This window comes from Xenopus laevis, chromosome 1S (genome assembly GCF_017654675.1).
Source record: "Xenopus laevis strain J_2021 chromosome 1S, Xenopus_laevis_v10.1, whole genome shotgun sequence".
Lineage (NCBI taxonomy): Eukaryota > Metazoa > Chordata > Amphibia > Anura > Pipidae > Xenopus > Xenopus laevis.
The window spans coordinates 40,893,458-41,037,636 of NC_054372.1; the positions used below are offsets into that span (position 1 = coordinate 40,893,458).

Below are 144,179 nucleotides of genomic sequence, written 5' to 3' on the forward strand. Positions count from 1 at the left end.
TATGTAGTAATTATGTGTATTAATTACTAACCAGCCTTATATTGTGACATTTATATTCAGTGTACTGTATATTTGAGTTGGTCCCTAAGCTCAGTAAGTGACAGCAGCACAGAGAATGTGCAGTGAATCAGCAGAGGAGAAGATGAGGATCTATTGGAGAATCTTTGGAGGCACAGATCTTCCCTGCTAAAGGCCCGTGGTAGCACAGAACCCCAAAACATAAGGTACAACATTTCCAGCCTACTTCTTTAGTTTAAAGCATTCAAGTTAGCCAGGATAGCTAAAACATTTCTCAGGTATAAGGAGGCCAATATGTCATGCAAACTAAGATTAAGATGGAAAATGGTATTGCAGCGAGGAGAAAATGAATCCAAAAAAACGTTTTTAATATGTAAATAGTAAAACAAAATGTAACGAAAATGAAGCAGGATGAGTGAAACCCTTAAGGGAGGGTCAGTTGTTTGATGAGAACAGAGAAAAAGCAGAGATTCTGAACTGTTATTATTCATCAGTCTACACAAATGACAAACCAATTAATGAAGGTTTCCCAATTCTAGTAATACAGCAAAAGATGCATGGTTCACGCAACAGGAAATTCAAAAGAGACTAGAACATTTAAAGATAAACAAAAGTCTGGGACCGTATGTTATTTATCCTAGGGTACAAAATAAACTTAACTCTGTGATCACAAAAAAAGTGCTGTCTTGCATAACAAAGAGCATAAAAACACAATTTTGCCTTTTTATAGGTCCCTGGTAAGGCCTCATCTGGAGTATGCAGTTCAGTTTTTGGCTCAGTCTTTAAGAAGGATATAAATGAGCTGGAGAGAGTGCAGAGACGTGCAACTAAACTAGTTAAAGGGATAAAACATTTCAATTATGAGGGTAGATTGTCATGGTTCAGGTTGTTCCTCTGGAGAAAATTTTTTGCGAGGGGACATGATTACCCTTTATAACTACATTAGAGGGCATTTTAGACAGCTTGCGGGAGATCTATTTTTCCATGAAATGGATCACCGTACCAGAGGCCACCCTTTAGACTAGAGGAAAATAACTTTCATTTGAAGCACCGTAGGTGGTTCTTCACAGTGAGGACAGTGAGGTTGTGGAATGCACTGCTAGATGATGTTGTGATGGCTGATTCTGTTAATGCCTTTAAGAGGGGCTTGGGTGATTTATTGGACAAGCATTTTATCCAATGCTATTGTGATACTAAAAGCTACAATTAATATAGACATTAGTACAGTACATTAGTTTTGGTGTGTGTGTGTGTAAGTATATGTACTGAGTTTCATTTGGAAAGGTTAAAATTGATGGACTTTTTTCAAACCAACTTAACTTTGTAAGTTGGATTGAAAACAAAACAGATTTCTGAATATATTTAACTTGAGACAATTTGAACACATTTTGCATTACTGTGAACTAACTTGTATACCTTCCTCGCTCAACATGATCTAAACAATCCACATCTATGAAAATAATTCAGATATCCTTTTATCCACCTACTGTGCTTTGCATTGCTGTTTTCAGAGAGAACTGAATACTAATGTATAAAAAGCAAATCATCTATCTGTCTGTTTACTGTTTCAATCTGTCTATTTACTGTTTAATATAATACCATGGGTACATTACAGGTATGTTATGATGGTTTTCAGCATAACATATAGGGGCACATTTACTAAGCTCGAGTGAAGGATTAGAATGAAAAATACTTAGAATTTCGAAGTATTTTTTTGGCTACCATCGAATTGGCTACTTCGATCTTCGACTTTGAATCGAATGATTCAAACTAAAAATCGTTTGACTATTCGACCATTCGATAGTCGAAGTACTGTCTCTTTAAAAAAAACTTTGAGTAGCTGCTTCGCCAGCGAAAACCTACCGAGCACCAATGTTAGCCTAAGGGGACCTTCCCCATAGGCTTTCTAAGTAATTTCTGATCAAAGGAAAAGCGTTCAATCGATGGATTAAAATCCTTCGATATTCGAAGTCGAAGGATTTTACTTCGATGGTCGAATATCGAGGGTTAATTAACCCTCAATATTCGACCCAAAGTAAATATGCCCCATGGTATGGGGCAGATTAATCAAGGTCGAGGTGAATTTTCGAATGAAATAAATTGAAATGTCAAGCTATTTTTTGTGTACTTTGACTAGGGAATAGTCCAAATTCGATTCAAACTTGAAAAAATTGAAAAATTTGAATATCAAAAATTTTCATGTACTGTCTCTTTAAAAATTCAACTTCGACTATTTGCCATCTAAAACCTGCCAAATTGCTGTTTTAGCCCATGGGGGACCTCCTAGAACCCATTTGGAGTCAATTGATGGACTTTAAAAAATCGAAGTTTTTTTTGGAAAAAACCGAATCATATTCGATCGATTGCACTATTAATTTGATTCTAACTCGAATTTATTAATCTATCGAATCTATTAATTTGATTCTAATTCTAACTTCTAAATTCGAATTTGGCAAAATACGGACCTATTTGATCGAAAACGGACCTATTCGACCCCAAAAAAACTTCGAAATTCAGCCCTTGATAAATATGCCCCTATGTGTAATATATGCACCAAATATTTTTTTCCAATAATGATTTTTAATTAAACTTACTATGTGTTTAGAGGGCGCATTTATGTCTGCAAGCTCAGTGAGCAACTTGTGCTTTTACTCATAGTGAGTTGCGTCTAAAACTGTAGCTTCAGGATTTCCTCAGCGCCCTGTGTAATTGCCACTGTGTAGTTGCGTATAAAGAATAGGGAGCAGGCGTCATATTTTAAAGTGGGATTATGTTTACGTTGTAACTGTTAAATATATATATAATATATATATTTTTTAAACCATTTGATGGTCATGCCACATTAGTTTTAGGGTGGGCTCATGTCAAGTTTCGCTAGAAAGAAATGAATGGTAGCGAAAGTTTGCTATAAAATGCAAAACTTTGGCAGCCTTCGCATTTTGATGAATTTGTGTATGCGATAACAGATCTTTCTGTAATTTGGATTAATTTGGATCTTCATACCTTAAGTGTTCTAGAAAATCCTTTGAAAATTAAATAAAACCAATAGACTGGTTTTGCTTCCAATAAGGATTCATTATATCTTAGTTTTCAAACTACTGTTTTATTATTACAGAGAAAAAGGAAATAATTTTTAAAAATTTGGATTAATTGGATAAAATGGAGTCTATGGGAGATGGCCTTTCCGTAATTCAGAGCATTCTGGATAACCGGTTTCCGGATCCCATACCTGTAATTATATTTACAAATAACTTTAAAAAAATTGATTGTTTTTGTCATTTTGAACATTATGAAACAATTTTTGCTGATGACATTGGAGCCAAATACAGAAGAAAATTTGCTCTGTGCGTTAAAGCCTCTTAACAAAAACAAATAAAATATATATGTGCCAAGAAACAAATTTAACAAGGGTAAGTCCAGTTAATTTCCCAGAGTCAGATCCCTACTTGTTGCTGAAGCAAAGCCTGGGAATACAGATACAGGCAAGTAATGAGAACCTTGGTGCATTACTCTCATCCATTACTATGAGCGAGAATAATTTTTTCATTGTATTATTCAGTGGATTTGATGTTCAATAAAAGCACATAGTGTTGTTTATTACAAAGGACTGCCAATATAATTTCAAAAAGCTTAATATTATCCTAGAAATTCTGGCAGGAAAATGACAATACCAGGTTTTCCTGGTTGCTAGGCAACATTCCCGAATCTAGAATTTTGCTATGCATTTTATTCGTTGTGTAATATCACAATCCTTATTTTAGCAACCATGAAATGCACAGTACGATCTTATGTCAGAGCTTATGGAGGATCTTTAATGAAAGTTACACATAAAACAATTGTCTCTAGCAAGTGACTTTGTAATGTTGCTGCTTAACTGCAGGTAACCAAAGTCTAGCTGCATTCATTATAAGCAACTGCTGCATGATATAAAGCAATGTTCCTTATGTTCTGTCTGTAACTGGTAGAATACAGTAAGATTTCAGCAGGAAACGAGAAAGAATTGGCTCATCACTAAGGGGCTGATTCACTATGGGTCGAATATCGAGTGTTAATTAACCCTCGATATTTGACTAGGAATTGAAATCCTTCGACTTCGAATATCGAAGTCGAAGGATTTAGCCCAGAAAATTCGATCGAACGATCGAAGGATAATTCCTTCGATCGAACGATTAAATCCTTCGAATCTAACGATTCGAAGGATTTTAATCCAACGATCGAAGGAATATCTTTCGATCAAAAAAAGTTAGGCAAGCCTATGGGGACCTTCCCCATAGGCTAACATTGACTTCGGTAGCTTTTATCTGCCAAACTAGGGGGTTGAAGTTTTTTTTAAAGAGACAGTACTTCGACTATCGGATGGTCGAATAGTCGAACGATTTTTACTTTGAATCCTTCCATTCAAAGTCGTAGTCGAAGGTCGAAGTAGCCCATTCGATGGTCGAAGTAGCCCAAAAAAACCTTCGAAATTTGAAGTTTTTTTACTTCGAATCCTTCACTCGAAGTTAGTGAATCGGCCCCTAAGTGTCAGACTCACACAATATTGCACCAATATAGAACTTAAAACATAGTTAGAGCTGCACCTCTTTTCTGGTTTTCATGTTACACGCTCCATCCACTTTCTCCCAAGTTCTTTGCTCTGCCTTTAAACAATCTCTTAAAACTAAAAATATTTCCTTCACCCTTACCCTTTCTCTTTGCTGACTCCTGATCTTGTCCATCCCCCTTAGGCTCTAATGTAAGTTCTTATGAATAGGCCTCTCTTTATCCTATGTATATATCAATATTTGTACATTTGGTGCATACACCCTTCTATTTTACTGCAGAATATGTTGGCATTTTTGCCATTTTTGATTGCTCTGAGTACAAATGATTGCTACCTTTTCGCCATGATCATGTGTCCTACGCAGCTACATGGTGCACTAAATTGTCCATAATGTTTTTTCTGTGTGCAGATGATTATTATTTATTATTATTAACATGTATTTATATAGCACCAACATATTGCGTAGCACTGTAAAGTAAATGTGATTATACAACTAAATCACATGAATTATATACATAGAACATATGGAGTTACATACATCACAATCAATACAGGTACAAAAGGTGTGGAAGGCAGAAAGAGCTTACACTCTAAAGGGAAGGGAGTAATACACAAGGTGTGGGATTGGGCAAGATCGAATTAAGTGGGTGAGAAATCTGGTACTGTATGTGGTGTTGCGTTTGGTAGTTAAGCAGAGTGAGGGTAGACTTCTCGAATCTCTCCTAACCATTTGCTGTCTGTCAGCTACACAACTTTCTCTGTTTTTTCTCTATACAAATGTGAAACAAAAGCTGGCTCTCGCACACCCAGTGTAAGATGCAATGTCTGGTGCTCAATGGTAGAGGTTCGGCCACCTCACAATTGAATCAATAAAGAAAAAATCCACGGCACACAGGCTGCTGCAAGCAAGAAACCCCTTGCACGATTAATGCGGAAGTGAGCAACGTTTCGGGGTCACGCCCCTTTGTCAAGCCTGTCCCCTTTGTGAACTCCTGTCCACGGAGTTCACAGTCGCCATCTTCTCCCACGCGGTCTTCTTCCTGCTTTGACCGGCGTCTTCTGGCACATGCACAGTAGGAACATTTACTGGTACGGATCTACTGCTCATGCGCCGAATGTCATGAAGTTTTCCGATTTCACTTCGTGACTAGAGATGTCGCGAACTGTTCGCCGGCGAACTTGTTCGCGCGAACATCGGGTGTTCGCGCTCGCCGGAAGTTCGCGAACGTCGCGCGACGTTCGCCATTTTGGGTTCGCCATTGTTGGCGCTTTTTTTTGCCCTCTCACCCCAGACCAGCAGGTACATGGCAGCCAATCAGGAAGCTCTCCCCTGGACCACTCCCCTTCCCTATAAAAACCGAAGCCCTGCAGCGTTTTTTCACTCTGCCTGTGTGTGCTGAAGAGATAGTGTAGGGAGAGAGCTGCTGCCTGTTAGTGATTTCAGGGACAGTTGAAAGTTTGCTGGCTAGTAATCGTTTTGATACTGCTCTGTTATTGGAGGGACAGAAGTCTGCAGGGGTTTGAGGGACATTTAAGCTTAGGTAGCTTTGCTGGCTAGTAATCTACCTTCTACTGCAGTGCTCTGTATGTAGCTGCAGTGGGCAGCTGTCCTGCTTCTGATCTCATCTGCTGACTGCTGCAATAACAGTAGTCCTTGTAAGGACTGCTTTTATTTATTTTTTTGTTGTTTTACTACTACTACTACTACTACTACTATAAGAGCCCAGTGCTATTAGTCTAGCAGTGTTGGGGAGTGGGACTGGTGTGCTAATCTGCTGCTCCTAGTAGTTCAGCAGCACCAACTTTAATTTTTTTTTTTTAATATTCATTTTTTTTTTTATTTTACTTTTTTTTATTTTACTACCGCTGTAGTAGTGTATAAGTTGACCTTTTAGGCATTATTTGCCCTGTAGGCATTATTTGCACACTGTTTTCTTCAACCCGCCATCGAGCTGTGTGACCTTGTTCCCATTCTGTCTAAATATCCATAATATTACCGTCTCCAGAAAAAACACCGGAGTCACTTTTTTTGGCAAAAAATGACTATTTTCAGCATTTATGTGGCATATTTTTTCTGGCAACTGTGCTTCAGTGGCTGCAACCAAAAAAACTGGGCAAACAATGTCTACAAGGTCAACGTATGGCGAAAAATTACTATTTTCAGCATTTATATGGCATATTTTTTCTGGCAACTGTGCTTCAGTGGCTGCGTCCAAAAAAACTGGGCAAACAATGTCTACAAGGTCAACGTATGGCGAAAAATGACTATTTTCAGCATTTATATGGCATATTTTTTCTGGCAACTGTGCTTCAGTGGCTGCGTCCAAAAAAACTGGGCAAACAATGCCTACAAGGTCAACGTATGGCAGTTGTTTAAAGAGAACAGTAGATTACTAGCCAGCAAAGCTACCTAAGCTAAAATGTCCCTCAAATCCCTGCAGACTTCTGTCCCTCCAATACAGAGCAGTATCAAGCAGATTACTAGCCAGCAAACTTACTATCATCTGTCCCTGAAATCACTAACAGCTCTCCCCCTACACTATCTCTTCCAAGCACACACAGGCAGATTTTTCAGATACATTTTTGCCCTTGATCCCCCTCTGGCATGCCACTGTCCAGGTCGTTGCACCCTTTAAACAACTTTAAAATCATTTTTCTGGCCAGAAATGTCTTTTCTAGATGTTAAAGTTCGCCTTCCCATTGAAGTCTATGGGGTTCGCGAACCGTTCGCGAACCGCTCGCATTTTTGCGCAAGTTCGCGAATATGTTCGCGAACTTTTTTTCCGACGTTCGCTACATCCCTATTCGTGACATTCGGTGCATGCACAGTAGATCCGTACCGGTAAATGTTCCTACTGCGCATGCGCCAGAAGACGCCGGTCAAAGCAGGAAGAAGACCGCGTGGGAGAAGATGGCGACTGTGAACTCCGTGGACAGGACCTGCGCAGAGGGGTGAGTAACAAGTTAGGGGCGTTTGCCCAGGGGGACAGGTAGGCCAGGGTGGAGGAGGGAGGGGGGGAAACACAGGTAAGGGGGGAGGGGTTTTGCGCCCAGGTGGTTTCCTTCTCCTTTAAGTCATGTTTTTGTACAGAGAAAAAACAGAGAAAGTTGTGTAGCTGACAGACAGCAAATGGTTAGAAGAGATTTGCTAGTAGGTTGTAATACTCTGTTACAGCTATGTAATGGTGGTAGGATTGCCAGGTGAAGTAAGCCATAGCAATTTATTAGAAGGTAGCAGTTAACGGCCACTTGTTTAAAAGTAACCATCTTATTGGTTGCTATGGGTTACTGCACCTGGGCGAATATTGTACCTATTATTACACAGGGGTATATGTCCATATGGTATGACTTAAAATACAATTTTTAAATCAATGGCAGGCAGTTTTGTATGTTTACTGAAGAATACCTATTTTGGCAAAGTTTCATGGGTTCTCCTTGTATAGCCTATCAGAAATCTCTTGTCCTTGCTATTGAGAGTTAGATTTATTATTCAATTCGGCTCTTTATGCCCCCCCTCCTGAACACACACATGGGGGCAGATTTACTAAGATTCGAATTTGAGATTTTTTGGTGAAAACTCACAATCAAGTTCTAAATTCACCATCTTGAATTCTGGTCTGATTTTATTACAGTCGGACACTTCAAAAACTCAAATTTGAATATTCGCCACATACAGCATACTGTGCAATAGCATGTGCCCCAAATATTGATGCAGTACAACAAATAAAAACAGATCCAACATATTAAGCTCAGGATAGCTAAAGTTAGATTTATCTTACGATACCAAAGGAACAAGTGATCACATAATATTAGGGATACTTGACTTATGGCTTAGGACCTAAAACTGGAATCTCTTGATGTCCCTGGTGGGTCTCCATTAGATGTTTTAACACAATAAAAAATAAACCTGTGTAACAAATGTCATCTGCATCCCATGGGGAAAAAAACGATTAAGAAACCTTGCATTACATTATGGCATGTACTGTAATAATGAGGTACATTTTGCAGACTCTTATTCTAGTCAGTTCTGATACCTATGGGTCTATCTACATATTACATGGTTCAAGCATGTTATTATAATGAGAAGATGTTACATTGCAAGAGTGAAAAATCTTAGAAAATGAAAGGAAGACTTGAAAAGTTATATAACAAAGTAATGTTAACGAATAAGAACTAACTCTAAACTTCACAAACATCCATCAAAAAGCCTGGAAAGAAATCAGAAATAGAAAAAAAAAAGTCTTCAAAGTATTTTTCAGTGAAATGAATGTGTAATGAAGCTAAAGCTATAATTTCTGTCAAAGTATGCAAATTACTTTATGTAATTCTTGTCATCTATTTTTTATGGGATGAAGCACATCTTGTCTTTCTCAAGTACCGCATGAAAACTGATATTTTCATGTTTTCTGCAGTATGCAGTTATTAGTCCCTCAAAAGAAAAAGTTAGAATAAAGGATTTCCTTCCCAGCAGGGAAAAGTATGGGATATAGAAACGATAACCAGAAAAATCTGATATTGAATTCCACATTGTTGCACCAGTATTAGATATCCATGTGTTAGCTACAGTACACACTAAGGGGCATATTTATTAACATTGGAGATAAACATCACCGGTGATGTTGTCCATAGCAACTAATCAGCAATTATATTTGAACAGTCACCAACAAGTTAAATAGTGAAAACGAAGATCAGATTGGGTGCTGTGGGCAACAAAACCGATGTTAATAAATACAGTACACCCCTTAGAGATCAGTTTGTTATTGCTTTAGGATCATACGGATTCAGTTGTAAATTTTGATCAAAGGAAAAGGAAAGATAAAGTAGGATTCTTGCGTTAATGACCCAGTTTTACATGTGCTTTTTCTTGACATAAACCTAGCGATCCAGGAGAGGAAGGGTTGGCAAAACTTTTAATAAGTTATTGGAAGAAATTGTTTACATGTCTATGAATTCTGCAGATTTATAAGAAGCACTTTGTTATATTTCTTTTTGATGGTCTAACAAAAGGCCCTCCTGATGATTTACTGCAAAATGACCTTTGCTAAATTTGTTTTTGTTCATTTATTACATGAAACACACCTCACAGAATGTAAATTGCTTTATAAACACCACCAAACATCCCTGCTTACTTGGGTCGGAGGTAGAGTCCTGCAGTGGGTCAGGTACCCACAGATACACATAGTTTACGAGCAAAGTATAGGTGTGGGTTGGTGGGTCTACAGTTTTAGGAGTCAGGTTGCAAATCTTATCTATAGCAAGTTTTACTACTTTACCCAATTTTTAAAATATTCAAAGCAACAGCACTCCCTGGTTAAAGATGGTCAGCAGGTTGTGGATGGGGTTGCGGATAAGGCAGTTACGAGTCGGATAGCAGGTCCAAGCTGGTAAAAATGCAGATTGCAGGTCCAGGTGTGAAATGCAGGTCTGGGTTTCAAAAATTGGTTCCACACAGGATTCTAGTTGGAGATTCTGTTTATGAGAATTTGACAGTTCTCCCAATCCACATATGCAAGGTGAGGACCAAATATGACAGGAATCATTTTATTTTGTGCAAGCAGTGGGAGGTCTGTTGCTTGTTCCAGTAAAGTCTGCAGTGTACTGCTTTAACGTATAGATAGGAGATTTTTTTAAAGGAGACACATAGCATAAATGTAGGCAATTATAAGTAATATATGATGTTGCTTTTACATGGTGCTAAAATGAATATTATTTTTAAAAATAGCCCCTTTATTGGAGCTCCCTATAGATGTTCACTGGTCCCTGTTTCAAATGAGAGGTGGGCGTGTCCTAACAGTCCCTGCCAGAAGCATAGTAGGAGGGGGACAGCCAATCACAGCCCTGCAGTCACACAAACACAGACAGGCCTAGTTCCCTATCAGGTCCTGCTAGCCGCTGATTGGTTCCTGTCATACAGTGTAGCGAGCTGAAAGCCGCCGGCTCCCCTGCACAGCCTGGGAATTCAGGGAGCAGGAAGTGGAAGGGAGGGAGGGATTATTAGGGATTTTGCAGAAATATATAAATAAATATTTATATAAAAATAAATCAGCCTGAAACACTTCCTTTTAAAGCACAATTCTTCTTCTATATCTAAATGAGTATAGTGCACTGGTACATTCTTATTTTTTACACAAAAACATTTGAAACCATTTTTAGGACCCCCCCCCCACAACAGAGCAGTAAGTGTGGGGAGATATTTGTTTTCAACTCTGTGGAAGAATTGCTTATTTAAACAGAACAGTTTTCTGATCCCATTGGACAAGTTTTTTGCATAACAGATCTTACGCCTGTATAATATTTACCTACGTAATCTTTGGTGAATGCCTCCTGTGCAATTCTTCACAACAAAGGGCTTGTTGCATTGTAATTAAGAAGGTGCTTTAGTGTCAATATGATCTTTCCATAGTCTGCGAGATTCAACTTGTGAATTGAGAATGTAACATGTGAAGGGAGAACTGCAACGTCATTTTTGCTTGGTCAAGGTAGGTGTAAAGTGCAGGGTTTCCTTGTGCCATAGCATACTGCATCTCCTTGTACTTTAAGCATTAACGTTAACGCAAAAGGCAAGTTAGTGTACATATAGGTGCAAGCATCTTATAGAAAGTTGTAATTGCTCAACCATTTTAGAATCAGCTAGCTATCAATAGCTATCAGTCTTTGGGCTTCACTTATTTTAACTTATGTGTAATTTTCAGAATTGGCAATACATTATTTAAACTCATGCATTTTGGTGAAAGGATGTATTCTATTCCATAGTACACAGTCTGATTGTTGCAAATATCTGTTGCAGAGTTTCTCAACATACTGCAGTTTAGAAATGTGCTTGTAAACTACAATATTTCCTAATTCACAAATGTTTTCGATGACTCTGTTTATTCCTTGCCACAAATAAAGTATGAGCTTTAGCTCTGGGAGGAGCTAGAGCTTGTCCCATGGACTTGGTTTGGGTTGGTATATATTTCCATGTTAAAAGTATATCTATGTGGAACTACGGCATCTTATAACTCTGGTGCAATGTATAAACATGAGGAGGATGCACAGTTAATTAGAGATATGGCATTTACTAGGAAAGTAGGGGTAACAACAGGGAAAGACTAGCTCACTCCAGGGGCAGATTATAATTAATTAGTACTTACAGATTTGGCAGCAAATGGATCTTATTTAGATGGTTAAATCCAGGTTTAGCCCATCTGAGTACCAATATGAATTTAGATTATTTTCCCTAAAGGCCTCTTGTCTTAAAGATTCACTCTTCTGAAAGTGGTATGAGCACAGAATTGGAAAAAACACTGGTAATACATTTTTAGTATGCAAAATAATAATTAAAACAAAATCTAACATCTTAGACACCAGGCTGCCTGCCTGAAAAGAACATGACACTGACAAATAAATTACCCACCTGCAACTTAATCGTCACCTTATTTGAAAGTATTTTAAATTGATTTCTCTCTAATTAATCCAGTAAATTGCCAGTTTGATTGATTCCCTGATTTGTATTTTAAGGGCTTTCTGTGTAAATTAATTGTTAGAACATGATGATTTTTAAGATAAAGGAGAATTCAACCTGTGGGGAAAAAAACCTGTACCCCCCACCCCAGGTAGACCTTCCTCCCTCCTCCCCCCTGGCTAACTACCCCCCCCCCACTGGGGAAGTGCCCCATACATTATACTTACCCTTCGGCGCAGATTCTTCCAGCGGAGTTGCACGCATCCATCTTCCGGCTCCTCGGTAAGATGACTGAGAGATCAGCAATTTTCGTGTAATTCCGCACATGCGCAGTTGTTGCAAACCGGCAAACTGCTCCAACTGCGCATGCACAGAAATACCAATCTCCCAGTCAGCTTACAGAGGAGCCGGAAGATGGATGCGTGCAACTCCGCTGGAAGAATCTGCGCCGAAGGGTAAGTATAATGTATGGGGCACTTCCCCAGTACAGTATATAAAGGAGGGAGGGAGGTCTACCTGGGGTGGGGGGTACAGGTTTTTTCCCCATAGGTTGAATTATCCTTTAATTTATATACTGTACTTTGGAGTCTTGCTGACCGTTTCTTATGCATGTATTTTAAATAGCTAACAATCAACAATCATAAAGTGACAAGTGGTACAAACAATTGTATAACGAATTGGTAGCAAAAGATAGGAACTTTAACTTTTCACTTTGTGCTGCATTACATAAATGCCATCAGAAATTGGAATTTTATTTTGATTGTAACTTAAAATTTTTGTTCTGTTTTCGTTACAGCAGACCAACAATTATCACTCCCTTAAACAGTTATTTTGAAGGGTTTTTTGTGAAATCAGAGCCGTTCCACAGGTTTCCAACTTACCCCAGACCTTTATTGCCACATTAGAAGCAGAAGTTTTAATACAAATGATAGAAATATAAACTGGGATTTTCTGGATAACATATCTTTCTTTAATTTGGATCTGCATAGTTTAATGAGCATATTTATTATGCTGTGTAAATCGAAATTCGATGAAAAAACAATGGAAAATGTGTGTGTAATTTTACGCCGTGCAAACACCAGATTTGACGCCTTTATTTTACATTGCTTTTGGTGGAAGTCAGATACAATATGAAAAAATGCATACAAATTATAGTTAGGTCCATAAATATTTGGATAGAAACAACTTTTTTCTAATTTTGGTTCTGTACATTACCAAAATGAATTTTACATAAAACAACTCAGATGCAGTTGAACTGCAGGCTTTTAGCTTTAATTCAGTCGGTTGAACAAAAAGATTGCATAAAAATGTGAGGAACTAAAGCCTTTTTTTAACACAATCACTTCATTTCAGGGGCTCAAAAGTAATTGAACCATTGACTCAAAGGCTATTTCATGGGCAGGTGTGGGCAATTACTTTGCCTGGAGTTGATTTGAGGGGGGGGGGTGCTTGTATGTGGAAGATTTTGCTGTGAACAGACAAAATGTGGTCAAAGGAGCTCTCCATGCAGGTGAAACAAGCCATCCTTAAGCTGCAAAAACAGAAAAACCCATCCAAGAGATTGCTACAATATTAGGAGTGACAAAATCTACAGCTTGTTCAAGATGTATTCAATTACTAAACTTTTGATTGAACAAAATTGTCAGCTGAAACTTCTATGTAAAACAATAAAAAATGTTTTTCTTGATTTTCCTCCTGTTGTCTGTATTGTCTTTCTGTATTTATGCAGCCTTTTTTTAATAAATGGCATTTCTGACATATGTGTAACCTTAAACTATGACTTTCTGATGAAAGTAGAACTATTTATTACTTGGCTATATAAGCTGTCTGATTTACAGTTTTACTCATGAGGTCATTAATACTGTGGCTTTGTAACAAGTACTTTTTATGTAGTTGTCAGTTCAAAAGAGGGTAATGCTGCTGGAAATGATAGACATTTGAGTACCTGTTTATGTAGTAGGAAAAAAGGCTGCATGTTACCTTCAGCTATCACGTTCAATAAAGTGAAAACCCTTTTCTTGAGCTGCAGTTCCCATTATTGGGTGGAGTAGGAAAAGTGTCTTAAATGGCATGTAAAGGCAAAAAAAATAAAATCCAATTTTTACTTTCTTTAATAAAAAAGAAACCTATCTCCAATATACTTTTATTAAAAAATGTGTACAGTTTTTATAAGAAACCTGACTGTATGCAGTGAAATTCTCCCTTCATTTACTGCTGTGGATAGGAATTGTCAGATGGTCCCTAACTGCTGAGCAGGGAAACAATCATACTTATGAACAGCAGGGGGAGCCCCCGACTTACTTCCCAGCCATGCAGAACTCAAGCAGCTTTGTTTATGACGATCCCTAAGCAGCCCAGACCACACTGAGCATGTGCACAGTCTTGGTCTTGCAAAGATGTTTAACAAAGTTACAAGATGGTGACCCCCTGTAGCCAACTTTGAAAGCATAAATTATTCGTTTGATTAGGCTTGTTGTGCAGTAAATTCATGTTTATATTTAGTATACAAAATACAGCATTTCTAGCTTTATTCTATTTTAGACATTACATGCCCTTTAAGTTCACAACAGAATGTGTAGGTCAAATCCTACTGTATACAATAAAAAAACCCTATTGTGGTACTCAATATTAACTCCAAAACATGTAAATCAAAATAAAATCTTGTTTGCAGAATATCTTATAAAAAGGAATAAAAGTGATACAGAGGCTTAATTAAAGCTTTTGGCACACAGATTTATACACTGTATCTTCTGTTAACAATAGTGATGTTTCACAATACCTCACATGACAGCTGCAAGCAATGTCAGTGCAATAGTACACCTTGATGATTAGCTCATATATACCAAAACAAGTCACGTCGTCATTTATTGCCATTAGTGATGAGCGAAATGTTTCTCCAAGTTTCACTGCAAAGATGACACCCGGGTGAAAAAAAATTGTTATGCGTCAAAAATTAGACAATGCATTACGGTGCAGTTTCACAAATTTTTGGTGAAGCCAAATGGGTCAAATTCGCTCATCACTAATTGCCATTTGTACTAAAAGTACATAGGGATTACTTGTGCAACATACTGTAGGGCAGTAAGACACACTTGTAGGCTTATTTATTAATGGTCAGATTTTAGTGGTTATTGAGGTTTTGGAAACCATGACTCACAAACTCTAAAACCACAACTGTAACAGAGTTTATTAAAAGTTTCCATTAAAAAAATCAGAAGGAAAAAAACTATGAACAATGCGAATACCTTGGAAAAAAACCAGGAACCTAGGAACCAGGGAAGCATACAGAAAATGTCATTGTAAACTACTTCCCTTAAATGCTATATAGTGAAGAACTGTATGCTTGCGTGGGTAGCTATTGATAGATAGAGTTTATATGCCAGCCTATTTCTTTATCAAAGCAGCCAGCTTCATCAAAGTGCCAGCTTTTAAATTGGCAGAAAACAGATGGACAGCAAATTATAGAAGAGATCCAGTATAAATCATTTACAGTAGGTAGCCAGAATTGAGGATTTAGAAATGAATTTGCCCTCAAGCAAGATCTGTTCCAAACCTTAATCTTTCTTTGACATAATAATTTAAAAGACACATGTTTGTGTGATGGGAACATTCAAGCTTCAATGACTTACATGATATAATCACTTAATAATGTTATTAGTGGGCATGGGGAATGGCTTGCAAATTACCACACTCTGAAAAAAGTATTGTGTGGATGAATGAACAAAGTAATACTAACAGGTGTGTACATGTATGTGACAATGATACATAAAAGGGATCCAAGTCTAGGCTAAGGGAGCATTGGGAGGTCAGCATGTAAGCAAGGGAATATATTTGTGTGAGTGGGGAGGTCCATAAATTGCTTTTTATATAGGAAACATTTCTGCAACCCGCATTTAGTTTTATTTTGAAAATTTACTCTTTAGCAAAATTTTTACTGCAAAGAACATTTTGCGATTGTTTTACATTTTCAGTTTCTGAAGAGACTGTTAATGTTGTTTTACAAACTACTTTGAAATTACTAAAAAAGAAAAAATACTTACTTGATAACTGAACATAAGAATACAGTGTTAAGTGAACTTAAAAATGATACATTCCTGTATTGCATAAAATAACATTATAATAAGCAACAGCACACGCTGAAAGTGATTTTTAATTACAAACATATTGTGATGAAATTACCGTCCAGGCGGGGACTCCCGCCTCGCCGCATGGTCCCTGTTTGTATGCCGCAGGCGCCTGCATTATAAGGCGCGAGCGGCGCGCCGCTGTTTCAATTAAAGGTGCAGGCGCACTGACGTACTGACATCAGCGCGCAAGGGCGTTAAATTCAAAAGTATAAATAGCCTGAAAGGGCTTCCAGATCTTGCCCGTGATAGTAGTTTATTCTTGGTGCTTCCTGAGCTTTGCTAATTCTGTTTTGAACCTGTTTTGATTCCTGTTGTGACCCCTGCCTGGCTTTTGACTATTCTGACCTCTGGATCCTGACCCTTGCCTGATTACCGACTACCTCTTCTGATTAACCCTCTGATTGACTTCCTGGTTTGACCCTTGCCTGCCTGACTACGTTTAATTTCTGCCTGCCTCAACCTGGCCTGATCTGACTACTCTATTGCCTAACGCCTTGTACAACGACCTTCTGTGCAAAGACTTTACTTTACAGTCGTGCCCCTCTGCCTATCCAGAACCCTCATCTTGCACCTCTCGTTTAAGTCCAGGTGGCATCCAAATAAGCCGCGGGCTCCTCCTGAGGCCCAAAGGCGGTCACACTACTGGTGAAGCACGAGCCGAGACCAGGGTGCCTGGTGTTTGTTCTGGTGTTGTGTGCCGACCGTGACATTATCACGGACCCAAGATGGATGAAGAAGGTCACGCTGCTGCTGCACCTTCCACCACTGAAGCACTACTCAGCACACTGTTACATCGTCTGGAAGAACATGAGCAGAGGCAAGACTACCTGATGCATGGTTTCCACATTTTGACCCGTCGGCTGGATGATTCTGTTCTGTCTCCAGCTCTAGTAGTCATCCCTCCTGTGGCCGCTCCTGTGGGCTCTCCCGCTTTGTTGGGTAATGTATCCAAAACCCATGAACCCAAGATTGTGTTCCCTGACAAATTCAATGGGGACAGGTCCAAATTTTTCATGTTTCAAGAGGCATGTAAATTATACCTCAGCTTTTTCCTCCACTCTTTCGCTACTGGCGAAGAAAAAGTGAGGTTCGTAATGACCCTATTACAGGGCGATCCCCAAATTTGGGCTCTCAGATTGCCCCTCTCAGATCCTGCCCGTTTTTCCCTTGAGACATTCTTTAAAAACGTGGCTGTACTTTATAATGACCCAGATCATGCATCTTCTGCCGACTCCGCGATTTGTAAATTGCGACAAGGGAGACGGGATGCGCAGGTGTATTGCACCGAATTCCGCCGGCGGGTAGTGGAGACTGGGTGGAATGACATGGCTCTTCACAACCAGTTCCGTATTGGGCTTTTAGACTCAGTTAAAGATAGCCTAGTGAACTATCCTTTATCTTCTAACCTGGATGATCTCATGTCTATTGCCATCCAGGTAGATAGAAGACAGAGGGAGAGAAGGGGTAAGAAGGGTTCTTCTTTTTCTGGGTTTACCAATGTTAAGTCAAACTTTCCAAATGTGGTGAACAATGTTAAATTCCCTAATCCCCCTGTGCCTCTACCTCCAGAGGAACCCATGCAATTGGGTGTATCCCATCTAACTCCTGAGGAAAAGGCCCGCAGGTGGTCCCAAGGTTTATGCATATACTGTGGGGAGAAGGGTCATTTCCTGAATCAATGTTCGAAGAGGCCGGGAAACTCCCAAGCCTAAATGCAGAAGGGGAGCTCCATTTTGGTGCAGGAATTTCCTCTCCCCTATCTGCCTCCAAAGTGTTTATTACCGGTCAAACTTACCTGGCCTACGGGCTCAATTCTGGTGTCTGCTTTTGTAGACTCGGGCTGAGGGGAATTTTTTGGATGCTGCTTTCGCAGTCAAAAACAATATTTCCTTGGTTCCCTTATGTCCTCGCTTGAAAATTTTAGCGGTGGATAAAAGACCCCTAGGGTTGGGTGTAGTATCTAAGAAGAACATATCCTTGTCTATGTGTATTAACAACTCACATTGTGAGGAAATACCTTTTTACATCATTGAAGGTGCTTCCTCTCCTCTTATATTGGGGTTGCCGTGGTTGCAAAAACACAACCCACATATTGATTGGGTAACCAGGGAGGTTCTTAGTTGGGGCCTAAAGTGCCAAGGGTCCTGTATCTCCTCCGTAGTGCCAAGAAAGCTGCAGAGACTTTACCCCCACACAGGCAGTATGACTGCCCAATTGATCTAATTCCTGGGTCTACTCCCCCTCAAGGTAGAACTTACCCTCTTTCCTTGCCGGAAGCCGAGGCAATGAAAGAGTATATAAAGGATAACCTTGAAAGAGGGTTCATCAGGCCTTCTAGTTCCCCTGTGGGGGCGGGCTTCTTGTTTGTTGAGAAAAAGGATGGTTGTCTGCGCCCTGTATAGATTATAGGTGTCTCAATAAGATCACCATAAAAAAACGCTATCCCCTCCATTTAATTTCTGAATTGTTTGACCAGGTTAAGGGTGCTAAGATCTATTCCAAGCTTGATCTAAGGGGCGCTTATAACCTCATACGTATTAGGAAGGGGGATGAGTGGAAGACTGCATTTAACACCAGGGACGGCCACTACGAGTATCTTGTAATGCCCTTTGGTCTCTGTAACGCACCCGCAGTGTTCCAATAATTTGTCAACAACATCTTTCGGGACCTGCTGGGGATATTCGTAGTGGTCTATCTTGCCGATATTTTAATTTTCTCCTCTAACTTGGGTGAACATAGAAATCATGTTCGTGAGGTCTTGTGCAAACTCAGGGAAAATAATCTTTATGCAAAACTGGTGAAATGTATCTTTGAGGTTATGTCTGTTCAGTTTTTGGGGTTTAATATTTCCAGAAAGGGTCTTGAGATGGATCCAGGCAAGGTGAGAGCTGTACTGGATTGGACCCAACCCCAATCGTTGCATGCAACTCAAAGGTTCCTAGGGTTTTCAAACTATTATCGTCAGTTTATTAAATAATTTTCCCTGATTGTGGCCCCCATTACTGATTTGACTAAAAAGGGTGCTGACCCCAGCATTTGGCCTTCCGAAGCTGTACAAGCTTTCAACTTCCTCAAAAAGGAATTCAGTTCTGCTCCCATTCTTCAACACCCCGACACTGCACTTTCTTTTATAGTGGAGGTAGATGCTTCTGAAGTTGGGGTATGGGCAGTCCTTTCTCAAAGGCATCCGATAACCAACAAAGTGCATCCCTGTGCATTTTTCTCTAAAAAATTTTCTCCTGCTGAGATCAACTATGACCTTGGAAATAGAGAATTGTTGGCTATCAAATGGGCCTTTGAGGAATGGTGGCATCTGCTGGAGGGAGCAAAACATGTGATCATAGTCTATACTGATCATAAAAATCTTCTGTACATTGAGTCGTCCAAGCGACTAAATCCAAGGCAGGCTAGATGGGCGCTGTTTTTCACCAGGTTCAATCTCTCTCTAACGTTTAGGCCTGGTTCAAAAATACCAAAGCAGATGCATTTTCTAGAAGTTTCGAGTCTGATTCCTCAGAGTCTAGCGAGTGCATTCCCATCATTCCCAGGGAAGTAATTATAGCAGCTCTAGAATCTGACCTTTCCTCCTTATTGTCCCCTGTTCAATCATCTGCTCCGGTAAATACTCCCTCTGGGAGGTTGTTTGTTCCACAGGAGTTAAGGGAACAAGTACTGAAGGAGGTTCACGATTCTAAAAGGGCAGGGTATCCGGGCATTACTAAGACAGTGTCTCTGTTATCCCGCTATGTCTGGTGGCCTTCGTTCAAACAGGATGCAAAGGTCTTTGTTAACTCCTGTCCGATCTGCCAAAGGTCAAAATCATCCCATAACTCTTCACAGGGTCTGTTAATTCCTTTACCTATCCCAGACCTTGGTCCCATCTTTCGATGGACTTCATTGTGGATTTGCCCCCTTCCCAAGGGAAGACTGTGATTTGGGTGGTGGTGGATAGGTTCAGTAAGATGGGCCCTATTAATACCCTTCCACACCTCCCTTCTGCTAAAACCTTGGCCGATCTATTCATTACTCACATTTTTAAGTTACACGGTTTTCCTGAAAATACTGTTTCTGACAGGGGGGTTCAATTTGTCTCAAAGTTTTGGCGTGCTTTCTGTTCTTTGGTACGGATTGAGTTGTCTTTTTCCACTGCTTATCACCCCCAAACCAACGGTCAAACTGAAAGGGTGAACCAGTCTCTTGAGCAATATCTCAGATGTTATGTGTATGATAACCAGTCCTCATGGTCTGAACTGTTACCCTGGGCAGAATTTGCATATAACAATGCTACCCATTCTTTCTCTGGGGAGTCCCCTTTCATAATTGTTAATGGGTTACATCCTAAAGCCTTTTTTTTCCAATTCTGGTTCTCCTGTACCTACTGCTAACTCTTCTGTTGAACGATTTGCTAAAGTTTGGTCTCAGGTGCATGACTCTCTTGCTGCAGCTACATCTGCTCAAAAGAAAGCTGCTGATAAATCCCGTAGGGAGGCACCCCAGTAAAAGGTAGGAGACTCAGTGTGGTTATCCACCAAACATATTAGATTGAAGATTCCCTCTCCCAAACTGGGACCCAGGTTCATAGGTCCATACCCCATCACTGCAATAATTAACCCATCCTCTGTTCGCCTTCAGTTACCTACTAATTTTAAAATTTCTAATTCTTTTCATGTCTCCCTCCTGAAACCTGCCACTCATGTTCATCATTTGTCTGTTCCTTCCCCAGTTTTGGTTGAAGGTCAGCCTGAATTTGAGATCCAAGAGTTCCTCGATTCCAGCCTTGTACTAGGTAAGCTTCAATATCTTACAAAGTGGAAGGGCTTTGGTCCTGAGGAGAACTCTTGGGTCTCAGTAGAAGACATCAAAGCTGACCACCTCAGGAAGCAATTCCACACCAAATTTCCTGGTAAGCCTGGGGGTCCAGTAGCCCCCCCTAGAGAGGGCGGTAATGTGATGAAATTACCGTCCAGGCAGGGACGCCCGCCTCGCCACGTGGTCCCTGCTTGTAGGCCGCAGGCGCCTGCACTATAGGGCGCGTGTGGCGCGCTGCTGTTTCAATTAAAGGCGCAGGTGCACTGACGTAAAGGGACCGTCAAGAATTATACATCTTGGTATCCACAAAACCCCCCAGATCCTTCTCAATTAAAGCGGTGTTTCACCTTAAAGTTATCTTTTGTTATGTTATAGAATGGCAACTTTTCTAAGCAACTTTTCAAAATGGCCTTCATTTTTTCACAGTTTTTGAAATATTTGCCTTCTTCTGACTCCATCAAGCTTTTGAATGGGAGTTACTGACCCCATCTAAAAAGCAAATGCTTTGTAAAGATACAAATGTAATGTTATTACTCATCTTTCTATTCAGACCATCTCCTGTTCATATTCTAGTCTCATATTCAAATCAATGCATAGTTGCTAGGGTAACTTGGACCCTAGCTACCAGATTGCTTAAATTACTAGATTACTAGAAATAACTAGAGAGCTGCTTGGGGTTACTCATTAATCATGGTGACTGAGACCACACAAAAAACTAACTTGTAAGGAGGCAAAATGTGAATTGTTAAGTTAATGGAACAGTAACATCAATAAATGAAAGTAAATAATAAATAATGTAGTATTGGTCTGCACTGGTAAAACTGGGGTGTTTGCTTCAGAAAGATTTCAAGAAACACACGCTGCAGCACTCCGAGTGCTGCAGTGTGTTTTTCTTGGAGTTATAAGTGGGTCCCTGGCAGGAGGACCAGCAACTTGCACCCGACGCTACAACAAGCGGTGAGTTATAGTTGAGCATTGCCCGCATTTGATTGCTTCAGAAAGACTATTACAGTTTATATTAACAAGCTGCTGTTTAACCACAGGGGCAGCTATTCAAGCACAAGACAAATAGTAGATAACAGATATGCTATGTAGAATCACATTGTATACTACAGGTTGTATCTGTTATCTGCTGTGTAACCTGTGCCTTTTCTCCTTTTTCTAGCTTGAATGGCTGCCCCCACAGCTACCCAGCACCTTGTTTATATATACTATAGTAGAGTTGCTAAAGCAAACAAACCTGTTTTATCAGTGCATTATATTTTAATTAATTTAATACACTTCCATTTGTTGGTGTTACTGTACTTTTAAATAATTAGATTGGCCACTAGGTGGTTTAAAGTTAAACTGTGATGTTTAAAGTTGTTGGTAGTGAAAGGTGAATAAAGCAAACAGGAACAGCAAATATGGTTGCCATTTTGGCAGTGATAGAGCAAGGAACATCAGTCTATGTAGCAGGCTATAGGAAAGGTGAGGAGGACGAATTGTGCAGCAATTTACCTGTTAAGAAGAAGTCACCGCAATAAACTTGAACTGTTTATGAGAAAGTCTTCCATACCTCGTGTTCCAAAGTTACAAGTTTACTGCACAGATATTGCAGTGCAATTATTTTAATATTAATTTTTAAAAAAATTAATATTGTCATAAATATAAAGATGCAATCAAAAAGATAATAAATGATTTTAGTATGGTAACCTTTTTAATACATTCTCAGTGGTCATCATATTTTTAGATACAATATGGTTGGGAACAAGTACGGTATCCTGTCCTTAAACTTAAGCTTTGTCTGTTTGATATTCACTCATCCATTTAATTTGGGCCTAGGGAAAAACCTTCCTGAACACAGAAGTTTTTAATAGCATTGTATGTAGAAATCTATTTTTTCACATCTGCTCTGCCATGACAAAAAAAATTCTTGTGCCTTTGTTTTCTGGTTGTTTACCTTTATATTACAATGAGTGAGTTGCAAACTGTATCACTATTTTAGCACTTTCATTTCAGAAGTCTAGGGGGCACATTTATCAAGGGTCGAATATCGAGGGTTAATAAACCCTCAAATTCGACCCTCAAATTTAAATCCTTCGAATTTGAATATTGAATTCGAAGGATTTATCGAAAATCCTACAATCGATCGATCAAAGTAAAAATCGCTCGATCGAACGATAAAATCCTTTGAATCGAACGATTCGAATGATTTTAATCGACAGATCGAACGATTTTTCTTCGATCAAAACAAGCTTAGAAAAGTGATGGGGAAGGTCCCCATAGGCTAATATTGTACCTCGGTAGGTTTAAACTGCCGAAGTATGTAGTCAAAGTTTTTTTTAAAGAGACAGTTCTTCGACTATCGAATGGTCGAATGGTCGAATGGTCGAATAGTCAAACGTTTTTTAGTTTGAATCGTTCTAGTCGAAGTCGAAGGTTGTAGTAGCCTATACGATGGTCGAAGTACCCAAAAAAATACTTCAAAATTAGAAGTTTTTTTCATTCGAATCCTTCACTCGAGCTTAGTAAATGTGCCCCTTAAGCATGCAATTCTACATGGTTTTCTGCTTTATTGGATTATTTATTTTTTTGCAAATGCATATTGGAAATTGGAATTTTTGAAATATGAAGTAATTGTTTGGATACTTTGACCATCGAATAGGATACTACGACTTCGACTTCATATTCGATAGTTTGAATATTCGACCTTTCGATAATCGAAGTACTGCCTCTTTAAAAAAACTTTGAATTCAATACTTCGCCAAATTAAACCTGCCGAAGTGCTATGTTAGCCTATGGGGACCTTCTAGAGCAGTTTCCTAAGTTTTTTGAAGTTGAAGAAAAATCGTTCGATTGATTCCTGAAATCCTTCGAATCGAATCGATTGTACTTCGACCGCAAATGGCCAAATTCGATGAAAAAAAACGTTGATTTGGAAATTCAAAGTCAAAGTAATTTAATTCGATGGTCGAATTTCGAAGTATTTTCAACTTCGAAATTTGACCCTTGATAAATCTGCCCCTTAATATGTTACAAATCACTATTAGGAAGACTTTTGTAAATCTGAAACATTATTGAAGTAATAGACCTGCGTTTTTTTTCCCTTTTGCTTCAGTACTTGCTCTTCAATATTCCAAGGTTAAAAAAATCATATTTTGACTGTTTATATTTAAATATAATTACAATAGCACTTGTCTTTGTTGCAGCAACATGAATTGAAATTGAATAGAAACATTTCTTCTGAACTGTGTTTCTTTATAGATAAAGCGACAGATAAATCATGTTACAGCATTAATAAGTGACCTGCTAATGTTGAAGAACTAATGCGTCCATCAACTGCAGTTATCTAATCTAGAAAAGATGTAATGTGTATATGTTGTGACTATCAAAGCATTCAGTTCCAATAAACACAGAAAGTGTCAGGAAAGTTAATATACTCTACAAAGCATGACAATCACAAATAATCTTTATGTTTCTAGGATAAAAACACAGTGCCTTGCAAAAGTTTAAACCCTTACCCATATCTCTCATTTTTCTAAATATAGGGATGTAGGAGATGTTAGGATTTAAATCTCACCACCTCCACTGTAGGAAATGTGTTGGATAGTAACTTATAGGTGTCCATTAGGGTGCGATTTATCAAGATTTGAATAGAATTTTTGCTATGAGCCTATGAACTCAGGGTAAATTTGAGATATTCCAGTTTTTTTCACAATTGTATTCAATTGAGTTTTTTTACAATCAGATTGTTTCATAAATAAGCATACATTTACGTTTATTTTAAATTGTGAGTTTATTCAAAGTAGAAACCTCACAAACCTCACAATATGACCGAAGTGTTCATTCACCCAGGTCATGATCCAAATTATCTAGCCTAAAGCAACTGAACTTCAGAGTTTTCTTTAAAACTTTTCACCACTCATCTGAGCTGCTTCTTCAAAAACAATCTGGTTGCGTTAGACTTTTTTTAAAGTGACATTGTTTTATGCTTCAAAAATATCTTAACAAGGAAGCTTTGAATTTACAGGAGTGAAAAACAACTACCCTACCTAACAAGGATACAATTGCCTTAAGATTGGTATCGAAAATCAAATAAAATATTTGCCACTATTTCTAAATAATAAAATTTAGTAATACAATTTAATAACAGCTAAATAGTTAAATTATTATTGTTCAGATTTATAAATGTTAGCAATTTTAAGCAATCAGCTAAAAATGGTTATTATTGTAGACAAAATAAAAATGAATCTCTAGACTGTTTAATTGTACATTGAATTTCATGTTGAATGTGATTTAATTTCAATGTTTTTTATTGAGTTGGACATGTTATACCTTTTTTTCTGTGCCAGATAATGGCAGTTGTAAGCTTATGACTTATGGTGGTATATTTAAAGCACACGACCTGCTGCTTAGCTGAATAATTTTATGGCAGAAACAGAAGACATGTAGAGATGATTGCTTCATGTTTACCAAGAAGTATTGTTGGAGTAGGTTACAAATGGGAGAGAGGTACTACAGAGGTGCATACTGGTTGACTTGCTAGGATCAATTCAACACAAAATATTGCTTACTACACTGGATAAGCAAAATAAATGCAGGTATGGAATCTGTTGTATGGACCTGATGTTTTCTGAATAAGCGGTCTTTCCATAATGTGGTTTTACATACCTTTAGGGGCCGATTTATCAATTTTAGAATTTTCGTATTTTCAAATTTCTCAAACTTGAAGCTCAGAAACGTAATCACTTAACAACGTGAAAAAAACCCAACTAGAACACAGTAAAATCACATTCTACCCTTCAAGAAGTCTGCCAAATTTTGAATGAATCTTTAAAACTTTATTATAAAATAGCTTAAAATTTTAAAATACAACTCTTATTGACTTCTATATGAACTTAATGCCTTTAAGATGGCAATTTTTGTTTTAGTCAAGTGGAAGTTTTTGCACTTAATACATTGAAAAATAATTTTGGACACCTGAGTTCAAATTTGCTATTTTTTCATCACAACAATTTCATATGTTAATAAATACACCTCTAAGTCTACTTAGACATTAAATAAACCCAATAGGATTGTTTTATCATCAATATGACTGTATGCAGCTTAGTTACCAGCAAGGTAGTGTTTCATTATGAAAGAAAAAAAGGATATAATTTAAAATTTTTGAATAATTTGCTTCATATAGATTCCATTGGAGATGGCCCTAGAATAATTTAGACCTTTCTGGATTAGGGATGTTATACCTGTAGAATGTGCTGATGATTTGAAAGATTTTATAGGTGGTGGGCTAATACAACATGTAATTGGTGCAACCCCTTAGAGTCTAGAACAGGGATCCCCAACCAGTGGCTCATGAGCAACATATTGCTCACCAACCCCTCAAAGCATGTGCAAATTTTAGCTGCATAAAAACTGGCTGTATTGCCAAACAGAGCTTCCTCACCCCACCTACCCCTCACCCCTTCAGCTCTGTCACCGGATTTCCTTTGGAAATCCATGGTGGATGGTGGGGGGTTTAAAAAAAAAATAAAAAATTTAAAAAATAGGCACCAAGAGGGCCCCCCCAAAACCATGCTGCCCTAGGCACAGGCCCTCAGGGGCCTTAATATAAATATGGCCCCGCTCCTCCCGAAGTGAATTGTGAGCCGAGATCAGGACTTTGGGGTTTGTTTTGGTTTTTGGGATACCATATGTTACACTTATCTTATTCCTACAACATATATTGTTCTTGTATCACTAAAACTCAGTTAAAGATTACAATTGCAGAAGAATACGTCAATGACATCAAAGAGTGCTAAGGGAGGGCTGAAATAATATTTAGCGTTGGAATACATTCCTCTTCTTGACATTCTCCTACCTGCCCTGAAAAGTTGGTGCTACTTTTACAGAAACAATAGGCAATGAGCTCAGTCCTATGAGTATGTTTTGGAAATAATTTACAATATATAAAGGACAAATTTGCACATGCACATGAAGCAATTAACTCCTCATAATAGTCTTATTCGTTTTCTAAAATGATCTTTTGACTATAACTGGGTGCTAATTGTATCTTTCAGGTCCTACATATGCTATGAATATGTGCTAATATTTTACATACAATATGTATCCTTCGAAATAAATACCACATAATATTTCAAAACACTTTTGACTATTTTTGACAACATATTTACGGTAACATTCACAGCTACAATATGACAGGTTGTTGATAGAGTGTAAATTTCACTTACAGCATGCCCCCTTCCAAATTCTACCTTGTGGAATACCTGTTACTTTGACAGCAAGTGCAATTCTTTGGTATCTATTGGAATGACCCTGGCTTGAACGGGTATAGCCATGGTAAATTTTCAGAGTGGACTTAGTATGTTCCCTATATTGATAAGATTTCATATATTGCTTGGAGTAATTAACAAAGATTACAGCACAATGCCTTATTGACAATAAGTATGCTCATTAGCGATTAATAAATATTTTTTACCTTGTACATGAATCACTCAAATAACACAAATATTGATATATCGGATGTTCATACTGGACAATGTCTATATAATGATTCTAATTTACCTGAACTTTAGTGCTTACACAATGCTCGTTAGTGGATGTTAAAATGGCATTAAACACCTTTATTTAATACAAGTGTAATAAACAGGGTTTTAGTTTGAAATAAATGATGACTATTATTTTACTTCAAAATGTATAGTTTTTGTTATGTGTTGTTTGTTTGTAACAAGAGCATAGAACTGTGAAACTGAAAGCACTTGCAATTTACACTGGATTCCAACTCCTTGACTCTTCAGAGCAACAGAGGAAAGAGGAAAGGTTATGCATTCAACTCTTTCACCTTCTTAAACCCCTTGTGTACTAAACTCCCTTTCACCTGCTATCTCAAGACATGGGTAGCAATTTGTGTTTACACAGAACCCAAATGTTAGGCACCTCCAAGTGATTGTATATACTTACCTGAAACCCTGGGTCAGTGCTCCTATCAGCAGAAAACTGCACCGGCCCGGTGTTCTTCCAGCAAGCACCACAGAGCATCCTCTTGCGGCTTCTTCTTTCTTTTTGCGGGTGTGCAAGCGCAGTAGAGTGAAAAGCCGAAGTTTAACTAAAAAGTCGGCCATTTCGTTCTACTGCGTATACATCTGCCCAGGAAATTTGAAGAAGGAAGAAGCCGGAAGAGGATCGCTTTGTGGTGCTCACTGCTATAAGCCTGGGCTGGTGCAGTTCTCTGCTGATAGGAGCACCGGCCCGGGGTTTCAGGTAAGTAAATACAATCACTTGGGGGTGCCAAACATTTGTTTTGTGGAGTTTTCTTTTCTTTTTCATTTTTGTTCTACCCGGGCTGGTACCTGATGACCAGGTAGTATTTTTCATACTGTATGCAAAAGTTTTCAAAGACCACCTGCAATTCGTCTTCATCTGTTTTGTGGAGTTTTCTTTTCTTTTTCATTTTTGTTCTACCCGGGCTGGTACCTGATGACCAGGTAGTATTTTTCATTTGCAGGCTTGAAGCAGAAAATGAACAATTATATCATGAAGACCTGTAAAAGCTAGTTTAGTATAGGTCTGGTTATAATATAGTAAACACATCAGGAACACCATTAAGCGGGTGAAGCCCCAGACCTTTAGAATGAGGAAATATACACTTCAGAAAAAGATGTAGGCACTCTGGAAATCATCTAGGTAAAAGAAAAGTAGTTCTACCTACAGCAAAACTGTTCTGACTCATAAATGGGTTGTTCATCTTTGAATGAACTTTTAGTAGGATGTAGAGAGTGATATTCCGTGCAATTGTTTCTCATTTTTCATTATTTGTGGTTTTTGAATTATATCATATTTATTCAGCAGCTCTCTAGTTTGTAATTTCAGCAGTCTGGTTGCGAGGGCCCCAATTATACTAGCAACCATGCACTGATTTTAAAGAGAGACTGGTATATGAATGGGACAGGGTCTGAATAGAAAGATGAGTTATAATAAGTAGCAATAGCAATAAATGTATAGCGTTACAGAGTAGTGATGTGCCGGCCAGCCCGATACCCGTGGGTCGGTTCGCGTTCGGGCCGACCCTGCACCCCTCTTTGCAGATAACAGGTGGGTCCGGGTCGAGCTCTTCCTCCTGCTCTCCTTGCTCTCAGCTTGAAAGCTGGAAAGAGTCAGAAGAAGGGGGCAAATAATTTAAAAACTAAAAATAAAGAAAATAAATGAAGGTCAACTGAGAAGTTGCTTAGTATTATTCATTACATAACATATTCATTATATAACATACTAAGTAAAAGCTATCTTAAAGGTGACTCTGCTAAGTATTTAGCAGAAGCCAGCTCTCTTCAAAAGAAGACATGTAATTAACCCATTTGATTTGTTTTCTTTTTCACATCACAGTATCACATCACTGTACCTCCTGGACTTCATAATGATGCTTAACGATTTAGCAGTTAGTGTAGCAGGTATCCCTTCACATTGGTTTGGATTCATTGCACCATGAGATTCAATAATGGGCAATTACAGTATACTAGATTTAGAGGCCCGTTTATCAAAGGTCGAATTTCGAATTCATGTACATTTTTTTTTTGCTCTAATAATCCGAATATACTTGAAATTCGATTAGGAGGTTATTTAAAAAAATTAGAACGTCTTAAACACAAACTAATTTTATCGACTCGAAAATTCAAATCGAACTTGATGCGAATTCCACAAAACTCGTATATAGTTTTTTCCCCGGAAAAAACTCAAATGTCAGAAAGACTATTAACATCTGTGTCACTGAACCTCTCCCATTGACTTATACATGAACTCGGCAGGTTTTCGGTGGCGAAAGTCGAATTCTAATTCCTAGGGTAAAGGTTTGATGAATTTAAAATTCGAATTTGGATTATTCCCAATTCTAATTTGTGAGTTTTGACCAAAAAAAATAATTAATTTCGAATTTCCAATTCGACCCTTGATAAATCTTCCCCCTAAAGATTTATTACCATTCACGATGAGTATGGGTTTGCTGTATTGTATTTATAATGAAAAAAATTGATCGTGAAATATCTCATACTGAATAATATTAGCACTCTTTTTTGTGAGGAGCCTATTTTAATTTTAGTGTATGAGAACAGTGTTTGAGAACACTGCTAAAGGCAGTCTTGAAACACAAGTAAGAAATAAGGAGGATATTATAATAGACAAATGCATACACAGTAGCAAGGCTAGTAGGTTCAACATTTCATGCTGGGACTATTTTAATTGATTTTCTAGTAAATCGATCATCTATAAGATACCAGTTTTATTTACAGTAAAGCCACTTATATAAAACAACAACAGACCTAATAATAACAAGTTGCTTGCTTTATTTAGTGAGCAGCTTTTTACAATGGGTCTGCTATCTTGTCAATGTCAAATGGTTTCCCTTTGTATTAGACATCACAGTGATCATCAGATGGCTGAAATTAAAAGCTACAGGGATCATTTGCAATGCAGATCAGAGTGGGAAAACTGCAACAAATGCTGCAATTGGTCATTTTTTATGAGTTCTGCTTTTGCCAAATGTCCATGTGTCTATGTGCTCTGTTTTGGAAACAGACTCTGGGGGCAGATTTACTAAGCTCGAGTGAATTTTTAAAGTTAAATAAGTTTGAATTTTGAAGTAATTTTTTGGATACTTCGACCATCGAATAAGATATGAATTTCAGGACACATTTACTTAGCTCGAGTGAAGGATTAGAATAAAAAATACTTCAAATTTCAAAGTATTCTTTTGACTACTTCGCCCATCGAATTGGCTACTTCTACTACTTCGAACGATTCGAACTAAAAATCGTTCAACTAATCGACCATTCGAGAGTCGAAGTACTGTCTCTTTAAAAAAAACTTCGGCCACCTAAAACCTACCGAGCATCAATGTTAGCGATTTCTATTCGATGGTTCGATCTATCGAATATGCTAAAAATCCTTCGACTTTGATATTCGAAGTTGAAGGATTTTAATTCGAGGGTCGAATTTCGAAGTTTTTTAACTTCGAAATTCGACCCTTAGTAAATTTGCCTCTTGAACAGAATGCTGCCTGCCTTAGGTAGTGCTCTATTCAACAGAGATGGTTGAACGAAGGCAGTTGAGTTCAATAATTCTGGCATGAGGAACAATGTGCATCAGAGAGCTGCGCAATATGTTGGCGATATATAAATACATATTAATAATAATAATAAAATCTTTCCCCATGGAACAAATGTTTGCTAAGCAAGAACTAAGGGGTTCCACAGTGCTCTAGCAGTTGCTCCCCAGGGATCTGTAAATGACCCAAAATGACAGTGCTTGTAGGACTGGCGAGACCAAGGATATGTGGACAAACAATATGGATACACCAAATCCATACATTAGATAGCTTTTAGAAGGGATTGGATGGCTTTTTAGCAAGTGAGGGAATACAGAGTTAAGGAAGATAGCTCATAGTACAAGTTACATAGTTAAATTGGGTTGAAAAAAAACAAAGTCCATCAAGTTCAACCCCTCCAAATGAAAACCCAGCATCCATACACACAACCCTCCCTTCTTTTAATTAAATTCTATATACCCATACCTATACTAACTATAGAGCTTAGTATCACAATAGCCTTTGATATTATGTCTGTCCAAAAAATCATCCAAGCCATTCTTAACTGAATCAGCCATCACAACATCACCCGGCAGTGCATTCCACAACCTCACTGTCCTGACTGTGAAGAACCCCCTACGTTGCTTCATATGAAAGTTCTTTGCTTCTAGTCTAAAGGGGTGGCCTCTGGTACGTTGATCCACTTTATGGGTAAAAAGGTCCCCTGCTATTTGTCTATAATGTCCTCTAATGTACTTGTAAAGTGTAATCATGTCCCCTCGCAAGTGCCTTTTTTCCAGAGAAAACAACCCCAACCTTCTCAGTCTACCCTCGTAATTTAAGTCTTCTGTCCCTCTAACCAATTTAGTTGCACGTCTCTGCACTCTCTCCAGCTCATTTATATCCCTCTTAAGGACTGGAGTCCAAAACTGCACTGCATACTCCAGATGTGGCCTTACCAGGGACCTATAAAGAGGCATAATTATGTTTTCATCCCTTGAGTTAATGCCCTTTTTTATGCAAGACAGAACTTTATTTGCTTTAGTAGCCACAGAATGACACTGCCCAGAATTAGACAACGTGTTATCTACAAAGACCCCTAGATCCTTCTCATTTAAGGAAACTCCCATCACACTGCCATTTAGTGTATAACTTGCATTTATATTATTTTTGCCAAAGTGCATAACCTTGCATTTATCAACATTGAACCACATTTTCCAGTTTGCTGCCCAGTTTTCCAGTTTAAACAAATCGCTCTGCAAAGTGGCAGCATCCTGCATGGAACCTATAGTTCTGCACAATTTAGTGTTATCTGCAAAAATAGAAACAGTACTTTCAATGCCCACCTCCAGGTCATTAATAAACAAGTTGAAAAGCAAGGGACCTAGTACAGAGCCCTGCGGTACTCCACTAACAACACTGGTCCAATTAGAAAATGTTCCATTTACCACCACTCTTTGTAGTCTATCTTTTAGCCAGTTCTCTATCCATGTACAAATACTATGTTCCAGGCCAACATTCCTTAATTTAACCAGTAACCTTTTGTGTGGCACTGAATCAAATGCTTTAGCAAAGTCTAAGTAAATCACATCCACTGCCATCCCAGAATCGAGGTTTCTACTTACATTCTCATAAAAAGAAATTAAGTTAGTCTGACAAGATCTATTACGCATAAAACCATGCTGGCACAAACTCATAGTATTATCATTTGCTGTGAAGTCCAGTATCTTTTCCTTTATTAACCCTTCGAAAAGCTTTCCTACCACTGACGTCAGACTAACTGGCCTATAGTTTTGAGGCTGAGAACGGGATTCTTTTTTGAATAGAGGCACCACATTAGCAATTCGCCAGTCTCTCGGCACTATGCCAGAGCTCAATGAATCCTGAAAAATTAAGTAAAGAGGTTTGGCAATCACAGAGCTAAGCTCGATAATTACCCTGGGATGAATACCATCTGGCCCCGGACCTTTGTTAATCTTAACATGTTCTAGTCTCTTTTGAATTTCTTCATGTGTGAACCATGCATCATTAGTTGTATTACTAGAATTGGGACTGTTAAGAAGGAAACCTTCACTTACTGGTTCCTCATTTGTGTAGACAGATGAAAAATATGAGTTCAGAATCAGCTGACCCCCCTCTGATAGTAAGGGTCCCACCCCTTCCTGCTTCATTTTTTTACTATTAACATATTTAAAAAATAATTTTGGATTTTTTTTACTTCTTGCTGCAATATCCTTTTCTATATCAATTTTAGCTTGCCTTATATCTTCTTTGCATGATTTATTGGCCTCCTTGTACCTTATAAATGTTTCGGCTGTACCAGCTAACTTGAAAGCCTTAAAAGCACGACTTTTCTTACCCACCTCAACCCCAACGCTTCTATTGAACCAAAAAGGTTTTGCTTTACAACGACGTTCCTTGCTTACAAGTGGAATATACTGAAAGTATATTTATTAAGCAGCATTCTAAAGATTTCCCATTTTTGTTCTGTGTTTAACCCTGTGAAAAGCATTTCCCACTTAATATGTTGCAGAGGTGCGCTTATACTGTCAAAGTTTGCACGTCTAAAATTTAGTGTTTTAGTTACTCCCTTATAGAATTGCTTCTGCAACAGAATCTCAAAGGAGACCATGTTATGGTTGATCCAAGGACTAGTCAGATTGCCATCTTGGAGTCAGGAAGAAATGTTTTCCCCCTCTGAGACAAATTGGAGAGGCTTCAAATGAGATTTTTTTTGCCTTCCTCTGGATCAACTGGCAGTTAGGCAAGTTATATATAACCTAACTTACTATGTTACTATGAATCCAGGATCCAGTTTATGATTCAATCGATTTCAAACCTTTTTCATCAGGATTTGGGTAAATCAAGTGCCTAGCTTAACCAAATCCGAGCCTCATAAAAATCACAAAAATCACTTTACGCATGTGATAATTTTCCATGTTTTCTTTAAAAAGGTGGTAATTTCTGTTAGCTTTATAGTCAAAATATACTAAAACGCGTAATTCATATTTGAATGTAATTGGTTTTTATTTTTTAATTTGTAATGGTTTTTGCATTATTTAACTTTTTGTTCAGAAGCTATCCAGTGTGAAATTTCAGCAGCTATCTGGTTGCTAGGATCAGGTTTAGGCTAGCAACCATAAAGTGGTTTAGACAATAGACTAGAAGGTGAGAAGGGAAGGGCTGTAATAGAAAGTAACAATAACAATAAATTAACTTATTAGAGCAATAGTGGTTGGTTTGGACAATAGACTAAACGATGAGTAGGGGAGGGCTGTAATAGAAATATCATTAATAATAAACAATAAATTAGTAACAATAACAATAAATTAGCCTATTAGAGCATTCATTTTTTTTGGTTGCTGGGATCGGTAACCCTCTTCAGAAAGAGGCAGAAGAAAAGTACTAATTCAAAAACTACACTGTAAACAGAAGAAAAGAAGAAGATGAATTGAAAAGTTGTTAAAAATATGACATTTTATACTAAAAGTTAACTTTTTGTGAACAAACCCTTCAATATACTGATATGGGTCAGTACAGAGGATATTGCTAGTAATGCAATATAGATGAAAGAGGGAGGATACAACTGCCTTTCCCTTAATTCAGAATACAGAAACCCAGCAAATCCATGGGAATTTTATAAATTAGTTGCCAAAGTCATGGCATTGCACATGAATATTGGTTTCATATATTATGCATAAAACATTTATAATAATATATATATATACTAACAATATGAAATACTCCTGGCATTTTCACTTAATATATTTAGTATATTATTCTCTTGCTGTGTAGCTTCCATTATGTTCTCACATTTATTCAGATGCATGCACAGAAGGATCTGTTCTTGTTCCTGTTCCTTAGCTAGCTGATTTAAAACAGCTAATATGCATAAATGAATGTCACCCAGTGAGTATATGCATTTCCTAGAGGCACAACTCTTTAGAATAATGATGAGAACACAGAATATAGGGTCATAGGCCATTAGTGAAAGGTGAGATGGGAGATGTAGTGGATGCCCCTCTTCAGTTGTATGCATAAAATGTATTAAAATTAGAATGAAAATAAGCTTCTGATGGCCTGTGTTACTCATGCTCTAGTTATCATTCAGAACATTTTATTAGGATATCTTATTTGGTTTCAAATCCAAAAGTCCAAGATTTTTGATTTGACCCTGCCCCTGATTTAATTAAGGCCCCCTGTTCCAGATGCACCTGTTCTAGATAATTATGGGGCACAATGAAGAATTAGTGTATAGTCGTTTGACTGTTTCAGAAAGCTAATTAATATCTGTTCAATTTTACCTTTCACTTAAAGAACCATCTTTTATATGCCATGAGAGGGAGCTGGTGTGGTTCCTGCAGGCCCATTATCTATTAGTCTGATGGGAGCTGAAAATTTGACCTGTGGATCTTAGATCTATAACGTTAAATATCACTTTCTCCTACAAAAGTTAAAATTTGACCTCTATGTACTTGTGACTAGGTAACCAAAACCACTTGCTTTCTTCGTACCTAATCTCTACTCTCGATCCCGTCTCTCTCCCCCAGTTATATGGATTTTTTTTTTTGATTTAAACTCTGACTTGAAGTTTGAATATTTGAAAATGCTTGTACTCCACATTGTCACGGAACAATTAATTCACATGATTGTTGCATAACATTCTAAAGGCAACATTTAAATAATTTAAAAGAAAAAAATAGAATAAATCCCAAATATGCCAGTCACACGAAGGAAAAGAAATATAACATTATTTGTCCCTACAAGATGGCAGTACACTATAGTATATTGCTATCAGTTTTATTCAGTAACCATATCTACATTCTAATTGGCAAATTAATTATAATTGGTATTAAAAATAATTACAGAGAAAGAGATGAACCAATAACTAATACTGTTCTGGTCTCTAAACCTTCCCAAGAATTTTATGAATAACAAAAAAGATTGCTATAATATCCAATATAATGTGGTCTGGTTTCTTCCAACACTTTGGGGCAAATTTACTAAAGGGCGAAGTGGCTAACGCTAGCGAACATTCGCCAGCGTGGCGTCATTTCGTTACTTCCCTGATTTACTAACGGGTGCTGGAGTAAACTAGCGAAGTGGACCTACTCTAGCGCTACTTCGCACCCTTACACCAGGCGAATTTGCGATATGGCGAAGGGACATAACTACGCTAATTCACTAACTTGCGCATTTTACTGAACGTTACTTCTTGCGTCAGGCTTGCCTTCACCACCTCAGACTTCGTTATCTTTCACCTCCCTGAGTGCAGCTTCGGATATTAGTGAATTAGCGGCGCTCTGGCGAAGTGTGGCGAAGCCAACGCTGGCACAACTTCGAAGGTAAGTAAATTTGCCCCTTTCTGTGCTTTGCTGTTTTACTTGAGAGCAATTTTTTGTAGGAAAGTATATTTCTTTGATCTTGTTTTATTTCTGACCCTCCTGGACCCCTCTCAACTACAAAATAACCTGTAAAAAAGAGCTGTTGAAGAGACAAGCACATGCTGTAAATGCAATGGTGTTATAGCAAGAACCCCATTGTGAGTCTATATAATAATAAAAGGGGAGCTCTGGTAGAAGAAATTTCCATCTAAACCTAATTACTTTATTGTAATCATTTACTATGTATGAGAATTCCTAATCCAGCGCAAATTGCAGAGCATAGCCTGCATAGACCATTGCCCCACAAGAAAATTCTAATTAAATGGGCCCTTGTATCTGGGGCGATGGTAAATGACCCCTTACTGTATGTCTAATATTTCCATTAAATGCAAACTTGGAGGAAACAAAAATAAAGGTATAATGACAGTGGTGACTGGCCCTGATGGTTTAAAGGAGAATATCTTCCTGAAATGAAAAGTATGCATTATAAGACCAAACTGTAGACTAGTGGAATTCACTCATATGCCCTTTAAGTGGTAATACCCACACCTGCGCTAATAGCTGCAGTCCTTCAGAGCAGAGCAGAGAGGAGAGAGGGCGCCAGACTATGGGAATGAGGCAGAGAAGATACGTGCCTGGCACCTCCTTCAGCTTTACGCACCAGGCACATGCCTACTGGTAAGTGCTGGGAGGAGGCAATGGGGGGTGGCCTTATAGGTAGTGATGGGCGAATCTCTCCCATTTCACTTTCACTAAAAACTTGCGAATTTCCCGAAAATTTGCGAAACGGCGAAAAATTTGAGAAAAATCGTGAAAACGGAAAAATTTTTGAAATTCAGACGTTTTCATGGAAAAATTTGTGAAATTCGGACATTTTCACAAAAAATTTGTGAAATTCGGACGTTTTCACGCAAAATCAAGCAATTCAAACATTCTCACGAAAAAAATCGAGCATTTCGAACATTATCACGAAAAACGAATTAGTGCCAGCTGAATTTATTCGCCCATCACTACTTATAGGAGCTGCCGCAGGACATAGATGGTTTTGTGGCAGACTACATACTTCCACATACTGTTTTTTACTAGGCCTCAGTCACTAGCTTTTTCCCTCCCACTTCCTGGACAAAGAGTTCACCCACAGACACTCTCTTTTTCCCAGATGGTGACAGCACCTGCACTGGCCTGACTGAAGACAGCCACTATTATTCTCCTCCACATATGCATTGTTTTAAAGAGTATTCTGGAAAAGACATACCTTCCCTCTGTGGTTTTTATAGTAGACTCAAACAAAAAGTTTACTTGCAGGTTTGTTTGTTTATATAGGTTTTCACAAATCATGTACTGCTTTAGGCAGTTTTTTATATTTCTATGTGAAATATCTGCACTGGCTTCTCCAGATTTTGTCCTTTCAGACCGTGTCAGCAGCTTAATGCATATGGTGGCCTCCAAAAGGCCTGTCCAGCAGATATCTGTCTGAAATGTCTGGTCAGCTATACATTTACTTCCATGCAGCCTTTTAATGGACAAAATTTCTAGCAATTTTTGCACTTGATGAAGTACTTGAAAAAAGACTTCAGAACAACTGCTTATATACAAATATAAATACTTTCTGCAACCCAGTATGAGGTAGTCTATGTCTTAGCCTTTCTTTGTGTTTAATGTAACAAGAAAATGATCATAATAACAGGCTTTTATTGTGGTAAATGACAGTTTAATACATTTTTTTATTCTAAAGCTCTCAACAGAATAATTCATTCCCTGGTCACAGTATAATGCATATAACTGTATAATTAATAAAGGAAATAAAAACTAAGTTTTTTTTAATGTGACAGTAAAGGCAATGTATCTGATTTCATTGCACTGAAAATTCATTTAAACCTCTGGCAATCAACACAAAAGAACAAGAATACAATAGGGACCATTTAGCATTGGCCAGGGAAAAAAGTCCACCAATTGACTCCAAATAGGTTCGATGAGGTCCCTCATAGGATAAAACAGCAAATAGGCAGGTTTTAGATGGCGAATGGTCGAAGTCGAATTTTTAAAAAGACAGTACATGATAAATTTCGATATTCGAATTTTCAAATTGTTTTCAAATTCGAATTGAATTTGGACTATTCCCTAGTCGAAATACACAAAAATAGCCTTGGGGAGGAAAAACCAGTAGCAGCTGGATAACTATTGATATCAGAATGCTTGCAGAATAATCTTATATTCATACTTTTTTAAAAAATTTGTATTGGTTTTATTATGTCTTAAAAATAAAAATACAATATGCTTTAACATTAAGTGGCCTATTTATGAAGCCTCCAATTTTTCTTTTTGAAGGGGGAATTGTGCTATGAAGCTGCTAAAAGTTTGAATCTGAAAATACTCCAGCTAAAACCTGTCGAAATCAGTAGAAGTCAATGACAGATGGTCTTTTTCACAATTGGAACACGTTTTGTGCCTTCATGATTCTCGATAGTTTAAGAATGTTTGACGCTAGTTTTGACTCAATAATCCAATACATTCAAGTTTTCGAGGTGACAATTATATAAAGTCGAGTTATCCGGACGACATTTCTAAAAAGTTGCATGATTCCAATTGATGCACAATTTTGTCGCAGCTTTTTCCTGCACTGACTTTTTCAAACATATTTATTGGTAAATTAAGGGGATATGGGTTTGGGAGTTTGGTCAATTTTCTTTTTTACATATAGTGAGAAAAGGTTGAGTTTTAATAAATACCCCCCTAACTGATAAAGTGATCTTGATGAAAATCATTGCAATATATGGCTTTCTTTGGGTCAATTAGTATTTATTTATTAATGATGAAAATCTTTCTAAAAGCCTTCACTCTTCCTTAGGTCAAGCAGCACTAATTAAGTCTTATTCTCTGCTTTGGGTCAAACTTACAGATTCATGCTAGATTTAATCTAGCACAATCTTTGCTAGTTACAGAAAATACGAGATACATTTGGGACCAGGAACACACAATAACATGATCCAAAACCTCATTCTAAAATCTGCATTGCTAAAGCTTACATCTCTAGGTAAAGGGAAAATATACTCCTTAGCTCATTTCAGCATCCTGCTTAGAATGAAGAGGATCATTATTTCTTTATTTTATTCTTTATAATATTTTCTTTATTCTGTTAGCAGTAAAAAGGTCAGAGTTCTGGAAATATCTTAATACAAGTTGTGCTGACTGTGTTTAAATGAATAACAATGAGGGGCAAAGTTTTAAAAAATGACATATTCTAGATGAGGATCTTCTTCTTGGTTCCCTACTTTTTTGCAGAGGACCCTTGAAAAGGCTACATACAACTAAGGTGATGCAACTAAACAAGAATTAAATAATACAGGAAAGAGTTGGGAAAAAAACATTTTATAGCCAAAAGCTAAAAAATAATTCATTTAGAACATAGTGATCCAAAACTAGTGCTATTTATGGGAAAGCACTGTTTAGAAACAACAAAAGAGCAAAAGTAATTGAAATATTTCAGACAGCTTTAAAGTGAATATGCTATGCAGCCACACAATAGGAAAAGTCAGCAGGTCACTGAGTTGTACAACAAGTGGCATTACAGTACAAAGAATTTGCCAGACCACACTGAGAATATTTTGCTCACTTCTCGAAAGAAACCATATCTACAGAAGTATAGCAATTTGACACTTTTCAAAGAAGAGCTTTTAAAATGGTCTAAAGAATAAAGAAGACAGACATGTAACATCAAGAATACTTATGGGTATTTATTAAAAGGCTTAGAACAGTTCGAAAAGTTGATATTGCAGAAGTAAAATATTACAAATAGAAATGTGGTGGTATATATTAGTAGTTATGTTCTTATTTTATTCAAGGGGTAATGGATGTTTTCATAAAACATTAAAACAATCGTAAAAATGTTTATATGCACAATGTTATTATTATAAGATTATTCTCTGCTGTCATGTTCTTATTTCTCTAAAATATATATCACCCTCTAAATATATTTTTACCCAATGTCAAAGGTGCAACAAAGATCACAATTGAAAATATTAGTGGGGTGCCATACAGAATGCTAAAACGCAATTCCTGTAGTGTCAGGTGAAGGTTGTAAACCTCTTTCCAAAGGTAGGTCAGTACTGTAGAATTATATATAGTGATGGGCGAATTTATTCGCCAGGCGCGAATTTGCTGCAAATTTTGGCGTTTCAACGCCGGCGAATATATTTGTGTATTTTCAATGTAATTCAACGGTGTCAAAGTTTTTTTGATGCCGGTGACGTTTTCGATGACGGCGACAATTTGGACAACGGGGACGATTAATGGACGCCCATTGACTTTACAGGGTGCCGGCATCAACTTCGACACCGGTGACAATTTTGATGGCGGCATCACAATTTGCATTTCGATAATTTTTCACCCATCACATAATTTTTGAGAAAGTTCAGAATTACAGAAAAGCCATGTCCAATAGACTTAATTTTTCTCTGTACAATAGCACAATACCTTGTACTTGATCCCAACTAATATGCCGTTAATGTTTATTGGACGCAAAATGTTCATGTTGGATTTTATTAATGTTTAAATGATTTTTAGCAGACTTACGGTATGGAGATCCAAATTATGAATAGGGATGTAGCGAACGTCGGAAAAAAAGTTCGCGAACATATTCGCGAACTTGCGCAAAAATGCGAGCGGTTCGCGAACCCCATAGACTTCAATGGGAAGGCGAACTTTAACATCTAGAAAAGACATTTCTGGCCAGAAAAATGATTTTAAAGTTGTTTAAAGGGTGCAACGACCTGGACAGTGGCATGCCAGAGGGGGATCAAGGGCAAAAATGTATCTGAAAAATCTGCCTGTGTGTGCTTGGAAGAGATAGTGTAGGGGGAGAGCTGTTAGTGATTTCAGGGACAGATGATAGTAAGTTTGCTGGCTAGTAATCTGCTTGATACTGCTCTGTATTGGAGGGACAGAAGTCTGCAGGGATTTGAGGGACATTTTAGCTTAGGTAGCTTTGCTGGCTAGTAATCTACTGTTCTCTTTAAACAACTGCCATACGTTGACCTTGTAGGCATTGTTTGCCCAGTTTTTTTGGACGCAGCCACTGAAGCACAGTTGCCAGAAAAAATATGCCATATAAATGCTGAAAATAGTCATTTTTCGCCATACGTTGACCTTGTAGACATTGTTTGCCCAGTTTTTTTGGACGCAGCCACTGAAGCACAGTTGCCAGAAAAAATATGCCATATAAATGCTGAAAATAGTAATTTTTCGCCATACGTTGACCTTGTAGACATTGTTTGCCCAGTTTTTTTGGTTGCAGCCACTGAAGCACAGTTGCCAGAAAAAATATGCCACATAAATGCTGAAAATAGTCATTTTTTGCCATATACGTTGAGTCAACGTATGGCAAAAAAATGACTATTTTCAGCATTTATATGGCATATTTTTTCTGGCCTCTGTGCTTCAGTGGCTGTGGCCAAAAAAACTGGGCAAACAATGCCTACAAGGTCAACGTCGTTGACCTTGTAGGCATTGTTTGCCCAGTTTTTTTGGCCACAGCCACTGAAGCACAGAGGCCAGAAAAAATATGCCATATAAATGCTGAAAATAGTCATTTTTTTGGTCGCAGCCACTGAAGCACAGTTGCCAGAAAAATTATGCCATATAAATGCTGAAAATATAATTTTTTTTGGTTGCAGCCACTGAAGCACAGAGGCCAGAAAAATTATGCCATATAAATGCAGAAAATATGCATTTTTTTGGTCGCAGCCACTGAAGCACAGTTGACAGAAAAATTATGCCATATAAATGCTGAAAATATAAATTTTTTTGGTTGCAGCCACTGAAGCACAGAGGCCAGAAAAATTATGCCATATAAATGCAGAAAATATGCATTTTTTTGGTCGCAGCCACTGAAGCACAGTTGCCAGAAAAATTATGCCATATAAATGCTGAAAATAGTAATTTTTTTGGTTGCAGCCACTGAAGCACAGAGGCCAGAAAAATTATGCCATATAAATGCAGAAAATATGCATTTTTTTGGTCGCAGCCACTGAAGCACAGTTGACAGAAAAATTATGCCATATAAATGCTGAAAATATAAATTTTTTTGGTTGCAGCCACTGAAGCACAGAGGCCAGAAAAATTATGTCATATAAATGCAGAAAATAGGCATTTTTTTTGGTCGCAGCCACTGAAGCACAGAGGCCAGAAAAAATTAAACCAGTAGGGTTTGCACCCTAGTTTGTAACAGTGGCGGAGGGAGGAGGAGGACGCTAAAGGACAGCTGTGTGTGGAGTCATGAGGCTTGAAGAGAAGGACAGCTGCATAGAAGTCAGAACAAGTCTTCCGGCGTGCAGTAACCCTCCGAGATCCACCCCTCATTCATTTTAATAAAGGTCAGGTAATCGACACTTTTGTGACCTAGGCGAGTTCTCTTCTCAGTTACAATCCCTCCTGCTGCACTGAAGGTCCTTTCTGAGAGCACACTTGAGGCTGGGCAAGACAAGAGGTTCATGGCAAATTGTGACAGCTCTGGCCACAGATCAAGCCTGCGCACCCAGTAGTCCAGGGGTTCATCGCTCCTCAGAGTGTCGATATCTGCAGTTAATGCCAGGTAGTCCGCTACCTGCCGGTCGAGGCGTTCTTTGAGGGTGGATCCAGAAGGGTTGTGGCGCTGCCTTGGACAGAAAAACATTTGCATGTCTGACGTTACAGACTGGCCAAAGGGCTTTGTCCTTGCAGGTGTGCTCGTGGCAGGATTACTGGCACCTCTGCCCCTGGAATGTTGATGAGTTCCTGAAGTGACATCACCCTTAAAAGCATTGTACAACATGTTTTGCAGGCTGGTTTGTAAATGCCGCATCTTTTCGGACTTGTGGTATGTTGGTAACATTTCTGACACTTTATGCTTGTACCGAGGGTCTAGTAGCGTTGCGACCCAGTACAGGTCCTTCTCCTTAAGCCTCTTGATACGGGGGTCCTTCAACAGGCATGACAGCATGAAAGACCCCATTCTCACAAGGTTGGATGCAGAGCTATCCATCTCCGCTTCCTCATTATCAAGGACTGCATCATCCACGGTCTCCTCCCCCCAGCCACGTACAAGACCAGGGGTCCCCAAAAGGTCACCACTAGCCCCCTGGGAAGCCTGCTCCTGTTGGTCCTCCTCCTCCTCCTCCACAAAGCCACCTTCCTCCTCTGACTCCACTTCTGGCACCTCTCCCTGCGTTGCAGCAGGTGCCTGGGTTCGTTCTGGTGATTCCGACCAGAAATCGTGCGCTTCCAGCTCCTCGTCACGCTGGTCTACAGCCTCATCTGTCACTCGTCGCACGGCACGCTCCAGGAAGAAAGCGAAGGGTATTAGGTCGCTGATGGTGCCTTCGGTGCGACTGACCATATTTGTCACCTCTTCAAAAGGTCGCATGAGCCTGCAGGCATCGCGCATAAGCACCCAGTAACGGGGGAAAAAAATCCCCAGCTGTGCAGATCCAGTCCTACCACCCAGTTCAAAAAGGTACTCGTTGACGGCCCTTTGTTGTTGCAGCAGACGTTCCAACATAAGGAGCGTTGAATTCCAGCGAGTCTGGCTGTCAGAAATCAAACGCCTGACTGGCATGTTGTAGCGCTGCTGAATGTCAGCAAGGCGTGCCATGGCTGTGTAGGAACGTCTGAAATGGGCCGACACCTTTCTGGACTGGGTGAGAACGTCCTGGAATCCTGGGTACTTGGAGACAAAACGTTGGACTATTAAATTTAACACATGTGCCATGCAGGGCACATGTGTTAAATTGCCTAGTCTCAACGCTGCCAACAGATTGCTTCCATTGTCACACACCACTTTTCCGATCTGCAGTTGGTGTGGGGTCAGCCACCGATCGGCCTGTGACTGCAGAGATGACAGGAGTACAGATCCGGTATGGTTTTTGCTTTCCAGGCACGTCATCCCCAAGACAGCGTGACAACGGCGTACCTGGCACGTCGAATAGCCTAGGGGGAGCTGGGGGTGCACAGGTGTGGAGGAGGAGAAGGAGGACCCAGCAGCAGAGTAAGAAGAAGAAGAAGACGAGGTAGAGAGCGATGGAGGAGTAGAGGTGGTGGCAGAACCGCGTGCAATCCGTGGCGGTGACACCAACTCCACTGTTGTTGTTGAGCTACCCATTCCCTGCTTCCCAGCCATTACCAAGTTCACCCAGTGGGCAGTGTAGGTGACATACCTGCCCTGACCATGCTTGGAGGACCATGCGTCAGTAGTCATATGGACCTTTGGCCCAACACTAAGTGACAGAGATGCGGTAACTTGGCTCTGCACATGTTGGTACAGGTGTGGTATTCCCTTTTTAGAAAAAAAAATTGCGGCTGGGTACCTTCCACTGCGGTGTCCCAATTGCTACAAATTTGCGGAAGGCCTCAGAGTCCACCAGCTGGTATGGTAAAAGCTGGCGGGCTAAGAGTGCAGACAAGCCAGCTGTCAGACGCCGGGCAAGGGGGTGACAGTCAGACATTGGCTTCTTACGCTCAAACATGGCCTTCACAGAAACTTGGCTGGTGGCAGATGACTGGGAATGGGAACAGGTGGTCAAGGTGGAAGGCGGAGTGGAGGGTGGTTCAGACGGGTCAAGGAGAGCAGAGGTAGAGCAGTAAGATGCTGGACCAGAAGGAGTGTGGCTTTTAGTTTGCCTGTTGCCTTTGAGGTGTTGCTCCCAAAGTGCTTTGTGCTTGCCGCTCATGTGCCTTCGCATAGAAGTTGTACCTATGTGGCTGTTGGGCTTACCAAGGCTCAGTTTCTGACTGCACTCATTGCAAATTACAATGCTTTTGTCAGAGGCACACACATTAAAAAAATCCCACACTGCTGACTTTTTGGAAGTGTGCGATCTGGCGGTAACAGTAGAAGTTGGCGGTATTGGCGGCAATGGCGGGTGCGTTGGCCGGCTGAACACAGGTGCCGATACATGTTGTTGCCCTACTGATCCCTGCGGGCTGTCCTCCCTGCTTCTTCTAAGTCTTATTCTCCTACTGCCTCTCTGACTCTCCGTCTCTCCATCTGAACTACCCTCCTCTTGCTCTCTTCTACTAGGCACCCACAAAACATCAATCTCCTCATCATCATTCTCCTCAGATGCATCAATTTCTTCTGACACATCACAGAAGGAAGCAGCAGCGGGGACCTCCTCCTCATCACTCATTATGTCCATCTCTATCGTGTTCTCTGCCAGAATTAAATCTGGTGTAAGGTCCTCATCTCCTTCATCTTCTTCTGGCAATAATGGTTGCGCATTACTCAGTTCAAGAAACTCATTGGAAAATAACTCCTCTGACCCCAGTGAAGAAGGGGCACCGGTGGTGGAGGAAGTGTTACGTGGGGTGGCCATAGCAGTGGAGGATGAGGAGGATGTTGTGGTAAAGTTAGAAACGGTAGAGGATGGGGTGTGCTGTGTAAGCCAGTCAACTACCTCTTCAGCATTTTGGGAGTTCAGGGTCATTGGCTTTTTAAAACTGGGCAATTTGCTAGGGCCACAGGATTGCATAGCAGCACGGCCCCTAGCACGGCCTCTGCGTGGCGGCCTGCCTTTGCCTGGCATTATTTTTAAAAAAACAACAACAACAACAAAAACTCAGTTGGTTTTTCTGGAAACGATAATACACACAGCTAGATGGCGGGTTGAAGAAAACACTGTGCAAATAATGCCTACAAAGTCAACGTATACACTACTACAGCGGTGGATACGGATTACGTAAAATATATGAATGCTGCTTGAAAAAAAGTAACTCAAGTGGTTTTTCTAGAGACGATAATATTATCAATATTTAGACAAAATGTGAACAAGCTCACACAGCTCGATGGCGGGTTGAAGAAAACAGTGTGCAAATAATGCCTACAAGGTCAACGTATACACTACTACAGCGGTGGATACGGATTACGTAAAATATATGAATGCTGCTTGAAAAAAAGTAACTCAAGTGGTTTTTCTAGAGACGATAATATTATCAATATTTAGACAAAATGTGAACAAGCTCACACAGCTCGATGGCGGGTTGAAGAAAACACTGTGCAAATAATGCCTACAAGGCCAACGTATACACTACTACAGCGGTGGATACGGATTACGTAAAATATATGAATGCTGCTTGAAAAAAAGTAACTCAAGTGGTTTTTCTAGAGACGATAATATTATCAATATTTAGACAAAATGTGAACAAGGTCACACAGCTCGATGGCGGGTTGAAGAAACAGTGTGCAAATAATGCCTACAAGGTCAACGTATACACTACTACAGCGGTGGATACGGATTACGTAAAATATATGAATGCTGCTTGAAAAAAAGTAACTCAAGTGGTTTTTCTAGAGACGATAATATTATCAATATTTAGACAAAATGTGAACAAGGTCACACAGCTCGATGGCGGGTTGAAGAAAACAGTGTGCAAATAATGCCTACAAGGCCAACGTATACACTACTACAGCGGTGGATACGGATTACGTAAAATATATTATGGCTGCTTGAAAAAAGTGACTCCGGTGTTTTTTCTGGAGACGGTAATACTATGGATATTTAGACAGAATGGGAACAAGGTCACACAGCTCGATGGCGGGTTGAAGAAAACAGTGTGCAAATAATGCCTACAAGGCCAACGTATACACTACTACAGCGGTGGATACGGATTACGTAAAATATATGAATGCTGCTTGAAAAAAGTGACTCCGGTGTTTTTTCTGGAGACGGTAATATTATGGATATTTAGACAGAATGGGAACAAGGTCACACAGCTCGATGGCGGGTTGAAGAAAACAGTGTGCAAATAATGCCTACAAGGCCAACGTATACACTACTACAGCGGTGGATACGGATTACGTAAAATATATTATGGCTGCTTGAAAAAAGTGACTCCGGTGTTTTTTCTGGAGACGGTAATATTATGGATATTTAGACAGAATGGGAACAAGGTCACACAGCTCGATGGCGGGTTGAAGAAAACAGTGTGCAAATAATGCCTACAAGGCCAACGTATACACTACTACAGCGGTGGATACGGATTACGTAAAATATATGAATGCTGCTTGAAAAAAGTGACTACGGTGTTTTTTCTGGAGACGGTAATATTATGGATATTTAGACAGAATGGGAACAAGGTCACACAGCTCGATGGCGGGTTGAAGAAAACAGTGTGCAAATAATGCCTACAAGGCCAACGTATACACTACTACAGCGGTGGATACGGATTACGTAAAATATATGAATGCTGCTTGAAAAAAGTGACTCCGGTGTTTTTTCTGGAGACGGTAATATTATGGATATTTAGACAGAATGGGAACAAGGTCACACAGCTCGATGGCGGGTTGAAGAAAACAGTGTGCAAATAATGCCTACAAGGCCAACGTATACACTACTACAGCGGTGGATACGGATTACGTAAAATATATGAATGCTGCTTGAAAAAAGTGACTCCGGTGTTTTTTCTGGAGACGGTAATATTATGGATATTTAGACAGAATGGGAACAAGGTCACACAGCTCGATGGCGGGTTGAAGAAAACAGTGTGCAAATAATGCCTACAAGGCCAACGTATACACTACTACAGCGGTGGATACGGATTACGTAAAATATATGAATGCTGCTTGAAAAAAGTGACTCCGGTGTTTTTTCTGGAGACGGTAATATTATGGATATTTAGACAGAATGGGAACAAGGTCACACAGCTCGATGGCGGGTTGAAGAAAACAGTGTGCAAATAATGCCTACAAGGCCAACGTATACACTACTACAGCGGTGGATACGGATTACGTAAAATATATTATGGCTGCTTGAAAAAAGTGACTCCGGTGTTTTTTCTGGAGACGGTAATATTATGGATATTTAGACAGAATGTGAACAAGGTCACACAGCTCGATGGCGGGTTGAAGAAAACAGTGTGCAAATAATGCCTACAGGGCAAATAATGCCTAAAAGGTCAACTTATACACTACTACAGCGGTAGTAAAATAAAAAAAAGTAAAATAAAAAAAAAAATGAATATTAAAAAAAAAAAATTAAAGTTGGTGCTGCTGAACTACTAGGAGCAGCAGATTAGCACACCAGTCCCACTCCCCAACACTGCTAGACTAATAGCACTGGGCTCTTATAGTAGTAGTAGTAGTAGTAGTAGTAAAACAACAAAAAAATAAATAAAAGCAGTCCTTACAAGGACTACTGTTATTGCAGCAGTCAGCAGATGAGATCAGAAGCAGGACAGCTGCCCACTGCAGCTACATACAGAGCACTGCAGTAGAAGGTAGATTACTAGCCAGCAAAGCTACCTAAGCTAAAATGTCCCTCAAACCCCTGCAGACTTCTGTCCCTCCAATAACAGAGCAGTATCAAAACGATTACTAGCCAGCAAACTTTCAACTGTCCCTGAAATCACTAACAGGCAGCAGCTCTCTCCCTACACTATCTCTTCAGCACACACAGGCAGAGTGAAAAAACGCTGCAGGGCTTCGGTTTTTATAGGGAAGGGGAGTGGTCCAGGGGAGAGCTTCCTGATTGGCTGCCATGTACCTGCTGGTCTGGGGTGAGAGGGCAAAAAAAAGCGCCAACAATGGCGAACCCAAAATGGCGAACGTCGCGCGACGTTCGCGAACTTCCGGCGAGCGCGAACACCCGATGTTCGCGCGAACAAGTTCGCCGGCGAACAGTTCGCGACATCTCTAATTATGAATGCCCCTTATCCAGAACACCACTGGTCCCGAGAATTCTAGTACATTTTATGTTTAAAACTGTGAGTTATATTTACTTACCTACACACTTAAAACAATAACATGCAGGTAATCTTTTTTTCTCTTTTGCTTTTTTTTTGTGCTATACGTGAACATAGTTCAATTATACAGTGGTATGTTATTTGGTGCAAATATGCAACTATTATTGTTAAATTCTACAGTGCATAGTGGATGACTTTTAAATGTTGCTATTTCAATGGTGTTTGAAATCATCTGTTTTTCTAATTTAAAGAAACCTTTTAGAAACACTAAATGATCCCTAAAGGTCATGGGAAACATTCAGACTCAATCATGACTGAACATGAATTCCAGAAAGAGGAAGATATAGAAGTACACAGTATTCTAAATTTCCAGGATATTGCAGTGCGTTCCCAATATATTTACAGACCTAACTTGCCACCAAGCCAGTTATTACTGACCCCCTTTTCCACCAATATACAACCCCCATCAAGACCCAGTGTTCCTTGTTTTCCTGATGGGTGTTCACAGCAGCCTCAGGAAGTGCAAATAATGTGGGAACATGATTATACAATGATGGTGTAGTTACAGCATAAAGCAATTTGGCAGCAGAAGACAGGGCTGTCCCAAGGTCCCAAAGCCTTAGGGAAAACAGACAGAACTAACATTTTTCTTGCCGAGTTAAGATGCTCTTATTTAACTTGTACATGTCTGCTGGGCAGTGTCGGACTGGCCCGGCGGGACACCGGGAAAAAACCCGGTGGGCCCCGACCCTCGTGGGCCCCCGCCGGGCCAGGCCCCCTCAACAGATATCTTGTTTTTTGAAATAAAAAAAAAAATCTTCGTCGATGCGCAGTGTGCGCATGCGTGCAGACGCAGCGCCGTGCGCGCGTACACACAGAGGGTGCCACCGTGTGCGCATGCACACTGAAGGGCGCCGCACGGCGCGTTGCAGCAGGGGGACGGGGGCCTGTAGGGGGGCCCTGGACTGGAGTCCCGGTGGGCCCCGGGCCCCCCAGTCCGACCCTGCTGCTGGGAACACACAGCACAATAACAATAAAATCAGCCTTGTAACAAAGTTATAACACAAGTTTCTGATTACTATAGTAGGTATTAAAATGAATCATAACGCCATTCTTATACAGGTATGGGATCTCTTATCCGTAAAACAATGTCATCAATAATGCCAACTCATCTGATTTAGTCAGACAATTCATGATTTTTTAAAGTCAGGTATAAAAGTTTGCTTAGGTTATGTAAATGTAAATTTTCAGGCCTGTTCCTGACTTGGGGCAGATTTATTAAGGGTCGAATTGAAAATTCAAATTTTTTTATGGTCAAAACTCGTAAATTCGAACTGTGAATTATCCAAACTCGAATTTTGAGATTTATAATACTCTGGCCCTTTAAGAATTCGAATTAGACTATTTTTTGCGGACAAAAAAACTCAAATCGAGTTTAGTCTAATTTGGTTTTTTCGAGTTGGTAAAATTTGTCAAAGTTTTAGATATTTGATTTTTTTTATAAATCACCCCCAGTCAAATTTCGAGTATATTCGAATTTAATAGAGTTTTAAAAAACTCACATGAATTTTAAATTCAACCTTTAATAAAAGTGCCTCCCCATGACAGTAAGCATTCATGATATGGAGAGACATTTAATTTATCAAAATCAAAAAAGTTCTCATTATTTTCTGAAAACTAGTTTTGGGCAAATTTATTCCCAGGCACGAATTCACGGCAAATTTCCACATTTTTCTGCGGGTGAATAAACTTGTGAAATTGCAGCAAAATTTTTTTTGCCGCCGGCGACAATTAAATGGATGCCCATTGACTTTAATGCACGTCAATTGTTGCCTGTGTAAACTTTGATGCCCGTTAATTGACGCCAGCATCAGAATTTTTTGCTTGTTTTGCGGGAAATTTTTTGGCGAAGCAAACGGGACAAATTCGACCATCACTACAAGTCAAAAAGCAGAAAGTACTCATGGCAAGTATGTTTGTGCAACAATGTGGCAAAACTTGAATTCCTCCATATTCACATCTACACATTTCGATCCACAGGGATCGTCATCAGGATGCGTAGATGTGAATATAAAGGAATAAAAGTTTTGCCACATTTGACAAACATACTTGCCGTGAGTGCTTTTTGCTTTTGGACTTTATTGTGAATGGCGAGCACCCGGCCTGTGTTTTTGTGAGCGGTAAGTGCGGATGGAAAGAAATGTCTTTAAAGGGGTTCCCCACCCAAAAATACTTTGTAACTGCATGGTCTAAGAAAATGCAATTGTGAGCAAATATCCAAAATACATTAATGGAACAGTAACGCCAAAAATTTAATTGTTTAAAGTGAATGAAAATATAATGTACTGTTGGCTTGCACTGGTAAAACCAGTATGTTCGTTACAGAAACTGTTTATATAAATCTGTCTGTGAAATTATACTTGAAACAGGGGAAACCCCTGCCAGTTCTCTTCACCAAACTTCTTTTTGGGGCCCAAGTTTCTGCTGTTGAACTAACATGGAATGCAAACACATCAGCGTTAGGGTCAGAGGAAACGCAAATTGACTTTTGGTCAGTTGCACCCAATGTCTTCTCCTAGATCAGCCCTGGTTCTGTTTTTTTTTTGTACAAAAATACTAGGATAATCAATGTACAAAACAACTAAAAAGATGACCATGAATATGCTACATTTCGTTGTGTTCTTTTCAGAAACTAAAGGGTTAAAACCAGTGCTTGAATTGGGTCTAAAAAAGAGAAGGGATGGTATATTTGCCGCACAAAAATTTACAAGCCACGCCCACAATTATAAGCCACGCCCCACTAAAAGCTGAAAGAGAGGAGAGCACTCAAACGCAGATTAATAACTTGTGATTATTTATTATTCATGCTGCTTTACACTTTTACTGCAAGTGTAAAGCAGCATGAATAATAAATAATCACAAGCGGTTAATCTGCGTTTGAGTGCTCTCCTCTCTTTCAGCTTTTAGTGGATATCCTGGGATGATTGGTACATCTCTGTGAGAGGATTGATGCATGCAACTGAGAAAGGATTAAGGCAGAGCGCAAATCTACACAGTTTCTATTATAAGCCACGCCCATTAATATAAGCCACACCCATTGATGCTTTTTTGGGTTCCCCCAGTAAAGAGAAACTGACACCAGGAACGAATTTTTTTTTTTACATCTATCATAGCATTCACTGACACTGAATAGATCATCATCAAGCACACTGCTATGAACAGAAGTCACCCAGGGCAAAGAACTACATTATATGTGCATATAAACATGTAGTATGTAAAAGCAACAACTACTAACCTTATATTTTTGTTCTGCTTTTCTTTTCTTTTACATATTTTTCTTGGTCCTGCTCCTCTATTTGTCTTCTTTGTATTTTCTTTCTTCCACCATTTCTTTACTTTTTATATATTCCTCAACCTCTTCTTATTCCTCAGCTGGCACCCCTCTTTTCTTTGGATTCCCCCTGAGGTACACACACACTGAGGACACACTGAGGCACATATACACACACACACACTGAGGCACATATACACACACATACACACACTGAGGCACACACACTGAGGCACATATACACACACACACACACACACGCTGAGGCACATATACACACACACACACACACACACACACACACACACACACACACACACACTGAGGCACATATATACACACACACACACACTGAGGCACATATACACACACACTGAGGCGCGCACACACACTGAGGACACACTGAGGCACATATACACACACACTGAGGCGCACACACACTGAGGACACACTGAGGCACATATACACACACACACTGAGGCACATATACACACACACACTGAGGCACATATACACACACACACACACACACACACTGAGGCACACACACACTGAGGCACACACACACTGAGGACACACACTGAGGACACACACTGAGGACACACACACTGAGGACACACTGAGGCACATATACACACACACATTGAGGCACATATATACACACACACTGAGGCACATATATACACACACACACACACACACACACACTGAGGCACACACACACTGAGGACACACACTGAGGCACACACACACTGAGGACACACTGAGGCACATATACACACACACACACACTGAGGCACATATACACACACACTGAGGCACATACACACACACACACACACACACTGAGGCACATACACACACACACACTGAGGCACATATACACACACACACACACACACACACACTGAGGCACATATACACACACACACCCACACACTGAGGCACATATACACACACACTGAGGCACATATATACACACACACACTGAGGCACATATACACACACACACTGAGGCACATATACACACACACTGAGGACACACTGAGGCACATATACACACACACACACACTGAGGCGCACACACACACACAGGCACACTGAGGCCCACACACACACACACACAGGCAAGCGCACGCGCACACACACACACTGAGGCACACACACTCTGAGGCACACATACACACAAACACACTTAGGCACACACACACACACACACTGAGGCACACACTCTGAGACACACACACACACACACACACACACACACTGAAGCACATATACACACACAGACACTCTGAGGCGCACACACACAGACAGACATACACATCAAGGACACACATTTCACAGAAGCCAGTAAAACAACAGATTCAGACACTAACAGAGAGCTCCATAGCCTTATCACTTCTTTAACATAAATAAACAAATAGTGCCCTTCAGTCCGTTCTGCATGAATTCCAACAGCAAGTTACAGCTAGAAGAGGAAGTGGGGAGGGACAAAACTTAAACTTATCTTTGTTCTCCTTGCTGCTGCTTCGCTCTACTGCATTTTCTTTTCTCTCCTGGGAGTCTGGAACACAGTGGTGTGGGCCCCATCAGGGGGCACAGGCCTGGAGCAGCCACACTCACAGTAGTACTACGGAGCCCTAGGGGGGCGGGGCCAGATTAGAAGCAATCACTCATCGCTTGCATCCCAATGCCCCCTCCCCCTGCTCACATCCGTTGTCGCACCAAGCACTCCCCTGCTCCTCTCCCTGCCACTGCCTGCTCCTCCTCTCAACCCAACTTGTTTCCAAAATAGTACGTGCACTCTTCTCCCTGTCGGCACTGAGGACAGTGCATGCGCAAAAGTATAGGGGAAGTTTGTAATGGGCACAGTCCTCAGTTGCGGCTGACACTAGCATCCCGCCTGTGGGATGCATTTTGTTAAAAAAAAAGAAGTGGCGGCATTCCATCCCGCCGCATCCCGCCCCAATTCAAGCACTGGTTAAAACATGAGTTCTACTTTATTTTGACGGATTTAAAAAATTAAATTGTGTGAAATTGCATTTTCAAAATGAATTGCACAAACATTACAGCTTCCAAATACCCTGAAAGTCTTCAGCCGGGACTTACAATACGATCAACTAAGGCTGACTTTGTCAGCATATCGAAATAAAAAATAATAAATTAGTATAAAGGTGATACCTTTATTGGCTAACTAATATAATCCTAGCAAGCTTTCAGAACAGTTTGGAAAAGGAACTAAAATGTTCTGAAAGCTTGCTAGAATTATATTAGTTAGCCAATAGCCAATATCACCTTTATACTACTTTTTTATTTTTTATTTCAAAAGGCTTGCCCAGTAAGATTTAACAAGAGTAAAATTGTGCATGGTCTATTTCTGCCCAAATAGATAAAGTTACTGGCCAAAAATTGTGCTTCAAACAAAAAAGGTCATTTTATTTATAATTTTATTAAAAAATAAAGGAAGGATCAGAAACAAATCGATGACACAGTGAATAAAACCATAGCTTTTCTTTACTGAGTATCACTTCCATTCCTGGCAAAACAACAGAAAAGAAATAAACACTGTAAATTGTACAAAATTAACAAAACGATGGAGATGAAAGTAGAGTCAGGATTCCAACAGCTACTGTAAAAAAAAGGAAAAAAAATTAATTATTAAAATGTTCATGTCTAAATAGACTGAACAAATATACTGCACTGAAGATGTTACTAAAAGTAACTAATTCTGTGAATTAAGTCATAAACTAAACAGGATATGAAGCTATATCCCACTACAGGAGTAGCTAGGATTTATGACATCCCAGACTGGCCCATTATAACCCTAATGATATGGAGTATTGACAGCAGACTGAGACATTGCACAAATGCAGTACAAAACACATGTACCCCATCACAATTCACATACTTTACTATACAGCAGCCACATCAACATGACATTGTTTTTAAATTACACTCAATGCACTTAATATTACAAAGCACCTCCATTACACACCACATAGCACCCAAAAACATAGATTAACAGCCTAAAGGGTGATTCTTGGAATCAAGAGGCACTGTGAACTCCCACCCCACAAGCATCCAGAGTCACACTAACACCACATCCCACAAGCACCAAGAGGCACACTAAAACCAGAACCTACAAGCGTCCAGAGGCACACTAACGCCAGAACCTACAAGCATCCAGAGGCACACTAACACCAGAACCTACAAACATCCAAAGGCACACTAATACCAGAACCTACAGACATCCAGAGGCACACTAACACCAGAACCTACAAGCATCCAGAGGCACACTAACACCAGAACCTACAAGCACCCAGAGGCACACTAACACCACAACCCACAAGCATTCAGAGGCACACTAACACCAGAGGCACAGTAACCCCCCCACACACGGATATTCAGACGTGCAAACTTTGACAGTATAAGGGCATCTCTGCAACATATTAAGTGGGAAATGCTTTTCACAGGGTTAAACACAGAACAAAAATGGGAAGTCTTTAAAATGCTGCTTAATAAATATACTTGTCAGTATATTCCACTTGTAAGCAAGGAACGTCGTTGCAAAGCAAAACCTTTTTGGTTCAATAAAAGCGTTGGTGTTGAGGTGGGTAAGAAAAGACGTGCTTTTAAGGCTTTCAAGTTAGCTGGTAAAGCTGAAACATTTATAAGGTACAAGGAGGCCAATAAATCATGCAAAGAAGCTATAAGGCAAGCTAAAATTGATGTAGAAAAGGATATTGCAGCAAGCAGTAAAAGAAATCCAAAATTATTTTTTAAATATGTTAATAGTAACAAAAATGAAGCAGGAAGGAGTGGGACCCTTACTATAAGAGGGGGGTCAGCTGGTTGATGAAAACAAAATAAAAGCGCAGATTCTGAACTAATATTTTTCATCTGTCTACACAAATGAAGAACCAGTAAGTGAAGGTTTCCTTCTTAACAGTCCCAATTCTAGTAATACAACTAATGATGCATGGTTCTCACATGAAGAAATTCAAAAGAGACTAGAACATGTTAAGATTAACAAAGGTCCAGGGCCAGATGGCATTCATCCCAGGGTAATTAGAGAGCTTAGCTCTGTGATTGCCAAACCTCTTTACTTAATTTTTCAGGATTCATTGAGATCTGGCATAGTGCCGAGAGACTGGCGAATTGCTAATGTGGTGCCTCTATTCAAAAAAGGATCCCATTCTCAGCCTCAAAACTATAGGCCAATTAGTCTGACGTCAGTGGTAGAAAAGCTTTTCGAAGGGTTAATAAAGGATAAGATACTGGACTTCATAGCAAATCATAATACTATGAGTTTGTGCCAGCATGGTTTTATGCGTAATAGATCTTAGACTAGAAGAAAAGAACTTTAATTTGAAGCAACGTAGGTGGTTCTTCACAGTCAGGACAGTGAGGTTGTGGAATGCACTGCCGGGTGATGTTGTTATGGCTGATTCAGTTAATGCCTTTAAGAATGGCTTGGATGAATATTTTGGACAGACATAATATCAAAGGCTATTGTGATACTAAGCTCTATAGTTAGTATAGGTATGGGTATATAGAATTTAATTAAAAGTAGGGAGGGGTGTGTGTAAGGATGCTGGGTTTTCATTTGGAGGGGTTAAACTTGATGGACTTTGTCTTTTTTCAACTCAATTTAACTATGTAACTACTATGTGACCCCTCCACATGAGCATTCAGAACAGTGAACCCCCTTCACAACTGGCTGTATGCACGAGTATCCAGAGGCGCAGTGAACAGTACCCCAAAGTCTAAGGTAGAGGCTGCAAGCTGTACCAAACCTACATTACAAGCTGGCAAATAAGTTGGAATAAGTTGCGGGTCATGTGCAGAATTCTCAGCCCACCACTAACCAAGACTCCATTACAGCTTTCACATATTTGAATATACCACTCACTAATAGCAATCCACAACAGAGCGGTCACATGGTAGGATCACATGTTCGTGATGTAACGAAGGTCCTTTCCGAAGGATAGAAAGTAGCTGCTACCTTTTTGGAAGACATGTGGTTAGCATAACTCCCAACATTTTGGAAACAGAAAGAGGGACAAAGAGACTTGAATTTTTTGACCATTCCCATTTGTGTGGCCACACCCCCTAATTACCATGTCCATTTTACAAAATATGGTTATGGTTTTTTATATGTTATTACAGTTTTGCTAATAAAGGCGAATTGTCATTGAAGCTGTGTCTTTGTTCTTATCTCAAACTGTTACAAAAGAATCTTAAGTATATGTTCTGGGCTCTCTGCCAAGAGCAAATTAAGTTAGAAACTTTGTATCTTTTTCTGGCTGTTCAGTGCAGCAGATCAAAGAGAAACTCTGGAAATATCAGTACAAATCTGGGACTTCGGGTTGAGCTGTCAAAAGTTGGACTGTACCGCTCAAAATAGGACAGTTGGGAGGTATGGGTTAGGAGCCAGCAGTGGCTGCAGTGAACAACTTATCAGTAGGTGTAAGTAGTGATCCAGGACTCCGGGCTGTGTTAATAAAAGCGGCACTGTTGTGCAGTTCAAGCCTTTTGTACCATAGACCTATTGCATAGCATTAGCAGAGGCACAAACATGCCACCCACAGATTCCTTTAGAGACATGTGCTGGCTTTTCTATAACATCCATTATCATTTAGGGAGTATTTGTTGAATTAAAAATACCCAGAAGCTGATCAGGAGATGTTAACTAGATCGATATACAGTGAAACCTCGATTTTAAGTCCCCTGATTTTAAGTTTTCCCACATTTTACATTTTTTTGTGGTCCCGCCAATTTATAATGCATTTCAATGGGTGCATTTCTCTGATTTTAAGTAATGTTTTCCCGTATTTTACATCCTAATTTTGTCCTAATGTTCCCAAAAACTGTTTTTTTTCGTCTGTGAATGTTATTATTAGTGAAATAAAGTGGTTTAATATACTAACCAGATGTATATTTTGCAATGGTTCTGCCTGTAAATGGTGAACTCCAATGAGTCTGCCCCTTATACAGTCCTGCACTAGTCACTTATTGCTTTAGGTTGTGTATGTTTCTGACATACCCCATAGTGTAACATTAACGCTGCAATGTTTAACTCTTGTTATTAACACAGTAAATATTGTATCACAAAGTTAAACTGACTCCTGTGCTTATATCCTTTCAGTACTTGAATAAAAAGTTACTTTAACACATTTCCCTGATTTTACACTTTCCCGGATTTTACATAATTTTTTCCTGGTCCCCTGAAAAAATGGGGGTTCTACTGTATATACCATTCATTTGATATACATGTTATCAATGCATTTCCCCTTTAGTCTGCTATTTAAACATCTGATAAAACTGCAATGAAAGTGTTTGATAGTCTGATATATATATAGATATATATATATATATATATATATATATATATATATATATATATATATAAATCTACTTTTGTATCAGTGAAAGACAGTGGGGCAAATTCACTAACAATCGTAGTTTCGCCAGGCGCAACTTCGCCTCGCTTCGCCGCACTTCGCCACACTTCGCCAGGCGTAGTTTCGCCAGCGCTTCGCAAATTCACTAAAATCAGAAGTTGCGCACAGGGGTAGCGTAAGGTTGCGAAGTTGCGCTAGCGTTGATTCGCTAAGTAAAGCGAAGTTACGCTAGCGAAGGCTAATTTGCATAGGGCGCCAAATTCAAATTTCAATGGAGGAATACGTATCAGCACTACAAATGCCTAGAAAACCTTCAATTCATCAAATAAAAAATTTATTTTGCCCTACACATGTGCCCACTGTCTAGGTAAGTTGCCATGAGTCAGGAAATGTAGGGGGGAAGGAGGGGAGCCCCAAAAAAAATTTCGATCTTTTTCAGCCTATCACCCATAATGTAGAAAACACGCCAGCGTGTTTTGGGACTTAGAAAAAATTTTGCCTTTTTTTGAAACAATCCCTATCTACTCTATTCGCCAGGTCTGAGGTGGCAAAGGAAGTCTAACGTAAAAGGTAGCGTTCAGTACACTGCGCGCATTATTACGTCGCTAGCGAAACTTCGCCAGGCGTAAGGGTGCGAAGTAACACTAGCGAAACTACGCCAGCGCTCGTTAGTGAATTTGCGCAGTAACGAAAATGACAAACGCTAGCGAAGTAACGCTAGCGTTCGGCGCTTCGGCGCTTAGTGAATTTGCCCCAGTGGCTTCCTAAGCAATTAATAATACAGCCTTGCAGCACTCTGAAATGCATTAACAAAGGTACAGGTATAGGATCTATTATCCAGAATACTTGGGACCTGCGTTTTTCCGGATAATGGAATTCGATCGCCATACCTTAAATCTCCTAAAAATACTATAAACATTAAATTAACCCAATAGGATTGATTTGCCACCAATATGGATTCATGGTTCTGTTTAGTGAATAAATTCGCAAAGCCACCACGAAAATTCACCGTTGTCAAAAAAAAATGGACGCCAGCGCATTTTCGCCATTGAATATGCGCCGGCGTCCAAAAAATTGACTCCAGTGTCTAAAACGAGATGCCGGCGCCGTTTTCGCTAATTTTCAGCCATTTTGCTTGTGGGTAACACTATCACAAGCCAATAAATTGTTTGCACACCATCTAACATTTGTGGGGTTGCAGAGTTATTTACAACATGTAAAATCATTTTATAAATTGGCCAATATTTATTTTTTTATAATATAGGAGAATAACTAAATTTTATAGGATGTCTAATTCAGAATAGTCTGGGCTGTAAGCATGTATACGTTTTCTGTTTTTCAGAGTTTTCTGCATGTTGTCATGGAAACACAACATGGAACTCAATCAACTCACTAAACAGTTACATCCCATGTAAGCCCCCTTAAAGTCACTGACTTAGAGAGCCGAAAAGCAGGAAGTTGTGTTCTGGCTATTATGTTAGAAATCCAGTCCATACAGCCTTTATAGATTACATTTTTGGCTAACTATATTAGATAATATGTGGGAAATAAAACTAGTTTCGGATATATGGTTAAGTTAATATAGTTAAAGATTTTTTAAAGCGAACCTGCCCCTACATACAAAAAGCTGTATAATGAAAGTCCTTTGCAAATTAAACATGGAACCCAAATTTTTCTTTTTTTATTTAAACATCCATACCTGTTATAAAGGTAAATATCTGAGTTGTCAATCAAATATTACCTGCACTGCCTCTAAGCTGATGCATAGAGGTGGGGCAGTCAATTACTTTCACTTTCCATTCAGCAATTACTGTATGTCACTGCATTACTCACATTCCAAATTGACGAAAAATTTGCGAAAAATTGTGGAATTGAAAATTTCACCAAAAAATCTGGAAATTCTGCCGTTTTCATGAAAAAATCTTGAAATTTGAACATTTTCACAAAAAAATGGAGCAATTCGAACAGTTTCACAAAAACATCGAGCAATACGAGCATTTTCACGAAAAAATTGTGAAAGACGGAAATTGTCGCAGAGATTCTCGAATTTATTCACTGGCAGCGAAACACGGGAATTCACAGCAAAATCGTGCCAGGCGAACTATCACTACCCGTTTCCTATCCCCACATAACCCTCCCTTAGTGTTCATAAGCTTTTCCATGCAGTGTCTCGTGGTGGTAAACAAAGTGAGTATGTATATTTTTCATAGGAGTGCTTATTAGCAATATTGCTTGATGCAATATTGTTCATTTGGACTGCATCAGAATTGTATTTATCAATAGAGTTCACCTTTTGATAAATATGCTTTTAAAAATCCCATGAATAATGAATAGATCGTGAGTGCCTCATGAGGAAACTTTGGGCGAATTCGGAAAACCGAAGAGATCCGTATGCCATCCCGCCAGTGATTCCCATGACAAGGGGACTCCTCAATTTGACCCTTCACCTTGAGCCATCCCACTGGTCCCCATTATTACATTCCTTAATGAAACCAGGCGACAGAGATGGGTGTAAAATGGCCACAGCATTTATTCACAATTTATCAAATAAATATGACCTTGCCAGCTTAACCAAAGGCAATATTTTAAAGACAGAATTCAACAAGAGATCGCTACTATGCTGTGCCATCAACATGAGAGAAGTTCAGCAGCCCTGCTGCCAGACCTGCATCTGCAGTGTGTCGATGATAGGAAATCCAAGCAGGCTGTCACTTAGCACAAGCAGTAGTAGCGTCTGTATCAATAAATAAACCGTGCAGTCACAGGAGAGAACCTCCTTTCTTCCTCTTCTAAACTTACCTGTGCAGTACTCTGGCAAGATCCTACCACTGCTGTGACAAAAAAACTTAAACTATATCATATGTGCACTGTTTTGATCCAGAGGAAGGCAAAAAAACCCAGCCCAAAGCCAGTGCCAATTATGCTTCAAGAGGGAAAAAATTCCTTCCTGATCCCAATGGCGATCAGAAACATTCCTGGATCAAGCGATTCACATTAATTTAACAGAAATAAATACAATACAGACTCTCACAATTATAATGTGTAATGATACAGAAGCCACAATATAACAGCTCTTTCATGAAAACATCAATATCAGTTATTAACCCTTTAAGTGCCAGCAGAATTTCACATTTTGGTTACGCGAAATGGCAGCCGTTTTTGAAACATTTTGTGCTCTCTCACTTTAGGGGCATTTTCTGAGGGGAAACCTATAGTTTACCTAGGAAAACTATACATTCTTTTTTTCGGTAGAAACTGAGCTTTCTAAATCTGCCTGAGTTTTCATGTATTTCCACCTGTGCAAAAAAATTTATAGTGCTAAATACCAAAAAAAATGAAAAATTACCATTTTTCATCGTATATCAATTTATACCAGAAAAATATTTCATTTTACGGATGAAAATCCAACTGATTTGGAAAGCCTTATGTCTCTCGAACGTGCCAATACCAGATATGTATAGTTTTAGGGAGATTTAGGATTTCTGTACAGCAAAAACTCCCGGCAGTATATTACCGAATTTTGAAAGCACTAAGGCAGAAAACGGCATGCTTTAGATTCCAAGGCAAAAAATCCTGAAACCGTAGGTTTACCCCAGAAAACCATACATTTTTGAAAAGTACACATTCTGCCGATTACAAAATGGGTAACTATGTCTCTCTACTCCCAACTACCAAACATAAAAGCTTGTCTGAACATAGCGGTTTTTCAACAAAAAATTCAAAATTCTGAAAAATCATTTCAAAGGTTTTATTTTGCTGCTCCGCATATCCCAAACTATATTAGGTACCAAGAAAAAGCACCTGAAATATGATTGCCAGGGGTCCACTGAACAGTTTGATACCCATTATGCATAGGTTTACCAAAGTATCTGGCATTTAGAGACACCAATATGTAGTTAGCACATCCAAATTGTTCAGGACTTTACTTCAGCTACTGAGAAATCAACACATTGACTGCATTTTTTGTGGGGTAAAAACACAGAAATATATGTTTACCCCCAAACCCATATATTTTTGGGAAGTACACATTCTACTGAATCTAAAATGGGTACCCATGCCTTTCTGCTCCAAACTACTGAGTCGCAAGGCTTTCCCAAAATTGTCGGTTTTGGTGAAATATCTGAAAATTTCCTCAAACCTTCAACTTCCCAGCACCATATCGCCCATTTATCATTACGTACTAAGAAAAAGCACCCTAAATATGATTGCCAGGGTTCCTCTGAACATTTTGGTGGTCATTGTTCATAAGTTTACCAAAGTATCTGGCATTTAGAGGCCCCAAAATGAAGTTAGCGCATACAAACAGTCCCGTGGGTAACTTCAGCTAATGAAAGATCAACACATTGACTGCAGTTTTGTGGGGTAAAAACACAGAAATATATGTTTACCCCCAAAACCCATATATTTTTGGAAAGTACACATTCTACCGAATCTAAAATGGGTACCCATGCCTTTCTGCTCCAAACTACTGAGTCGCAAGGCTTTGCCAAAGTTGTCGGTTTTGGTGAAATATCTGAAAATTGCCTCAAAGCTTCAACTTCTCAGCACCATATCACCCATGTGTCATTACGTACTAAGAAAAAGCACCCTAAATATGATTGCCAGGGTTCCTCTGAACATTTTGGTGGCCATTGTTCATAAGTTTACCAAAGTATCTGGCATTTAGAGGCCCCAAAATGAAGTTAGCGCATACAAACAGTCCTGTGGGTAACTTCAGCTAATGAAAAATCAACACATTGACTGGATTTTTGTGGGGTAAAAACACAGAAATATATGTTTACCCCCCAAAACCCATATATTTTTGGAAAGTACACATTCTACAGAATCTAAAATGGGTACCCATGCCTTTCTGCTCCAAACTACTGAGTCGCAAGGCTTTCCCACAATTGTCGGTTTTGGTGAAATATCTGAAAATTGCCTCAAAGCTTCAACTTCCCAGCACCATATCACCCATGTATCGTTATGCACCAAGAAAAAGCACCCTAAATATGATTGCCAGGGTTCCTCCAAACAGTTTGGTGGCCATTGTTCATAGGTTTACCAAAGTATCTGGCATTTAGAGGCCTCAAAATGAAGTTAGCGCATACAAATAGTCCTGTGGGTAACTTCATCTAATGAAAAATCAACACATTGACTGCATTTTTGTGGGGTAAAAACACAGAAATATATGTTTACCCCCCAAACCCATATATTTTTGGAAAGTACACATTCTACCGAATCTAAAATGGGTACCCATGCCTTTCTGCTCCAAACTACTGAGTCGCAAGGCTTTCCCACAATTGTCGGTTTTGGTGAAATATCTGAAAATTGCCTCAAAGCTTCAACTTCCCAGCACCATATCACCCATGTATCGTTATGCACCAAGAAAAAGCACCCTAAATATGATTGCCAGGGTTCCTCCAAACAGTTTGGTGGCCATTGTTCATAGGTTTACCAAAGTATCTGGCATTTAGAGGCCTCAAAATGAAGTTAGCGCATACAAATAGTCCTGTGGGTAACTTCATCTAATGAAAAATCAACACATTGACTGCATTTTTGTGGGGTAAAAACACAGAAATATATGTTTACCCCCCAAACCCATATATTTTTGGAAAGTACACATTCTACTGAATCTAAAATGGGTACCCATGCCTTTCTGCTCCAAACTACTGAGTCGCAAGGCTTTCCCACAATTGTCGGTTTTGGTGAAATATCTGAAAATTGCCTCAAAGCTTCAACTTCTCAGCACCATATCACCCATGTATCGTTATGCACCAAGAAAAAGCACCCTAAATATGATTGCCAGGGTTCCTCCGAACAGTTTGGTGGCCATTGTTCATAGGTTTACCAAAGTATCTGGCATTTAGAGGCCCCAAAATGAAGTTAGTGCATACAAATAGTCCTGTGGGTAACTTCAGCTAATGAAAGATCAACACACAGGAGAAAGCTCTCTGTTTAGTGCTGAATTAAGCATTGAAATTCCTGTTTGAGACAGGATTTTTTGTTATCACTTGGTGTGTGAATGTGTTGTCCACTTGGTGGGTGAAATTTGGGAAGTTTTGAGTTGATTTTCTTTACTAAAAATCGATTTTTCTTTTGACCCTGAAGGTGAGTGATTCCTAGCCCAGTTCCTTTCACTTGCTCTGGGCTACAAACTCACTGTTAGATCCCCTACCCCTCCCCCGCACCTGGGTGTCAGTTTCATTTGCATTTTTCTCTTGTTTCAGCACAAATTGTTTACTTTTGTACAGATTGAGTGGATATTTTGATTTTGCACTCAGTTCTGTGAGGAGAGAAAGCTAAAGGGAGAAGGATTTAATATAAGTATAAATATAAAATCTTTTCCAGCAGCAGCAGTGCAGCTCCCAGGCACCTGCTCACATTAACCCTCTCCCTGCCACAGCTTCTCAACTTAAAACTTACTTTTTTGTTAATCAATAGTATAAAGCTTTCTTTTTGTGTGGTGTTGTGTAAAATAATGGGAGGGAATAAAAAGGAAAGTTATAAAAAAAACATCTCTTGGTTCTAAAGCAAAAGGACCTGAAAAACCCAGCTGTAGCTCTGCAAGGAAACACCAGTCAGAGCCCATGTCAAAAAGCCCCATTGCCTCTACTTCTGCTGCTGCAGCCAATGTGACCCCTGCTAAAACATTTGCACACGCGGTAGCTACTGGCAGCAACCCTGGCCAAGTCACTGCTGGGGTAGAGAAGCTTACAAGGAAGCATGGGGTCAGATGCCTAATGTCAAGCACTCATGGCATAGAGGCTTATATAAAGGCTGCAGCTGAAGTGGTGGGCCACTCTGCAGTAGTGGCAGCAAGTAAAATGTATGGGAAAGCCATAATCTTTGCCCGTACTCTAACTGCAGTGCATACTCTGGTACAGAGGGGTATCACAGTGGGAGGGAGTTATGTCCCTGTAGAACCCCTAGAAGGATTGGGCACAAGGGTGGTTTTATCTAATGTGCCCCCCTTCCTGCAAGACCACTTATTGTACCCCCACCTGCAAGCCCTTGGGGAGTTAAAATCAAATATGTCTAGAATTTCCCTGGGATGTAAGGAGAGCAGACTGAGGCACGTCCTTTCCTTTAAAAGGCAGGTGCAACTACTTTTACCTCGGGGGCAAGACACTATTGAGGGGTCTTTCGGGGTTCCATTTGAAGGGGTGCTGTATAAAAATTTTTACAGCACAGAGGAAGTGAGGTGCTTCCTTTGCAAGAACCTGGGGCACACTCGCCAGAGTTGCCCCAAAGGGCAAATTAAGACCACAGCCCCTGTTCCTGCTCCCAGTGCCTCAAATAAAACATCTTATCCTGCTGGGACTATTTCAGCAGGGTCCTCAAAGGGGATATCTCCTTCACTAAAGAACCTCAAGGTGGCTGTTACACAACCCACCTCTACAACATCCAAACCTCCTCCTTCTTCACTGAAGACATCTAAGGCTGCAGCATGTCTTACAATTGCGGCAAAAGAGAAGGGGGGAAAACATGTCAAAGCTTCCCCCAGGGTCACAGTTGTTCCTATCACAAAAAAGTGTACCCCTGTTATGGGCACCCCTGAAGGTGTGGGGGTACCCATGATTGCAACACCTGTTGGGGTTGGGGCAGATAGTGGCCTTTCCTCTTCAGATGCCAAGAAAAAGAGGAAATTTAAATCAAACTGGCTGGTACCTGAGGAATGGGCATCAGTGGTTAATGATGGGGCACCCCCATCCAAGGGTAAAAAGGGCAGCAAAACTTCTGCTCCTCATGTGGTGACATTGTCTGGCCCAACTGTTGGTCATGATCAACCGGTGTCAGACCATGCACTCTTGCCTCCAGACCAGGTGGGGAATAATGAGGTTAATGGTCTGCATGGCCTTGAACATGGCAGTGTTGGTTTCCCCACAGATTCAGGGGTGCAGTATCTGCCTCAAAATCATTTGGAAGATCTTCCCTTGGAGTGTAAAGAGACACCTAATGAGACTCCTGCAGAGTGGGCAGTCAGTGTTCCTGAAGTGCTGAGATTTGGCAACTGCAACCAGCCTCAGTTTTTAGTGCCTCAGGGTATTTCACTCCAGGAGGGGGAGAATATTGGGCTAACCCCCATACAGGACCCTGCAGATAAAACTGCTGGGAAGGATGGTGAGGGTGGAGTTGTAAATACGGAGGAGGGTAGCCAGACAACCTCTACTGTTCATGCTAAAATCTCTCCTCCCTTGTCTTCAACTGACCCAAATGTTATTGCCATCCAGAAAGCACAGGAGGTAGTAGAGAGGGCAGAGGCTAACCATCGAGCCTCCAAAGCTCTACCTGTTGCTGGGGAGCTAATTAGTTCTGTTGCTCCTGTGTCAAACATTTCCAAATGTGTTTCAAGTGAAGTTGAGGGAACACCTGAGCCATTGCAGGGTCTCCAGAAAAGTGATTCTGATACTTTTCCTGTAACAACTTGTGGAGAGATTCTCAAAGCTCTAGTGGAGAGGGGAGATTATCAATCCCTTAGCCAGGAAGAGCTCATGGATGAGGGGAACATCGAAGAGGAGGTTGACAAAAGAGTGGCAAATCCTTCTACCCCAATCATCCCTGCTGAGGAACTCAAAAAGTTTCTTGAGAGCACCCTTGGTGTTAAATTAGAGAAGAAGATGCACATGGCTCTGGAGAAGTGGCATGATTTGCCTTTAGTTATCAATTCTGTGAGACAATACATTAAGGTCATAAAAGAGGCCAAGAACTATGGAACAGCGGAATATCTCCGTATAATGAAGTTTCACAAAAAATGTTTGTCTCATCAGACCTTGATGAAGGTTAAAGCACTTCCTAAGACTCAGTAATGGCCTTGAGTATAAGCACACTTAATACTAATGGCTGTCGGAATCCTTTCCGAATGTTTCAGGTGCTCTCCTTTCTTCGTCAAGGAGGGTACTCTGTGAGTTTCCTCCAAGAGACCCACACCACTCCAGAGCTTGAAGCAAGCTGGAATCTGGAGTGGAAGGGAAGGGTCTTTTTTAATCACCTCACTTGGACATCATGCGGGGTGGTGACCCTTTTCTCAGATTCCTTCCAGCCAGAGGTCCTGAGTGCTACCTCTGTCATCCCTGGCCGTCTATTGCATCTTCGGGTCCGGGAGTCAGGTAGAACATATAATCTAATGAATGTGTATGCTCCTACTACCGGACCAGAGAGGGCACAGTTCTTTGAAAGTTTGTCAGCCTACATGGAGACAATTGACTCTGATGAAGCCTTGATTATAGGGGGTGATTTTAATTACATCCTTGATGCTCGAGATCGCAATGTACCCAAGAAAAGAGACTCGTCTGAGTCCGTTTTGCGAGAACTAATTGCTCATTTCTCCTTGGTTGATGTCTGGAGAGAACAGAACCCAGAGACGGTTGCCTTTACCTATGTCAGGGTGAGAGATGGTCATGTTTCTCAATCCCGGATTGATAGGATATATATATCGAGCCATCTCATGTCACGAGCCCAGTCGAGCACCATTAGATTGGCACCATTCTCAGACCACAATTGTGTATCCCTGAGAATGTCAATCGCACCATCTCTGCCAAAAGCTGCTTACTGGCACTTTAACAACAGTTTATTAGAAGATGAGGGTTTTGCAAAGTCAGTCCGTGATACATGGAGAGGCTGGAGGGCCTTTCAGGATGAATTTGCCACATTGAACCAGTGGTGGGATGTAGGCAAGGTTCACCTAAAGCTCTTGTGTCAAGAGTATACCAAAAGTGTGAGCGGGCAGCGCAATGCAGAGATTGAGGCACTGAATGGGGAGGTGCTTGATCTTGAGCAAAGGCTATCAGGCTCTGAAGACCAAGCCCTTCAGTGTGAATATCTAGAAAGGAAAGAAGCGCTGCGTAACATGGAACAACGACAGGCTCGTGGTGCCTTTGTGCGAAGCCGGATGCAGTTACTTTGTGATATGGATCGTGGTTCCCGATTCTTCTATGCTCTGGAGAAGAAGAAGGGGAACCGAAAACAAATCACATGCCTTTTTGCCGAGGATGGAACCCCCCTTGAGGATCCGGAGGCTATCCGGGACAGAGCCCGGTCCTTCTATCAAAACCTTTTTTCTCCAGATCCCATCTCTCCAGGGGCTGTGAGGAACTATGGGATGGGCTTCCAGTGGTCAGTGAGAGGAGAAAAGAGAGGTTGGAAACACCAATCACTCTAGATGAACTCTCTCAAGCACTCCGTTTAATGCCCCACAATAAATCTCCTGGGCTTGACGGACTGACCATAGAGTTCTTCCAGTTCTTTTGGGATACTCTGGGCCCTGATTTCCATAGGGTCCTAACTGAGGCCTTCAAGAAAGGTGAGTTGCCACTTTCGTGTCGTCAAGCAGTTTTATCACTACTTCCTAAGAAGGGGGATCTCCGTCTTATTAAGAACTGGAGACCAGTCTCACTGCTTAGCACAGACTATAAGATCGTGGCCAAAGCTATCTCACTTAGGCTCAAATCTGTGCTGGCAGAGGTGATTCATCCTGACCAGTCCTATACAGTCCCCGGTCGGACAATTTTTGATAATGTCTTTTTAATCCGAGACTTACTACATTTTGCAGGAAGGACTGGTCTATCTCTTGCTTTTCTCTCTCTGGATCAAGAGAAGGCATTTGACAGGGTGGATCACCAATATCTTATAGGCACTCTGCAAGCCTATAGCTTTGGCCCACAGTTTGTGGGCTACCTGAAAACAATGTATGCCTCTGCAGAGTGTTTAGTTAAAATCAACTGGTCTCTGACTGCACCTCTGGCCTTTGGACGAGGAGTTCGGCAAGGATGCCCCTTGTCGGGACAACTGTACTCGCTGGCCATTGAGCCCTTCCTGTGTCTCTTAAGGAAAAGGCTCACGGGACTGGTGCTCAAAGAACCTGACATGAGGGTGGTTCTCTCAGCCTACGCTGATGATGTAATTCTTGTGGCCCAGGACCTAGTTGATCTTGAGCGGGCACAAGAGTGTCAAGAAGTCTACGCTGCTGCCTCATCTGCCCGGATCAACTGGTCCAAGAGCTCAGGCCTTCTGGAGGGTTCTCTAAAGGTAGATTTCCTGCCTCCTGCTTTTCGTGACATCTCGTGGGAGAGTAAAATCATTAAATATTTAGGCGTCTACCTATCAGCTGAGGAGTATCCTGTCTCACAGAATTTCATTGAACTTGAGGAGTGTGTTCTAACGCGCCTTGGAAAGTGGAAGGGTTTTGCTAAAGTACTTTCTATGAGGGGGAGAGCTTTGGTGATTAATCAGCTGGTGGCCTCTCAGATCTGGTACCGGCTGATATGTCTTAGCCCAACCCAAGAATTCATTGCTAAGATCCAGAGAAGGTTACTGGACTTTCTCTGGATAGGAAAGCATTGGGTTTCTGCAGGTGTCTCAAGCCTCCCGTTGAAAGAGGGAGGGCAGGGAGTCGTGTGTATACGTTCTCAAGTGCACACCTTCCGTCTCCAGCAAATACAGAGATACTTGTATGCAGATCCTTCTCCACAGTGGTGTACTCTAGCATCGAGTTTTTATCGCCAGGTACGAAATATGGGATATGACCGGCAATTGTTTATAATTGAACCTGAGGGTTTCCTAAGAAACCTTTCAACCCTGCCGGCTTACTACCAAGACACGCTAAAAACCTGGAGCATGGTATCCGTGTTAAGGCAAGGAGCCACTGAAGGGGAAGACATTCTAAATGAGCCCCTACTTTACAATCCATCTTTTAAGACTAGGATGTTAGAATCCATCAGCATCCGACGTCGCCTTTGCCAGGCTCAGTTAACCAGAGTTGGAGATCTCCTGGATTTTGAGAAATCAGATTGGGTGGACTCTCAAGCAGTTATGCAACGCATGGGATTCCTCACCACTAGGGTTCCACACCGTCTTCTCAAGGAAATCAAGGACACAATCTCTCCTGATTCTCACACCTTCATTGATGGGGTTTTACATGCTGGAGAGCCACGTCCACCTTGGAACTCCTCACCTCCAGACATAATAATAGCACCTAAAACCCGTCAATCCCCCAAAGCACCTCCTTCCCCCAACTTGAGCCAGTTGGAGAATTTTCCATTGACACGCTTTCATGATATAACAAGAAAGCTGTTGTACTCTCTAATGCTTCACACTGTACACATCCTTGCCCTCATCTCCCGATATGATACCATCTGGAGACGTGTGCTTAATGAGGGTGAAAGACCTCAGTGGCGAGCTCTTTATTCCAGTTTGGTGCCTAGACCAACTGGAGACTTGAGTTGGAAAGTGCTGCATGGTGCATTGAGCACAGGAGAGTATCTAGCTCGTTTTACAGACTCCCCAGCTGCTTGTCCATTCTGTGGCAACGGAGAGTCTGTGTTTCATGCTTATTTTAAGTGTGCCAGACTGCAACCTCTATTGGCTCTTTTGAGGAAGCTTTACCTGCAGTTCTGGTTACACTTTTCCCCTCATGTTTATATTTTTGGACGCCCAGTATCCCGGGACAATAAAGAGAAAGACCTTCTCTCCAACTTGCTCCTGGCTTTAGCTAAATTAGTCATCCATAAATCTAGAAAGCAATGTTTGGAAGGTGGGAATCCTCTGCCAGCAGAGGTCTTGTTCCGAGTGCTGGTGCGTTCCCGCATCCGAGCAGAGTACACCCAAGCAGTGTTTACTGGTCGGTTGAAAGAATTTGCTGACCAGTGGGCAATAGATGGGGTACTTTGCTCAGTATCCCCAGACCTGGTTTCTGTTCAGACAATTCTCACACTCCATATTTAAGTGCACTTTAATTTAAGTGACAGTTGTATTTTAATCAGTTAATTATCTCCTTTGAGATGTGATTAACTTTGGTGAGCAATCACTCACCTGCAATTTGAATAATATATCAGCTAATGAAAGATCAACACATTGACTGCATTTTTGTGGGGTAAAAACACAGAAATATATGTTTACCCCACAAACCCATACATTTTTGGAAAGTACACATTCTACTGAATCTAAAATGGGTACCCATGCCTTATTGCTCCAAACTACTGAGTCGCAAGGCTTTCCCAAAGTTGTCGGTTTTGGTGAAATATCTGAAAATTGCCTCAAAGCTTCAACTTCCCAGCACCATATCACCCATGTGTCATTACGTACTAAGAAAAAGCACCCTAAATATGATTGCCAGGGTTCCTCTGAACATTTTGGTGGCCATTGTTCATAAGTTTACCAAAGTATCTGGCATTTAGAGGCCCCAAAATGAAGTTAGCGCATACAAACAGTCCCGTGGGTAACTTCAGCTAATGAAAAATCAACACATTGACTGCATTTTTGTGGGGTAAAAACACAGAAATATATGTTGACCCCCCAAACCCATACATTTTTGGAAAGTACACATTCTACAGAATCTAAAATGGGTACCCATGCCTTATTGCTCCAAACTACTGAGTCGCAAGGCTTTCCCAAAGTTGTCGGTTTTGGTGAAATATCTGAAAATTGCCTCAAAGCTTCAACTTCCCAGCACCATATCACCCATGTGTCATTACATACTAAGAAAAAGCACCCTAAATATGATTGCCAGGGTTCCTCTGAACATTTTGGTGGCCATTGTTCATAAGTTTACCAAAGTATATGGCATTTAGAGGCCCCAAAATTAAGTTAGCACATACAAATTGCCTCAAAGCTTCAACTTCCCAGCATCGTATTGTCCATGTATCATTACCAGCATAAAGCATCCTAAATATAAACATATGGGTCTACTAAACAGTTTGATGCCCAATGTGCATAGATATACCAAACTTTGTGGCGCACAGAGACCCCCAAATGACAATGACAAATATGTATAGACATTTTCACGGCTGACGCGCTGGCTGCTTCAATATAACCACCTGGTGTGTGTATTATGCGACATTAGACCACCTAACAGTACAGAGACCCCAGAAAACCATATATTTTCAGAAAGTACACATTCTGACGAATCCAATATGGGTAAATAAGTGTTTCTACTGCAAACTGCCAAACTGCAAAGCAATGCTGAACATAACGGTTTTTATCAAATTTCTGAAAATCGTCACAAAGCTTGAATTTTACCACATTAATGCCCCACATTTCATAACTTATCAGTATAAAACATCCTAAATATGAACGCCAGGGGTCTACTAAACACTTTGATGCCCAATATGCATAGATATACCAAACTATGTGGCGCACAGAGACCCCCAAACGACAATAGTGTATATACATTTTCACGGCTGACGCGCGCTGGCCGCTGCAATATAAGCACCTGGTGTGTGTAATATGCGACATTAGACCCCCCCTAACAGTACAGAGACCCCAGAAAACCATATATTTTCAGAAAGTACACATTCTGACGAATCCAATATGGGTAAATAAGTGTTTCTACTGCAAACTGCCAAACTGCAAAGCAATGCTGAACATAACGGTTTTTATCAAATTTCTGAAAATCGTCACAAAGCTTGAATTTTACCCCATTACATGCCACACATTTCGTAACGTATCAGCATAAAACATCCTAAATATGAACGCCAGGGGTCTACTGAACACTTTGATGCCCAATATGCATAGATATACCAAACTATGTGGCGCACAGAGACCCCCAAATGACAATAGTGTATATACATTTTTACGGCTGACGCGCTGGCTGCTGCAATATGAGCACCTGGTGTGTGTATTATGCGACATTAGACCCCCCTAACAGTACAGAGACCCCAGAAAACCATATATTTTCAGAAAGTACACATTCTGACGAATCCAATATGGGTAAATAAGTGTTTCTACTGCAAACTGCCAAACTGCAAAGCAATGCTGAACATAACGGTTTTTATCAAATTTCGGAAAATCGTCACAAAGCTTGAATTCTACCCCATTATATGCCACACATTTCGTAACTTATCAGCATAAAACATCCTAAATATGAACGCCAGGGGTCTACTGAACACTTTGATGCCCAGTATGCATAGATATACCAAACTATGTGGCGCACAGAGACCCCCAAATGACAATAGTGTATATACATTTTCACGGCTGACGCGCTGGCTGCTGCAATATAAGCACCTGGTGTGTGTATTATGCAACATTAGACCCCCCCTAACAGTACAGAGACCCCAGAAAACCATATATTTTCAGAAAGTACACATTCTGACGAATCCAATATGGGTAAATAAGTGTTTCTACTGCAAACTGCCAAACTGCAAAGCAATGCTGAACATAACGGTTTTTATCAAATTTCTGAAAATCGTCACAAAGCTTGAATTTTACCCCATTATATGCCACACATTTCGTAACGTATCAGCATAAAACATCCTAAATATGAACGCCAGGGGTCTACTGAACACTTTGATGCCCAATATGCATAGATATACCAAACTATGTGGCGCACAGAGACCCCCAAATGGATATATAGTAGATAAAATTTACAAGGCAAAACAAAATAAGGCAGTAAAGAGTGAAATGCAAAAAAATCCAATAAAACCACAAAAATCAATGTTTTTTTTTCCAGACTAGTGTTATCGGCCGTCAGAATCACAGTTTGAATATTTTAGCTGGGCCAAACAGGTTATACGGCTAGAAACAAGTGAACACAACATACGCAGAGCTGAAAATGCAATAAAATGGCTAAAAATTCAATAAAATGGCTAAAAATGCACCAAAATACCCAAAATTGCAATATAATCACCGAAATAACATACAAAAGATATTGCACAGTACGGTTAGCGAATACGCTATTCGTAATGGCAATAAAACATTTTTTTCAGCCAAAAAAAGAGACGCGATAAGAAAAAAAAAAAGCCACAATGCCATGTATGTGCGTGTGCGTGTGTACAAATGGTAAATTACATGTTATGTGCGCGTGTGTGCATGTGCACGTGTGTGTAAGTGCAGTGAGTGTAAGTGACCCCCCAATCCCCAAAAATGTATGTGTAAGTGTGTGTAAGTGTGAATCTAAGTGTGTATTACTGTAATAAGTGTGTGTTGGTGTGTTTGTGTGTGTAATTGTTGCACTAACCTGAAAAAGTCGCTGGAGACTGTTGCAGACGATCAGGAAGAGCCCCTGGAAGAGATCTGCGACGTCATCTGTGTCCCTGTGCTGTGGGGGCGGAGATCTATGGCGCGGTGTAGGCTGCAGCAGCAGGACACGTAAGTAACACGTGCCTGCTGCTGTTTTTGGGCCCCTGGGCGATCGCGCCCCAGGGGCCACTCGATCCCCTGCTCTGCTCGTTGTCTAGGGGCAGGGGATCGTGAAGGAGCGGAGCGAGCGGCTCTAACAGCCGCTCCTCCGCTCGCAAACCCGGAAGTGCTGCAGAACGTAGAATCTACGATCTGTGGCACTTTGGTCCTTTGATCCACAGAACGTAGATTCTACGTTCTGTGGCACTTAAAGGGTTAATAGATTATATGAGAACATAAAGTAGAAAACTCCTGAAATTTCACAACATTGCAAAATGGAGGAGGGTGGGTGGGTATGTTTCTACCTGCTCAGAAGATAAGGAAGTGATCTGCTCTTACTTGCTCTTACTCCGCCCCTGGGCCTGGCCATCTCCTGCTTTAACTCATTCCTCCTCACCTAAACACAGCTACATGTGATTCTGCACATCTCTAACCCAGACCGGTATAATTTGGCTGCTGGTCATTAGGATCCCTTGTCATGCAGCCCCTGTGCTTATAGCTCCAGGGCTTTCCTTTCTTGCCGGTGGGAAGGCATTTCAGGGAGATAAGTTGCCTGAAGAAAAGGAGATTTGTCCCCCGAATCTGCACGTGTGTCACCACCCTTATTGTGATAAATATGCCCCTAAGTAGCTGGTAGTGCTATCTGATCCAACAAAATCTCAGGGCATATAATACAACTTTCTTTCTGCCACATTGGTATGATTAGTGCTGTACATCAGCTTATACTAAGAAATATTGAGTTAATGAATATTAGGAACATCGGCCCTTTGTCAGATCTTAACATAAGAGTAGCCACTGTAGCTGGCATTTTATACAACAAGAGTAGCATCCTGTGATGTACTTGGTTTATAATACACAAAAGCCATGAATACCTTGTGAATTATATCCTTATAAACGGAGAGCACTGATGTCATCAGTTATAAACGGTGAGTAGTGATGTAATTTCTGTCACATAACTCACTGAATCTTGTGTATTATAATAAATAAAGTACCCCCTGTTGCAAAATATGAGGATATTAGAAGTTACCTCGGAGTTCCATGACCTGTATAAAACTCCTTGGTAACTTATAATATCCTTATAATTTACAAGAGGGAGTACTTTATTCACTATATATTCTGTAAACTGGTAACTGGAGAAGAGTATGAAGGGATATATATTTCCATTAGGTTCATCTCTTACTCCATTTACAGAGGTACTGAGATTCCCCTAATTCCTCTAGGAAGTTTCACATATACAATAAATAGATGGTTCAACAGAATACCATGTTTTCTATATTTACATTCAAGTGTTAATCAACATTGGTTTGTCTGTATGTCAATTGGTATTAACACAGCAATGCAGAATGTGTTGGTGTTTTATAAACAAATGTGCAATAAATGTTCCTCAGTGATATGTATGCCCATTCCCTACAATTTGTTGTAGATTTATCTGCTGTATATTGAGCAATCCTTCAATCCTTAGTCTGTGTTAACCACATTTATGGTAATCTCTTTGAGAAACAAATCAATCATTGACAAGTAGACAGACTCATTTTGATTGGCTGTTTAGACTGTGAGTCCACAAATCTGATGCACTTTTCTGTAAAAGAGATCAATTTTCTTTCTCAGACTTCTAAATAAGCTAGACCACCCTTTTTCTCGCCAAACTACAAAGTTACTGCACACAACATAATTAATACAGACACTGTGGGGCAGATTAATCAAAGATCGAGTTGAATTTTTGAATTAAAAAAATTAGAATTTCGAGCTATTTTTGTGTACCTCGACCAAGGAATCGTCCAAATTCGATTCAAATTTGAAAATAATGTGAAAATTCTAATATCTGTACTGTCTCTTTAAAAATCTGACTTCGACTATTTGCCATCTAAAACCTGGCGAATTGTTGTTTTAGCCCGTGGGGGACCTTCTAGAATCTATTTGGAGTCAATTGGTGGACTTTGAAAAGTTTGTTTTTTTTTGAAAAAACTTTGATTTGATTTCGATCAAATGCGCTAGTACTTCAAATTTGGTTGAATCTGGACCTATTTGATCGAAAACGGACCTATGCAGGCAAAAAAAACCTTCAACTTTATTTTGGTTGGTTTTTTTGAATTTGAATTTCAAAGTTTTTCAAATTCTAAATTCAACCCTTGATAAATATGCCCCTGTAAGTATGTAAATACATGGTTTAATCAAGCATATCATTAGAACAGTATATATAGTGATATGAAAAAGTTTAGGAACCCCCCTTTATATTTTGTGGAGTTTTGTTTATCATTGGCTGAGTTTTTAAAATAGCAACTTCCTTTTAATATATAACATGTCTTATGGAAACAGTAGTGTTTCAGCAGTGACATAAAGTTTATTGGAAAACAGAAAATATGCAATATGCATCATAATAAAATTTAACAGGTGCATAAATTTGGGCACCCCAACAGAGATATTACATCAATATTTAGTTGAGCCTCCAAATGTAACAGCCTCTAGATGCCTCCTAAAGCCTTCGATGAGTGTCTGGATTGTGGATGGCAGTATTTTTGACCATTCGTCCATACAAAATCTCTCCAGTTCAGTTAAATTTGATGGCTGCCGAGCATGGACAGCCTGCTTCAAATCATCCCATAGATTTTCCATGATATTTAAGTTTGGGGATTATTGTACTTCTCCCTCTGCATAAATGCCTTTGTAGATTTCAAAGTGTGTTTAAGGTCATTGTCTTGTTGGAATATCCAACCCCTGCGTAACTTCAACTTTGTGACTGATGCTTGAACATTACCCTGAAGAATTTGTTGATATTGGGTTGAATTCATTCGAACCTCAACTTTAACAAGGGCCCCAGTCCCTGAACTAGCCCCACAGCCCCACAGCATGATGGAACCTCCACCAAACTTGACAGTAGGTAGCAGGTGTTTTTCTTGGAATGTGATGTTCTTCTTCCACCATGCAATGCGCTTTTTGTTATGACCAAATAACTACATTTTTGTATCATTAGTCCAAAGCACTTTGTTCCAAAACCACAGTGGCTTGTTTAAATAAGCTTTTGCATACAAGTGACTCTGTGTGTGGTGTGAGTGCAGAAAGGTTGTAGAACAATGTACAGATACACCATCTGTAGCAAGATGTTTTTGCAGATCTTTAGAGGTGATCTTTGGGTTGTCTGTAACCATTCTCACAATGCTCCGCATATGCTGCTCCTGTATTTTTCTTGGCCTGCCAGACCTGGGGTTCACAGCAACTGTGCCTGTGGCCTTCCATTTCCTGATTCCAGACCTTACAGTTGAAACTGACAGTTTAAACCTCTGAGATAGCTTTTTGTAGCCTTCACCTAAACCATGATACTGAACAATCTTTGTTTTCAGATCTTTTGAGAGTTGCTTTAAGGATCCCATGCTGTCACTCTTTAGAGAAGAGTCAAACAGAGGCACAACTTGCAATTGGCCATCTTAAATACCTTTTCTCTTGATTGGACACACCTGCCTATAAAGTTCAAGGCTTAACAAGCTAATCCAACAAATTTGGCATTGCCAGTAATCAGTATTAAGCAGTTACATGCATTCAAATTAGCAAAATTACAAGGGTACCCACATTTTTGCATAGACACTTTTCACATTTGTTTTAATTTCATACAACTGAATACTGCTTCACTAAAAATCTTTGTTCAGAAAACACTGCAGTACTCAGATGTTCCTGGGAATTGAAAGACATACCACTGTTATCTTTTTTGTTGAAAGTGGAGTCAATTATATGCAGTCTTAGAGGGGTTCCCACACTTTTTCATATGACTGTAATTACAAAAACATATAATTTAGTACACAACAAACACAGTGTCCCAAAAAAAAAACACCAGCAAGATAAGTTGTTGTGTAGGAGATATGGGGCCTTTCATATAATAATCTCTCTAATGCTTTATTTACCAGTAGGTCTTTCCAGCTGACACGAGGTCACCCATTCCAATTAGAAGAAAAGAGGTTCCACCTAAATATTCGGAAAGGGGGTTTTTTACAGTGAGAGCTGTGAAGATGTGGAATTCTCTCCCTGAATCAGTTGTACAGGCTGATACATTAGATAGCTTTAAGAAGGGGTTGGATGGCTTTTTAGCAAGTGAGGGAATACAGGGTTATGGAAGATAGCTCATAGTACAAGTTGATCCAGGGACTAGTCCGATTGTCATTTTGTAGTCAGGAAGGAATTTTTTCTCCTTCTTAGGCAAATTGGTGAGGCTTCAGATGGGTTTTTTTTGCCTTCCTCTGGATCAGCTGGCAGTTAGGCAGATATAAAAAAAAAAATAAAATTTGAACTTGATGGATGTGTGTCTTTTTTCAACCTTACTTACTATGTTTCTATGTTACTTTTGCACCCTTTGTGAGATTTTATAAAGGAAGTGCCCTCCATTAATTGCTGTTCTCAACCTTTTCATCTTTCCCTGTTAAAACAAAATAAAAATCTTTGCCAGAATTCATATTTAGTAAATATAGAAATAATGAACCTAATTAACCACTTATAAGTGCTGCCATTAACATGTTTACTACATTTTATCCTATGCCCGAAATACACAAGTACAAAGAACAACGGAAAAATACCATATTTCCTTCCTACATAGAGAAAAATTAGACAATAAATTAGGGAACATTTTCCACTTGACAATTATTAATTTTCCCAAAAGAGGACCATTTACCATTTTGTGGTAATTATATCAAGTATTACATTTGCTCAGCTTATTATTTCAAAACATAAAACAACATTAATAGAGTAATGTGATGAAAGAGTAGAACTCTTAATATTTTTCTAACAGAGCTTTTTTCAAGGGGAAACGACAAACAGTACCATATTATCAGGCACACTTTGGTTTGTATGTGTATACATAAAATATATGGACAAAGTATCTAGACATTTGCCTGTCCAACATCTTGTTGCCAAACCAAGTGTATTAGTGTTATTGCTCCTCACATTGCTACTATAACAGGCCATTCTTTTCTTTAAAAAAGAAAAGAACATCTTTTAGATTGATCTTCTTTTTATAATATTTTACGTATTTGCCCCTTTAGTTTAATGCCACATGAGGCTGAAAATCAGCCTGCTGCAATACACAGGCCAAGGATCTGCCCCTACACTGGCATTTGCCTCCTCTCCTGCCTTCACTCAAATCCATTGCATCACCCAAGTACAGGCACATTTCAACACGAGGATGCAAACTATTGCATTGCAGTGATGAAATCCACTTCATGTGTCTTCACCCGGCCAACACAATGGATCTGGGTGCAGGCAGGACAGGAGGCAAATGCCAGGGTAGGGGCTGATGGTGGCCTGTGTATTTCCATATAGCTTTCAAATAGGGATCACTCATGCCTGTGAGGCTAAAATGTTATTGTTAATTGTATTAGTTCTATTTCTGTCCAGGACCTCTCCTATTCGTTTTCCAGCCTTTCCTTCTAACCACTTTCTTGCTGCTAGGGTAAAGTGGACCCTAGCAACCAGATACCTCCTGAAATTACTGGTGCACAAATAAAAAAGTTAAGACCACTTGCAGCTATCACCATATTACCATCATTACACTAGAAAATATTTAAAGGTGTACTACTCCTTTAAAGAATAGACAAATCTTAAAAACCATATGTACAACCCCCCAACTGCCTTCCATAGGTTCCCCTCACCTCTCCCTTACTGCAGAATCTATTACATAGAAAATTGCTTCTATTTAGAAACCTTGAATACAAAGCCGACGAGAGCATGTGCAGTTGGCCAAGATCAACTTTAATTGCACATGCCCCGGGAGGCTGTGCTGGAGAAGAGACATGAATAGGATCAGAAGGGACAGGGCTCCTGTGAACTCTGCTGCTCTTCTCTGCATTTTTATCTCAAGTTTCCAAATAGAAGCACTTTTCTATGTAATAGACTGTGCGAGAGGTGAGGGGGGCTTTTTTATGTAGGTGGGTTTAGTTCTCCTTTAAGTGTAGTCTGGCTAAAAATCTCACATCAATCACAAATTACATAGAGAGTGTCTATAAGCAATACAAATTTCATTTTTATTCACAAGTTTTTGAATGACATTTTTTGGTCTACCATCCAATTTTCTTAAAAACGGGTTCTTGGTTACAAGCCACCATACCAGGTCAAGGTAAAACCCATATGGTCCTAACTATTTACTTCCAGTAATATTTTCAATAGGCTGGCACCTACCTACATGGTAGCATCTCCTTGGAAAAATGTCTCTTGACATGGGCATTGGTGTTAGGCTTAATTCATCCCCTGCTTTTTTAGCAGATAGAAAAGAAATCTGGAGCCGTAAGCACAGGGGCAGCATGACAAGGTATCCGAATGTCCAGCAGCCAAATTATACTGGTCTAGGTCAGAGATGTGCAGAATCACATGTAGCTGTGTTTAGGTGAGGCGGAATGAGATAAAGCAGGAGATGGCCTGGCGCCATGGGGCGGAGTAAGAGAGGGATTCTGAGCAGGTAGAAACATCCCACCCTCCTCCATTTTGCAAATTTTATGAAATGTCAGGAGTTTTCTACTTTGTGTTCTCATATGTTTTTTTATTTATGTTAAATTAATGTGAATCGCTTGATCCAGAGAATGTTTCTGAATCGCCATTGGGGTCAGCAAGGAATTTTTCCCTCTTGAAGCAAAATTCACTGGCTTTGGGCTGTTTTCTTTGGATCAAAACAGTGCACATATGATATTATATTTAAGTTTTATTTGTCACAGCAGCGGTAGGACCTTGCCAGAGTACTGCACAGGTAAGTTTAGAAGAGGGAGAAAGGAGGTTCTCTCCTGTGACTGCACGGTGGATTGATTGATACAGACGCTACTACAGCTTGTGCTAGGGGGCAGCATGCTTGGATTTCCTATCATTGACACACTGCAGATGCAGGTTCGGCAGCAGGGCTGCTGAACTACTCTCATGTTGGTGGCAGACCATAGTAGTGATCTCTTGTTAAATTCTGGCTTTACAATATTGCCTTGATTTAAGCTGGCAAGGTCCTATTTATTTAATAAAATGTGAATAAATACTGTGGCCATTTTACACCCATCTCTGTCTCCTGGTTTCATTAAGGTATGCAATAATGGGTTCCAGTGGGATGGCTCAAGGCAAAGGGTTAAATTGAGGAGTCCCCTTGTCATGCCAAGACCAGGCTTATTCCTCCTCCTCTTGTGGTTTTTAAAGGACAGAGCTGCACCCATTGTAAAGACACAAATCCACCAGTAGGGCTAGGCCACAAAGGACTGAAATCAGCTAGATGAAATACGCTACAGCCCTACCACGTGCAGCAGCCTCCTCTCTTTTTCTCATTCGGAAGTGTTGAATCAGCTCCTGCAGAAACATACACTGGTGGATTTCGGCTTAAAATGCAGAAACTTGTCGTTATTGTGGTGCTAAAAGCCGCCGAGTTAGTCCGTGCACAAGCAGATTCAAAACTTACAAATGGGAAAAAAAGAGGAGGCTACTGCCAGCAGTAAGGGCAGAAATCAGCCAGCGTATTTTACTAGCTGATTTCATCCTTGTGTGGTCCTAGCTTTAAGGGACCTGTTTGTGTGTGCAACACCCACATGGAAGCTTAGGCCATTTTTCCTGCAGAGTAACTCTTCTAATAGTCACAAGTTATGATTCAAAAAATTGAAAGTCAACACAGCAAGGTAGACCCCAAACAGTGGTCCTAACTATTTATCTCCTGTCATATTTTTCATAGGAAATTATATGCACCTGCACAGACTCTGAATTCTATTCTATTTCTGATTTTAAATGGTGGGTTGAAAAGTAAAGAAAATACAGGTGGGTTCTCTCTGTGTTCCTATTTTACACCAGCTAACAGGATCTGTTTCATCTCCATTCAAAAGCATTTTTGTACACAGCTGACCAATTCTCAATGATGACAAGTGGAAGCTTTGCAGATTAAGTTTATTTTTGAAAAATGTATTTATTTTTATTTATCTTTTCTTATTAAAGCATATTTATGAAGTAAGACGTTTCCATGGAATAAATAAATGTTAGTAGTTCCTACCGGAAGAGAATGTTATTCAGTGGAAAATGTTTGAAAAGGTTTCCAGAATGTAGTAGTTGTAAAAACAAGTTCGACCACCTACTTTGCCACCTAAAATCTACGAAGCACCAATGTTAGCCTATAGGCTTTCCTAGCAATTTCTGATCGAAGGAAAATCGTTTGATCGATGGATTTAATCGTTCGGTCGAACGATTTTTACTTCGATCGAACGAATTGCGGTAAATCCTTTGACTTTGATATATGCTATTTATAATTTTGCCATAAGTGTTTGCCTGATGCTTCTACATTAGTTATCTGATGCCCCATGCTGCTCTATGAGGGGGCTGCCATATTTGTGCAGGAGTAGTCGGGGGGTACCCTCCTCCCCCCCTTCATTTGATAACATATGGCACCTAAACTATACTGTGGGCGCATGTGTAGGGTAATATAACAACTCTATATAATTTTATTAAGGTTCCCTGGCCTTGTGTAGTGTAATGTATTTGCTGCAACATCGTACTTTAACTGCACGCCGTATGCAAATTAGCCAGCGCTAGCGTAACTTCGAACTGCTGATCGTATTTTCACTAGCGCAACTTTGCAAGTGTTTGGTGACCTGTCACAACCTTGGATCTTCGTGAATTAGCATTGTCCAGGCGAATTTAAGCCTGGTGAAGTGTTGCGATGTGCGCGAAGCCAGTTCTGGTGAATTTTCACAGGTAATTAAATTTGCCCCGAAGTATGTATACATGTGCAATACACAATAGTGGAAGAATTTGTGTGTCTGCAGAAAATATGATGTAAACAGTGTGCTGCAGTAAGCCAGTATGCTGCCGATGCTCAGTGGTGATGTCTCTTCTGGTGTGGAAGTGAACTTCAGCTGTGGACACAATTTCTTGGAGCAGTCGGGAGGTACAAAATGTTGGAGATGCAAAGGTGAAAGAGACTGAAATATTAATAGTAAGAAGAATATTAACAAGTAGCAATAACAATAGGTTTGTAGCCTTACAGAGTATTTGCTTTTTATATGGGGTCAGTGACCCCCATTTTAAAACTAAAAAGAGTCAGAAGAAGGCTCATAATTCAAAACCTATAAAAAAGATAAAAAGTGAAGGCCAATTGAAAAGTTGCTTAGAGTTGACCTTTCTATAACATACTAAAAGTTCAATTAAACATGAACTACCCTTTTTATAATAATTTTGACCTATTCCTGCCTCTCACATTTTAATTACGGTATATGATAAAATAAAATATATTTAATTGGAAAGTCTATGGCTTCCTTTAAGATAATGTTTCTCCACTAGCTTTGTTTTCCTATGATCCCTTAATGCTATATGAATTGTTTAAAAGTCACACAAAATTAGAAAACTTAAGTGAATTAAATAAAAATATTTAGTTTTGCTAGGTTGGTTCAAAAAAGCCCTCTACTGAGAGTTAAAGGGGACTTATGACCATGCACTTTGCTCAATGAAAGAAATACAAGAAATACACTGAAGCTAATAATCTTTTAGTAACCCATTTCACTTTAAATATATTAACTTTTGTTTTTCTTCTTTATTGTAACATTTGTCAAATACAGACTATGCCACTGAATAGTAGTAGAAATTTGATTTTGTTAGATGGAATTAGTAAGAAACCCCCAGTGGAATAGCATGAGAACAGATGGTGACAGTAGGAATCGTAGGTGTTAGGTTGCTGAGTTGGATGACATGCAGGAAGTAAAGGAGTTCACAAGTTCAGTGAAATTGAGGAGAAAGAAATGTACTCTGCCATCTGAACCGAGCACATAGATATTCTTGGTGTCTTGGGTGATAACAACAGTAAGAACCACAGCTTTATTATTAATTTTATTATTATTATTATTGGGGAATAATGTACCCCTGTTAGGACATTAGGGGCCTTATTTATCAAAGTCTGAATTTTTCTAATTTCAAAAAAGTCATACCAAACTATAATCCACTACTGGACCTTGTTTATTAATAAAAAATTCAAGATTTAATCACATAGGGGACAAACACAAACAAATAGAGTGAAAATCCGGATTTTTTCAGAGTTTTTTACTCGAATCACTAAAATTTTTCGGCTTTTCCCCAAAAAAGTCTACATTTTTCCCGATAAGACTAGAATAGTCAGATTTTCAGGCTAATTCTAGTGCAGACCACAGAAACTTCCATATAGGATAGGGACCTCTCCCAGACTTATATACAACCTTGGTTGGTCTGATATGCCAGATTTTTGGGTTCAGACTTTTTCCATCTTTGGGGGCATAATAAATCTTGAAAAACTCAAGTTTTCTTTTTCCACTAAAAATTCGGATTGTATAGTAAAAAAAAAAAAACAAGATTTTACACCAGTAAAACCTCAAAGTAATGCTGCTCTGAGTCCTCTATCAAAAGAAACCGATAAATTGGTTAAAGGTATGGAAGACTTAAATTATGAGGGTAGACTGTCAAGGTTGGGGTTGTTTTCTTTGGAAAAAAGGTGCTTGCGAGGGGACATGATTACACTTTACAAGTACATTAGAGGAAATTATAGACAAATAGCAGGGGACCTTTTTACCCATAAAGTGGATCACCGTACCAGAGGCCACCCCTTTAGACTAGAAGAAAAGAACTTTAATTTGAAGCAACGTAGGGGGTTCTTCACAGTCAGGACAGTGAGGTTGTGGAATGCACTGCTGGGTGATGTTGTGATGGCTGATTCAGTTAATGCCTTTAAGAATGGCTTGGATGATTTTTTGGACAGACATAATATCAAAGGCTATTGTGATACTAAACTCTATAGTTAGTATAGGTATGGGTATATAGAATTTAATTAAAAGTAGGGAGGGGTGTGTGTATGGATGCTGGGTTTTCATTTGAAAGGGTTGAACTTGATGGACTTTGTCTTTTTTCAAACCAATTTAACTATGTAACTATGTAACTATGTTACTATGAAGCATTTCTTTCCCTCTATTGTGTATCCATGGGCTTCGGTATCAACTTCCTGTCTTCAGCTTAAACCTCCAGGGTTTGGGCTTGAGCATGCTCAGTTTGCTCCTCTCTCCCTCTCCATTTTCCCCCTCCCCCCCCGTCCCTTTTTGTAATCTGAGCCCAGAGCTATGAGCAGGGAGTAAGCCAGACAGGAAGTGATGTCACACCAAGCTAATAGGGCAGCTGCTATCCTAAACAAACAGAGAGGGCGTCTATAGCTGTTTATTCTGGTATGGTAAAGCATTCTGCAGAATAAATATAGTGTTATAGCTTGCACTATTGTGGCTAATCTATTGGCAATAAAGTGCTTTGTTAGCTTTCCTTCTCCTTTAAGGTATGAAGATCCAAATTACAGAAAGATTCATTATCCGGAAAACACCAGGTCCCAAGCATTCTGGAAACAGGTCCCATACCTGTACTAGCTCTGTCATAGAGAAGTGCCAAATGCAGATAGAAAACAACATTAGTCACTTTCTGTGATACAATTTGATGTGCAGTGAACCCTCCAATTCAGTATTCGGGCATATTGCACTTAATGGATTTGACAGAATACCAAACTAAATCCAAAGCCTTGATTGCAAAATCATATTACTTACACTTCAAATGTATCTTCTGCATCCACCCTTATGTCACTGATGATACTAAAACAAACAAGGAAAAGTTGTGCTCACCACTATTTTTTAAAACCATTAGGCGGGGGGTACAATGAGGCTGTGACCAAAAAATACTTAAAGACAAATACAAGAGTCCTTTGCACTCAACCCATTATCAATATATTTAAGACAGAGACATTTTGTGCATACTGCTACTGAAAAATGCCTTACCTTTTAAACAAAACAGGGTTTGTTTTTCCATGTATTGCAATATATTTAAGCTGGCCAACTACGTCAAAGTCATCCCATATCTGGCCAGTCCTACACTCAAATTGCATCTGATTCATTATGAATTCTGTTGCTTTATTAAACATTTTACACAGGGACTTTTACCTACAACTTACTTGCTGCTTTCAAAGTAAAACTCCCAAACTTGGTGACTGATGATACTAAAACATAATATATGCAATATATACCATCTTTACTGAAAGTGGCCTTCCAGTCATCCGTTCTGGAAGATTATTGTTAATTAAACCTCCCTGTTTGTACAACCTTGCAGAATATGTCAAGGGCTGTATATGGACAATTTGTCTTGAATGTGCAAAAGAGGAACATTTTCTTCACTGTTGTTGAGAACACAGTGAGCGTGCCTGTGGCAAATTTTATTTAGGACACTTACTGGAAGCCTGCCTGCTGGGCCTGTTTGCTCCTGGCATACTAGTGATGCAGTACTCCACTCATCCGAAACAAAAATCTGTAATGTAACCTCATAACCCCTTCCGTATTTATAGAACTATGCATTAGGTTTTAAAGTGTTCTAAAATGCAAGCTTTTTGAAACGTCATGTTTTCAGTTATCATCGGCAAATATAAAGGTCAAATAAACATTTGCATTATGTGCTAAGAAAAAAAGCACAAAAGGCTTAAACGTTAAGGAAGACTGGCTATCAGTGAATTATTTGCTAGCGCTTCTAGTTTTAATAGAATGACTGATGAGGATTGACATTTAATCTCCGGTGTCTTGCGGCAATGCATTTTAGCTGAATACAGAAATGCAAACTGAAACACTGTGCTGAAACACGATTAGATTGATCCTGCAGATGTAAATGTGACCATACACAGGGAGATATGCTCATTGGTGATGTCGCCAAATGAGTGGATCTCTCCCCGATATGCCCACGTTGAGGTGGGCGATATCGGGCTGATCCGATCGTGGGCCCTAGGGCCCAATGTTCGGATCAGAATGGAGGCCATACGTGCGTTCAAATCATGGGACCGCATCAACTAACAGTTGATGAATTTCAGGCAGATATCGATTGGGGACGCCCGCCAGATGGCCCCACATACAGATCAATGACCGACTCGGTCTGTCTACAGCTTTTATTGGCCCATGTAAGAGGACCTTAAACTTTGTTTTTTCTTTTGCCCCTAATTGTACTCACTCATAGGCTAAAGACAGATTCTTCACCAGAAACACTGGGAAAGAAAACATGTTCTATAATATATAATAAAAGAATGTCAACAAAAGATAATCTCTATTCAAAAAATCTCCATCCATAATGCTTGAAAAACTAACCCACAAATTACATAGTTTTAAGAAAATATAAATAAAAGAACAAAGAAGCCTTTAAAAGCAGAAATGCCAGATTAATTAAAAAAACATATAATTCAAATCCAATTAGGATGTTAACTCAGTATTCAACAATATATTTGTGAGCTGCTCCACTCCCCCCTCCCTTTCGTTTTTTGCAACCAATGCACTTGTGATTTGAGTCACAGGGTTTTTTTCTATGCTTTAATTGAATTCAAATTTGGCCGAATATAAGAGCATGACTGAATCTGAACCCCATATAAAGCAAAACATTTGTCATGCATGCACATCAGCAATTTTGGACACCCACTATGGTTCGGATTTGGTTTGATATACGCCCCAAATCAGTTTTTTAGGATTTTGGGATTTGCCCAAATACTGAATTGCAGGTGCATCCCTACTTTGCACTACGAAAAAAATGTAAGGTTGAAAGCTTCTATACACTTGTTTCTCAAAAACTGGAAAACAAACCTATTTGTCGCAAATAGTGATGGGCGCATAAATTCGCTTGGCACGAATTTTCAGCGAATTCCAGTGTTTCACCGCAAGCGAATAAATTTGCAAATCTCCTGTGAAAATTCGCCGGTGAAAATTCGCCAGCGTCAATTTCCGATTTTCAAGATTTTTTCGTGGAAATGTAAGATTTTCATGATTTTTTTGTGAAAACCTTCAAATTTCACGATTTTTGAATGAAATCCGTCAAATTTCATGATTTTTTAGTGAAAACCTTTGAATTTCAAAATTTTTGAGTGAAAACGTCTGAATTTTACGATTTATTTGTGAAAACATTTGAATTTCACAATTTTTTCAGGAACTTTCCTATTTCACCATTTTTCACAAATTTTTCGCCGCTTTGCGAATTTTTGCGGGAAATTCACTAATTTTTCAGCAAAACGGGACAAATTCGCCCATCACTAGTCGCAAATAATTATTAACTATCCACTATAGTGCAGTGAATAGTTGCCCTTTAAGTTAAGTGAAGGTTGGCAGTTAAATCATGGTGGTGAAAACCCCTTCTTAAACCTGTAGAAATCAAATCTATTCTTTGTTTCCTAAAAGTATAAACTGCTGCCATGAATGATATTCCTCCCAGTTTAGCACCAAGTTCTAAAACGAATACAGTGAAACCTCAATTTTACATCCCCTGATTTTAAGTTTTCCCTCACTTTACATTGTTGTTTTGTAGTCCCACCTATATATTATGCATGATACATTTCCCTGATTTTACATTTTATTCTGGTCCCTTGAAAAACATAACATTGGTGTTCTACTATATTATAAATAACTTGTTTCCTGCTGTGCAGCACCAACTCAGGTTATCTGGAACCCCATTTATAAGAAAATCACTAGAAACTGGTGCTGTTCTCTGCAGTGATTTTTTTTAAACTTTAGATTTTTCAATAATTCTGTAAATATAAATGCTGTTTCTCTCTCTGTTTTAAATTTGTGTTCTCATGAGATGTTTATCTGTCTTTTTAGGTGTGTGGTTTTTTTTTGGTTTTTTTTTCACCTGTGTCTGTATTAAAATTTCCAGGGCAGAACCAAATTCTAATCCATGCATGTTTAAATCTTCTTTGCCATAACTAACAGAATAAACAAAACAAGTGTAAAAGTTTGAAAGAAACACTCAAGCTATGTTTATACAGGAAACATGTTGTGAATAAGCACAATAGGTGGCACAATATACATTAAAATTTGTGTATTTCTTTCAGGAACTGCCTGCAGTTGAAGAGGTGTCCATTGTTTTACCTGAAGACGTCGAACTAGAGCCTATTGGAATGGTCTCAAGCATTATTGAACAACTCGGTATGTTAGGTCAGCAAATATAGCTGGCTAAACACTCAAACAGGTGAAGATCTGCTTGTTTAGTGAAGCTGTCAAAGGAACAGTTCAGATCATACTGCAAACCCAAAGGGACCTCTCAGGTGAGGATTGCCACCGTCCACAGGTGCAGTCCTTGAGTGGTGTCCAATAGGACACATCAGTTAAGATTAGCCCAGGGGGTTAAGATCCTACTTTATATTATGTATTTGAACATAGTTAATACAGAATTTTTCCTAATATACTGTTTAACTGTGGGCATTGCTCCCATGTGTTCTCTCTCTCTCTAGCTCGTAAATGAAGAGCCTTTAAAACAAAAATTTAAAGAAACTATTTTTATACTGTAACTCTATAGCATGAGTTTGATTAAGTAAGGTTTGTGTTGAAAATGTCTTTTGCCTGTTTATGAAATATCTATGGTTTTGCTATAACTGCGACCAAACAAGTAAATGAAAGTGGTTTCCCTTTAGCACTTCCTGAGAACTCACTGCTGTAATAAAGACACTTAAAGGCTTCTTGGGGAGCAGATTGTTTGTTCAAATAACAGAGAAAATAAGAAACTGAACAAATGACATGTTTTATAAGTGAAGAGGGTGCAGGAAGTTCAGTACTTCAGTCACTGGCAAAAACAATATTACAGAGTTAAAAATTATTGAAATCTTCCTTTAAGGTGGTTATTTATCAAAGTCGAATTAATCTCAATATTTTCTGATACAAACTCCGCTCTGGTTTTTTACGCTTATTTATTATCACGTATTCCCAAAACTTTGCTTTGCCGTAAAGAAATCCGATTTTCTCACCCAAAAACTCTTTTTTGCAACCTCAACAGGTCTGAGATGCCGGATTTTCAGATTCTGACTTTTCCATCCTCGGGGTTAAATAAATTCCGAAAAAGGTCTGATTTGATATATAAAAAAAAAAGCACAATTTGTTGTGATTTTTGCATTCAGAGTTTAGTAAATAACCCTCGATATTCGACCCTTAATACATCTGCCCCTAAGAGATACTGCGCATGTCAAGCCATTGTCAGTAGGAATCAGCCACCCAGTCACCCTGCCATTCTTCATATAATATTTTAAAGCACTCAAACAATAGTTGTTGTTGGAATCACAACTTCCCTGCAAGAAAACCTGGAAACACCAGTGTAGAGTTGCATTTATGACTTTATGTGCATGGGGTAGATCTTTTCCATGGTTGAACATGTTAAATATCTGTAAGGAAATTGCATGGGAATTGTAGCTTCGTTTTCAGGGTTCAACACAACCTAAATGCATTGACCCACAGGAGTAACAACTACTGGATGCAAACAGTTTTATACAGGCCATACTTGCTACTTATATACAACAGCATCCTAGAATTGTTCATATTGATATTGCAGAGTTTCATGTTAATTGTATTTTTCCTGATATTTGTTTTAAACATTACTAATTTACTGTATTCCTACCCAAGTTGAATACTGATTAAATCTGTGCAAAAGGGTATCCTGCAATTTCCATGCATGTACACTAATGCTCAAGTTTGCTCTGCAACATACAGATTTCCAGCTAATGCTATTTTAGGTAGCATTGTCTGGCTTATATTGACAGATCGCTAATAATTGTGTTGTTTTTCCCATGCTGTAGCATCATTATTTAATTATGTAGAAAATTCTACAGTAAAACCACTCACAATAAGGACAAAATAATCATCTTTTTCCCCTTATCAAACACATATTAACAAATGGTAGCATGAAACACATCAACTATTCTTGTTAGTGTATGTTCTCTTAATCTTCTAAAATGCTGCCAGATGGCTGGCTTGAAACCTTTGTTTAGTAAATGATACTATTTATGTTTGCGCCTAATACATTTCTTAATTATTATCCTCAACAGTGGCTCTGAGTTTTTGTTTAACGTTAAGATGCTGTTCTTTTCCACTCTTTTTGCCTTTTATTTCGTAATTTTCTCAAAAGATATTTGAAATATTTGGACCAGTTCCACATCCATTTTACGTGATTCGCTTTAATGAAAATGGTCAAATTGAAAACACGGGTATTAAGATAAAAGACACTATGAATTTTGCACCCACGGTTGAAACCTTCACAGTATATAATACCTGATAAGTTGAAAATGTAGTAATGTGAAAGATGCATGTTGTTTTCTATAATACACCAAGAACTCATTATGTCAGTGAATGAAGCATGCAAATTATACAGTCTATTTTATATTATGCATACACACAAACACACACACACACACATATATGTATATATATAGATATACACAATTTCCCTTGTCAGTGGTAATCATACATAAGGAAGCTTAGAACACATTACAGAACAATGTATTCAATGACATAAAAATACAAATTGGGACGACCATCTCCACCACACTTTAAAACATTCATATTTTACATTTCTTTGAAACCAATACAAATAATTTAAATGAATGACCTATTCACATAGAGCTCTGCATAAGGAGTGATGTGCCTCCAGGAGACTTTAGCTATTTGTCTTAACAATAACAGTTTTACATGATGTTCATGTGTTATCTAGGAGTTTGCTCCAGTGTGGAATTTATTGGGATTGTTAAACCCTAGCTGTTGACCAGTGGCAGAATATAGATGAACACAGTACTAGTGCACATATAAGCTGGACATACTGTATATCTGAAAGACTTGTGTTGTTATTACATCACATTTTATACAGTACTGTGAAGGCTGCTACGTTTTCCTAGAAACATCAGTTATTTGGTTATAAGTTTTATAATAGGAATAGGATTTATTATTAAGTAAAATACTTAGGACCTGTAGTTTTCTGGATAAATAAATGTTGTGTAATTTGCAGTACCCGTCCTTAAAGGGGTTGTTTGCCTTCAAAACACTTTTTCAGCTTAGTTGTTTTCCAGAAATAAAGACTTTTTTCAATTACTTTCCATTTTTTGTATTTTACTGTTTCTCCAAAATCTAAGTTTAATGTCCCTGTCTCTGGTGTTTCAGTCTGGCAGTAATTCAAGTGCAGACTCTAAACTGTTACAGATTTGGAACAATTAGTTGAATTAGTTGCTAATTTATCAGCAGTATCTGTGGAGTATTAGCAACTATTGTATCAATTCTAACAGCTGCCTGTAATGAAACGCAGAGACTCTGCTCAGCAGGGACAAATATAAGAAATAAGAACTAAATGTATCAATTAAGAACAGTTTAGAGGGTCGGCGACCCCCTCCCAGAGCTGCTTTAGAAAGGCGAAAAATTAGACATACTTTAATGTTAGAAAAACGGTCACACATAGAAAATAGAAAGTAATTGGAAAAAGTCTTTATTTCTGGTGAACTGTCTGAAACCAACTGAACTGAAAAAAAGTGTTGGAAGGTGAACAACCCCTTTAAAGGAGAAGGAAAGTCTGTTTGCACTTGGGGTGCTAAAGGTTAGGCACCCTCCTTTGCTCCTATCGGCAGAAAACTGCACTGGCCCGGGGTTTTTCTAGAGAGCACCACAGAGAGATCTTCTTCCGGCTTCTTCTTTCTTCAAATTTCCCCAGGCAAATGCATGCGCAGTAAAACGAAATAGCCGACTTTTTTGTTAAAGTTCGGCTTTTCGTTCTACTGCACATGCGCAACCACACGAAGAAAGAAGAGGCAGGAAGATCTCTCCGTGGGGCTCACTGGTATAACCCTGGGCCAGTGCAGTTTTCTGCCGATAGGAGCACCAGCCTGGCACCCCCAAGTGCAAACAGACTTTCCTTCTCCTTACTCAACAAAATTTAAAAAAAAAAAAAAACCTGTAGATTTTTTTGCTGCTGTTTTAGCGCACAGTGTTTTCTTTAAGGGTGCAATTTTGATGTTTTACTGACAATTCAAATCTTTTAGGGGCCAAACTACTAAATTGTACCAATTGTATTTTTTCTCTAAAAATTTGTTTTTTTTATTTCTCTGAAACTCCAGAGATTTGAAATTCATTAGGGGGCACATTTACCATGGGTCGAATATCGAGGGTTAATTAACCCTCGATATTCGACCATCGAAGTTAAATCCTTCGAATTCGAGTATCGAAGTCGAAGGATTTACCGCAAATCGTTCGATCGAATGAAAAATCTTTGATCGAACGATCAAAGGAAAAATCATTCGAATGATTTGAAGGATTTGAATCCATCGATCAAACGATTTTCCTTTGATCAGAAATTGCTAGGAAAGCCCATGGGGACCTTCCCCATAGGCTAACATTGGTGCTCGGTAGGTTTTAGGTGGCGAAGTAGGTGGTCGAAGTTTTTTTTAAAGAGACAGTACTTCGACTATCGAATGGTCTTATAGTCGAACAATTTTTAGTTCATATCGTTCGATTCAAAGTCATAGTCGAAGGTCGAAGTAGCCAATTCGATGGTCGAAGTAGCCAAAAAAATTCTTCGAAATTCAAAGTATTTTTCATTCTAATCCTTCACTCGAGCTAAGCAAATGTGCCCCTAGGTGTAAAAAACACTAACAATTCTAATATGAAACTTCTCCAAGTAAAAGTAATTGAGGTCTTATAGAAGTCAATGGGAGCTGCACTGATCCTATTGGACCTTTTTTAACCATTCAGACTTTGAGACTTTTTGGATTTTTATGGATTTTTTTTTCCACTAGTAATTGTCAGAAAAACTAACATTTATAGAGGTTTGAGAGATACATATTTGTATTTTAACACAGCGTTTTTTCATTCATATTTTTTATAATTGGATCTTTTAAGAACTTTGGCATTTGTGGTTTTAGATAAATATGGGGGAATATAATATAAGTCGGTAACAGAAGAACTATTTGAAATGCAAAAAGTTATGCCAGAGTTGCACACACATACACACACACAGAGCACATATTGAAAAACATATTTATGCAATGACTGTTTACTAGCATGAAATGGGTTAAAGGAATGCTATACAATATTTATAACTCCTTCCTTTTCTGTGATAGCTGGCACAGATAAAACATTTTTTAACTAGGATGACACATTTGGGAAGTTTGTTACCTGATTGTAATTGTCAGCCCTTTGTGTTACATACAGATTATCATGCTGCATTATTTTTGAGAAATGTGTTTTTGTTGTAGTGGTACCTTAAAGGGATAGTGACACCAGCCTAGGGTTTAATAGTAATGTTACACTTTGGAGCCAGATATCAAGAGTGTTCATAGTGCAGGTGTCCCCTGCCTCCCTCAGTCTACTGCTTGCAATACAATAATATACTATCTATTATGTATTATACTATTTATTATCAATTTCTGACAGCCATTGTACTAAGTGGCAATCAATGTTATGATAAGCTAAAGGACAAAAGTAAAAAGTGTCCCAGCCTATCACAATATATCCACACCCCAAAGCACACCTCATCATTCAGGGAGCTGCTGCTTGTAGGAGATAGAGACAATCTGTAAGCACTGCTTACAAATTGACACCCGAATGGAAAGGTGGCAACCCCAGTAAGAGGGGGTGTTGGGGGGGGGCATCTGTACTAGGAAAGGTTAGCAATATCTTGTTTTATTGGGGAATAGTGACATTCCTGTAACATAGTAACAAGCTACTATATAATCAAGCTAAATTCAGCTAGACTAGATAGGCATAGTATCTTTGTTTATGCCCTAAAGATGTTCTTTCATGTAATAAAGCACATCATTTTGACCTTGGACTATATCATGACATTGAACATAGTTAACATTTTTTTTACATAGTGTGCTTATCTGCTTATTTACTTGCCAGCCCACCATCCCCCAAAATAGAGATGTTGAAGCTAGTTTTGTAAACAGTAGTGCCCTTAACCCATATACAATTTAAGTTCATTGAAGTAATGTCCATCCAATGCATCTATGTGCTCTTCTTAAATGTAGAAGTTTCGAATTCTTATGTTTTTTTGTATTTCCCCAAACTGTAAGTATGTATTGTAAAAAATTCTTTTTTTATTTAATATAAATGGCAGCTTTCTGAACCTTATCCACATCACATAAAATCATGGCAGAACCACTTACTTAGTTCAGCCAGATCAGCTTTGCATGACAGCCTTGTGGGTCAGACGTCAGAAAGAGAGCCAGCAGTATAAACAAAGCATTGATGTCCTTCTGTGCATAATCATATGCTATTAACAGAAGAGTATGACCTTGGATAAAACTGGGATGTATTTCCCTTTATGCCCTTAACCAACTAAAATAATTCCCACTGCATCCCTTACATGAAGTAGTCATTGACCCAGAGAAATACATTTGCTTATCTGCAAGAGTAGCTAGAATTATTGACACGATAGTTGCTTCCCTTGCAACATGTACTATGTATTTTTGTCTCATCTTCGTAATTCTTATCATTTGTAGCTGTTATAATAATGCAAATGACATGTACGACTGGCAGACTCCCTTCCAGCTACTGTGAATGTCAAGCTTCGGTCAGCCATAGGCAATATTAGGGCATCCATCAAATGATCCTTTTCTTAAAAAGATTTGCACCATCCCCAGTTTTAATCAGGTAGAACAAAGGTAATAGTCTGAAATGTTCTCTTACTTAATATGATAGATGATGTTTATAACAGTATTTGATTTTTATTACTGTCTGCACACCAGCTCTTGTCCATGTTTGTTATGAGGCTGACAGAAACATGCCTTTAGTAGTAACCTTTAAATAGCCTTCCAGTGTTTCTCTCTATATAAATACACTTCTCACATACTGTATGGCAATGTCATATTATATAATCAGTGGCAGCGCTGAAAAGATGCACAAATTAGAAACAGCCCATATATGATTTCCCAGTAAAAAGAAAAAGGTTAGCAGTGCACTTCTAGAACAGTGTGCTCTGGACAAAAGAGCAAAGCAAATAGTCATTTTACTACAGTACCTGAAGACATGTTTGGTGAAACGGTATTTCCAAAAAAAAATTCTAATACTATACCAACTATAAGGCATTCAGTGTTGATGTAATGGTTTGGGGCTGCTTTACTGCATCAGAACCTGACCTAGGTAGCTCACCATCATAGGATCCACTATAAAGTCATCATTGTACCAGAGGGTGCTTGAAGATAATGCAAGACATCTGTCAGAAGATTGAAGCTTAACCGAAAGGGGACCTTGCAACTAGGTAATGGTTCTATACATACCAGTAAAGCCATCAAGGAATGTCTTCAAAAGAAAAAAATAGAGGCTTCTGGATTGGGCAAGTCAAAGCCTAGATCTAAATTCCATAAAGATGATGAGGGAGATTTGGGCTGTGAAAGCAAGAAACCTCCTAGACAAAAGGAGTGTATTTATTTATTTGAGAGGTGCTATTTAAAAGGAAATGTAAATCCTTGGTTGTGTTTTGAGAAAGCTTGACTTTTGGTTTTGTTCTTTACTAAACATAACTATAATGGACTCTGAAATTCATAAATTTTCTTTGTACCCTCTAGACAAAAAGATTTTGATTTGTCAAGGACAAATGACCAGGAGCCACCAGCAGATGTAAGACTATTTTCAATATGTTGTTTTCTACCCACCCTACATTCATCTCAAATGTGATTTAACATTTCGGTCATGGAATTGACCAAAACATTGGTCACATTTTCTTTTTTTTAAATCACTCAGAAAATCCATCTTTGTGGAAGTATTTCTATATTCTTCTTTTATTCTTCTCTAGATTGTAAGCTTTTTTGGGCAGAGTTCTTCAATCAGTTATTAACTGTTTTGTATGTAAATCTCAATGTTCACTGCATATGCCCATTGGTTGTACAGTGCTACAAAATACGTTTATAATTGTAATATAATATGAATCATTTTTTTAAGCCCAGAATCTATTTTTGGAGTTGGTGGAAATTTAGTTGTGGGACTGATTAGAGAAGAAGTTCACTATTCTATCCTCATTTTTGTACCCTACAATGGCTTCCAAAGGTTCTGGGGCTAATGTACAAATATATGGTTATTAATTGCATAAGTGTAGTTGGCACTGTCAGAGGCATTTGTGCAACCTAGCAACTCAGTCGGTAAATGTGCCCTTCTATATAATCTGAGCTAAGGTATTTGGTTTGTCCTCAAAAGTTTCTAGTGGAATAGTGGAAAAGAAAGAGAGTTTAGTTAGAAAAACAGTTAATTCCTATTTTATATAAATCATTTCTTTTTAGATTTAGATTACAGTGATGATGAGAAGGATTGAGAAGCAAAGCAGAAGAAAAAAGCACATTATCCGACAAAGAATAAAATTCTGACCAGGGTGAAAATTGTAGGTTTTTATGTCTGCATATTATAATTTTCTCTCTGTCTGGCTTGTGAGTGTATTAGTCAGTGTAAGAGTGAATCTGAGTATTTGAATGTAACTGTGTATAACATTATGGGGGTTATTTATCAAGCTTCGTATTTCTGAACCTCAAATAATTCGTAGTTTTCGGAGCAAAAAAAAAATATATATATAAATTATTCAAGATTTATTAAAGTCTGATGGTCTAAAAACTCTGAATCCAAAACCCCGGCATCTAAAGGCTCTCAAAGGCCTGTATATGTCAATGGGGAAGGTCCCAGTGTCAGCGCTGATGTCTGTACCGATATCTGATGATTTTGGGGATTCAGAAGCAAATAACTCAGAAAAAAACATAGTTTTTTGTGGAAAACTCAGAACAATTCGTAGTTTTCTGAAAAAACTCTGAAGTTTTTGGAGTTTATCCTTACCCTATTTTTTCCGGCTTTTTTTCTTCATAAATAAGGTCCATTCAGGAATTCTGAGTTGCTTGAAGTTTTGAAGTTGGATATTAGAAATACTGACATAAATTTGGATCTTAAAGGAGAAGGAAAGCTACAGAGGCATTTTATTGCCAATAGATTAGCTGCAATAGTGCAAGCTAGAATGCTATATTTATTCTGTAGAATGTTTTACCATACCTGAGTAAAAAGCTCTAGAAACTTTCTGTTTGTTTAGGATAGGAGCTGCAGTATTAACTTGGTGTGACATCACTTCCTGCCTGAGTCTTTCCCTGCTCTGGGCTCAGATTACAGCAGAGAAGGGAGGGAGGGGGAAAGAGGAGCAAACTGAGCATGCTCATGCCAAGGGCAATGAGGTTTAAGCTGAAGGCAGGAAGTCTGATACAGAAGCCCATGTGTTCACAATAGAAGGAAAGAAATGTGGTGTTTCTTTTGACAAGGGACACAGAGCAGCACTACTTTGGGGGTTTACATTATAAAGTAAGCATTGTCCATGAACAAAACCAGAATTACAGAGGGCACAGTGCTTCAAGGCCACCTGCAAGACATAATTATGGACCACGATTCTCTAGAGGTATAGCTGTACCACTTCAAAACAATTCCTTTGGTCAACATCCTAGAACATATTTCCAACCTGGCTTTTCCTAGTCTGCATTTGATGAATCAACCCTATCCCTTCCACAGTTTGCATGAATATTCTTCAGAATTACCAAGTAATGGACATGGTGCTCCTGTTGCACCTTACTACAGTTCTCCATATGGACATGGGCACCCATTCTCTCTTCCACCTTCGCCACCACCTCCTCCAGATATGATCTGGTCAGAACAAACCAGTCACCTTCAATTTATTCAGAATTCACAATTTTATGCTTCTGCTCCTCCACCTCCACCTTCTGGAAACCCTAACTAGTCCCCATAAAATCCTAATTTTAACTGACCAGATATGCATATATGCCCCTTAGAGATAAAAGGTCACCCTTAAAAAATATTTCATTTTTGCTGAAAGGCAATAACAAATATTCATAAATTATTTCTAAATGTATGGTACAAAGGAAAATCAAAATATTTCACCATTTATGTTTGTTCGCTCATTCAAACTTTAATTCACATTTTAATACCAGTGTTGCAATGATTACAGGATTCATTTTTTTTTGATGTTTGCATTAAAATTACCTTTGTGTATTGTATTTTTATATATATATTAATGGCAAGATTTATCAAGGGTCAAAGTGAAAATTCAAATTTCAAATGGTTTTTTTATGGCCAAAAACTGTCAAATTAGACTAGGAAATTTTTAAAAATTGATTTGAGTTTTTTTCAATTTGGAGTTGTTTGCAGCCTTCCTGACATTTGAGTTTTTTTCGGAGAAAAAAACTTGAATCGAGTTTTTAAAGCTCTGATCGAATTCAATTAAAGATTTTGGGTCGATCGTATTCACCCGAGTTTTGAAAATTTGTTGTTTTTTTTTTAATAAATTTTGATTGGTTGAATTTTGAGTTTATGGGAGTGTCACGGCCAGCACCCAATACCAGAACAGGTGCCAAGTACCCTGGTCTCGGCTCGGCTTCACCAGTAGTGTGACCACCGTTGGGCTTCGGGAGGAGCCCTCAGCTTACTTGGGTGCCACCTGGACTCAACGAGGGGTACAAGGCGAGATGTTCTGGCTAGCAGAGGGGCACGGCAGGTAGATAGTCTTTTGGGCCAAACGGTACAAATGGAGCAGGCAAGAGAATCGTCAGACAGGCAGGGTCGAGGCAGGCAGATATCAAGAATCGTCAGGCAGGCAAGGGTCAAACCGGCTAATCAAACAGATGGGGTCAGGCAGAAAGAGTAGTCGAGATGCAGGTAAAGGTCAGGATTCGGATATCAGAATAGTCAGGAACAGGCAGGGATCAAAACCGGAATAACAGATACAAATTTCACAGGAACAGACAGCACAAGGCTTCAGGAACCACCAGAATCAAGATTCTATCACGGGCACTGGCTGGGAGTAAGAATGGGCCTTAAATACCTCCAAATTTCGCTCCAAAACGTGCCCAATGCGCCTGTAACTTTAAGAGGCACGCAGGCCTAAATAAAGCAGCGTGGCTTCAAAGATACAACCCTTTAGTAATACAGTAAAACCTCTTTAGGCAGCCATATTGTCTGAAAATGTTATTTATTTAGATGCCTCCCTGTCAATTATCAATACAATGACTGAGATATGTCCACTTGACACAATAGAGTGCGTGTCTACTTCTTTAGCTGTGACTATTTCTATGTTCACTTATGCCCATATGTGTTCAAATGCTTCCTATAATGATTAAATGTTATTTGCAAGCATAGATGGCAGATGGCCCCACATATGTGGAAACAATACTACTTCCATTTGAGCTATGAGCTCATTATGTTCAGTGACCTTTGAAACTGTTCCATACTCTGTGTGCAAAAAGAATCAAATATGTGCATGTCTTTCCATAACTGAAGATCTTTCCATTTATTTCAAACCCTAAAGCTGCCCAATATTGTACTACATCTACAAAACCTTTCAGAGCTCAGCTCTGCTTAACCTCTTTCTTCTGCATACTAAATTTCAAATGATAATGTTCTGGATGCAGCCAAGAAACGCGTTTATAATAAATAGTGATGGATATTTAGAACAGTATAGTTAAATCTTACCATATATATTTATTTAAAATAATATAAATTTAATGAAAAAAGAAGACTATGGATTATATCATTTCTTTTGTTTTATGGGGAAAGAAATAAGAGCATGTTTATTTCAAAACAGTAGATTAAAGAAAAATCCTTTAGGCTACTGCAATATGTTGGCTATTAAATTAATATAGTTCCTCACTGCTAGTACTTTGCCATTTGTCAACAATATCATAGCTACCATGGAGTTTGTTATATAATTTTATTTATAATTTTATTTAATGCTGGATTTATTCCATTATGTTTAGGCATAAGGCAGGTTACACTTGGAATTAGTTGGATTGGATTCATGGAAAAAATGATGTTGGAGACCTTAGAAAGATATTTAGTAAAGACTATGAAGCCCTGCATTCAAAATATAAAAATAATTTTCATTTATATTTTTGTGTAATCAATGATGTAGCACAACTGTAAAAACGTCTCTATATGTATTTTATCCTTGTATTACATTTCTTTGTGAATACTAAGGGGCCTATTTACAAACATTTAGAATTTTAATTTTTTTCACTAATTTCTAAAAATGTGTGCTTTTTTATTTCTCTAAAACGCTTAAAATTTGAGATTTAAAGTGTATTTGAGTGTAAAAACCATGCAAACCTTAAAAGAGAACAAAAAATTTAATATGGCTAAAAATGCCATTTTTTTATAAAATGAACTTATTGCACCAGCTTCAAGTTTCAGCTTCTCAATATCATCAATGATCCACTTGAAACTTGTCACAGGGAGTCACCATCTTGGAAAGTGTCTGTGACACTCACATGCTCAGTGGGCTCTGAGCAGCTGTTGAGAAGCTAAGCTTAAGGGATGTTGCAAATTATCAAACAGAAAATGAGGTTGGCCTATAATATATGTTGATGCTATAAGACTGATTATTAAACTCTGATGCACTTTTTAGAGCAGAGAAATCAACCTGGTTAGGGTGAGATAGGCTATAAGGAGCCAAAAAGTCACAATGGGGTAATTTATCAAAATCTGAAAATTTCTCTGAATTTTCTGAAAACTTTTTCGGAAACCCAGAGCAGATCAGGATACCTTCGGGATATCTCCCATTAACTTTTAGATGAACTCAGCAGGTCTGAGTTGGAGTACTTTTTTATTCAGACTTTTAACATCCCCGGGGTTTAATAAATCCCCAAAAATTTAAAAAGTGAATTTTTAGATAAAAAAACATGATTCATTACAAAATAAAAATCTGAATGTTTGCAATTTTGCCCCTTAAAGGTTTTTTTATTGCTAGTAATTGTCCAAAAAACTTGAGGTTTTCAAATCTCTTAGCTCATCATTAAGCATTTATTTTTTTTGTTTGTGCTTTTTATATTCAGATCTTTTACTATATTACATGGCATTCATGGTTTTAGAGAAAATGAGTTTATTTGTGGCTTCTACAACCACTAAAATTAGTGTTGATAAATGGGCCTCCTCAGTTACAACACAGGAATGCCATATTTACTGTATAACTTTATAACAAATGGACGAGTGCAAACTTTACTGTATTAAATGTATTTAATATTTATTTAATTTATTAATTTTTAATTTATTAATTAAACTTTGTTTATTGTACATGTTAATTGTCAATGTTAAGACAATATGTTGTACCGTTAGGAATACTTCAGCTGTGTCAACACCAAAGGTGTTTGTGAAACATCACAAGTTTTTCCTAATATAGGTGCTAAAAGCAGTCAGCAGTCAGCAGGTTTGAATCTGAAGTAGAGCATCAATTATGCAGGCAGGTTGTAGTTACAGTATACAAACCAGGTAGTCAATTTCCTTCTCTCCAAAGGCGGGTGGCCCTTTTTAAGCCTTTATTGTAAGCTTTTTAAGCCTTTATCATATGAGTAATTTCCTTAAATGTCTTTCCAACTGTTTGTACTAGAGAAATCAATACATCATAAAGCATTTCATAAAGTTAGTCCTGTCTATTCTGATAAAAGATTGACTATAGGGGTTTACTGTGTTCAAGAAAGAAGGCAGTTGTACAAATTGCTACAAACAATTTACTGATAGGCATGGCTGCAGGATATTTTTTTATATTTAGACTATTCTTGACTTTCATATTGACCATTAAAAACTTGTGAGAAATAAAAAGCAGCCCCACAGCATGATGCTGTTACCTCCATGCTTAGTGAAGGAACTCTGCATAACATCAGATAACATAAGCGAACAGAACAGAGATTTTTTTTTTAAAAAAAAAAAGACACAAATCCTATTTTTTTTATTAATTTTCAACCACTATTCATTTAAATTTTCTTGGTTGAGTAGTAAAGATACACTTCCAACTGACTTGACATCTTGACAGGTTTTATTTAGGCGGTATACATTTTTTAATATTTTGTGACTTTTTTATTTAAAATTAAAATTATATTGTGCGCAATTACGGATTTACACTATTAGACGGAGATCTTAAGACTCACTACATTCACTGCACTCAACCCCAAAGATGGTGACCCCCTGTAGCCAACTTTGAAAGCATAAATTATTTGTTGTGCAATAAATTCATGTTTATATTTAGTATACAAAATACAGCATTTATAGCCTTATTCTATTTTAGACTTTACATGCCCTTTAAGGTTGTAAATGCATTTGCAAGTGTGTCTGTTGAGGCACTATAGAAGAAAATGGCAGCTGTGCTGATCCTATTGGGCCATTTTAAAGATTTTAGAGGTTTTCTGATTTTTTTCACTAGTAATTGTATAAAAAAAATAGTATTTTAGCTTTTTTTGTATATTCTTTATTTAAAGAAATAAACATTTTGTATTACAAAAAGTATTCAAATAGCAAGTAAAGCGAACCCAGTAGTTATTATACAAAATGTGTTTTTCTAGCTACATAGAGGGAAGATAAACAACTCATTAAACCTATCACTTAAACACATAACTCTCCAATCTCCATTACTTATATAGGCGTACAAAAAACAAGCAGAATGCCTATTATATGAACCATAAAATGATATTTGTCTGCCTATACCTTTCATATTCTGATCTCAAGGGCACGAAGAGAAAAAAAATGAAATTAGCTTCAAATAATGTCTGTGGGATTCAACAATGTACAAAGCCAATACATGAGTAATAAAGAGTAGTATTAAAATTAGGAAAGATAGAGAGAGGGGTGCTCAGCCCTTCCGCAAAAATAATATCATATAACAGTCAATACATTATTACTGCTCAAATATAGCCACTAAAGATGCTAATGTGTAAGAAATAGCTCCTAGTATGGTAGATTCAATTAATTTGATTTAGATTCTGCTTTTTTTTAATTTGTGCTTTTTATATTCAAATCTTTAATACATTACATGGCATTTATGATTAGAGAACATTTGTATATTTGTGGATTATAAAACCTTTAAAACCAAAAAATCAGAATGGCTGGAAGAATTTTTTTCTGGACTTTTATATTCACCATTAAAAACCTGTGTTAAATAAAAAGCAGCCCCACTATCATGACACCATCACCTCATGCTTAGTGAAAGAACTTTGCATAGCACCGGATACTATGGGAGAATAGAAAAAGAAGACAAAATTATTTTTTAGCCACAAATCTTTCATGATTTTCAACCATTATTCATTAGATTTTCTTGGTTGAAAGATACACTTCTAATTGACTTGGCATCTTTTACATTTTTAAATTTTGTGATTATTTTTTTTAAATAAAATTGTAACTATATTGTGCACAATTACAAATTTCCACTATTGGATGGAGATCTTAAGACTTACTGCATTCACTGCATGCAGCCGTAAGGTATTGGTATCCATCTTCAGGGGGTAAAAAACTCTGTGTATCCGTGCTTGAAATAAATAGTGATGGGCGAATTTATTCGCCAGGCGCAAATTCGTGCCGAATTCCTGCAATTCGCAGCCAGCGAATAAATTTGTGAAACCGAAAAACTAGCCGCCGGTGAAGCGGCGAAGCGAAACGCCCGAAATTGGCCCCACTAGAAATAAAATATCACAGAGAACAAAAAAGTGGAGAATGTATCAGTAAGACCAATGAATTGGTTAAGGGTGTGAATACAACATTGCAAGTCTTTCTATAATAGATACGGGGTGGAACTAAATGCTTTATACAATAGATTCTTTAGAAAAAAATGGATACATGTAAAGTTATCAGAAGAAATGTCCTCCCACTATCTGCAACCTACATATAGAGAATCTGCAGTTGGGAAAATAAGGGCAGTTACGGTAAGCCTGGCAGGAGCTACAGAGTATTACAATATTAGGGCAGAGACACACGCTGCAATTCAGGAGGAGATTAGACGCCCGGCGACAAATCTCCCTTTTTCGGGCTGACTAAACTCCCCAAACTGCCTTCCCTGCCTTCCCGCCTGCTAGAATGAAAATTGCCAGCGGGATTGCATTCGGAGCGCTTCGTTTTCCGAAGTTGCCTCACAAGGAACTCTGCCTCTACTGTATTTCATTTTAAAATCATTATGGGGTTAATAATTCTTTTTTTTTAATAAATCTTTATAGCTATAGAAATCTCATTGGTATTATGAGATGGGCCCCAAGGCCACAGCATGAACGAATTATATGTACAACACTTCAGATTTGAAACTCAGCATTTTTGTATTACCTCCTGTGTTTATTAGATTTGTGTGCTCAATTACCAGATCTTTGGGTCTGAATTCATTAATTAGAATTATGCTTCTTTTATTATGCTTTTAAATTTTGAGTTTACACTCTGTGGGCGTTCAATCAAATGCAGAAGTGGCGATATGTTTGTACAGGTATGGGACCTGTTATCCAAAATGCTCTGGATCTGGGGGTTTCCAGATAACGGACCTTTCTGTAATTTGGATCTTCATACCTTAACTCTACTAGAAAATCATGTAAAAATTGCATAAATCCAAGAGGCTGGCTTTGCTTCGAATAAATTTTAATTTTATATTAGTTTGGGCCAAGTACAAAGTACTGTTTTGTTATTACAGAGAAAAGTGAAATTGGTATTTAAAAAATGTGGATTAGTTGGATAAAATGGAGTCTATGGGAGATGACCTTTCTGTAATATGAATCTTTCTGGTAATGGGTTTCGAGTTAACGGATCCCATACCTGTATAGAAAGAGACCGCAGGTTAAAGGAGAAGTAAATCTTAAAAATGAATATTGCTAAAAATGTCATATTTTATATACTGAACTTGTTGCACAAGCCCAAAGTTCAGTTTCTTGTCACAGGGGGTCACTATATTGGAGTGTCTGTGACACTCACATGATCAGTGGGCTCTTAGCAGCTGTTGAGAAGCAAAGTTTAGGGATTGTCACAAATTTTCAAGCAGGAAATGAGGTTGGCTGTAATATAATCTGATGCTACAGGGCTGATTGTTAAATTCTGATGCTAGTTGCACTGGTTTGAGAGCTGCCATGTAGTAATTATCTGTATTAATTACTAATCAACCTTATATTGTGAAATTTATATTCTATGTGTACTGTATATTGTGAGTTGGTCCCTAAGCTCAGTAAGTGACAGCAGCACAGAGCATGTGCAGTGAATCAGCAGAAAAGAAGATGGGGAGCTACCAGGGCATCTTTGGAGACACAGATCTTCCCTACTAAAGGGCTGATCTGTATGGAAAAACCCAAAACATAATGTACAACATTTCTACCCTACTTCTTTAGTTAAGCTTTAGTTCTCCTTTAAAGGCCTGTGTTTTATTCACAGCAGAGTTTTCCACAGAAAAGAGCGTTGTCATTTCCATACAACCTATATCAACAAATTAAAGTTAAATTTTAATGTTAGGGCAACTCGGTCCAGTAAAAAACAAATATTTTCACTCTGTCTATTTTCCTTCACTCAGCTTGCATTCCTGTTTGCTGATGAATAACCTTTAAGATGAACTGCACCCAGGCTCCTTCTACATACTGATACATGAGAACAGCTACTTCTTGATTATCCTTTAGTAACAATGGCGATAGCTAGTCTTCCAATAAAAGTTTTTGAAATTATTCAACTTGTTTGTTAAGAAGAGTGTAAAAGATGCACAACATTAAGTTAAAGGAAAGAGAAAGGAGATATACCGGTAAGAAAAATTGCTCATGAGCTTAGAAATCTATTTATCATTGGGAACAAAGGACATTTGTGGCCCCATAGGATGGCACTGTTTTGTAAACAATAAACACTGCCTTGTATAAAGATGTGTTTTTTCCACTATTACTTAATTATACCCAACTGCATCCTTCACTGCAGCTGATATTAACAACAAATGTTGACCATGATAATAAAATACACTCAACTGCTGTTCAGAAGGGACTGTTCTTGACTGTTCTTTACACATTAGCATTTCATATTTTCTGTATGAGAAAAACTGTAAACTAAAGAAAAGTAAAAACCACTGGAATATGCTTCATTTTACCACCACTGGAATATGCTTCATTTTACCACTTTTTTGTATGCCCCTTTGTAACATAATGTATTGATATTATAAAGTATGATGTATGTTAATTTTAACTTTTAAAAATGTATTTTTACATTTTTCTCCATGGCTGAAAACATATGGGCTATCCCATGGCCAGTGGAAAAATCCTAAACTTCACTGCTTCTGATCCTAAGAACAATCATTTTTTTTGCAAGGGGTGGGGGGGGGGGGTTATTGGCAGTTCTATCATTTGCATTATGGATGAAGAGTCTATTTTCCAAAGGGTTGTCATAAAGCAGGAGTTATTTTTCATACTTTTTCAAGTGGATATGTTCTAAATGATCCTAGCATAAAAAAAACGATGCACTTACGAACATTAACATGTCTTTGTGCTTACATAACCATTTCCATGGAAACTAAAACTGTAACCTGTATCTGCTTTGCATGAGTAATTTAACTCTGTTTTTAAATTATTTAATGAATCAGCTAGTTCAGAATTTTACTTGGCTACTTTACAGAAATACTTTAAAATTGGGGTTTTCTGATATTAACGGAAAACAGGCATGCTTTTATTATTACAGTATTTGTATTATTATTATTATTACAGACCACACATTTTGGTTCCAGATTTCAACTGATTATTGCTTCAAATGCATAAACTTTGCAAATAAACATGTAATAAGACCATACATGTTATTATATATTCAACTGCAAATTTGGTGGCCATTAATAGAGAGACAGAGGGTCTTATTTACAGTGTGTAACCTCTAGGCATGAAATGTGTGCATGTTTATGCACAGTAAATCGCAATAAGCATGGCAATTGCATCTGAATCGGCTTGCAGTAATGTGGACAATGTAAAGTACCATAGAAACTTGTAGCTCATGTCTGCCGTTGATCCTTTGCATATTGTGCCATGTGGGCAACATACCGTAGTAAGTTGGGTTATAAAAGATACACTTCCATATCTCATTTCTTCTAATCGGATTGGGTGCCGTCATGTCAGTTAGAAGGACCTACTGTTAAATAAAGCATTAGAGAGATATAAAGATAGTATCAATTTATACATTGTTATCATATCACCCCTTAAGAACCTCTTCTCCAACCTAAACAACCCCAACTTGTCCAGTCTTTCTTCATTGCTGATATTTCCCATACCTTTTACTAGCTTAGATGCCCTTGTCTAGACCCTCTCCAATTCTATAATGTCCCATTTGAGTACTGGTGACCAAAACTGTACAGCATATTCTTGATGGGGCCTTATCAGTGCTTTGTACAGTTGAAGAATAATCCCTTCTTCCTTGAATCTATGCCCCTTTTAGTACAGCTCAAGATCTTGTTTGCCCTTGAAGCTACTGACTGGTTTTGCTTGCTACAAGTCAGGGCTGGAACTAGGGGTAGGCAGAGTAGGCACGTGCCTATGGCGCAAAGCTGGGAGGGCGCCAGGCACGTACCTCCTCTGTCGCCTACCCCAAGTCCGGTTCCCTTCTCTGCCCGACTTTCTCCTCACTTCTTTGCTCTTCTGCGCATGCGCGCGAACTTCAATTCACGCATGCGCACCGCAACTGCCGGACCTGCCTAGGGCGCCTGCCCAGCATGGCCTGGCACTGCTACAAGTTTAGTATCTACAAGAACTCCAAGGTGTTTTTTTTAATTATGGATTTATCTAGTGCAGTCCCAGAAGGGAAGAAGAGTGCATATTTTACATCCCAGGAGCATGACTTTACATTTATGGACATTGAATCTTGATAAATATGATCAAGTTCTACCCACAACATGACTGTTTTAACGTTTTCTTATAAAATTTTGCTTGTCTAATGTAAAATTTTCTCTTGGTTTAGAAGTTATAATTACATATTTAAATACATATTAAATATACATACAGTAAATATACAGATCTTTTGATACATACTGTTTATGCACACCTCTAACCCTTTAAGGTACATTGACCATCATCTAGGCCTTTTTTGGGGGTGGGTGGGATGGGGAATTGGCTTAATTATGTAGAGCTGCCATCTGCAGGTGCCCAAAAATAATCAAATATACAGAAGGTCAGGGCAGCAGGCATGGTAAATAAACAGGCTAAAGATCATAGCAGATGGTAAGCTTTAGTGGTTAAGGGTTGGGCCATTAATGTTATACAACAAGGCACCTAGACAAATACAAGATTCCTCTGCACTCAACCCATTATCAATATATTTAAGACAGAGACATTTTGTGCATACTGCTACTGAAAAATGCCTTACCCTTTAAACAAAACAGGGATTGTTTGTCCATATATTGCAATATATTTAAGCTGGCCAACTACGTCAAAGTCATCCCATATCTGGCCAGTCCTATGCTCAATTTTCATCTGATTCATTAAGAATTCTATGGTTTAATTATACATTTTATAAAAGGGACGAATACGTTTTACCTGCAACTTACTAGCTGCTTTCAAAGTAAAACTCCCAAACTTGGCTGCCCTTTTATTAGACACCAGTGGGATCACCTGACTATAGTTGGAGGGGGTGGGAGCTACAACATGGAGCTGGTCACTGCTCTTGTAGAACTATAACAAACAAGGGAAAGTTGTGCTCACCACTAGTTTTTAAAAACATTAGGCGGGGGTGCAATGAGGGTGTGACCACAAAATACATATAGACAAATACAAGATTCCTCTGCACTCAACCCATTATCAATATATTTAAGACAGAGACATTTTGTGCATACTGCTACTGAAAAATGCCTTACCCTTTAAACAAAACAGGGATTGTTTGTCCATATATTGCAATATATTTAAGCTGGCCAACTACGTCAAAGTCATCCCATATCTGGCCAGTCCTATGCTCAATTTTCATCTGATTCATTAAGAATTCTATGATTTAATTATACATTTTATAAAAGGGACGAATACGTTTTACCTGCAACTTACTAGCTGCTTTCAAAGTAAAACTCCCAAACTTGGCTGCCCTTTTATTAGACACCAGTGGGATCACCTGACTATAGTTGGAGGGGGTGGGAGCTACAACATGGAGCTGGTCACTGCTCTTGTAGAACTATAACAAACAAGGGAACTATAACAAACAAGAGCAGTGACCAGCTCCATGTTGTAGCTCCCATCCCCTCCAACTATAGTTAGGTGATCCCACTGGTGTCTAATAAAAGGGCAGCCAAGTTTGGGAGTTTTACTTTGAAAGCAGCTAGTAAGTTGCAGGTAAAACGTATTCGTCCCTTTTATAAAATGTATAATTAAACCATAGAATTCTTAATGAATCAGATGAAAATTGAGCATAGGACTGGCCAGATATGGGATGACTTTGACGTAGTTGGCCAGCTTAAATATATTGCAATATATGGACAAACAATCCCTGTTTTGTTTAAAGGGTAAGGCATTTTTCAGTAGCAGTATGCACAAAATGTCTCTGTCTTAAATATATTGATAATGGGTTGAGTGCAGAGGAATCTTGTATTTGTCTATATGTATTTTGTGGTCACACCCTCATTGCACCCCCGCCTAATGTTTTTAAAAACTAGTGGTGAGCACAACTTTCCCTTGTTTGTTATAGTTCTACAAGAGCAGTGACCAGCTCCATGTTGTAGCTCCCACCCCCTCCAACTATAGTCAGGTGATCCCACTGGTGTCTAATAAAAGGGCAGCCAAGTTTGGGAGTTTTACTTTGAAAGCAGCTAGTAAGTTGCAGGTAAAACGTATTCGTCCCTTTTATAAATGTATAATTAAACCATAGAATTCTTAATGAATCAGATGAAAATTGAGCATAGGACTGGCCAGATATGGGATGACTTTGACGTAGTTGGCCAGCTTAAATATATTGCAATATATGGACAAACAATCCCTGTTTTGTTTAAAGGGTAAGGCATTTTTCAGTAGCAGTATGCACAAAATGTCTCTGTCTTAAATATATTGATAATGGGTTGAGTGCAGAGGAATCTTGTATTTGTCTATATGTATTTTGTGGTCACACCCTCATTGCACCCCCGCCTAATGTTTTTAAAAACTAGTGGTGAGCACAACTTTCCCTTGTTTGTTATAGTACAACAAGGCACCTAGCCTTGCACATATCCCCCTTGTCTGTTTTATGAACTGACAAATTGGTCTATCGGTACTATGATGGCCTACACCCTGAAAATGCATGTATCTCAAATGACTTCGTAGTGTGTCTAGCCTGTAGTGGTGTTCATTTGATAAGTAAGGATTTTTTAGTTTTCTTTTTTCCTTTGAAACATAATTGACATGACATAACACAACAGTTAACTGTTGCAGTCATTACAAGCAATTGCCCAACCATAAATACTGTACATTCTTATACATGTAATCCTAGCATAAACAACAGTTATTGAGTACTATTGAGCCTAGAAAGTAGAATTTTATAATAAACCTATTCTAATTCACAAATAATCAATGAATTATTGCAGTGGAGGAAACATTATATCATCGTCATCAGGGAGATTGAGAATTGGGTTTGCATCCAGTCAGAGATTCCAAATTTTGTCAATATAAATCTCAATATTTTGTCAATATGAAATGTCAGATACTCACAATGTATCTGAACCCAAAAGTTTTAAATGTATATTGTATAATCAAAGCAGGATCATCACATCTCTTGTACTTTGTATGGTTTATTGTGAGAAAACTATGTCTACTGTGATGATTTTTAATGAAGGATAAAATAAAAAAACGTAAGTTTGGAGTATACATAATTACTTTATACAAATATTTTAAGACTTTAATGTTGATTATAAAGATGTTTACTTGGAAGTTTGCTTGCAGCTATGGTAGAAAATAAGCAACCAGTGCTGGATCCTATTCAGACTCTGTGTCCTGCCTCGCTCTGCCTGTTGCTTGTGTCCATATATTATCCTCACTATGCGTGGGCATTTGCTTTTGTGGAGATTGGCACGATCCTAGGGTTTTTTCATGTTTCTGTATTGTTGCTGAATTGCTGTGAGCTCTGTAAGAGCCGTGATAAAAAGGCCAATAGTCATTTCAAAATCTACAGCTTAGTTTTTCAGTTGCTAAGATATACTTCTTCCTAAAGGGAATGGTATTGCCTCTTATCAGAAAATAAATGTGCATGATGAAGCCAACTGCTTTTAAAAGTTAATGCAGTTTAATGATATTGAAAATCAAAGAACAGATTATTTTTCACTAGTTTCATGGGTCACTATTTTACAAAGGGTTGCAACAGAACAGTCCCAGGCGTATTTGTGCTGTAGATATTTACAATGGAATATCTTTTAAATTAAGCAACTCATATACTGTAAATGGTTGATCCCTTGCTTTTGATTTATACACACTGACATTTTATCTTTTATCCTTTTATATATTCTTAGCTTTCACTCGGCACCTACTCACTGTATCGCAACCTATACCCAGACTTGTAACATGCTGTTTTATTATAATGCTTCATAATAAATTCACTTTTATCCATTACTCATTAATTCTTTATTAATTTTAGCAAGAACATATGGGACAAAAGTAACCTGAAATCTTAAAGACAGTTATTCCAGTAATATTCATTTTGTTTATATTACTCTTTCAGTTTCACTTTTATAGTTTCTAAAGCATTTGTTTCTACAGCTGTAAAGCTGAAAATATTGCCCAGGCTTTCCATTGTTATTATATACATTTTTATCCATTAAGCTCATTGGAAATGGTGTTCCCATGTCAGTTTACTCTATTAACATTGTGATGTTTGTGCAGTTTTGCTATAAATGTTCACATCCATAATGTACATTTATGTTCCAAAATGCATTAATGTCAGAAAATAGAAAATACAAAAAATATTTTTATGACTGCATCTAGTACAACTGATAAATCATGTCAGATTTCCCTCTGTTTTAAGAAATATGATAACAAATGTTGTTGATAAGCACATACTTGTGTGGTTATACTAAACAGGGATTTTGTTTCTGCAGATGAAAGATAACAAGCGCATCATTTTATATTACTCAATAGATCACTGCCCCTATGAAATTAATAAATTCAGATTGTAAGAACCTTAAAAAGTTTTATTTTGTATTCTAAAAGCCAAGCAAACGTTCTGTGTAAAAAAAGAATTATGTTCCAGAGCCATTTATAATAGATGGGGGTGGGAAATTTAAGAAAAAATAAATTGGAAAATCCTGATGGTTTTCCATCAGTTACAATTTATCACTTTTATTAAAATTTTCCTGGCAGTCAGCAGCTTAACAAATGATATATTTATCAATAGCATCTGGCCTTTAAAGAAGGGTCATTTTCCAGAATTGGTTTGACTGCTTTGAGCAGATGATTCCAATTCATTTCTTTTGGGTGTTAGAGATCAGAAGCAGCACTGAACTCTAACACAAGGCTGATTCTGAATGCACAATAAACAAGAAAAGCAGAGGGCTCAATTTTAATCACTGGGCAAATTTGCACCTGGGTAGCAACCCATAGCAACAAATTATCTTTTTTTTCAGCCAGCTTCAGGTAGAACAATGACAATTGCCATGGGATACTGTCCAGGAGCAAATTTGTCCAATCTATATAGATTTCCACTGTTGTGCATTTTAATACAATACAGCTCTGGGGGACTTGCAGAATTGACAGAAATCATTTTCTGAATTCGAATGGGCAACAATGCAGAAAATACTTTGTAAATCCTACTCAAATCCTAATCTAAGCTTGATCCATCTATACATTGGAGAGAAAACACTGACTTGGATGTTTGCCAGTTAAAAAAAAAAAGTGAGGATAATCCCTCTTGTCCTGATTTGCTCTTATTTGATTAACTGCGTTGCCTATGTTTCACCCCAATTTATCATAGAATCTGTTGAATGGTAGGGATGTAGCGAACTGCCGATTTGGTGTTCGCGAACGCTGTTCGCGAACACTGGCAAAAAATGCGAACGTTCGCGAACAGTTCGCGAACTTCGAACACCCGCTAAAATCATTCGATTCGAACGATCGAAGGATTTTAATCGTTCGATCGAAGGATTTTCATTCGAATCCAACGATCGAAGCCATTCGATCGAATGCTTTTCATTCGATCGAATGCTTACAATCGTTCGAACGAATGGAAATCGTTCGATTTTTAGCGGTCGAAGGAATTCGAATGGTCGAACGATCGAACGCGAACTCAAAATGCGAACGTTCCCAAACGTTCGCGAACATTCGGCGGACGCGAACGGTCGATGTTCGCGCGAACTAGTTCGCGGGCGAACAGTTCGCTACATCCCTATTGAATGGGTTCCAAGGACCTTACTACTGAGTTGTGCCAGCCACCACAGCTGCTGGTAAAAAAAAGTTAAAACTCAGTGACTGATTTTAGCCTACAGGATATTTCACAAAAATAGAAAATGCAGCAGAATTATCTTGGTCTTCTTCCCAGGATTCCTACTGCTTTATAAGGAAAATAAAATTATAGCAAAGCAATATGGCTTTATTGTTTTCTTTTAGCTATTTCAAATAGCATAGCTTGTTGGGTCTTACCAAAACAATACAGAGAGAAAAACTGCATTCGTGTTTTGTGGCTAACTGTTGAACAAAATGAGCTACAAGCTGCCAACCTGTGTGGATACTTGAGTCATAAAAGAAGTTGTTTACGTGAAATAAATAATCTTCCTTGCTTATTCATTCCATAGAAAGATTTTACTTTTTCCTGTCTTTAATATAGCACAAATGTAAATGTGTTGCTTCGAGATTCTCAGGTCACCAAACTCAACTAAATTACTGTAGGTCAATTAAATCCCTGAAGAGTAATTAAACAGTATAAATACAGATTAAACCGAGACTCTGAATATCACAATGCTATAGCTATAGACAAATAAGATGCTTGTTCTTCTAGCTTCCAGAGACAAAAGTGTTAACAGGAAAACGGGGAAACTTTGGAGGCCAGTTTGCAAATGTTCTCTCTCTCTGTTTGTATTTGTTTCAAGAGGTGGAGATGTTGTCAAAAAGACAATGATGGAGTATTATTTTCCTGGCTGCAGCGGTTAGCCTTTCCACTAGACCTCTTTTAGATTGTGAAAGCCTGATGTGTTATGGGGGTATTCCAAAAATTGCTCAAGTTAATTATCATAAATTGTGTGGACTGTCTTGTTAAAGATTTTCATTATTTATTGATTGATTTATTGATTAATATTCAGTTCTAAGAAATATAAAAATGTAATTGCTAATGAAAGTCAGATCTATCTGGCTGATTATATTATCTGCACTCCTGGCTCTGACTCCTAAATGATGCAAACCAGCTTAAATATACCAGACAAGATCTGACTCCTGTTACCATGTTTTAAGAGTCAGACCCAGAGGTTAAGCCAAATAGCTTGGGTTTTAATGATTTTACATTTACTTTCCTGAATATATCGTGTCATTGTTAGTCCAGTTAACATTTCTTTTTGTAACATACATTAAAGGCAAATTTATTAACTTTCACATTTTTTGAGCTGAATTTTAATTAGAGTTTACGAAATGCAAATTTTCGAGATGTACTAAGAGCAAAAATTTAGATGTAAAAATTAGGAATCTAAAAGTTGGTTCAGTGACATTTGTCCTAGCAAAATTCAAACTATCCTTTCAATCTGAGTTTTCACAGTTTGTATGAATGTAGTAGACTCATTGAAAACTATTAGTACAATGTGATTTCACTATTATAATGCACATTGACAATTGTGTCAGACACGGATAGATAAGATAAGATTCTTTATGTGTCACATGCATACAGGTACAACATGCAGTGAAATGCATCCTGGTCCATTTTTTTAAACTACTGTGCACATCATGACTGCAATTTTGCTGAAATTATGGGGCAAAACTGCAACCCCACATAGGAATGAGCACCAGGGCCACAGGGCTAGTATTTAAAATATACGGGGCCGGATTTCACAGCCGGACGCCTCTAGGCCATGCTTTCCTAGTGCCTGTCCCTAGTGCCTGACCGACAAATAAAGTCAAGTAAGTAATCAACTCTTTCACACTCCCCACAAGCTTACCGTCTCTTATGTCTCTTATGTTTATGTCAAACTGCCATTAACCTGCACACCTCGATGCTCACTCTTGCTCACTGCTCAAAAAAACAAGATACAGGAGCAGTTGCATCGCAACTCTTCAAAGCACCCCTGCTTGATTTATACTTACAGGATTCTGCAGTCACAAACATATATCAGCCCTGCTCACCAGACAGTTTAGCTTGTAGCCCACTGCCTCCTGTTCCTCATGCACACACGATGTTCTACTTCCTGGATCCATCGCTCTGTCTACGGGTCCTCTGCTGGGCCAAACCAAGAAGCTTCTGCGTTGGGTAATTGTTTTGGGCAACAGAGTACAAGCCTGCCCACACTATCTCCCCCCACTTGAGCACGCTGGAGCTGTGCAGCCTCGGTGCTTCCCAAAAAGTGGCTGGGCAGCATGCCGCCCCCAATACTTGCCTCACTAGGCCCGGGCCTTTGTGGCCTCACCACAAATCCGGGCCTGAAAATATAGACTAGGAGGGAGTAAAGTGGCAAGAAGACTGGAAGGATGCTTGCACACAAAACAGTTTATTGAGCCAACATAAAATTGCCACTGTACAGAATGAGGCAGGATAAAAACAGAGCAATTTACTGGCTCAGGAGAAATAGCCCAAAGATAATGAAAGTCCTGGGATAAGCAGAAATACTAAGAAAGCGCAAGATACCAGCATGGAATAGGGTCCAGAATCAGAATACCAGGTATGGGGTCAGGTGAGGGTGACCAGCAGATAAGGAGATCTAGGGACTGAAACTGCAAGGAGAAGAGCCAGGTCAGGGTTTAAATAAGGGCTCTCTGCTGGGAGCTCACTAAGGATAGGTCACACCTGCCAGTTAATGCAGAGCAGCTGATTATCATTAACAGTGCTAGGCACAGCCATAGGAACCTCAGAACAGGGTAAGTCTATACCTCTAACATACCTGAAGAGAGGTAAGGCTACATGCTGCAATATAAGAGGTACAGTACTTGGTTCAAACCCAGCAGGACAGAGGAATGATACCTTACAGTTGCATGTGAAGATACGTGTTGTGTTAAAAACCAAAGGGTGATCGCTGCACTGTAAGTGCTAGACATAAACCTAGGTTAAGTGATAAACAAGCTGATGCCCTGTTACCTGACTAAAGGTGGAACATTAACTCTTCCTTGTTCTGTTTGTTTTCTATTTCCTTTAACATAAATAAGATGCCAACATTTTTTCATGCATTTACTGTACAAACATGCACTGAACTCATGTGCTTTGGCTTCAGAAAATATTTGGTGGTTAAACAAATGAACAGACCGGCTAATGAGAATAGAAAGCTACTGGATGAAATTGAAACTTTAAAAATATCCTTGGTACATTCAAGAGCCTTCCTGAAGCTCATAGTCATGAAATTGTGCAAGAACTGTAAGATATCACTTTTCAGTGAGTATTCATTGTAGGAGACAGGAGTATCAGGGGTTACAGAAACTAGACACTAGTAATGTGCGAGTTGGCGAGACAAGCTGAGTTCAAAGATTCTTTACTCTGTTCAAATTCTCCTTGACCTGTCCATTGCACAGATCACCTCAAAGGTGATGAGAACTGGATTTTGTTTGTACTGGAAAACGGAGTGAAATATCAAAAGTGGGAGCATAGGATATCAAATAGAAGGTATGAAAATCAAGATGAGATGAGACCTATCAAATGCAATAAAGGAGAACACAGTTGAGGCTGTGTCCTTAAAGGCATAGAACAGGATCCAGTGCATGAACTGCAGTAAACACAGTCTAATGTAATGTATGGCCCAACATAGGCTTGATTAATATATGTATTCGCTTCTTGAGGTACAAAAAACAATTTCAGTGACCTCTAGTTTTTCTTTTTTGTGTAGAACTGCCCTACAAGTCTTTTCAAGCTGTTTTGTGTGTTCTAAAATTTGAACCAAATTTTAATCTAAGATAGCTCCCAGATACTCCAGCAGAGCAAAAGCAACATATAACTTTTTTTTGGAAAGGCCTTGCTTGATTGATTGGGAGTACTCCCTTTGTGAAGGAATTCCTGTTTGGATTTGGCCCTACTTCCACACTGTGCTCCCTTAAAGGAGGCATACCTGATGTGTGCTCTGTAACACTGTACAATATTTTTTCTGTGTAACTGTTTAGCTTCTGAAACCCCTTAGTTCAAAAAAAAAATCACAGAGTAAATTTAAAAAATACCCATAGTGCACATATACTGCATCAAGACCATTAGTTTGCATAGATTTTCCTGTAAGAAAATAATTTTGAACTAGAACAGGGGCACAGTTACATACTGACCCTGAGAGCCCTCCCCCCTCATTTTAGCTCACACCAATGAAAACAGTGCCTTGGTTATTATGGCGACATGAGCCGAAAGGTGGGAGAGAGCTACAGAACAGTAGGCAAAAAAGTACATTGTAACATTGGCATACAGTGCCTTAAAATAAATATTACATTTGTGCAGCATTTATCCTTGACTAGCCATGGTGTAGAAGCCCTGAAATATTGCTATATGCAACATCAAGTGATGCTGGTGGAGCATACAGTGCAGCCTACGTTAGGCTACGTTCAATTTTAAAGGGGCAGGTAGGAATTCTCTTCTACTCCACGCCCCCACCCACCCTAACTTGTGCGTCATTTGCATAGCGGCCCTGTACCTAATGCTTGCCCCTAGGAAGGATAGAAAAAGCACCCCTATTCAACATTTGCTGTTCACCACAGGGAAGATGATGAGCGACGTATTTGCCAGGTTTCGCCACAAAAAAGACGGCCATGGACTCCAATGGGTTAAAAAAACTTGTTGTGTGTCTTCCTTTGACCAATGCATTTGGCTAATTTTCACCATTTCGCAAATTTTTGGCTTCACCTATCACTGTATGTACTGTAACATGTCAATGCATATAGTAATATCTAGATGTTAATAAACTTTGCTCCCATTATGCAGCACTATTTAGAGATTAGCATCACAGGGATGTGTCATTTCTTGGCTTGTCCTCAGAACGTAATTTAAATGAAAGACAAATCTACTATTATGACTTTTAAAGGGGCAACACAACTGTACAGTTGGATATCTATGTGACTTAAATTTTGTTAGTGGTGCAACAAGAATATTATCCCTGTCAAAAAAATGCCATCATTTTTATACTGGAAGTGCTGTGAGAGCAACAGACCTCTAATATTCATTAGGGAGGTGGTTGTCAAGTGCAATCTGCACTGAGCTGGGTCCTATAACAGAGCATTGCACAGTAATTTGGTCATTATAGAGCTTGTAATACATCCTTCACTTGTAAATAGAATAGCATTTATTTAAAAAGATCTTAAATGACTGACATAGGAACAGCTGAATAATTTAGGGGCTTCACTGTCCCTTAAAGCCACCATTAGCAATCAATTAAATGAAATATAAACATTAAAAAAAAGACTCTCATGGGTTTATTATTTATTGTAGACAGTTCTTTAAATCAGATTTCCTTTTCGCTATACAGCTAAGTGAAAAGCTTTCATCACTGACCCATTAAAATTGAAATTCAGCAGAAGTACTTGAAAGCATGTGTGCAGCAAGGTTTATACATTAGAAGAAATGTTCAAAGACATTAGCAGAATGCAACATTGAAGAAACACACAGCGAATCAATTTAAGCAGTCAGAATAGAAAGCTTGCCATTGAAAAATCAAAGAGAACACCATCAGCAATACAAATTGCAAAATAAATACATGGCAGACCACACAAAAACAACATTACGCAGGTAAAACGTAAACCTTGAAAAAGTTAGCTATTAAATATGATTTACCACTAAAACAAATATTAAAAGCATGGTTATTACATAATAAATAATGACATTAATATGGACATGGCATTATCTCCTTTTTATGTAAATTGTCTCATCCAAGTCCCCTATATTCTCAGAACCTCAGTTCAATTGCTCTTTCTCTCTGTTTAACTGAATCCTCTTTCTGCAAGACCTCAGCCTTCTACCAGGTCAGTTGATCAACTCTTGTCAGCAGCTTATAAAGTTGTCCCACCTTTGCCATCAGAACAGAGAAGATGAACAATAGGGGGCAGATTTACCAAGGATCGAAGTGAATTTGAGGGAATTTTCAAAGTAAAAAAAATTAGAAGTAATTTTTTGGATACTTCAACCATCGAATAGGATACTACGACTTCAAATTTACTTCGAATTCGATTCAAAGTAAAATAGTTTGAATATTCGAATATTCGATAATAGAAGTACTGTCTCTTTAAAAAAAACTTCGACTTCAATAGTTTGGCAAATTAAACCTGCCGAAGTGCTATGTTAGCCTATGGGGATCTTCTAATGCATTTTTTTTCTAGTTAAAGTAAAATCGATCGATCGCTGAAATCGTTCGAACTGTTTGATTCGAACGATTTAATCGTTTGATTTGAACGATTTTACTTCGACCGCAAAACGGTCAAATTCGGTAAAAAAAACTTTGACTTTCGATATTTGAAGTTGAAGTATATGGTCGAATTTCTAAGTATATTTGACTTCGAAATTCGACCTTTGATAAATCTGCCCCTACATGTTCATAGCACAGGTTTTTGAACCGAGACATTGGAAAGACAGAATGCTACAAGGGAAATTCTTGGATACACTCACTGAAAAATAAACCATAAAAAAGTGCCGTCTGTTCTCCAAAAAAGATAAAGGCAAGTGTTAATTAACAAGACATTTAGTACTTCTTTCCATAAATGTATTATACTAACAGAGAATGAATATAATTGAGATGGTTTATACTAACCTTTTACAATTTGTCTTACGTGATTGATGTTGTTTTTTTTTAAGTCTTTTTTTATTGCCCTAAATCTAAACAAACTGATATTTTAACAAACTGATAGATGGAGGTCAAGTTATTGACTGGCTAAAACACTGGCAATATATATATTTCATAGTTACTGGTCATTTTGCTGCTTTTCTTGCTGTATGCTGTTCACCCTACAGATAACAGCAGGGAAGACAGGCAGACGTGCCAGCCACATGAGTTTTTTGGGAGTGGACCTATTTTGCTCCAAGGCACTCACAGCAACAATCTAGTTTCCCATATCCTGTAATTAGCACCCAAATTTTGTTTAAAGGACAAGGAAAGGCAAAAAAATAAAATCCAATTTTTACTTTCTTTAATGAAAAAGAAACCTATCTCCAATATACTTTAATAAAAAAATGTGTACCATTTTTATAAGAAACCTGACTGTATGCAGTGAAATTCTCCCTTCATTTACTGCTGTGGATAGGAATTGTCAGACGGTCCCTAACTGCTGAGCAGGGAAACAATCATACTTCTGAACAGCAGGGGGAGCCCCTGCCTTACTTCCCAGCCATGCAGAACTCAAGCAGCTTTGTTTATGATGATCCCTAAGCAGCCCAGACCACACTGAGCATGTGCAGGGTCAGGCAAAGATGTTTAACAAAGTTACAAGATGAGAGCCCCCTGTGGCCAACTTTGAAAGCGTAAATCATTTGTTTGATTAGGCTTTGTGGTGCAGTAAGTTCATGCTTATATTTAATATACAAAATACAGCATTTCTAGCCTTATTCTATTTTAGACTTTCCTTGTCCTTTAACCCCAGCAAAAAAAAAAAAAGATCTAAAACACACCACACCTCACCAATACAAGTAAAGAATGTACAGAATGGGTTTGCTGAGTTATGTTACGTTGTAAACATCTAACTGACTTGCACAGGATATTGACCTCAACCCAAGCGAACACCCATAGGATCTTCCCATATAAATAGTCTATATTCATATTAATAATTTTGATTTTGGAATGAAATGTTGTAAAAGATAATATATAGTGTACAACTACGCTTAAACGCTATTGACAAAGGTGGTTTCACCCATACATGCAAGTTACATTTTGCACCTATGTCAATGCCCTGGTTTAGCCTTTTTTGATGATTTGTGCATAACTGCAAGTTTCATGTCTCTTAAACAGGTTTTACTTTCAAACTGTCATGCCTACACACTAAACTGACTTGCACTTGAGAAATCACGTGCAAAATACCTGTTGACACAGCATTCCAGAAGTAGTGTCATTTATGCATAAATTGCCTAAGGAAAACATTTGCTGCAACTTGCATGGAATTTGCCATTGTGGATGCAAATTTTCACCCACATTTTTGGGTACATTTTTGCACTTTGCACATTGCTCTTCAGAAATTTTGACAGTTTTTATATGGTTCCTCTTATCAGTTCTTGCCCTAACCCACCCTACTTACAAGACTTATTGTGATTACAATGCAAAATCTGATATTTTAGACAGGACTTTATAAATGATCCCTACATGATTGCAGCAATATATAAAAAATAATGGATAAAAATAAAGGAAACGTTTTTTTAATAATTATACGTATACTGCATTTCTTAAAATGTATATTTGCTTGACAAATAGCAAATCTTATCTTATCCTAAATCTTATTTGCACTCCCTCACATCTGTAAACAACTCTTCATGTCAATAAATAGATTAGCAAGGAGCTGGCAAGAGCACGAATGCATGATTTATTGATAAAAGTTTCAAGGTAACATTTCGTTCTTGGTAAAAGTCTTCAAATGACTGAATGTCAACATTAAATGATATCCAATAAATAGCTTTCCACTTTATTAGTATAGGGAAGAGGGTTTTCTTTTTAATGTTCTTATTTTGTTACATTTTCACAGTTGCATAAAAGCCCAAAAGAAATGCTGCCAGTGGCAAAAACCATATATAGGATGCAAAAACAAATAAAATTAAAACAACTGAAATGTGACAGTGTTTCTTTTTGCAGAAATGCAATATCTCACACTTTTATTTCTCATGCTTTCTGCTTACAGTATAACAGCTTAAGGCAGTAAAAGAAAATAAATGTACGTTTTTTTATGCGTATGTTCAATATTCAAGAGTCCTTGTAGTTTAAAGTGTGTGTGTGCTGTAATTTAAATAAAAATTACCTGTTTAGAAGATGCATCTGTCTGACAAGATGAAGTGCTTACTATACATCCCTATGAATAACAATATTATTTAGTTTAGGGTTTTTTTGATTCTTAAATTGTAAAAGAATTGAATTAAATTGATTGTGTATTTATTGTGTAGTGCTTCCATTTTCAAGTTTTTTTTTAGGTATTTAAAGCAAGGTTAATATATTCAGGTGAAAGATTTAATTGTATGATTTTAGCCATAAGAATCAAAATCCCATCCCAACCCAGGTATTAACACTGTGCATATGGTGAAGGAATGGCCAAAGCTGAAACTGTCTAAGCGGAAATGTGGGACTTGGGGTAATTCTGACACATGACCACGGATTTAGGTAAAGGCATGCATATCTGAGAAGGTAATGGGTTGATTGCTGGTGCAGTTAGTAATCAGCTGAGGTATTAGATGTACTTGAGCGGCAAGGCTACAACATTATGCATTTACTTGACTTGAGTGGTTTGTGCACAGTAGCATATGCTGATGAAATAGGAAGAGCTTGATGAGATACTGTGGTATTGCACATGTGTATTATTAAATAATTATTGCACAGCAGCATAGGACCAGCCTGCTGGGGCATTAATATCCCATCAGAATTAAGAAAAGAAGAGACTTTTGATGGAGGTTTTGGTTAATGGATGATTTTGTTTACACCTGTGACCTAACCATCTGAGCTTTGACCAGAATCTATACCTCCTGTGGGTGGGTGCAGTGGAATAGAGTGGGCCCGTGGATAGGCACATGTGTAACTGTAGTTGAATATGAATGCTTAATGTAAATGTGTAATCATATATACAGTATTTGAGTAACATAGTAACATAAGTTAGGTTGAAAAAAAAGACCACATCCATCAAGTTCAACCTTTCAACTTATTTTTTAACCTGCCTAACTGCCAGTTGATCCAAAGGAAGGCAAAAAACCCCATCTGAAGCCTCTCCAATTTGCCTCAGAGGGGAAAAAAATCCTTCCTGACTCCGAAATAGCAGTCGGACTAGTCCCTGGATCAACTTATACTATGATCTATCTTTCATAACCCTGTATTCCTTCACTTGCTAAAAAGTCACTCAACCCCTTCTTAAAGCTATCTAATGTATCAGCCTGTACCACTGATTCAGAGAGAGAATTCACAGCACTCACTGTAAAAAAAAAACCCTTCCGAATATTTAGGCAGAAAGCAATAATTTCATATGATATGTGAAATAAGTTTTATGTGTGAGATTGAGAGGTTGTAGCTAACCATATATAAAAAGGGCATGCCAGTGGGAGCTGGTGGTACAAACTGGAGGGGCAAGACTTGAAGCAACAGGAGGTGAATCAGACCAGTGTCTGGGTTCAAACTACAGATAGTTAGGAGTAGTAAGTGCAGGGCAATAGGTGTCATAGCATGTACTAGGTGTAGGAGAAAGAGGTAAGGTAGTATGATTGGGCAGTAGTAGTAAAAGCAACTGTATTGCTGCAGAGGATAGGGTGAGGTGTAGTCCCAGTTGTGGTGGTGGAAGTGAAGGTAACCTAAATGGCAGTTGAAATGAAAGAATCTATACTGGCTACTATTGAGAATTGTGACTTGAGACATCTATGTAAACGTAATGGTGACGCAGTCAAGAATTACGTTTTTAAAAATGAGAAAGAACTCCCTGCAGCTGTATTAGTTCTGTCTGTAGAATATGGTACAACTTTGTAGTGAGAGGAAGGTACATGTTTATTATTGATGCACTGCTTGCTCCTTTTATATATGCACCAGCATTATGATTACTGGATTATACTGGATTATACTGGATTATCAATTATAAAATGCATATTACCTCTTGTGTTGATGTTTTTTAATGAGCCCCCCTGTGCACTTTAGATGTAGACAGTGGTAAACACTATATTATGGTTCAAGTTTTTCTAGCAGGGATATTATTGCACATTTAAGTAATCAGTTCTTCTCTCCTATTGGGGATAGCTGAAGTATCCTCCTTAATTTGTTTTTTCATAATAGTATAACCTAGCCATTCTTGACTTTTTAATATAGGCCAACTAATTAACCCAGATGGATTCAACTTTCCACATTAACCGGGCCCAGATTTGTGGGCCAAACCGCATTTACACTGGGCAGTCGATATTGACAGCTGACTTCAAAAGTTTAGGGCACAGTCACATGTGGTGTATGGTCTGCTAATTCCCACCTGCATTTTGTAGGTAGACAGATCCATTTACTCTTCCACAGTTTGGTGTAACTCCACTGGCAAAGCATTGGCCTGGGTGCATCTATATGGATCTGAGTGTCAGGACTGCCAGAAGTAACCGACGGCCAAGATGGCGGCGCCCATGCTGAAACATGGCTGCAGCGTCGATGCATGATGATGTCATCACTGGTGCCGGGATCTCGTCATAAAAGGGCGCCCAAAACATTGTGACGGCGCCCAAGAATAGGATTCAAATCACTACTGATCCTGGGTTCCTGTACTGCCTGTTTTCCAGCCTTGATTCCTGCTCCCAGCCCTGATTCCTGCTTCCAGCCTTAATTCCTGCTCCCTGTCTGTGTTTCCCATTACCTGCCTGTGTTATTGAACTCTGCCTGGACTTTGGACTTTTGCATCTGATCTGCCTGCCCTCATTAACTCCTGCCTGTGACCACTACTACTGATTCTGCTTAACCCTTCGGATACCACAACCTTGCTCCCACTAGAGGGCTTCCTCCTTGATCCTGACTACCTCCCTGGAGGGAGCTCCCGGCTCCCTGACATTGAGATTGTCACAAAAATGTATACTTTCAGATTTTCGGGTCCAATACATACTCATAATCATAAATAGACCTTGATTGTTATCTCTTATGCTAATAAAAATCTAGATAGGATCAGTTTTGGCTAATTCATAATAGTAATGTAAAATGTAATTTGACACTAACAGAAAAGTCTAAACTACCTGCAGTATTTTTATTGTCAGATGACTTAACCTAATTACAATTACAATTACAAGCAAAATCATAAAAACCTTCTAAAATCCCAAATTGATTAAAAAATGGTCCAATAGGATCAGCGCAGCTCCAATTGTGTTCTATAGGACCTTGAAAACTTTTTGTATTACATTTTCCATGGTTTTTTGCTCTTAATAAATCTTGAATTCTTACAGTTTAAAAGAAATATAGAGAAAATATAGAAATATAGAGCTAAACCCAGTGTAACATATCAGTACCTTATTTACATACACATTTCATTGGTCCTAGGTTGATGACCATATCCTGCATCTCTGTAAGACGTGCTATGCAGGGGGAGGTCTCCTTCCTCTTTGGCCTGCAGCAGTTGATCTGGGTGGAGGTGTCCATTGAGCCTGGAGTCAACAAGGCCCCAGAAGTGTTAGGTCCTAAAGGGACAACCACTTTAGTGAAGTTGGGGTAAAGAGAAACCGTGAACGAGGTGAAGTCAGTGTGCAGTCCAGCTCCTGTAATAGCACTCTATAGGGAGAGTGAGATAGTGAGGCTTAGTTATAAAGAGCAGCTCAAGCTCCAACTACAAGGATAGAAGGGAGTAGCTCTCCCCCAGGCTCTACTTTGCCTGTAGTGAAGGGACCACAGTACTGACAAGGGAATCAGGCTATGTTCTAGCCCTGTTCCATGTCCGCTGTAGGGGTTTTGGGTCACATGAGGTACTGAAACCCTGGAAGGTGATCTTCTCAACTCCCCTGACTATTCCTGGTGTGGTGTCTTAAAATGATGTGTCTGCTATACCTGTGAATGTACTTGGAGAATGTACTTTGACTACCTCATGTGTGAGTATGATAACTTTCCTGTCCCCGTCACTGTGAGAAGTGAATCAACAGACAGTTTACTCGCCCTTCAATCACCACACTGTATAAGTTTTGGAACTTGTTTAATGCTGATGATCAAAAGAAGGTAGAACTGTAGATACAAACAATATAGAGGTATCAGAATACATTCTGGATACATGAGATACAGATGAAATGCAATAAAACATATATAAACATCTGATACGTGTTATACAGTCCTAATGAGGCCTAACACAGGTTACTGCTGAGAGGGAAACACTGGGTTAAAAACTACAACCAGGATGCACATAGCAGTAAAATACACATAGTATAATGAACAGGCATTAAGGCAAAATGCAAGCTTACCAACGATGCTTGGATAGGCCTGCTTGGAAACAAGGATGGGTGAGGATTTTACAGAGTGTAGTGAATTGTGGCTGTTACTACAGAAATGACAGCTTCCTCTCTGCACCAGGAAGTGATGTCATCAAATGTGACAGGGAGAATTTCAGAATGGATAGTAAACATCTGCCAGGCCGCAGTGCTAGAAACAACCAGCAGGGGGGGTACCCTAGATGCTCAATAGACATACTTATAAGAAATCATTACAAATGAAGAAATTGACAGCACTTAAAGAATAATTATGTATGGAATACAGACAAACGACTGCTGTGGCAGCACACTCCCCGCCTGGTATCTTAAGAGATACCAGATTTTAATTTAAACTTTAATGTCACTCCTCAGGAGGTAAAAGTAAGACGAGTTCTGTAAGTGGTCTAATGAACAAACCTGAACTTCCTTCTTTTGTAAGTTTTACCTCTACCTTACGGACCCTACTGTCCTTGTCAGGGAAGGTCTTTGTCACACGACCCATAGGCCACTCGATCTGCTTGGCTTGGTTATTCTTCAGAAGCACAATGGCACCTGGCTGGATATTAGGCCTGTCTGTCTGCCACTTCTTTCGTACTTGCAGAGTAGACAGATATTGTTTACGCCATCTGTCCCAAAAGACCTTGGCCAGACTCTGGACTTGCCTCCATTGACGTTTGTAGAGGTCTTTGCTGTTGACTTCTTCAGGAAGCACAAGATTTGATGCAAACTTCTGGGTTAGTAATGTTGCTGGGGTAAGTATTTGTGGGTCCTCAGGATCTGACGAAACTGGTATCAACGGTCTTGAGTTCACAATAGCAGTCACCTCTGCCATCAGGGTGACTAGAACTTCATGGGTAAGCTTAGAAGGTTGCTGCAAGAACATGGAATCTAGTATCCTCCTTGTGACTCCGATCATCCTTTCCCATGCTCCTCCCATATGAGAGGCATGAGGGGGGTTGAAAATCCATGAAACTTCTTGCTTTGAAAGAAAGCTTTCTACCCTTTCATCGTTGAGATTAGAGGAGATTTTGAGTTCGCGGCAAGCACCTACAAAGTTTGTTCCTCGATCAGATCTAATAGTTTTGACTGGACCACGGACAGCGAAGAACCTCCTCAAAGCATTTATGAAACTGGAGGCCTCCATGGACTCTATGACCTCCACATGAATGGCACGGACACTAAGGCAAGTAAAAAGAATTGCCCACCTTTTGCTGTTGGCCTGGCCCCCACGAGTGCGCCTTGAGCAAATGGACCATGGACCGAATACTTCTAGACCAATGTGAGTGAATGGAGGATCTGTGCTGAGTCTATCTGGTGGTAAGTCTGCCATTTTCTGTGTTTCACAGGTCTTCCTGAGCCTCCGGCAAATGACACACTTGAAGATGAGACTTGCAATACACCTCTTAACTCCCAATATCCAATACCCTGCTGTACGAATAGCACCCTCTGTAATGTGACGTCCTTGGTGCTGTGATTGGGTATGGTAGTGACGGGTGATGAGGGTGGTAATGTGGTGTCGACCTGGAATAATGATTGGGTTTCTTTCATCCCATACTAGATCTGCATTGCGTAGGCGCCCACCAACCCTTAGTAGCCCATCTTCATCCATAAAGGGGTCTAAAGCTGTAAGTGGGCTGTCACTTGGGATGCTCCTTTTCTCCCAGATACACTGGATCTCTTTAGTGAATATTTCCTTTTGTACACTTTTGATGATGGCTATCCTAGCCTTTCTAAAGGTCTCAATAAGGTTTGATGCCTTACAGAGATGCCAACCCTTACATTGTTCAGGATGGTCTGCTGCTTTTACCTTGAACAGTTGAGCAACATGAATGAGACGTGCGATGGCTCGTGTCAGGGTGTTCCAGCTAGAGAATCTGCAAAAGCGTTCAGATTCAAGTCTCTTGTCTCTATTCACAGTAGCAAGCGTTGTTACCTGAGGACGGACCTCTGCATCTGTAGTTGGTTCAACCAGGTCGAAGATTTCAGTCTGATCAGTCGGCAGATGTGAACCAACCAAGAAGGTTGGTCCCGTGAGCCACATAGAATTCTGTAGATGAGCTGCTGAGACAGATCTTGTGGCAAGGTCTGCCGGATTATCCTCTGTTGGCACGTAGTGCCATTGTTTTGGAAGAGAGCATCTCCTTATGCGCTGGACTCGATTGCTAACAAATACATAAAATCTTCTCTTCTCATTGTAAATGTAACCCAAGACAATTTTACTATCGGTGAAAAAGCTGACAGTGTCTATGTTTAAGTCAATTTCTGTGGTTATAAATTCAGCTATATCTGCAGCAAGGACTGCTGCACAGAGCTCTAGCCGTGGGATAGTGAGATCTGGACGTGGGGCTAGTTTCGCCTTTCCTAAGACAAATCCAAGGTGAGTCTCTCCTTTGGCATCAATTACCTTTAGGTAGGCTACCGCTGCTATCGCCTGGATGGAGGCATCTGAAAACACACAGAGTTCTTTGTATTGAGCATTAGAGCAGGAAATTGAAACATAAGATCTAGATACCTGGATCTGTTTTAGCTGTTGGAGGGATTCTCGCCAATTTTCCCACTGCTGTTTCTTCTCTTTAGGCAGGGGTGCATCCCAGTCTTGGACGTCTGCTGTGAGATCACGAAGAATAGCTTTTCCTCTTATGGTGACTGGTGCAGCTATTCCGAGAGGGTCATACACACCATTCACTGTAGAGAGGACTCCTCGACGAGTGAAAGGTTTTTCCTCAAGTGACACTTGGAATGTCAAAGCGTCATCTTTAAGATCCCAGCGAATGCCAAGGCTTCTCTGCATGGGCAAGGCATCAACACTGAAGTCAAGGTCTCTCAAGTCACTTGCCCGATCCTCGGAAGGGAAGGCCATCATGACTTCGGTGCTGTTAGATGCTATCTTGTGTAGACGAAGGTTGGAGCATGCGAGCATCTCTCTTGTTCTTTTCAAGAGGTCAATGGCCTGTGTTGTAGTGGGTACAGATTTTAGTCCATCGTCAACATAAAAGTCTCTTTCCACAAATTCTCTGGCGTCCACACCAAACTCTTTTTCTTCCTCGTGTGCAGCACATTTTAGGCCAAATATAGCTATTGCTGGCGAGGGGCTGTTGCCAAAAACATGCACTTTCATCCGCCATTCAATGATGTCCTGCGCTGGGTCATTGTGCTTGTACCAAAAGAATCTTAAAAAGTTTCTGTCTTCAGGTCTGACTACGAAACAATGAAACATTTGAGCGATGTCGGCTACAAAGGCAATAGCATCTTTCCGAAAGCGGAGCAGCACCCCAAGGAGATTGTTGTTGAGGTCTGGACCCTTCAGGAAGACATCGTTGAGAGATGTACCACAGCACTGGGCGCTTGAATCGAAGACCACCCTAATCTGCAGGGGCTTTTTTGGATGATACACTCCGAAGAGGGGCAGATACCAGCATTCTTCATCTGTCGTCAGGGGTGGCGCTACTTCTGCATGGCCGTTCTGGATCACTTTTTCCATGAATGCAAAGAAATGTTCTTTCATGTCAGGCTTCAGCCTAAAGGACTTTTGTAGAGACCTGAGACGTTGCAAAACCTGGGTCTTATTATTTGGTAGGCGCTGTCTTTGTGGTTTAAAAGGCAGTGGAGCAACCCAGCTGTTGTCATCGTCCCTGTAGAAGCCTCTCCTCATTATCTCCATAAAAGCAAGTTCACTGAGGGAAGGAGCTATTTTTTCATCCTCTTTTGTTCTTTCGAAGGCTCTGTGTCCTAGAGGGTCTTCTATGTAAGAGGAGTTCTGGACTGTTGAGGCTTGCAGGGTCAGGGGCATTTTCAGATTGAAGCTTTCTTTTGCAGTGAAGAAGTTTGGGCAGGGTGTAAAATAGGATTTCCGTCCGTCATCTAAGGTGTTGGTGTAGTGGTTATGCACCAGGTCTGGCCTGTGGACGCCACCTAGACATACGTTGCCTACTATTACCCACCCCAAGTCTAGTCTTTGGGCATAAGGGGAGTCATGTGGCCCATTGATCTGGTCTCTTACTTTGTGGATCCTAATGATGTCTCTGCCTAGCAACATGAGAATGGGAGCATTAGGATCAAGCTTGGGTATCTGACTGACTAACGGTCTCAGATGCTTATGATGAAGTGCAGCCTCAGGGGTTGGAATCTCTGTCCGGTCATCTGGGATTTCGTTACACTCTATGAGTGTGGGTAGGGGAACAGTCACTTGTCCGTCTATGGATTCTAAGTGAAAACCATGTGCCCTTCTCCCAGTGGTGTTAATGACTCCTGCACAGGTTCTGAGAGAATAGGGGAATTGATGGCCCTTTGACCCAAAAAGCTCAAAAAACTCTGATCTGACCAATGATCTATTGCTTTGATCATCTAAGATTGCATACAGTTTGATTGCTCTTTCCCTATGTCCAGTAGGAAAGATGCTGACCAAGCAGATTTTTGAGCATGATCGGCCCCTATGGTTTCTTCCACAAACTTCAGTACACAAAGCTGTCACTGCTGCTGTACTGTTTTCCTGTCCCTCTCCGCCATGCTCTCCCTCAGCTGGAGTTTTCACAGACCACGGGGCAGGGCCAGGATGCAGGGCGGACACATGTCTATCGCTATTACATTCTATGCAGCTGACCATCTTACTACAGTCCTTTGCCATATGTGTAGTAGAAGCACAACAACGATAACAAATGTTATTTTGCTTCAGGAAAGTCTTTCTTTCCTCCAAAGGTTTTGCCCTGAAGCCACGGCATTTAAGCAGAGAATGGGGTTTGTGATGTATGGGACAACCTTGGGTAAGATCTGCCATCTTGGGGTCGGTGGGCTCCTTCTGTGATGGTGTAGCTGAAGAGATGTCAGTCTTGCGCTCTAAAACGGGAGTTCTTTGAGTGGCATACTTGTGTTGGTTTCTCTCTAGTCTCTGGCCGTCAGAGCTTTGAGGAGCCAGAATAAACCCTGGGTCATTACGCCTCTTAGCTTGTTGGGTGACGAAGTTCACAAAGAAAGAGAATGGTGGAAAATGTACATGATGCAGCTCTTTATAATTAGAACCCTGCGTGATCCACCTCTCTTGCAAGGAAAATGGCAGTTTTTGCACAATGCTGTTTATACCTCGGGCTGTGTCAAGAACGGCTAAGCCTGGGAAGTCACCTTCGTCCTTTGCGGCTTGGAGTTCCATCAGCAGGTCTCCTAACTCTCTGAGCCTCTGAGGATCTTTGTTGGAGATTTTTCCAAGGCCATCTATTCTTTTCCACAGTGACTCCTCTATGATCTCGGGGGCCCCATAGCACTCATCAAGTCTCTGCCACGCCATCTGCAGACCCTTTCTGGAGTCATTCACGTACACAGCTTGTATGCGTTTAACTTGTTTACCCGACTCAGAGCCCAGCCATCTTACCAGAAGGTCTATTTCTTCCTTATATGAAAGATTTAGATCTGTTACAGCATTTCTAAATGAAGCCCGCCAGGCCCTATAATTCTCTGGGAGATCATCAAATTGCACAAGTCCTTTAGTGATAATCTCTTGCCTAGCCATAAATCTTACCAGATCTGACATGTTTTGGTTGTGGGCTGGTACGTCTGAGTGACGGCTGGTGCAAGGTATAATTCTGGTGTCTGGTGGATGGGTGTAAGCCCCTTCCCTTTGTAGAGACAGGGGATAACTATGATGGTCTGGAGAATCTACTCGGTAGTGTAAAGTATCATGTTGCTGGTTGCTGGTAACAGGATTTTCTATGCTGGTAGGCAACTGTGACAGTTTGTGGTCACTGCATGGATGCATGTCTACTGCTTCTAGGGCTGGATCAGAATGGCTGAGCGTTTGGGAATGTTTTTGTATATATTCCTCAGTTCGCTGCATAACAGTTTCAGGCTTTATATCAAACTGGATGTCTTGTTTGTCACTAATGTTGCAGTCAGTCTCTATTGCAGCCTCTAACACTTCTGCTTTTGCAGCTGCAGCTGCTGCTGATTTTTTCAAGCTCAGCACTTCCAGTGAGGCTTCTAGACATGCCCTTTCTTTCTTTATCTCTGCTTCTTGTTCAGCAAAAGCTATTTGTGCTCTGATGGCCTCTGCTTCAGCTCTGGCCAGTGCTGCTGTCTCAGAAGCATGGGATCTATATGAATGTCTAGATAAGCATGACACCCTAGATTTGGTCTTGAATGTGCGTTCAGACATCTTTGTGATGCTAGATGAGTGACTACGTGTGTTAGTACCTTCAGTCACGCTGTGGTGGATACTGTGGTGGACGCTGTGGCTACGCTGCGTTGCTTGATGGTGGTGTAGCGTCCAGATAAAACACAGCCTATGTCCATCGTTGTTCTACTTTCCTGTCCCCGTCACTGTGAGAAGTGAATCAACAGGCAGTTTACTCGCCCTTCAATCACCACACTGTATAAGTTTTGGAACTTGTTTAATGCTGATGATCAAAAGAAGGTAGAACTGTAGATACAAACAATATAGAGGTATCAGAATACATTCTGGATACATGAGATACAGATGAAATGCAATAAAACATATATAAACATCTGATACGTGTTATACAGTCCTAATGAGGCCTAACACAGGTTACTGCTGAGAGGGAAACACTGGGTTAAAAACTACAACCAGGATGCACATAGCAGTAAAATACACATAGTATAATGAACAGGCATTAAGGCAAAATGCAAGCTTACCAACGATGCTTGGATAGGCCTGCTTGGAAACAAGGATGGGTGAGGATTTTACAGAGTGTAGTGAATTGTGGCTGTTACTACAGAAATGACAGCTTCCTCTCTGCACCAGGAAGTGATGTCATCAAATGTGACAGGGAGAATTTCAGAATGGATAGTAAACATCTGCCAGGCCGCAGTGCTAGAAACAACCAGCAGGGGGGGTACCCTAGATGCTCAATAGACATACTTATAAGAAATCATTACAAATGAAGAAATTGACAGCACTTAAAGAATAATTATGTATGGAATACAGACAAACGACTGCTGTGGCAGCACAATAACCCTGTGGTGCTTTATGCCTGAATAAAGCCTTTTCTACTGTTTTGCAAAGAAGCACTGGCATCAAACTTTATTCTTTATATTTTTGGCAGTAGTAAGTTGTAGTTCAACAACATCAGCACATGTTCTTTCCCATAGCGAAAGTCCATCCTGGTGAAGGTGGGTCGTGTGTAGCTCATGCTCTATCACATTAGTTGGTATGTGCCTAATTCAGCAAAATAGGGGTTACACTAGTGTATTTAACATCTTGTACCTGGAAGAACCTGCTTTCCTACTAGGAGCCCCTTTGTCACCAAGCAATGTAAAAACAGAAATGACCAGTTTATAAAGGGTTTAGGTGTTAACTTCAGAAATAAAGTTTTGCCACAATATCTAGCTATTCATTTGTACAGTACTTGTTTTCCATGCCACCAGTTTCCAGATGTTTCTGTTCATTCTTATGACATATATGACTTTATAGAACTGCTTCTGGTTCCAGCTGCCTCCAAAAAACTGTATCTGAAAAAATAATACAGCATCTCCTTGTCTAAGCATCACTAATACTGGAAAGATCCCCGAAAAGGCTAAATTTCTAATTATGTCAGACTGAATCCACTTACTATGCCAATAATTCACACACCAATGTCTAATCTAATGTGCCAGGCCCTGTCGAAGCTGCCACTGCTATATACAGTTTGACTGCTAAATTATCCCTGAGTTCAGGGAACAAGATCTTCCTTTAACCCTCTAAGTGCCAGCAGAATTTCACATCTTGGTTACGCGAAATGCCAGCCGTTTTTGAAACATTTTGTGCTCTCTCACTTTAGGGGCATTTTCTGAGGGGAAACCTATAGTTTACCTAGGAAAACTATACATTGTTTTTTTCGGTAGAAACTGAGCTTTCTAAATCTGTTTGAGTTTTTATGTATTTCCACCTGTGCAAAAAAAATTATAGTGCTAAATACCAAAAAAAAATGAAAAATTACCATTTTTCATAGTATATCAATTTATACCAGAAAAATATTTCATTTTATGGATGAAAATCCAACTGATTTGGAAAGCATTATGTCTCTCGAACGTGCCAATACCAGATATATATAGTTTTAGGGAGATTTAGGACTTCTGTACAGCAAAAACTCCCTGCAGTATATTACCGAATTTTGAAAGCACTAAGGCAGAAAACGGCATGCTTTAGATTCCAATGCAAAAAATCCTGAAACAGTAGGTTTACCCCAGAAAACCATATGGCAACTTACCTAGACAGTGGGCACATGTGTAGGGCAAAATAAAATTTTTATTTGATGTTTTGAAGGTTTTCTAACCATTTGTAGTGCTGATACGTATTCCTCCATTGAAATGTGAATTTGGCGCCATATGCAAATTAGCCTTCGCTAGCGTAACTTCGCTTCACTTAGCGAATCAACGCTAGCGCAACTTCGCAATCTTACGCTACCCCTGTGCGCAACTTCGGATTTTAGTGAATTTGCGGAGCGCTGGCGAAACTACACCTGGCGAAGTGTGGCGAAGTGCGGCGAAGTTGTGCCTGGCGCAACTACGAATGTTAGTGAATTTGCCCCTTTTTCTCTCTACTCCCAACTACCAAACATAAAAGCTTGTCTGAACATAGCGGTTTTTCTAAAAAAAAAATCAAAATTCTGAAAAATCACTTCAAAGGTTTTATTTTGCTGCTCCGCATATCCCAAACTATATTAGGTACCAAGAATAAGCACCTGTTCAGGGGTCCACTAATATGAAGTTAGCACATCCAAATTGTTCAGAACTTTAGTTCAGCTACTGAAAAATCAACACATTGACTGCATTTTTGTGGGGTAAAAACACAGAAATATATGTTTACCCCCCAAACCCATATATTTTTGGAAAGTACACATTCTACACAATCTAAAATGGGTACCCATGCCTTTCTGCTCCAAACTACTGAGTCGCGAGGCTTTGCCAAATTTGGAGGTTTTTGGTGAAATATCTGAAAATTGCCTCAAAGCTTCAACTTTCCAGCATCGTATTGTCCATTTATCATTACCAGCATAAAACATCCTAAATATGAACGCCAGGGGTCTACTGAACACTTTTAATTTCTGAAAATCGTCACAAAGCTTGAATTTTACTCCATTATATGCCCCACATTTCGTAACGTATCAGCATAAAACATCCTAAAAATGAACGCCAGGGGTCTACTGAACACTTTGATGCCCAATATGCATAGATATAGCAAACTATGTGGCGCACAGAGACCCCCAAATGACAATAGTGTATATAAATTTTCACGGCTGACGCGCTGGCTGCTGCAATATAAGCACCTGGTGTGTGTATTATGCAACATTAGACCCTCCTAACAGTACAGAGACCCCAGAAAACCATATATTTTCAGAAAGTACACATTCTGACGAATCCAATATGGGTAAATATGTGTTTATCCTGCAAACTACCAAACTGCAAAGCAATGCTGAACGTAACGGTTTTTATCAAATTTCTGAAAATCATCACAAAGCTTGAATTTTACCCCATTATATGCCCCACATTTCATAACGTATCAGCATAAAACATCCTAAATATGAACGCCAGGGGTCTACTGAACACTTTGATGCCCAATATGCATAGATATACCATACTATGTGGCGCACATAGAACCCCAAATGGATATATAGTAGATAAAATTTACAAGGCAGTAAAGAGTGAAATGCAAAAAAATCCAATAAAACCACAAAAATCAATGGGGCTTTTTCCAGACTAGTGTAATCGACTGTAAGAATCAAAGTTTGAATATTTTAGCTGGGCCAAATAGGTTATACGGCTAGAAACCAGTAAACACAACATATGCAGAGCTGAAAATGCAATAAAATGGCTAAAAATTCAACAAAATGGCTAAAAATGCACCAAAATGCCCAAAATTTCAATATAATCACCGAAATAACATACAAAAGGTATTGCACAGTACGGTTAGCGAATATGCTATTCGTAATGGCAATAAAACATTTTTTTCAGACAAAAAAAGAGACGATGCGATAAGAAAAAAAAAAAGCCACAATGCCATGTATGTGCGTGTGTACAATTGGTAAATTACATGTTATGTGCACGTGTGTGCGTGTGCATGTGTGTGTGAGTGCAGTGAGTGTAAGTGACCCCCCCAATCCCCAAAAATGTATGTGTAAGTGTGTGTAAGTGTGAATCTTAGTGTGTATTACTGTAATAAGTGTGTGTTGGTGTGTTTGTGTAATTGTTGCACTAACCTGAAAAAGTTGCTGGAGATTATTGCAGACGATCTGGAAGGGCCCCAGGAAAAGATCTGCGACGTGATTCCTGTCCCTGTGCTGTGGGGGTGGAGCTGATCGGCGCAGTGTAGGCTGCAGCAGCAGGACACGTAAGTAACACGTGCCTGCTACTGCTTTGGGGCCCCTGGGTGATCGCGCCCCAGGGGCCACTCGATCCCCTGCTCTGCTCATTGCCTAGGGGCAGGGGATTGAAGAGGAACGGAGTGAGCGGCTCTAACAGCCGCTCCTCCGCTCCAGAACCCGGAAGTGCAGCAGAACGTAGAATCTACGTTCTGTGGCATTTCAAGTTACTTTTCCACAGAACGTAGATTCTACGTTCTGTGGCACTTAAACGGTTAAAAGACTGAATTACTCCCATATAAGAAGATTGATGCTATGGTTCCTTCCTTAGATAAAGGTATGCCAATTTTTTTCTGAAGCTATCGTGAAAAATAGTGATTGGCGAATTTGTGGCGTTTCACCGAAAAATTCATGAATTTCCTGCGAAATTCACGAAACAGCAAAAAATTTGCGAAAGATCACTGGCGTCTAGTTTTTGACCTTTGACAATCACCGGCAAAAATGCGGCGGCTTCCAAAAAAAAAGAATTTAACCACGGGAATTTGCTGCTAATTCGCTCCTGGCAAATAAATTCGCCCATCACTAGTGAAAAACCTATATTTGATAGATATGGCCTACAAACAAAAAATCTTCAAGTTAGCAGATACAGTGAATTAGAATTAACAACAGCCACTTCAAAATAAAACACAAGACAATGAACAAAAAAAAGAGCTGGGGCTCTTTTAGAAATGTAGTCCAGCACTGATTTGTTCACATACGGTTTACTGACCCCAAAAATTAAAACCAAGTACTTGGTAATATTGCAAATGGACATGTCCCTTTGGAATAATATTATTATGTGGTGTTAAAAAAGGATAATACACCACACATCACCAGACTTCGTTGTATGAAAAAACAGATTACATTTTTTACACTTTTTTCTTAGAAAGACTTCTTCCAGAATCAATGTAACATAATGGTGGCAAATCTGGTGTAAAATAACACACACCTTAATAAATTCGCCATTTATTTACACAGCTTTTTACACAATTTTCCAGCAAATTTCATTTTACACAGCATAATAAATATGCCCTTAGTCTTGGTTTTTGCTAATCATGCATACAGATCATCCTCTCTCAATAATTCAAAAGCTATGTCTAAATCAGATTAAAGGAATTGTTCAGTATAAAAATAAAAACTGGGTAAATAAATAGGCTGTGCAAAATAAAAAATGTTTCCAATATAGTTAATCAGTGACTTGAGGTGGGGGCACATGGGTCATGACTGTTGCTGTTAAATCTGAGCTGAATGCTGAATCAATTGCAAACTCAGTGAACAGTTATGTCCCATGTTGCCTCCCTTCAAGTCGCTGACTAACTCAGAGTTAGAGAGCTGAAAAGCAGGAAGTAGTGTTCTGGCTATTATGTTACACATCCAACTCCAGTCTTTATACTGTAAAATTTTGGCTAACTGACTATATTAGAAACATTTTTTATTTTGCTCAGCCTATCTATTTACCTAGACAGGAAAGATGGTTAATATACCAATATGTGTCTGGTTATTTGTTTATTTTTTTAGCATGCAATGAGCTGAGACTCTATGGTCTGCAAAATTCATACTAAAACAACAGCTAGTCTATCATATACTGACTTTTAGTTGTTGAAAATAATGAACATCTGCTGCTCCATGACAGCCAAATGCCTTAAATACGATTTAATAGGTGTTAAATTGCACCAACACCGTTGCCAGTAGCAATTAATAATAAAATAGACTTAAAATACATTTACTACAAGAAAGAAATTACAATCTGAATGGATTGATTGATATGAGTAACTTCACTACTGCAAATTAACATTTGTTTTGATAAATCAGACAAACAGTTTTCTCATTGAATAGATGCATATTTTTCTCCATTGTTTTCCCATCCCTTTAGACTGAAGGATTTTTATTTGATACATTGCAGGTTATACTTCTCTCTTGAGGGAATGAGGTTCTAGAATACTCTGCTGGTAATGTAGAGATGGCAGATTGCTATAAGAAAGGCTTGGATGACTTTTTGGACAGGCTTCATTGAACTTGAGGGGCAACAGTTTTTTCAATTGAATTAACTATTTAACTGAATTTATACAATTAGATGACTCCATCAGCCCATTCAATTAAAAGAATCCCTAATATGTCTTGTTCGATTTTTTTTTGTTTAGGTTGCATGATATATTGTGTGCTGTTGCTATGGTGAGTGAGGGCTATATGTGCATAACAGTAGAGACCTAGAAATTCCTTGATGGCTCTAAAATTTTCTACCTGTGCTTATGCGCCTCCAGCCTGGGCTTCTATAAGTGAAGTTTAATGACTAAGACTTATCCCCTGCCTCCTGCCTATAACCAGTGTCCTGCCAGGATGATATCAATAATAATATATACCAATAATATCATCAGCAAATGTATCTGTAAATACAAAGGACAGTATTTTATTTTCAGAAAAAGTGGCAACCCTGTTCTTAAAGGTTAAGATTTTAATATCCTTCACTATTATCAAATACACATTGAAGTTCTGTCTAGCTGGACACTAACATGTGCCCACATGATTTATCATATTGGATTCACTGACATAATTTTTTTACATTTCATTGAGCTCATTCTTTTTAATGTCTGTATAAAACCTGCCTTAAAGGGCATGTAAAGGCAAAAAAATAAAATCCCATTTTTACTTTCCTTAATGAAAAAGAAACCAATATACTTTAATTAAAAAATGTGTACCGTTTTTATAAGAAACCTGACTGTATGAAGTGAAATTCTCCCTTCATTTACTGCTGTGGATAGGAATTGTCAGATGGTCCTTAACTGCTGAGCAGGGAAACAATCATACTTATAAACAGCAGGGGGAGCCTTACTTCCCAGCCATGCAGAACTCAAGCAGCATTGTTTATGACGATCCCTAAGCAGCCCAGACCACACTGAGCATGTGCATAGTCTTAGTCTTGCAAAGATGCTTAACAAAGTTACAAGATGGTGACCCCCAGTAGCCAACTTTGAAAGCATAAATTATTTGTTTGCTTAGGCTTGTGGTGCAGTAAGCTCATATTTATATTTAGTATAGTATACAAAATACAGCATTTCTAGCCTTATTCTATTTTAGACTTTACATGCCCTTTAAGCCTCTTCAATTTGCCTCAGAGGAGGAAAAATCCTTCCTAACTCTAAGATGGCAATGAGATAATTTCCAGGATCTGTTTGGTACTAAGAGCTACAGTATTTTTAATAACCGTTTATATTCTCACTTGCTAAAAAGCCATCCAACCCCTTTTTATATCTGCCAGTACAACTGATTCAGGGAAAGAATCCTACAACTTTACTTCCCTCGGAATGGGTGCCCTTGTGTCTGCTGGAAGGACCTTCTCGTGAATAAAGCATTATAGATTGTATTATATGCTCCACTTATATATTTCTACATGGTTATTATAGCTATCTTTAAGCACCTCATTTCAAATATGAACAACTTTAACTTTGTCAGTATTTCTTCATAACTGAGACTTTCCATAAACTTTACCAGATTAGTTGCCCTTCTCTGGACCCTCTCCAATGCAATAATATCCTGTTTAAGCATTTCAGACCAAAACTGTATGGCATATTCTAGATGGAGCCTTAATAGTGCTTTGTACAGTGGAAGAAAGACCCCCACCTCCCGCAAATCTAAACTGTCAGGACTTACCTTCTGGCACAGCTGTAGGTGCAGCTCCCAATGTGACTCTGCTTCCATGCTTCCAACATGGCATGTTCCAGAACAGCAGTGCTGGTCCACTCTGACGTCAGTGCGCACACTTTCTGATGCTCGGCGCATGTGCATTGCACATAAAAGGACACCAGAAGCTGGTATCTTTGTGAAGTGGTCTATGCTACTTTGGTAAGACACAGAGCATTCATTATTTAGCTTTCCTGTGTATCTGACTCGGCCTGTCCATGGATCTTTGAAGTTTTGCCACCTGAACTGACCTCTTGCCTGTCTGACCTGTCTTTTGCCTCCTGATTCTGATCTGATGCTATTGCTTTTCTCAGCACTCCTGCCACTCCTCCACTAGGGCACAGTCCTGTTACCCAACCTCTGGTGTAGCAGAGGTCAAACTCTACAAGCTCTTCTGATACTCCTGTGATCTCATTAAATGTTTGTTGCAATAAGAAAAAATACACTGGTGCAACAGAGACTAAGATATTCAGAAAAACAAATGATAGCTCCTTAACTTATTTACTTAACAGTATTTCAAAGCATAGATTGTGGTTTTTCCACTAAAAACACAGAACCGAAATGGATGTCATTTAAGATCCTATTAAAGCATTACTGTTATCAATGTATTCCATTAAATAGAAAATATCAGTTAAGGACCACCCTATATGGCTCAATTCAGAAGTAAGGAAGTTAACAGAAAAAAGAAGAGGGCGGCATTGCCAGCCAGCAGCTGCAAGGACAAACAAGGTTTTGAGCTGTATTAAAAGGGGCATTATCACTTCTGCATTATAGTCACTAATACCCAGGTGTTCTTGCATATTTACCATTCATTCTGGATTAGTAGAGATAACTAGATGCTCTATTCTGGTTGGCAACCTGTGCCATAAAATTATCATGCAACAAAATTTATAAACTTGTTTCCAATAACTGTCCTGGCAGTACTAGGAGGATACTGGCATGGATACAAGTGTGGGGCCCCACAGTAAAGACAGTAAAGGAATAGTTCAGTGTGAAAATAAAAACTGGGTAAATAGATAGGCTGTGCAAAATAAAAAAAATTCTAATATAGTTAGTTAGCCAAAAATGTAATATATAAAGGCTGGAGTGAACAGATGTCTAATAAAACAGCCAGAATCCAACTTCCTGTTTTCAGCTCTGTAACTCTGAGCTAGTCAGCGACTTGAAGGCTGGCCACATGGTACATTTCTGTTCAGTGAGTTTGCAATTGATCCTCAGGATTCAGCTCAGATTCAAAAGCAACAGAAATGACCCATGTGGCCCCCCCTCAAGTCTCTTATTGGTTACTGCCTGATAGCCAGGGTAACCAGTCAGTGTAAACCAAGAGAGCTGAAAAGCAGGAAGTAGTGATCTGACTGACTTGTTATACATCAAATCACTCTAGCCTTTATACATTGCATTTTTGGCTAACTAACTATATTAGAAACATTTTTTATTTTGCACAGCCTATCTATTTACCCAGTTTTTATTTTTACACTGAACAATTCCTTTAAATATTTACCTGCTACGAGGGAGCTGCTGCCAACTTCAAAAGGGAGAGGTACTTTTGGGAAATAAGGTAGTGCTACCTGGGGAATAAGAACTCTGGGAAAGGGACAATCATTTGAACTGTGTGGTTATTAACCCCTTCCGGATATTTACCAAGGACTGTGTAAAAGCAACAGTTAAGCACCTAATAGTGGTGTAGGTAGTGCCCCACGTGTCCCCAGTGTAGGAGTGAAGTGTGTATTAGTTGCCCCAGTGTTAAACTGTTTATATAAAGTTTATATTTGTTCAATTGCAAACTGTGTGTTTATTATTCCTAGTGGAACCCCCCTGAGGTGTGTTCCTCAGTGTTCACTAGGTGGAGGCTCTGCGCTGAAATTCCCACTTCCCAGTACTTTTCATATGCAAAAGAGACTCAGGGCCCCTGGATTGCCAAGGGTAAATTGCTATTTAAAGAGACAGTAACCAAATTAGTGTTATACATGTAAGTATGTAGACATACATTTAATAGTAGTCCCAGCATGTAACTTGTGTAATTATAACTTGAGGTCCTCTCTGTCAGTCCAAACTGAATCTCTCTGCAAAATATTGTTAAATCACTAAAAATATGACGTTGCTCCTCCTCCAGTTACCAACCTGTTTTGGTCAGCACACTGGGTACTCCCTGATTTTCATTGTCTTTATGTTCATAGACATAAACTGGTCTTACCCATGTACAAACTGGCTGTTCACAATGCCTTTACACATGTATACCCATTTACAGCATATCAGCTCAAAGCCCTCTGTTCCCTTTATGTGCACACATAGAAAAATACTAGTCATTCTCCTGCTGTCATATGCAAACCTCACCATTTATTTACCCTTATACAGATGTCTACATTCTGCCTTGACTTCCAAACATTTTAGCATGCTTTAAATGCAGAAAACAAAAAAGAAAAAAAAGCAAAGCTAAATCTAAAGCTAAATAAGTATTCTTTATTACAAATGCACATCATTTTTGAAACCACGACTCAAAATGCCACAATATGATTAATAGCAACAGGGATCTCTTACTCATTGCCCAACTTAGCAGTGCTGGAAATCGTTCAAACCACAGATCATTATATCAGAAGAAATTTATTT

The 144,179-nt window shown here is 39.0% G+C and overlaps 1 pseudogene; it reads left to right on the plus strand.

Annotated features, from left to right (window-relative positions):
- The first annotated feature begins 16,857 nt into the window (after positions 1–16,857).
- LOC108704322 lies at positions 16,858–99,439 on the plus strand (annotated as a pseudogene).
- Positions 99,440–144,179: the final 44,740 nt, after the last annotated feature.